The sequence below is a fragment of the Seriola dumerili genome, unplaced genomic scaffold, assembly GCF_002260705.1.
Source record: "Seriola dumerili isolate Sdu_G_001 unplaced genomic scaffold, Sdu_1.0 BDQW01000442.1, whole genome shotgun sequence".
NCBI classification, from domain to species: Eukaryota; Metazoa; Chordata; class Actinopteri; order Carangiformes; family Carangidae; genus Seriola; species Seriola dumerili.
In genome coordinates, this window is record NW_019174697.1 from 478,052 (window position 1) to 622,230 (window position 144,179).

General features: G+C 39.8%; 9 protein-coding genes across 12 annotated transcripts in view; 4 read left to right on the top strand and 5 right to left on the bottom strand.

The window, feature by feature from the left end:
• Window positions 1-6,467: 6,467 nt before the first annotated feature.
• On the bottom strand, window positions 6,468-45,087 carry rai14 (retinoic acid induced 14). Of its 3 annotated transcripts, XM_022762211.1 has the most exons (21): window positions 44,861-45,087; window positions 43,263-43,344; window positions 23,966-24,096; window positions 21,766-21,854; window positions 21,439-21,503; window positions 20,077-20,134; window positions 19,432-19,502; window positions 16,135-16,241; window positions 15,820-16,004; window positions 15,446-15,471; window positions 14,987-15,073; window positions 14,337-14,426; window positions 13,691-13,828; window positions 13,072-13,173; window positions 11,223-11,954; window positions 10,506-10,993; window positions 9,561-9,729; window positions 9,247-9,414; window positions 8,871-9,029; window positions 8,677-8,742; window positions 6,468-8,461 (listed from the first exon to the last, which is right to left on the bottom strand). In XM_022762211.1, the coding sequence occupies exons 2-21, from the start codon at window positions 43,296-43,298 to the stop codon at window positions 8,375-8,377; spliced, it is 3,054 nt and encodes a 1,017-aa protein (XP_022617932.1). In that variant the 5' UTR covers window positions 43,299-43,344; window positions 44,861-45,087; the 3' UTR covers window positions 6,468-8,374. The 3 variants fall into 3 exon arrangements, with proteins under 3 accessions (XP_022617932.1, XP_022617933.1, XP_022617934.1); XM_022762212.1 differs by lacking the exon at window positions 14,987-15,073; XM_022762213.1 differs by lacking the exons at window positions 19,432-19,502; window positions 20,077-20,134; window positions 21,439-21,503; ... (2 more) ...; window positions 43,263-43,344; window positions 44,861-45,087 and adding an exon at window positions 19,270-19,344.
• A 3,087-nt stretch (window positions 45,088-48,174) lies between these two features.
• On the top strand, window positions 48,175-59,917 carry LOC111234239 (lysosome membrane protein 2-like). The gene is made up of 12 exons (XM_022762206.1): window positions 48,175-48,410; window positions 49,176-49,333; window positions 50,989-51,133; window positions 51,732-51,923; window positions 52,154-52,245; window positions 53,108-53,227; window positions 53,862-54,040; window positions 54,237-54,355; window positions 57,084-57,157; window positions 57,688-57,739; window positions 58,036-58,188; window positions 58,519-59,917. Exons 1-12 carry the CDS (start codon window positions 48,288-48,290, stop codon window positions 58,555-58,557), a joined length of 1,446 nt encoding a protein of 481 aa, XP_022617927.1. The 5' UTR covers window positions 48,175-48,287; the 3' UTR covers window positions 58,558-59,917.
• A 981-nt stretch (window positions 59,918-60,898) lies between these two features.
• On the top strand, window positions 60,899-61,862 carry LOC111234249 (liver-expressed antimicrobial peptide 2-like). The gene is made up of 3 exons (XM_022762219.1): window positions 60,899-60,996; window positions 61,161-61,300; window positions 61,681-61,862. Exons 1-3 carry the CDS (start codon window positions 60,931-60,933, stop codon window positions 61,712-61,714), a joined length of 240 nt encoding a protein of 79 aa, XP_022617940.1. The 5' UTR covers window positions 60,899-60,930; the 3' UTR covers window positions 61,715-61,862.
• Window positions 61,863-66,895: 5,033 nt separating this feature from the next.
• On the top strand, window positions 66,896-73,950 carry LOC111234150 (iporin-like). The gene is made up of 9 exons (XM_022762091.1): window positions 66,896-68,242; window positions 69,201-69,495; window positions 69,653-70,681; window positions 71,615-71,691; window positions 71,843-72,017; window positions 72,189-72,294; window positions 72,413-72,459; window positions 72,947-73,628; window positions 73,818-73,950. The coding sequence occupies exons 1-9, from the start codon at window positions 66,896-66,898 to the stop codon at window positions 73,927-73,929; spliced, it is 3,870 nt and encodes a 1,289-aa protein (XP_022617812.1). The 3' UTR covers window positions 73,930-73,950.
• Window positions 73,951-75,676: 1,726 nt separating this feature from the next.
• LOC111234257 (protein FAM166B-like) lies at window positions 75,677-79,316 on the bottom strand. The gene is made up of 6 exons (XM_022762232.1): window positions 79,247-79,316; window positions 78,469-78,683; window positions 77,356-77,510; window positions 76,849-76,975; window positions 75,964-76,176; window positions 75,677-75,826 (listed from the first exon to the last, which is right to left on the bottom strand). The coding sequence occupies exons 1-6, from the start codon at window positions 79,309-79,311 to the stop codon at window positions 75,732-75,734; spliced, it is 870 nt and encodes a 289-aa protein (XP_022617953.1). The 5' UTR covers window positions 79,312-79,316; the 3' UTR covers window positions 75,677-75,731.
• Window positions 79,317-81,422: 2,106 nt separating this feature from the next.
• LOC111234220 lies at window positions 81,423-85,971 on the top strand. Its single transcript, XM_022762186.1, has 6 exons — window positions 81,423-82,134; window positions 84,036-84,188; window positions 84,391-84,574; window positions 84,729-84,811; window positions 85,013-85,110; window positions 85,412-85,971. Exons 1-6 carry the CDS (start codon window positions 81,496-81,498, stop codon window positions 85,497-85,499), a joined length of 1,245 nt encoding a protein of 414 aa, XP_022617907.1. The 5' UTR covers window positions 81,423-81,495; the 3' UTR covers window positions 85,500-85,971.
• A 519-nt stretch (window positions 85,972-86,490) lies between these two features.
• rnf208 (ring finger protein 208) lies at window positions 86,491-94,645 on the bottom strand. Of its 2 annotated transcripts, none has more exons than XM_022762188.1 (2): window positions 93,875-94,645; window positions 86,491-88,404 (listed from the first exon to the last, which is right to left on the bottom strand). In XM_022762188.1, the coding sequence occupies exon 2, from the start codon at window positions 87,312-87,314 to the stop codon at window positions 86,538-86,540; it is 777 nt and encodes a 258-aa protein (XP_022617909.1). In that variant the 5' UTR covers window positions 87,315-88,404; window positions 93,875-94,645; the 3' UTR covers window positions 86,491-86,537. The 2 variants fall into 2 exon arrangements, with proteins under 2 accessions (XP_022617909.1, XP_022617908.1); XM_022762187.1 differs by having other exon boundaries at window positions 93,859-94,645.
• Window positions 94,646-99,404: 4,759 nt separating this feature from the next.
• slc5a1 (solute carrier family 5 member 1) lies at window positions 99,405-107,192 on the bottom strand. The gene is made up of 15 exons (XM_022762151.1): window positions 107,005-107,192; window positions 106,374-106,445; window positions 105,949-106,053; window positions 105,562-105,621; window positions 105,369-105,473; window positions 105,129-105,234; window positions 104,558-104,638; window positions 104,230-104,438; window positions 102,844-102,979; window positions 102,582-102,689; window positions 102,324-102,474; window positions 102,062-102,230; window positions 100,884-101,099; window positions 100,657-100,756; window positions 99,405-100,468 (listed from the first exon to the last, which is right to left on the bottom strand). The coding sequence occupies exons 1-15, from the start codon at window positions 107,140-107,142 to the stop codon at window positions 100,254-100,256; spliced, it is 1,971 nt and encodes a 656-aa protein (XP_022617872.1). The 5' UTR covers window positions 107,143-107,192; the 3' UTR covers window positions 99,405-100,253.
• A 16,731-nt stretch (window positions 107,193-123,923) lies between these two features.
• gnaz (G protein subunit alpha z) overlaps window positions 123,924-144,179 on the bottom strand; it is a 25,755-nt gene continuing 5,499 nt past the window's right edge. Inside the window, exons 2-3 of the mRNA XM_022762113.1 lie at window positions 134,306-135,647; window positions 123,924-124,276 (exon numbers count right to left, since the gene is read on the bottom strand). Coding sequence (XP_022617834.1) covers window positions 123,932-124,276; window positions 134,306-135,028 — 1,068 coding nt within the window. The 5' untranslated portion in view covers window positions 135,029-135,647 and the 3' untranslated portion in view covers window positions 123,924-123,931. The remainder of the gene's footprint in view (window positions 124,277-134,305; window positions 135,648-144,179) is intronic.

A 144,179-nucleotide genomic window follows, 5' to 3' on the forward strand; every position in this document is an offset into this window, starting at 1 on the left:
ACCTTTTCCAACTTCTAAAATTGATTGTCTATGGACCTATGCGCTGGTCACACACTCTTTATCGTTTCAGATTATGATGGACAGCGTTAACTGGTCACAAACAGTATATGGAGTCAACAATATTATAGAAATATTTCAGAGGAGCTCCTCAGCTACAGGAATGGTCCTCATATTTAGGATCAAATCAGTCCATAGCCTCTCCTCTGTTTCTCTGATCATTCTCTTCATTTTCAGTCATGGACTTCTCCTAAGAGCCAAATGTAGATTACTCAAAAGCATCTTTGCATTAATATCATCTTTTATCCATTAGACTTTGGTTCACAGACCATCATAGGATGCCTCAAGGAAACACAACCCATAGATTTTGAATCATTTCAATTTGGTTTGCTTCGCAGAAAAGAACTTTTGAATGTTCTCCATCAAAGAGCAGCCTTGTTGTAGAATTAAAACCTTGTTTTTCATTGGGGAAAAAAAAACAAATAAAAAATGTGTCTATGAGGTTTGGTCCAGTGCCGTGATGCAGTACAAAAACCCAGCCATGTTGTAATTTAGTAACACACTTAGAACAGTTTGTATTTTCTTTACTGCTTATACTACACGTTTCGATTGTGTGTTTGCAAGCTTTTTTTTCTTCTTTTTTTTATGTGTGTGTATGTGCATGCTTTCATGTGCATGAATGTGTGCGAGTGTGTTTGTGGGCCACAGTAGGCTGCAGGCGAGGTTACATCTTGCAGCAATTAAGCTGCATGCGTCTCTTACGCCCCTCCATTCGTCTACTGCAGGGTCTTGTTTCAAGGCCAGCCTGCATCAGACATACTGAGAACATTTGACGGCTTGGTGGCTGGGGCTAAATGGGTGAACACAGCAACAACATGTTGTACACATCAGTTAGTTACTTGACGATAAAATGTGGTTGTATTAGACGGAACATGTTAACAATGTTGACAAACCGTAGAGATGTGTAACAGAAGGAATGGATGAAAAGGAGGAGGGAAAGGAAGGAGGTGGAACGAAGGCAAAAGAGAGTAAAAGGGGATGGAGAGAGAGAGAGAGGTGAAGTGAGGGATGAGGTGAAAGATGTCATGTGATGACAGTTGCTGAGAAATGAGGACCAGAAATGAAAATATTTTGATTTGGAAATGTGTCAAACATGTTTTATTTTATTTCTCCGCAGTGTTCATTACCATCAGACCTCCCATTAAAATACATATGTAAACAGCCCTGTGGTTTGTGTTCTGCCAAGGAGAGAGTGAAGATCACTCTCTTTTTCTTCCTGAGAGTTCCCTGATGACAACATGACTGAAACCATGGAAGTAGACATGGTGGCAGAGATTACTGACGTACCAAAACCTGCCCCTGTTTATAGAAGCCTGGATGCCAAAAGCCAATTGTCCCTAGCATTCCTGAGAGGCACTTAGCATAGCTACATGTCACAATATAATTAGTTTCAACTGTAGGTCAAACGATAACCAATAAACAAATAATCAGTTGTAGATGTCGAGTCACTATTCTTTATGGAGACAATGAGTATACTGAACACACTCTATTTGGCTTTGTAGTGGGAATGATGTAGACAGCTCTACACTGCCCCAAGAGGGCAGTTATAAGAGATTCAGTTATATTCCCAGTGTTTGATAAACTGCCAGTGTTTCATTACATTTAAGAGACTCAAATATTACACATTTTATATTTGGCTTTGGTAAATTTAGGTTTGGTCTCAAGCTAACCTCAGTGGTTATGGATAAGCAAGATCTTTGCACTCGTTGACGCACCATGACGTACGCTACGTGGCCAAAAGTAGGTGGACATCCAAACATTACATCCCTATGTGATTGGGCATTTGTAAATTGCCATATCAGCCACTGCTTTTCTGGGAAGGCTTTCCACAACACTTTGGAACCTGGCTGCAGGGATTTGCTCATGTCCTACCCCAAGAGCAGTAGTGAGGTCAGGCAGTGATGTCAACTCCATAGGCAGCACTAGAGAATCTTTCTTGCTGGGGCCAGTTTTGGGCTCGATTATTTAATGGTGGAACTATGGAAATTGTATGGAATAAAGGAGGCCACGTGCATACTGTGATATTTGAAAGTCAATCTCAGGTGTCCTATGTCTTGCTACAAAACTTTAGAATTATAATAATACTCAACACCGCGGTAGGACTGGCAGATAGGACCCAGGTTCTGACAGAGGGCAGGCAGATGCAGAAATAAACAACAGTCAGCTTAAAAAATAAATAAATAAATAAATAAAGTTAAAACTGAGTGAACAATTACAGGCAGAGAAACGACACAGCTCACATCTTGACAAACAAACAAGTAATAGAGACGGGGAGTGCAGGAAATGCCTACAACAAGTTGCATCTTTAATGACTGAATGTTCCAGCTCTGAGTAAAGTTCCTTTCCTGGTTTGTGGTTACTTAGTCACAGGCTCAGTGCCGGGGTCCTTCTCTGGCTGTTTGTGGGCTAACAATCCACAACAGCATTACCTGCCTCCACTTGCTAGTTTTCAGTCGTTTCTGGTTGAGGAAGTCGTTTGATGAAAAAAACAATACGTTAATGTCACGTTACCTAGCATACCAAAACTTACTAAATGAACAGTTTACTTAAGTAAAAACTTCTTGCGTGTTGCCCCTCAGGTGATTCTAGTGCATAGAAAAATGTTATGGCAATAGGAGGCGCAATTGGACTTCAATCAGAAATCAGACAGGATGTGAAATGACTTAAACTTTTGGTGGTGTTATAGCTCCATCCACCCTAGCGCTTAGTCAATAATTTACTGGGCAGATTAAACTATACAAAATGTACACTTCTGGCCATACAATGTACGTTTAATTTATTTTGGAATATATTATGCATCCTGACTTCGAGATTGTCAGTCTGTTGACATTGCCCATGATGCGAATGTGAACAGTGACATGCTGTGCAAATGTACACACAATGTCAGATTAATCCAGCTTCCAACCAGAGGAAAAAAGTTAAAGGGCTGTAAAGTCACAGACATGATATGTGTGCTGCTGCGTGCACACATGTTCCGGTACAAATGACAATCTGTGTATTTCCCTTGGTGGGTGGAAAATGCGAACCACAGTGGAGTGATGTTCTTTAACAGTCTTTTTGATACAGCATTTTGTTGTGGGTACAATTAACCACAGTTTGATCAGTTGCAGGGCAGAGTTCAGCTGCAGCACAGATACGCTGAAGGTTGTCACCAGGCAGCTTTGAAGGTTTCAGCTTTCAGTTGGGTATTCCTGTAAATGTGCCATGGTTAGCAAAAATAATCCCAGTCCAGATGTGTTTATTACAAGCTAAAAATATTCAAAAATATTTCATTAATACAACAACACATACTGCACACATTACTGGCAGATACAAGTACCTATACTTAAGCAGATAACACAGCACAACACCTGCTCACTGAGAGCAAACATACAGCCTATGACGCACATTAGTGAAAAGCCATTCAACAATATTTACTAAGCACACAAACCTTGATTGGTAGGAAATACACTGTATAAACAAATAGCAAAGACAGATTAGAAAATTTAAAAAATGTTCTAAAAGTGGTGAGCTGACAGCTGGAACTGCACTACTTTATTGCTGCCATGCTTAATCAGGAGTGAGCTACGGTAGTCAAGAAAACTAACCAGAAAAGTGACCTCTTCATCAGCAGCTTCCTCTCCTCCCCCTTCTTTCCGTCTTCAGCCCCTCATACTTCTGGCAGCTGATACAGGTTTATACGCTACTTCAGAAGAGTCTCTTAGTCGCAGATTAGTCATCCTTCCAGTGATTTAACATATACACTTGTCCCACTCTCCTGATCTGCTCTACTCTTGCTTCTCCATGTTTTTTCTTTTGGCCACAACCTCCTCTCATTTCCTCCCCAAATGGGTTCCTTCAGCCGCAGCCTTCCTCTCCTGGGTTTTGACCTTCTGTTATGACTCCTTCACATCATCTAAACTCTGTCTCATTTCTGATCTCTTTTTCTCTATACAGAATTATCCACTATCCTTGATTATCTACATAATTGAAAAGGAAAGTTAACTTATCAGTTTTTACATTCGTAGATTCAAAATGTTTTTCTTTGTCTGGTTTTCAGGGAGCGTGTCTCACTATACCTCATCTGTGCCCTGGGGGTTCCTCAGGGTTCAGTTCTGGGTCCCCTCTTCATTCATTGGCTTTTGGCATTTTATGGGCTAAATCCATTAACCTCTTAAACATCACTGTCTCAATTGTGAGTCATTATTACAAAGGCTCTATTTTAAATTCTAGTCCAGAGCAGTAAGTGTGCAAACATAACAAATATCATGCAACATTACAGAGAAATGTCACATTTTATGCAATATATTTAGAAAAATCACATTTGGTCTTGAATGTTCGAAATAGGACTTTATTGGCTAAAAGTAGGGCTGCAACTAACAATTTCTTTTATCGATTGAGCTGATTATTTTCCCAATAAACTGATTAATCAGTCTGTCCATAAAATGTCGGAAAATTTATGAAAAATGCCCACCACACTTTCTCAGAGCCAAAGGTAAGGTCTTGAAACTGTCCAATTAACAAATGACGCACAAAAGCAGCAAATATTCAAATTTAAGTAGCTGTAGTTTTGTTTGAAAAATGATTTAAACCGTTGTTGGATTTTTGATGACTAATTTTCTGTCCATTAACTAATTGTTTCAGTTCTACTTTGGAGTTTTTGGAACAAGAAGAAAAGGAACATGTTTGTGCCATTGTGTGGAAAAACTGTTTTACCTGACTTTAAAGCCAGTCAAAGAAATAAGATGTTGAAGGAAAACACTGAAAGATCAATTTACTCTTTTAATCTTAGTCAAATAAACAAACTTAAATACAGAAATTACTAAAAAAAAAAAAAAAAATACCCATGTTTAAATATCACATAACTTCAAATTGAACATTTCAGTTTAGCCTCATCCTGCCACTCATAGACTCCAGACTGAGAGTTTACTGCAGTCTGGGATGCTTGACAAATATGGGCCCTAGCTGGATTAGGATCACAGCACTATCTCTCTCTCCACTAAGTCTCAAGGCCTCAGGGCAGAACGTGTGGGAAAGCAAGATTGACAGGAAGTTGTCGTGTAAAGGCAGAGGTGTGTGTGTGTGCTTTCTTGCGTGCATTTGGGTAATATGTGTGTTTGCCCAGCGGGCAGAACACAGGGCCAGGGCAGGAAACGAAGTGGTTGTGCCACCGGTTAGAGGAAACAGAACGGCAGATAAATTACCCAGAGTCAGGCTGGCAGGACTTCTGAGAACCAAAGCTGAGTGGACACTAAGGGAGGACAGGGTGTTGACACGGAGGAAGGTGTGCCTAACCCAACAGGAAAATAAACAATGCATATGATATTTTTTAATTAGCCCAGTATTTCAAACTCTGAAGTGTATATTTTACTCTGATTCTGGGAGATGTTACAGTGAATGCATGTGTTTAGAAAAATAGAACAGATACAAGTCTGGAACTCTACAGGAGGGATCAACACCATTCTTCCTGAAGATATTCCTTCATTCGGTGTTTTGTTGATGGGTGTGCAGTCCAATATCTCCCATCAGTTTGCTCTGATGACTGTGTGGGCAAAAGCAAGTGATTCAGATCATTTTTATTATGATAAAAGTATTTAGTTTCATATGACTCTCCAGTCATTTATCAGTGTTTTCCTTTCATCTGTCACCGATCTGTTAATTTTGTGACCGAGGATGGCCCTATGGGAGAGAGAGAGATGAGATCTAATTTTGGTAAAGGTTGCCATCTAGTGGTCATTTATTGCCTGTTCACTCTTATCCTGTTCATGGACTCTACCAAACTCTTCCCACAAATTAGCTTTACATTGGGGGAAAAAAAGTGTTTGTGGCCCATTTTTGGCTAATGGAGGAACAGTCTCTGTCTTTGCCAACAGAGGTTTAATAAAACTGAACATTTGATTGACTTATAAACCGTCAATGCCTGGCATACGGCCCTGAATCATATGTTTTATTTATCTAGAGGTCAAAGATCCCTCTAAATAATCAGGAGGGAAACAAATTGTGTGATCTGTGTGATTTAGGAGTGTCTCCCATTTTGTTTTGTACTGAATACGCCATAATTTTCACAATTCTGAAATACTCTGGCATAAAAGTGTAAAGGATGTTTAGCTTGGATATGTTTAAGTTTGCCAGCATGTTCTCAAAAGCCTGGGGAAGATCCCAGTGTTGCTGTTACTGTGTTGTTTAAAAATATATATGTGGCATCCTGAATCTGCGTTATATTTATCTCTAGTGGCTTGTAAAACCATGTGAGCTGAGCATAGTGTAGTTGTATGCATGACATAATTGTAAAAACATTTTATGCCAAATACTATTAGTTTCAAATTAAGTAAAATAACCTTCCTTAAATTAATCTGGAAATTTTCACACAACTTGTTTCATAAGAGCTGGAAAATACAAAACATAGACACACAATGGTGCAGTATCTTGAAAATTTATTAATGTTGACCAAAAAAAAAAGCGGTTGGCAAAAAGCTTTCTTTTTTCATGTCACTACAAAACAGTTAGTGAAGACACAACCAACAGAAAAGCTGCTTCTTTCTTTTCCCTTTCTTTGTACAAAACACTTCAGTCAAGGCCGAGAGAGAGAGAGAGGAAGTTATATGATACCTTAGAAGCTATGAAATAAAGACATGCAAAGGCTCTACTCAGGGTCTAACAAATCTCTGTCAGGTGTAAATCATGTTCAGTAAAAAAGTTCCTGAGTGAGAAATGAGGGAGCTTCAGATCCAAATCCATTTAATCTCACTCCAGTTCAACAGCATTACTGTTGTTCGTATTTTGGACAGTCTCAAAAACTGTTCAGTAAAAAGTTGACATCTGAGGGTGTATGGCTCTAAGTACAGTACTAAGGCAGAGGAGTGCGATGTGAAAACAGTTCAGAAGCCTCTAGAAGACATGCTCAAAGAAATGCATTTGAAACATATTCTCAAACACCATACAGTGTAGATCCGTACCTACAAGGAGACACTCAAATAGATCGCAAACAAACAGACACATTTGATAGGATGAGGAAGCCTGGTGAAATTAGCGAGAGACACAAAAATACTGTCTGATTATTAAGTGCAGGCACATGACACAAGACACAGCAGAGGTTTTATGAAAAACTCAACATTTTGCTTTCAGCCAACACATTTTGCAAGATCTTCAAGTAAGAAAAGACCAAAAGACTTTAGAACAAAATGAAAAAGTGGAGAACTAAAAATCTTGCCTCCTAAATATCCTCTGAGTTACAAAGACAAAAATATTGAGCCCATACTGCTGGGTATTTGTTACAACTGAAATGTTTTGTTTTTTGATTACAGTGAACAATTATAGCCGACCCTTTATATGTAAAATACTACCAGGAAAATAAACTAATTCAGATGTAACTAGATCAATTAGTGCGTTGTTACATTGGAGAAAAAATCTTCTCATTCACACAAAACACACCCACATACACAAAACAAGGCCATCAAAAATACCTCTATCAAACCTCTTCATTTAAGGACAGTAACTTAGAAAAACGATGAAGCAATACAAGTCAGTAAAATACATTTTTATAAATTTTTTGTGCTAATAGGAAAATAGCAATACAAACAGTATCATGCTTTTCTTCATGGAGTGCGGCCAAAAAACATTTCTATGTGGCTGGCGATGACCAAAGTCACATGCATTGTTATCAGGGCACAAATAATTTAGATGGTATCAGGAAATTGTGGACAACCATGAAACATTTAGGCAAGTAAAATAAAACTAACACTGTTGTATCATAAAATAGATACTAGTAACAGCAGCGCCAACTGAGTCTTTTCTTTCTCTAAGCGAACATTGTAACAAACAAACCACAAACTCAGACTGATTAGTACGCACGTACATGTATGTTTATGTCTGAGTAAAAAATACATATGTTTGCATCATCACGCTTGTGCAACTGCATGTGATTTAAGGTTACTGCACATTTTCAATGTAGTGTTTACATATATGTTTGGCTGGTACACAGAATACAACCACCTGACTCCTCCATTCATCTGAGTGGTCAGGTGGCTGATGGGACAGTATCTGTATGCTGGGCTTGGGTTTCCCAAAATCATCTTCCATCATAAGACTGATGACCCTTAGATCTCAATGGGTTGAAATGACAAAAGCAAAGGCAATTACCATATGATTGTAAACCTATTCCTCATTTACAAATTCTCAAGGCTGATCCAGAGGCACCATGTGTTGGCCTTGCTTGTGATCGGCACAAGCAACACGTGAACTCGGACGGTAGGACATGTGGTGACAGATGCAGCTGACAGCAGCGGTTCACTTTAACTTCACTTGCAACATGCTTTTGGGAAACCAGGCCCTGTGTGTCTCAGCACGTCTCCTTGGCTTGGCTTGGCATCTTGCACATCATCAGGATCTGCTTCAAGGCTTTCTGGACGTCCTCGTCCATCTGACCCTGAAGACACACAGCACAAGATCAGCTAACTAACTAAAACTAAAATGCACACATCCACTTATTTCAGTTTACAATAAGTGAAACTCAATCTGATGTGATTTAAAGGGCCAGATCACCCAAAAATAAATGAGAAAAAAATGTTTTTCATAATGTGCCATTCCTTTAAAATTTAAGTTGAAAAAGTAAGCTTTAGGAAAACTAATGGATGAATTTACCTGGACAGCATAGAGGAGGTGCATCCTATAGACTGACACTATCTCATTGTGCTGCTTCTTTGACTCCTACAAAGAAAATGAGGTAAATACATTTTTATACTGACGGTAGCATTCAGGAGTCACATTTAATCATTAAAAGTGCAGTCTCAAAATGAGAATTGTTGTTTAAAATAGGTTGAAGAAAGAAAGCTTACAGCCAGCTGGTACTGCAGCTGTTTGATTTGTTGCTGCATGGTCTCCAGCTGCTGGTTTTGCTGCTGTCTCTTGGAGGGGGAACCAGAGGTGTAAGAGAGCTGTGACAGACTGTTTAAGGCATCCTTTAACTTCCCCACCTCCCGTGACAGGTCATCTATCTGAGAGGGAAGACCATAAAACGTGGTTAATGGAGTTTAAATGGACTTATTTCTTTGTAAAATGGTATCATAACAGAAAATAACATGATTAGACTGAATGCAATTATACCTCAAGTTTAGGTTGTACAGTAAGTGCACTGTCAAACAGACACCACTGAAGTGTCAAGTACTAGAATAGTGATGGTACTTCTGCAGTGGCTACCAGATTACTACTGACCCTCTTGTTCTTTTCTCTCTCAGATGCAACGTGGTTCTCCACCAGCTGTTTGAGCTGACACACAGCATCCTGGGACTCAGCCAGCCTGGAGGACAGCGTCTGGTTCTCCTTTTCCCTCGACATCACCAGCTCCTGCAGGGCTTCCCGCTCTGCGCGATTCTCCCGTGCCTGACGGGCGGACGGATGGATGGATAAGAAGGATGTTTGGGTTAAGTTTTAGGAAATACATGGATTTAGTCATATGAAGAAAAATTATTAATTTTGAAAAGAATTTTCCTCTTTGGATTTCCCCCTAGGCTCCTCTTTCTTCTCACCTTCTGCCATGCATCAGCAGCCTCCAGAGCCATCTCATCCTGCTTCCTGAGAGCCCCCTGGAGGAGCTGCGTCAGGTGGTTCACCTCGCCCTCCAGTTGTTCTCGCATGGTCTCATGCTCCAGACGGGAGACTGAATCATCTGGGGTGACATCTTTTTCTACCGTCAGTCTTTTGATGAAATTAGCACAAGAACCACATGGTGACACATGAACAATTTGTATTAGTTTTTTTTTTTTAATTATCAAGTCTGGAAAAGTATTTTGACTTCTGACCACAAAGTTCTTATGCACAGTCAATTTGATCAAATCTATCACCACACACTGGATTGTGAACATACAATACATCTTTAGAAACATCTGTAAACATTTGCTTAACAAGCTTCTTTACTCAAATAAAGAGAGCATAACAGCAGTGTATAAATACTCAAGTAGAAATCCTGATAATCAAAATTTGATCTAAAAGGAAAAGTGCTCAGTATCAAGTAAAATGGGCCATGTGAAGGTTATATTACTATATATTACATTTTTGAGTTGTTTTTACTAATTAATGTGTAACATTTTATTGTTGTAGCTGGTCAAGGTGGAACTAATCTTTGTCACTTTGGATAATCTATAACAATCTTATTGTATGTTTAAGTTTTTTTTTTACATTTTTTAAGTACAACTTGAATCTGCTACTAACAATGACTGTCAATTAAATGTAATAGAGTAAAAATGTAGTGAAACTATAAAGTAGCTTAAAATGGAAATATCCAAGTAAAGTACAAGTACATTGAAATTGTACTTAAAGTACTTGAGTAAATGTACTTAGTTACATTCATCAGCTGCATTTTGCTATATACACTATACCATTTCATGAGCCCAGCATCAGCTGTAGGCTTTAGTAAAAGCAGAGAAAGCAGCATCCGTCTACCTCATGTGAAACCTCATAATTTCTCGCCTCACCTGTTCTGAAGAGACTCCACCTGCAAGGTCTTCTGGTGTAGCTGTTCTTTCAGGGCTTCTGACTGGCTCTCCAACTCTTTGATGGCATTTCCCAGAGAAGACATGACCTGTGTGTGGTCAGCGAGGGCCACAGAGCTCTGTGCCTGAGCTTCAGCCTCCTGTCTCAGCACTGAAATCTCCTGCTGAGCAGCCGAGCACTTCTTCTCTGTGTCAGCTAGCAAAGTCTGCAGCTCCGCCACTCTGCTGTTGAGCACCTGGACTTGCTGCTGCTGATGTTCGGGAGAGGGAGATGACGGTGCACTGCTCTCAGCTTGGGCCTCAGCCAGCTGTTTCTGAGCAGCACCTAGCTGACTCTTGGTGTCACTGTAGGAGTGTGACAGTTCCAGCAAGCGGCGCTGCAGCCCAGCAATGACCTCGTTCAGCTCAGCCTTCATTTCTTCAAAGTCTTTGGCTGCAGCTTCAACGGGCACTGTGCCCCTCAGAGCCTCCTGAGCAACAGGTAGGGATAAGTTAAAATATAAATTAATGAAATAAAAAGAAAGATGAAAAATGACTGTACAAAAGTCACTGTGATGTTATTAGACTAAGAGGGAAAGATTGGACAAAATGTTGAATGAATAGGTAAAAAGAAAAAACAATGTTGAAGCTATTTCACTTGTGCTTTTCTGTACATTCAATCACACAGAAAACAGAGAAGAAGAGGAGGCCCATATCTACCTGGAGCATCCTAATCTCCTCCTTTGCCTCCTTGTACAGCTCCTCGATCTGTGCAGTCCTCTGATCTCTCTCCTTTACACTCTGTCTTTCCTCCTCCGTCCTCCTCAGTGCCTCCTCCAGCTGTCTGATTTGTTGAGCTGCTTTCTCTTGCTCAGATCCTGATAGGATGAGCTGGGCCTTCAGCTGTTTCACTTCATGTTCAAGTGTGGATGACACTCGTCTCTGAACCTCCTCTTTCTCCACCTCACCTTCTTTTCTTCCCATCTGTGCTCTCAGCTCCTCCACCTCCTCCACAGCTTGGTGGTATCGCTCCTGAGTGTCTGTCAGCTTCGCCTGCAGCTCCGCTAAACTCTCCATCAACTCTTCCTCTCTTCCCTTCTCCCTCACTGCTTCATCCTCCTCTCTTTCTCTGCCTCTATCAGGTTTAAGCTGAGCCTGAAGTGAGCGGTTCTCCTTCCTGGTTTCAAGCAGTTTCACCTGAACGCTCTCTAGTGCCTGTCTCAACAGTCTGATCTCCTCTTTGCTCCCTCCTTTCCCTCCCTCACTCTCGTCTTCCTCCAGTCTGACAGAAAAACCTACTGAACTGTCTTCTCTTTCTGCTTGGGTGGTGGAGGGGACTGGTGGCAGTGGATCAAACTCATCCTTGGTGGAGTGGAAGGAGGAGTTGGAGGCCATGCTATTAGGACGACTGGTCTCCTTCAGGTCCTCGTTTCCTTGGAGGGATGGATGTTTCTGTGAGGTGAGGGTGCAGGTTAGAAGAGTTAAGACTGAAGTTAAGGGACAGAAAAATTATTTTAAAAAAGTAATTTGCTAAGATTCTGATTAAATATAAAATTAAACTGGTTTTCTAACAGAACATAAAGGTAGTTCACTGCTTGTATGACAGGAATAGTATAGGTGGGGATAAACCCTCAATAGATGATTTGTTTGACGTTATTTATAATGGGTTAGAGATAGTTTGTGAAAAGAACAGGAAAGTTGCGTCACATATTACACCTTTACATTTGTCATTTGTTAATGTGAATTTTTTAATTTAACTTGACTATCATCATAGTACACCGAAGCTTCTGTGTTCTCTTACCTTTTTCTTTTCATTACAGATTTTTAGAGATTTTTACAGATACAGTTAATTGATCAACAGCAACTATTTTTATAATTAATAAATTTTTTTTTTGTCATTTTTCAAGAAAGAACCTCGTATGTTTGTCATATATGATTGTACACTTAATGTCTTTTGCACTGTTGTAGAGTAAAATAAGTTATCTGAATAGATCAATAAGGTTATGAGGAATTTTAAAGGACATTTTCTCATAATTTTCTGACATTTTATTGACAAAACCATCAATTGAGAAAATAACTATTTTCAGTTTCTTTGATTATCAAATTAAATGACAATAAAAGCAATCATTTGTTCTCGACCTACATATTTTAATGTTAAAATAATAGAAAATACATTACAAACGTTAAAGGACAGGTCCACATTTTTTCAGGTCAACCTTAAAGCAATGGTCATCTGCCTATATATTTGCTGTAATTGTTCTCTTACCCTGGGATAGTATTAGCATAGGATCTCAAAGTCAGTATGGGCAGGAGGGATGACAACAGTGTCCAATAATATATAGCATATTCACTGTACATATGTGCCTTTGAGTACTGTTTGAAAACATAAGAAAATGTGTACAAAAGTCTTGATGTTGTAAAAGCTATAGTTTTTAGCCTCTCACATGAAGAATGTAGCTGTTAATTTTTTTGTTTATATAGTACACGGTGTATTACCTGTCCCTTACCTTGAGTATGTTCATTCATTTGTTTATGGTTTCACTAAAAAATTAATGAAGGGGTTACATACCCTAAATTTGCTTGCAAGCTGCTGGTTCTCCAAAGTAAGAGCAGTAATCTTGGCTTGCAGAGCAGAAACCAGAGCTGCCGATGCCGTACCACTGTGCTCGACCTGTCAACACATACAATACACATATATTACATGCAGAGGCGATGGAGAGGCATCAAAGCAACGTTAAAGACCACTAGCTACCTACTGAAAAACAAAACGAGTTGCGACACGTCGAAAGCTTAGGTTAGACCTCCTTCAAGAATGCAAGGGTGAAAAAGTTCAGCCGTTGTCTGCTGTCAGAGTATAGTATTAAACTTAGAGAAGCAGCAGTTGATTTAAGACTTTTAGTAAACCAGAGAAAAGTGAATTAAAAGTCCAAATGTGAAATGTCTTTATCCAACTCAAACGTTTTAAATACTTTTCATCCAGGTGGGGAAAAAACTTTTTAGTTGTATTGGGTAGATGAAATATAGTCATTGTATGTGCTGTACTCCTGTGTTTTAATGATCTACTTTTCAAACTAAAAGTCTGATGTCATTTACTTCCAAGTCTGCTGTTCTTGTCATCACATCTGTTTTAAAATCTGCTCATATGTAATGTAAGCATGTCACTATAGCATGTCTTAGTCATTAATCACCTTTGTATCCAGCTCAGGACCAGCCACCGTCTGCTCCACTGTCTGCTTCAGGTCTTCGATTGTTTCCAGCAACATGTTTCTCTCCTCATGGAGCTTCTCCACCTCCTCTCTGAGCACAGTTCCTCTAACCTCATCCTCCTTTGAAATGAGAAAGGGGAGGGGAGAGGGGTGAGGGGAGGCAGGAAAGAGGAAGGGGAGGGGAGAAGAGCACGAAATGGACAAGGAGAAGGAAGAGAAAGTTAAGGCAAGAGGAGGAGAAAGAAGATATGTATATATACCTACTTATAAATGTGCCATACTTAATTGTGTATTTATACATTTCCATTGCTCTTGTGGACCTTTACATATACAAGTTAAAGTTACCCCATAATCTGCTATTTTTCTCTATGGCTCTTGAGAAACTCCTTATTCCTACTGTGCTACCACTGATATAGAGTTGAAGGCATTTACTCTAAGTTTGGGGTTTATTGACTTTCTTTTTTTTAATATATAAATAACTATATTTATTAAACTTGTTTATTTTCTTTTGATAGGTTTACACATCTGGATGGTAATTGCAGTTTATGGAATAAAATCCCTGCTGTATATCTGCCATTTTTACATACTCCTGCTTCTTATTTTCCATGTTGACTGCTGTTTTTGTTACCTTGTAGTTGAACCTCTTGGGAGTGTCACTTTTGTCAGATGCAGGGGTCCCAGTGGAGGTAATGAGTGAAGGAGAGGAGGGTCCAGAGCTCTGAAGCAGGATGAAGTTGATCAGCTTTAGTTTGATTAGTTTTCCTTATAAACGTCTTGTCACATTCTGGTTGGTAAAAATTAAAAAAACTCCATATTTGTTCTTGGGCAGCTTTATAAACAGTGTGTGGACAGAGTTAATAACCAATGAGTGGTAAACCAATTGGTACAGAAACATACAGAGGAGCAAAAAAAAAAAACAAACAAATAAATGTTTCGTATCTTGTTACAACAATTAGGTGACAAAGTGAGTCATTAATGCTCCAGCTCTCTGTATTAACTACATTTTAATTCATAATCTATGAAAAACAAAAGACTGATTAGTATAAAAATTAAATGAACATGCTACATGAATGAAATACTCTGATATACGTTGGCAAACCATAAATTGGTTTCTGGTGAGAGAAGACTGACTGAGGGAACAATAATCTTACAGGTAATATGCAAACAGACAAACACAAGTCAGTCTACTCTTTTTATGAATATACTGCAAACATGCATTAATATAAAGAGTGGCATACTGATACAAGCAGACAGATACACAGAGAGACCTGCGTTTACCTGCAGTGGGCTAATAGGAGGTGGAGGTGCTTTTCGTTTTTTGGGAGTTGTGATCCGTTCATCACTTAGCTTAGCTACTTGATCATGCTGAAGAGCCAGCAAAGGAGACAGAGAAGAGAGGCAACGAAGAGAGAGAAAAAGAAAGGTGGGATTCAGTGCTGGTTAGTAAAAGGATTGGCAATCAATGACTGCTATAGTTAAGACTCCAGTTTTGTTTTCCCAAAAATGGCAACTAAAAGATCTTTTACAAGCTGAGAAATTTAATATTGATACATTACAGAAGCTAGTGCTAAACTACTGTCTATGTGGTGTTGCTGCACAACAGAAATTAAAGACAAAGGTTGGCGTTTGTTTCTCATTTTTAGCTCTTTCCCATTAATCACATTGTAGTATTTTAACACATTTAGACTCCTAAATTCTTACTGACAATTGATTAGTTTTGGATTGAAAATTTCTTACCAGAGGACTTCTAGGAGACTTTGTATCTGTCAAAGAAGATAGGAAGAACATGCAAAAAAAGAGAAAATCAAAAAGAAACTTTAGCCTTCTCTTTAAACTGTTTAAAATTTTCTACAATAGAAAAACACAGTACACAGTATATGTAAAAAATAAATAAATAAAAAAAATAGTCACAATAACATGTAAACTCCTCCAGATGGCAGTGCTGGCTGCGTTGCAACCAGAGCAGTATGAATCTCTAATACAAAGAGGCAATATACAGGTATGTGTGTATATGTATTTGTATCATGATGTGGGGGCAAAGATCTGTTCAAACAGATCTTTATTTTATTTGTTATTTTATTATGGTTACACTGTCATTGAGTGACACTCACCTGAAATCTGCTGTCTGTTCAGAGCAGTTGTGAGGACAGTTCTGACCTCTGAGTTGCCTGACACCTTAGCGAAGTGTCCAACATCATGGCCTTGTGAATCTACGGCTGACAGATCTGCTCCTCGGTGAACCAAGACGTCAACAACAGAGGCCGCGTTGGACTCGCTGGCCAGCATCAAGGCTGTCCTACAACACAAAAGTACAAATATTGATTACATCTACCCGACACCCAGTGTCTTTACTCAGTCATCACTACAATTATTTGTCATTCCTGAATTTTTATGTGTCTACGCAGGTGTCTCCACTGTGTCTGTACCTGCCACTGCTGTCAGAAGCATTGATTTCAGCACCGCAGTCCAGTAAAGTGCAGCATACTTCAGCATGAGCGTGTTTGGCTGACAACAGCAAGGAGGTGAGTCCATCCTTTGAGACAAACAGAGAGACAGACATCATAAACATTAGATACGACTGAGATCACCCTATGGAGGGGCCACACACCCACAGATTTATATGGACACACACAGACGCTCACACATAACTTATCTTGTGTGACATCAGCATGTGAGCCTCGATGGAGTTTGGTTAAGTGTCTGAGTGGTGAGAGAAGTCTCAGATCCATGTGAAAAAGGAGTGAATGTCTCCTACTGTCAATGAATTTCAAACTTCCAAACTTGTACCAATTTTTGCAGAGTGGCATATGTTTTAGGATGAGAGAAATATGAGCTAGGGAAAATCCCCCAAATTATATATTTACAGTTTAAAATGAATGGGTACAGAAGAGTTTATTGCCCCGAGTTGTGCAACTGGGGCAGTATTTCTATGTAGCTACGTAGACAACCCACATTTCTCACCAGGATTGACAGATCCAACCATGACCCTTAACCTAACCTGAACCTTCTATTACCTAAGTTCAACCTTAACATTGGATTGGCTGGGATTGTTGAGGGTGGTGTACGGCCTGGGAGGAGCTGCTGCCTCAAGGTTCAGTTCAGGGCAGGAACGTTGACGTTAGCCAAGATGAAGTTAGGAAATAATATGTATCTCAGTAAATTGTGACTCAACACTGAGCTACAAATGCATAGTTTTTTTCAACACAGAAAGTCGACACAACTCAATAAAACAACACATAAGGACTCCAGTATTAAACTGTATGAACAGACATTTCCACAGGTCATTTATATTGTTAACAGTGAAACAAGAAGTAAAAAAAAATCTTAAGTTCTGTCCAACTGGAAAAAGCAAAAGAATGTAAAGTGTGTCAGCATAGTTTTGTGTTTTCTATTACAAGGCTGCTGCTTCCATACACCACAGAGAAGAAAACTATGTTGTGGGTTCCTCTGAGCTCTGCTAAAGACTTTAACAGCCCTGTGTCTGCTCTGCTCAGTCTGTGTTTCTACTGAGCTGTTTCGAAATGACAGAAACCATTTTTCTTCTTAGGGTAATAGATTGAGTGTCTGTGTGGATGTGTGTGGCAACACAGGTGTATTAACACTTTATTGTTTACACATGTTACTTGAGTTATGTTTACAGATAGCTGCTATCCTGCCAATTGTTTAAAGACAGATTACCTAACAGCCTAAAGCCTGAGAAGAGCTGAAATGGGACAAGTAAGCATCAACCACCATGACAAAGTTTGATTGACTGAGATTCAAGTCAGTCAAGGCAAACACACACGAACACACCTCTGCTAGCTATCATTATGCACCGTATTTTAGTTAATCGTAAGTTTTGTATTTAAAATATTCATATGAATAGTAGCTAGTAACTGGAGATGCCAAATAAATGTAGTGGAGTAAAAAGTACAAAATTTCCCTCAATGTAATTGAGCACAAGCGTAGTGTGGCATGAAAAGGAAATTTACTCATAGTCGAGTAAATGTACTTAGCTTCATACCACCACTGTACCGTTTGTAGTCCTCCAAGAGTTTTCAACCGACTCAAACAAAGGCTGCTCAAGAATTAGCAGGCCACGTCTCTGAATTGTATCAAGGCTGGGCTTCTTTTAAGTATCTGAGAAATATAATTCTTTTCAACAGAAAACACAAGGAAGCTTTTATACTACATAGTGCCAACGTCTCTGCTGAGACTTTAAGTTTACATTTACTTGATTTTGTATAAACATTCTTTGTCCGACATATGTAAGACCCGGCAAATGTTCCTCGTTTTCTTTCAATATTTCTCTGTGTGTATACTGAAGTCAAATATAGATCAGGTATAGATATACTGAATGCTACAGCCATGATGTATGCCTGAGGCTAACAAGCTGGCATGTTCTACTCAGCACAGAGACTGCAATATGTTCCAGACAACTTTGAGGTTTTTCAGTCTACATGTCCACTAAGAGCAGACACAGCAGCTCAAATCAAACACACACGTGCACACACACACACATTTGCAGATGATTATGGCTGGAAAAGTGAATGCAGTTCGATGAAAGTGATATCACACGTTGTCTTTATGTCAACAGAACAGTGCTGAACAGTGCTAACGCTCCCTCTTCCAGTTACAACAATATGGTTTGTCTATAGAACACATCATCAAAATTTTGTTGACACATTTTGAGTAAAATCCGTCATTTGCCCATGCATCTTACAGGTTCTTAAAAGCCCTGAGACAGAACATTTTTGTTTAACCATTGTTGGATTGATTAGGAAGAAATTTTTGAAGGGAAAAAAATACAAACATATCTCATGGGGCTTGCTCCAATTGTAGCAGGATTTCAGAAACCCTGTACTTTAGCCTTAAAATCCTTGCAGTCAGTGGTTAAGTGGTAGCATGAACCAGTCTCAAAAGCCACAACATATAACTTGTCACAGGTTTAAACAAACAACAAGGCTGCAATGCATTTTAATAAAAAACAACAAAACATCTTTAAATGCAGGCTGAGAGTCCACTCTGAGTCAGTTTGTGTGTGAGTCTGTTTATCTCCAAGGGCCCAGCTGTGGCGTGATAATAAAAAGGGAAATAAATGGGCAACACATTCTTCTTCTCTATTTCTTTTCTCTCACTTGCTCTTTTTTTCTTTTAGGCACACACACACACGCACACAAGCACACAAGCACACAAAATATCATGCTAACACACCCCAGTTGGGTAAAAACCACAGGCATGGAGCATCACTGCAATGGAGACCACATGTCTGCGGCTCGAGAACAGAGTTCCCACAGTACACTGACCCTCTGCCTCACACACATACATGCACATACACACACACACTCAAAAATATTAATCAATTTTAAAACAGAAGGACAACGAGAGGAAATGTCAGTGACTGAGGATCCTTGATATTGTAGACTTCCAGCTGTAAGAGACAGCTGCAGTTAACTGGTTTTAAAACAACAATGCTTTACTTCTACTTTCTTAATAAACTTAAAAAATGTAATTTAGGAAACAAGAGATTTGACAGCAGATAACTCCTTAAGAAAATCCAGAGCATACAAAGAGTGATTTACCTTCCTTGAACAAATTCCTCTGTACATAACACAGTAGAAAGTAATATGAATGAGACTGAATGGAGCATTTCTGTGGTCTTTATTCTGTTTCTGAGCCTGCTACTATCCTGCCAGGAAAAATAAGTCTGGGGAAGAATGAGTGGAAGTAATGAAAGTACATACTGAATCTTTCAGGTTGATGGGACTTTTGAGTTCACACAGCAGTTGGACGGTCTGGATGTTCCCGCTGGCAGCTGAGGATAAAACAAAACAACAGTCAGACAATGAACGAAAGCACACAGGTGTCCAGAGATCGCAGCTTGGTCCAGTTTGGTCCAGGATTGAATTTAGCAAGAATTTTCTCTCCTTTGTCTCCATCTCTTATTTACAAAAGACCAAATTAATTAAAAGAGAGTCTAACACAGCTGGACTGTCTAATTTAATTTTCATTAAAAAGCACAGACACGGTTATGGTGACTGAGGTAACACACCACACTAGTAGCCCTTTGCTTCTATAATAAGATAATACTTCTTTAAAAGTGCTAAAATAAAAAATGATTCACCTAAACAGCCCTGTCAACTAACAACAGCACTGTAACACAGTGAGAGGAAGACTCATGAAAAAAAAAACAAAAAAACAATTGAATCCAACGAGGCCAAAATCACATTTAATCACTTAATTCCAAATATGGTCGATGATTTCATCCAAATAAAATTAGAGCTTAAACTTAATCTCACAAGATATTTTCCCACATAGTTCTCTAAGCAGACTAACCTTCAATAAAAGCACCTTTGTTTAGTTAACTCCCAGGATATTGACACACTTACCAGCGTGATGCAGGGCAGTCTTTCCTGTGCTGTCTACAGCATCGATAGGACATTTACTCTGAGGGCAAAAGCACAATTTGTATTAGTGGCACGCAGTACATTTCTGTGTGTGTTTGTGATGAACCTTTGTGACTACCTTTAGTCTCCACTCTTCATCAAAGTGTTGCATCTACTATTCATTTAGTCATTTCCCTGAATGACTTCCGGAGAATGGAAGTCCTAACTGAGTCCCGTGTCTACAAATACTTCCCAATATTTAAAATGTCTTTAATTCTGGTGTAGAGTATCTGTAATAATGTTAGCTAAAGATATTGTCTGTCTGCTGATTGTTCCATTTTTGATTTCTTTGTTTTCAGTGTGTGTAGAGAAAGGAGTTTATTTTCTGAGAAACTTACTCCAAAATCCATTTAGCAACTGAGGTTTATCTAGGTAAAATTTTGTCATATGAGACAACACTGTAAATGCACAAAATTGCTAACATTTGCAGCAAACATTGTATAACTGCATATATGTGGTTTTTAGTTATTTTCTCCCAATAGCTAGCAGTGATGACCTGCTAGAAATTTTAGAAATAACAATATTTGTTGCTAGTGAAGAACCAGCTAATAGTTTGCAACTAACAACTTTTTGGCAACAAAATGTAAAATTATTTGGCACAACATTATTTCTTTTACACACAAAGCTTTGTTATAAATTCTGCTGTTTGTACCAGCAGACTTGCACGAATATTCGACCAGACAGTTGTGTCTTGCTGAGATACTGCCGACTGTCATGAGAGAGTTAGGTCAGCAGATCAGAGCTCTGTGTGTGTGTGTGGATCAGCAGATCTTAACAGGAGGGCACACACATGCAGACACCCACATACATGGACACATAATCAGCAGACTGAAGTAATGAAGCAGTTAAAATGTCTGACTAGCTTCACAATTCCGCTAAGATGTTTGAAACCAGACTGTAGATTTCATACGGTTCATGCTCCTGCTTTCACACATTCCTCATTTGCTGCACGAAGTAATGCGTCCAAGAAGTCCTGCTGAGTGACTAGATGTTCTGCCATTAAAACATTCTTTGTTTCATATTTCTTGCATTTTTGTTGTATACCACACCTTCAAAGTATTTCACTAAACCTGAAAGACTGTACAACCAGTATATTAAATCAATTACTGTGGGTATTTTATCCCCATTTCAACACTGTGGCACCATATTGTGTGTTACTGGCAGTGATTATAAATGCATGACTTGGCAGATTGTAGCAAGTTTTATTGGTCACCCCAGTGAATTAAGTATGGCTGGTAATATTAAAAAACTGTTTTAGACTCACATATCACAATTTGTTAGCCTCCTTTACTTTATCCACTTTACCTGAATGAGCTTTTTGCAGCACTCGATGTGATTGTTTTTGGCAGCCAGGTGTAACGGACTAAAGCCTGAACATAAAGCAAAAAAGATGTTAGTTAAGATCTTCATGAGGCCACAGATTGTAGTGATAAGAAGAAGAAATCTTCTTAGAAGGTTAAGGGGGGGTACTAGAGTGAATGAATACTAACTTCGACCTAAAATGTTACAAGACTTTTATCAATTCCTAAAACCAAATAAAAAAACACAAGTGACATGAAAAACATTTTAGTGTTTTATCCATCAATACAGAAAAACGGCAGCACTGTCTTTACTAACAGTAGAGTTACATACCCGCAGCATCAGTGACTGACAGGTCTGCTCCGTGGGCCAGGATGACAGAGAGGCAGTCTGTCTGACCACGTGCAGCTGCTACATGAAGACTATAGCAATCAAAGCAATCACAAAATAACAACAGATTAGAAATGCAGTATATCAGTTGTCAGTGGTTATAAAATCACAAGAGAGATGCCGTGGTGACTTCCTGCTGCATTAGTGGGTATAAATAAAAAAGTTCAACCAATAAAGTCATCAAAAACTTAAGCATGAAATGAAGCTGTTTCTGTCCATGACTAATTGCACTGTAGATTATAATAACGATTGATCTTTTACTGTCTAACTGAAATACATTACATCAAAGGATTAGTTCGATATTTTGGGAATTACACTTATTTGATCTCATGCCAAGGTTAGATGAGAAGACTGACACATTTGTCTGTGCATAAAAAATGAAGCTACAGCCTTTACTGTATATCATCATACTGTTATATCTCCTTTGTTTAACGTGTACAAAAATCAAACAGCAAATAAGTATTTAATTTGTGGAGATTACAGTATGTGGACTATTTCTTGGGCGCAGTGACTTCCTAGAGTCTCCGCTTATTTTTTTCACTTGAGTGAAGCAAATGTAATATAATATGTTAATTGAATAGGTGCTGCAGCTGCTGTGTGTAGCTTTATATTTAGTGTACAGACATGAGTGTACTATCAATCATCTCATCTCACTCTCTGCAAGACAGCTAATAAGTGTATTTCCCAAACTATCAAACTATTTCTTTAAGAAAGTGATGATAACACGTGGGTATTGTTCAACATCAGCCCTGACCAAATAAGTACACTTTTATGGTGCACCTACAGTTTCAGGATTTTAACTTGTCCATTGATCACTGTTATTTTGAGTGCCCTCAGTAGAAGAGGTATAGCACTGCTTGGTGTGCAGGAATGTCATAAGTCGATATCACCCTTTATGCAAAAATACCCTCTGAATTGTACGTGTCTCTTTGTTCATATGTGAGCAGTGGGCAATCAATACAACCCCTTTTCCAGCTCAGCGAGCAGAATGGAAAAAAAAAACACTACACTGCCCAGCTTTCCCTTGGTGTGTGCGTAGGATACACACACGCACACAGCTATGCCCACATGCCTTTCAATCAGGTTTTATCACCATAGAGATACTGTAGACTCCTCCTTTGTGCGTCCTGAAAAGATTGCAGCATTGCGATCCCAAACCACCACATTCATCATGATTTACAAAGGCTGTGGGTTTGTATCTGTATGTGTGGTTCTGTGTTCTAGTCACACACAGAGAAAAGGTCAAGGATGTGAACTACTGGTGGAAAGAGAAAGGCTGTGTTTGTCTCAGCACGTGAAAATCTGCACATTTATTTCTCTAAGCATTTGTTCCTGTGTTTTGATCTTCCTGGCTCTGCGTGAGCTGCTCAACACATTGAGGTCAGTCGGTGTTATGTTTCAGTAAAAGAGAGAGGTCAAATATTAACACTGAGCCTCTGTTATCAACAATCTAAACCGGTGAGGCAACGAGCTGCACTGCCTCTGCACAAATGAACTGGTTCTCAAAACACTGAATGTCAGGGAGGCAGAATGAATAGTTGCAAAATGCCATACTTTCAGGAACTAAGAAAAACAGCTGTATTTTTAGATCGGCCATTCATTTTTAACATTGTGGCAGCGTGTGAAAGTAGCCTCATAAGCCCAAGACTTGAGAATCTGAGCATATGCTGAAAACGTATGTGCAATGCTTAAATGCAAAGGAAAACACAAAAATCTCCAAGACTGAATGGTGTTTCCCTGAAAGCTAATATTCGCACTTCTATTTAACTACAGTCACACAGTTTTTTGTCAGACCTTTATTGTTAGAGAGTGAGCAAAGCCTCAGATAGTTCCTAAATAACTGCACTTTTATCACTAAATCAGGCAGCAATCTAAAGATCTGTACATTTTATTCTACTCAGGTTTTGGTTTGTATCCTTGTCATAGTGTCAGACTTCAATCCTTGTTTCTTTCTTCTTTGATTAAAGTTGCCTCCCCCTTCTCCCCCAAATCAAGAGAAGCCGATGCAGTATATTGTCTCTTGTCTCTGTCAATTAATTAATCTGCAGGAATTTTTTTTGCAGTAGTCGTGTTATGATTCCTTGATATCTAAATCTATACCAAAGCCATTTTTCATTCTGTAGATAATAGTATGAACACTTACGCTGATTTGCCCTCGCTATCCAGCTTTACAGCGCTGACACCTTTCTTGGCGAGAAGTGACGCCACCTTCTCCACCTCGCCATGCTCCACTGCAGCAAGCAGGCGCTCGTCATTTTTGTTCCACTCATTGACCTATAAGGGATAAGGGTTTTGGGAAAAAAGGGGATAAAGGCAGAGAAAGAGGGAGAAGGAGAAAGGTGGAAAAAAGAAAATACAGGAGATTAGGTGAGATAAAATATTGATAACAAATGTAATCAATGCGGATCATTATTGTATTGTTACGTATTTCAAATCACCTGTCACTAAACAAACCCATCATAATCATCACCATCATCATGAACAGAATAACTCCCCAGGCTGTAAACAAAGACATTTTTCAGGTAATAGGATATTTATTCTATTATCACTGTGATGTATGTATACACAATTTTTAACTCTAAAAAAAAAGTATCTTGCATTAACCATTTAATAATAATGTATACATACATACTGTTGTTAGACATTAACAAACACATTGGCAAATCTTACTCTGCAGCCAACATGGCTGAGATGCCCCAAATCTGAGTAATGTTTCTCAGAGGGAGAGAATGTTTTCTTGGCTTTTCTATGGCTCACACAAACATTTGTGTCCATATGTGAGCGTGCACACACACACACACACATACACACACACAAACACACATGCACGCCATCAAATGTGGACACTTGCACACTGATATACACAAACCAAATGGCCCCACATTTGTATCGCTGACAGGCTATTCAGATAGAGAGAAGTCAGCTATTGGAAAGCTTCAAGCATGATCTCATACAGAGACTATCTTGCAACACAGCAGTCTGATGGCACAAGATACAGCACAGCAAGCTTTAAGAGCCGTCTAGCACAGTATTTACCTCTGGGCGAAAACACAGCTCTAAAAAGACATTATTAAAACACATCTGCAATAACCATATAAAGAGGACTATGGCCTCAGACTATAACAAACCAAACTCAGGAATACCAAAGCAGGAAAGAAGCAGCATGGCCATAAACATGTAGCATATCTGATCATTTCAAGGAGAAGTTATATCAAATGCTATAGGACTGATTTAAAAAAAAAAAAAAAAATCAATTCTTAAATTCTGAAGATCAATCTTTGCATTTGCACCTTTTGTTAGTAAACATGTGCATCTGTGCTAAATGTTATGTGTAGGCAAGGTTACTTGTTGTAAGTGGTTCAGTTATGGCTGCATGATGTGTAAAATTTTTACTTTGTGGAAATCAAGTTATTGTAACCTGCACAAAAAGGTTATTTTAAGTTAAAACTTAACATAGTTGATAGCTGTGCTATAAACTGTGACACAAGTAATTACCTATAAGTGGACCTGCCGCAGTTTATGGGACTGTCATGTTTCAGGATGGTTCACAGACTCTGGCTATCACGTAGCCAATCTAGAGATCACTTCTACGAGAGGGATAGATTGAAAAAAGACTGCACACTGATCTGAGCTCTCAGTTTGTGTGTTTTAGAGATATCATCTCTGGCTTCGAGACATGAAGCCGTGCAAATCGACTGAACAGTGTGCGAATTCTACTTGATTCGGTCCGTCCCTACTGGGGAGCTAACACTGATGTCAACACAAAACCATGAACTTGTGAGAAAACTTGCAGTTTCTGCTCTGTCTGTGCTCAAAGTCGTCATTATAGCGGATGTGAATTACTTAGTTAAAGCATCTGCTATTGACAGTCCATGTGTAGCTGTATGGGATAACATTTATTTTTAAAATATACATGACGTCCTTGTAAGTGGTGCATGTTTTCTGTTATTCTTGCTCAACTGTTTTGCACATGTAGACCTAAAAATAATATAGATGTTTTTGTCTTTTTGCATTTGCCAAAGAAAATAAATCCTTGGTCCACAGTTTTACAACTGGGAAATATGAGCTTAACACAGTTTTACTTTCAATGAAACAATAGCATTATTCACTTGGTGAATGTAGAGGAAATGTAAGGCCCCAGTTTAAATTCTGAGAAATGTTTTACGCAACATTGGTATTTTTGTGATGGAAACAAATTGCCAAGAATCAAATTGAAATTAATTGATTCTGGACTCTGGAAGAGGAAGATAGGTGCCAATATCTAGCCCTACCAAAGACAGATTAGAAAATATGTTTAGATACATTTTTGTTAAACGAGCAGTAGTAAATACATTTGTTTCCTGAACCTGAGCAGAGTAAGGGGGAAAATTAAACCCATGGACCCCAAACATGTTGGCAGCTCAAGTTCATTAGTCAGCTCTCCCTGCAAACACCTGTGCATATTAGGATGCAGTACAGTATTAGTTTTGACCTGATAGCCTACTGACCTACACGTGATAAGGAGCTGAGCTCTCTGACTGCATAAATACTTGCGGTGGCAAACTGTACCCTATTTTAGGAAAGTAATAAGCCAACATAGCTGTACACGGTGTAAATAACCCTTGTGGCAAACACCCAAATGCAATCACTGCATTACATTTTGCACAGCTGGTGGAAAAATGCAGGGCTATAAAAAATCCCTTCTGTCACTGAAACAGCTTGGATGACCACTGAGCTCTGCAGCCTAAGATACAGAGTCACTAATGTGGACCAGTAAGGAAATTAAAAATACTACATTGTTGGTGTTTTGCAAATTAAAGCCAAAGTCAGAATAAGTGAGAGTGGAAAAATATTCTTGCTTTTCTTGCAAGGAGTTCTGGAAAATTGATTCTTATCCAGCTGTAAACAAATGCCCATACACATGACATCCAAGACACCTCGGGATCCAGGGTTCAAAGCAGTAAAGCCAAAGATGAGACACTATCTAGGAGATGTTGTAAGATGAGAAAGTTCTCTGACAGATTGGAAATAACAGACTGGATATAAAGACACTCAGTTGCGCACTGACAGAAGCATGTGAAAAAGATATATGAATCTACAGTAATGGGCGTAACTCACAGAGTATCCAAAAATATCCACAATCAGTTCAGAGTGAATGAGATTTGCTTAAGTCAACTATTTGTCAATGATGGCACAATTCCATCATTGTTGGAGACAATGACTATACACCTATTACCCTTTTACTGAAGACTAGCATGTTCATCAGCGTACCACAGAGACTTGCATTGTGACATATTGTGTACAACTTGCACTACGTCTTTGAATGCTGTGTATGTGTTGACAAATTTGTAAACATGTTTGTGTATTATGTATTTGCAGTGTTTTTTTATATATGGTACATATGTGTCAACAGACAGATTCTTCCATTTGCTTGTTTTGTTGCAGTGAATTGTGCATGCAGGCATGCCTAACAGCAACAGACGTGGACATGCATGAGTCAGATTCATTATATGGGAAATTTTGTTCTGATTTCTATCATAGCAGTCAGTTTTATATTTTATAGAGGAGGTGGGCCACCTTGCCTGAGATGCTGACTTTTATCTAATATGAAATACAACTTGACCTTCAGGGCAAAGAGGTGAGGGCTAGTTCACACAGCAACTGGCCTATTTTTAGTGCGTGTGGCTACTGTTTAGATAACTAACTGAATTTATCATTAGACAATATGTGCTAGGACCTGGGTGGCTTACCTCTGTTGAACATTTTTTCAGGGGTAGACCCTCTGGTATGGAGCAAAACATTCTCAAAAGGTACTGTGGGGTTGGGGCGTGAGTGAAAGTGGAACAGAGAAGTCAGAGAGCGTGCATCTGTCTGTCACTATGATTAGTGTGCAGTGAAACATGACACAGTAGGAGATAGCTGAAGCTATAGAGGACATATCCCATATGGTGTGGTGGATGGGAGTGCTTGTTTTCACAGAGGTGGGCTGGATTTGCCTCCCAGTGTAATGGTATGAAAGTCTCATGATTTTCATACAGACAGTCATGTGTTGTTCAATCAGCATGAAGGGAACTTCCACCATCTCATAAGTGTATGAGAACTGAAAAGAAGAAGGAAATGGGAATATGTATATACTGTACATGTGTGCCCTGCCTCTGTTGACCAAATTTTACAAAAATCATTAAAGAGAATGTTAAACCAACTTTAAGAGTTGGTTTGTTTCCAGTATTCAGCACATTTCATTGAAACAGATGCAGTTGCTTGTTTAACCGTACTCAATTCCTCTTATCTTGTTATGTAGACATCAGGAAGGGTGGAACTTACTGCTGTAATTGAGTGCCTTTGTGATCCGGAAACAGCAGTAAAACAAACCTGCTCCTATACATGACAGACTGAATGACAGCAGGAGTCAGAACTTGCAGATGGTGAAGTGAAACTTAATATGACTTCAATCAGGTTACTACAGTTAAATTTAAGCCAAACTTGTATAGTGTGCACCTCAATAGTTCAGTAACTAATCAGGTCTCAAAAAGAAAAAAGAATAACAAACTACTTTGATGTCACATCCGATTTCTTACTGGCAATGGACACTCCTGTTGTTTGTATGTATGAATTCTTAGTGTAATAAATGCATCTGAATGTTCTCATTTCTAGTATCTAACCCTGAAAGTAAACTCAACATTGACTGTACATGTGAAGCCCTGTGATTGACTAACCACTTGTTGAGTTTATTTTCATCCAGTTCATTCTGGGATTGGCTCCAGCTTCCCTGAGGTTGCTCTGATCAAACCTTGATTTATATTCCTCTTTCTCTGTTACCTCTGTTGCAAGCACTGAATAAGCTTTCCTAAGTTTTCCACACACTAGCACGCAGCAGGACATGAATAAGATGTTACCTCATGATACTGGCCATCTATGTTCCTGGTTTGCACTCAAGCAGCAAATATTAATCTCCTGCTAGGAGATGATTTTGAGAGTTGTTCAATTGGAGCAGCATGTCACAAATGACAGACTGATATCAAAAAGGCAAAAAATACTGGTGCAATTGCATTCAGTCTAGCTACAGATGTATGTTGGGAAAATGTCTCACAAAGGGAGGATACAGGCTTTTAAATGTACCATGCAATGAAACTACTAACAAATTTTTTCTTTAAAATGTACCCACCTAGGATTTAAAGAACAAACCAGAGGAGACAGGACAGAGTTGCCATAAAAGGTGGTCAACCACACAAACCTGTCTAACCTAAAAGGGCAGCAAGAAAAGTAACCTGCCAATTAGATAGTTAGAGTGTGGTTTTAAAGTGAAGGGAGCCACAAAAATGGTATGGGCCCATGCAGCATTTTAAAACTATATTTTGTTGGTTCAGAGCTTTGCACTGGCATGAAAACACTACCAGCAACACCAGACTACCAGTTTTCTGTACTAATATTCGCTTCAGTAAAGATTTGTTCATGCTGTTGCTCGCTGTCAGTTGCTTTTTATCAAGAAACTACAGAACATTTAGTGCAAAGAGAAGGGTAGAAAGGCCCACTACCGTGTCTCCCTACAGCTTCCCTGTTGGCAAAAGTTTCACTCTAATAATACACAACTCGGCAAAAGCTTTTACCTCATCTGAACTTCCACTATGTCTACAGAGTAGAGTCAACACTCCCTTTCAATATCAGGCAAAAATATGTACTGTCACTGTTTATTACCAGGCCATTTATTATTACACAGAGGGGTTTGGGTGAGACAGTCTTACAACATCTGCACATCTGTGTCTCAGAAGTGCACCTTCTCCAGAATTCATGACTAATTTCACTCCCCTAATATTGAGCAGGACTTCCTCTTTGTATATTGAAGCATCACACTGGTTCACCTTCGACTGCAGCGTTAATCAAAAGCAGAGAAAATATCTAAAGAACAGGCAATAATTAAATGATTGGGATATATGAAAACATCCATATTGTGATTGGCATTTGGGCAGGTGAATGGTTTGGTTTGGTAAACACTACATTGATATGTCTAAATCCAAAAACTGACAAGTATACAGTTGACATTTGCAGTGAATGCTACTGTAATGGTCTCATTAACAAGACCTGCATGTGGGAGAAAAACTGGAATGGACTTTGAACCCCTACCAGCACTAATACAAAAAATTACAGGGGAAACACTGATGTACTGTATAGCATGATCCTGCCTAATGGCCTCTGTGATTTTAATAGGCTGAACAAAAAAATGACGAGCCATCACCACAGAGCAGCATGACACCGATAGCATTAGACTACATTGTAATGGACAGGTTTAAGTGGAGCGGAATGCACTGCTCCAGTTTCGGCCACGCACACAACTAGTGTCATTGCAAGGAGGCTGATGAAATAATCATGTGCTGGGAGAGATGGTGCAAAATCAGTGCGAAGCCTCGGCTCAAACAAAAAGTGATGGAACAAAGTGTGTTTAAGAGTTTTCTACACTAAAAAAGAGCCTAAAACAGGAAAATGTTGCTGTTTTGAGAGCGACAGAGAGGCAACAGTACCATATTCTAGCAGCACATCAATAAGAAAAATATCTTTATATCTTTAAAGTAAATAACAATTTGTTGTGTTTTCCTATATACATCAACTGGATAACGAGTTTAAAATAAGGTACACAATTATATAACTTTTTTTTTTTGTTTCAGAGAATATTATTTAAAAAATGTTTCATGGCTTAAAAACATGGCAGTCGTGAGTCCAGGCAATGCAAAACAGCTTCCTTTGTGGTGGCTATTTTGGATTGGAGTAGTGATTTAGAGACAACAAGCTGACAGGGTTAGATTTTGAGAACCAGTTCCATGCTGAAAAAGAGTTACATTCTGGAGATTCCTTTGATTCATTTTTTAATATACCAGTGCCAAAAAATGCCAAAACATCCAATTATATCAGGCCAGTCCTTACTGCTGTCATCAGAACTACCCCTAAACACCTCATTAGAGTTGAAACCATTAAACGTCAGAAAATTAATCATCGACTATTTTGATAATCTATTAATCATTTAAGTCATTTTTCAAGCAGAAAGCCAATCATGACCTAGTTCCAGCTTCTGAGTTGTGAGGATTTGCTGCTTTTCTTTGCGCTATATGATAGTAACTTGAATATCTTTGGGTTTTGGACTATTGGGTGGGCAAAAGCAAGTGATGTGAAGATTTAGGAAACTGCAATAGGCATTTTTTTTTAAACTATCAGATAAATTGTTAATGAAAATAATCATAACTTGCAGCCTGCATACTGTACCACACATTCAAAAACAATTAAACTAGCACACAGCACATAACTCTAAATTACTTTGGACAATATGTGCTTGTAATGAATATTGTAGCTTTGGCCCACATTGGTTTGCGCCAACTTTAAATCATAGGATTCCTAATCCTGAGATTATAAATCAATAAAGACGACTGTCCATACGTGTGTTATGCCAGGAAGTTAAATAGATCTCACTTTCTCTCTTGTTTTCAATGCTGTTTCATCGACTGTCCCAGTTCTCTCTCACTCGATCTGTCTGCCTGCCTCTCCTTCAGGTTGTCCCCCTCTTTTATGTTTCCTGTGCTACGATACGTGTGTTTACAGTGGGATCAGGGTGTGGACGGTAGTGTTTGCTCCGTCTCTGTCTTTAGCCTGACACTCATTAAGACACACAAAGAGCTTGCTGATAACACTAAGTGTTTCCTGTTTGTCCAGGCCTGAGGCTGGATGCAAGGACAAGGACGAGAGAGCAAGGAGCAATTAGACATGCTGAGAGACCAAGAAATATTGGACTGGTATAAATAATACCAGTTACTACTTATGTCCTGTGCATTGTTTTAAAGTTATATTTTACTCATTCTTCCTTACCTGCCACACAGATGTTAAGTTCTCTCTATTTGTGAAGTCTTGAAAACAAACTATGGAATCACAACTTCAAACACCACGTCAATACTACAGTTTTGGACTAAATTGCAAAGAAAACAGATGTGCATCAAGTGTGTGTGACTGTAATGTAATGGTTTTTGCATAAACATTTCTGCTCTGCTGAGTGTTTTTTCTGTTCCTCTGAACTTTCTCAGTTCTCTGAAGGGAAAACAAACTAAGATTGGGAAACAGTAATTCCTACATTACATTCTGTATGTTTGTAGAGTTCAGCTGCTAGGAGCAGACAGAGTTAAAGAGAAAAACATTTATTTTAGAAAACCTTTAGTGTGTTCTCCTCCAAAAAATACAAAATAACATTTTTGTTGATCTACAGATAAAAAGGTATTTGCTCTTCTTTGATTTTCTGGGTGATCCTATTTGCCTTCACTGTGTTCTGAATCACTACAAAAAGATGAAGGAAGGAGTCTACTGTAAATTTCAATGCAAATGCTTTAGTTCTACATATGGATGAGTAAGGCTATGAGTAAACTTAAAACTAAGTTAAGCTTGACCTGTTAAACAAAGAGACCAGGAGGCCTTCACATCTCTTGTGAACTCGGGTGAAACCAAACAAACAAAACACATGTTAAGCAAATCCCTTCCCAGGAAGTCTAAAGATTAGAAAAATCATAATGCATAACCATGGCAAATTTCATGGAAATCTGAGAATTACCTTTCCAGATGACTTATCATGAATTTACGTCTTATTTTAGGGAAATTTGACCTGACTGTGGCACCAAAAATCCCTGGTAATCATAATCTGGGAATGAAAAATATCCCTAACAAATTTCATGGTGATGGTTCCAGTAATTGTCAGGAAATCTTGCTCTGGACTGAAGTGTTGGACAGACAGACCAACCAACAAGGCCCTGCTGTTAGCTGGGCAAGAGAAACAAAATATTTTGCCATGAAGAGAGAACGAAAGGGAAATAGATGGAAAAAGACAGAGTAGACTGTGCGTTATCTTTAGACATAGTACTTCCTCACTCAGAGAGAGACTGACTAACCAAAAGGCTAAAACTTGGAAAGGAAATCAAATCAGGTTATGTCAAGTAGAAAAGGAAAAAAACAACCAAGTAGCACAAGATTATTAAAATTAAAATACAGATATACATATATTCTTATAAAGTATTTTCTTCCTTGCAGGTTCTCAGACAGGTTACAGTTCACACACTAAACCAGATTTTGTGTGTAAACAAGAATTTTGTTGTCTTTGGGATTATATGCAGAGATGAGAGATAAAGCTAACTAACTGCGTAAAGAAAAGAAGGTTAGATGGGAGGTAAGACACAAACATCACAGATTTTACTCCAGAGGGGGATAACCTCCATACAGGTTACAAGAATATTCTTTGTTTGAGAGAGTGGTCCAGAGACACAGGAGGGCAGTGCAGACAGGAAGTAGAGGAGAGGATGGAAGGGTGAACAATGTACAGGACAGAAAGGAAAAGAAACAGTGAAGGAAAGCCAAAGTTTGACACATCTACAATATCAATGCCCTTTGATCAGCAGTGACTGTTAACTTCAAACCCCTTATCTGCAACAAAGCAGATGCTCAGATGTCCTCAAACAATACATCCTTTCTCTGGGGCCACAGCTGAAACTGCTTACTGCCCTCTGTAGCACAAACACACATCAACAGGCGCACACACATACACACACCACAATAGTTTACTAGACTCTGAAACTAAAACCCAGAATAAGAGAGTTGGTAGACAGAACTGTTAAACAAAGACCAGATGGTTGCTCTCATAATGAAAGATGCTGCTATGCTTTTTCACAATACGGCCCAATCTGGACCACACGTTTAGATAATGTTACAAATTTCCTTTGTTTTTTTTCATTTGGCAACTCACAAAATGAATTTTATTCGAAAAACTTTGGTACGGTCAATATATTATCCATATACTGTATGTACTTTAGCCAATGGTGTAGTTAAAATAGTACTCCACGAATCTATCATTGCACTCCTATAACAGCTCACTAAGACCACTTTCTAATTCCACAGGTTTTTTTTGTTTTTTTTCATTTTCAAACTCATAGTCCTCAGATGCAAGACATCACTTCAGAATCAGCCTTTGCGTCACTCCCTCTGGATCCACAAAAGACTTAACACAGAAAATTTTTCACATCTGCAGTAGCACTCCCCGAAACCTGTAAACATACTTTGATGTGTAAAATCAGTGGAGTTAGCCTTCACAGACGCTAATGAGAACTAATGGCACCACTATTAACACCAAATGTCTGCCAAGGGAGCTTCTTTGCACCAACTTTGCCAATATTAGAGACTGCCAAGCAGAATATTTGTGCCCTAGTTGCACAGATGAGAAATAATTTTCAAAGGAACCAAGTTGCAGTTACCATGTAAATTTATTTTAGATCAGACATGTGTCATCATCTGTTGATGGTGGGGCCTTAAAGACCTTATTGTCATTTTTAGCCTTCGTCCATTTGCGTTTATTAACACTGAGAGTCATTCAGTATTTACTTGGATTTTCTTGGGAGTGTAATTGATTGTTCTGTCCTAAAGCTGTTAAACAGCAGTGGCTTACCATTATATTTATTTTTTTAACTGATGAATTAAAGATATGATGTGATCTTATTATTGTTTTAAAGATATCTCAGTCTTTCTACTGTTGACAGACTTAACAGAGAGGAATACAAAAAAAACTAAATTGTCATCACGTCATCCATCAGCCTTCCTTACCCTCCCTTCACTTCACTTGACTTCAGTGTTGGCCCTTGAAAAACACATTATCCGACCTCTGTTCAAAACATTTCCCTTTGACCCCTCTAATTGCCTCATTTTTTAGTGCTTTTCTTGTGCTCCTCTGCCAAACAACTTGTGTAGTTACAGGAATACTATGAGGCCACCATGACTGTCAGAAGAGGAAATCATTGTACTCACGTACTCAATCACAGATGCTGTGAATACAAGCATCAACTAAATTTGTAAAAATTGTAATGAGATTTCAGAAATTGTTTTCAGACATACTGCTGGAACTCTCGAAATACACGTTATCACATTGGTCTTGTCATTGAAAAGTTCTAATTGTTCATTTTAAAGATGAACAATTGATGCAGAAGTCTAGCATGGGACATTTATGGGTGCAAGAAGACCTCCAGTAAAAACCAGCCCTCATGCAACACTTCCTCCTGACACAAATAGCCTTTCCTGCCCTATAAATAAACACTGTTGGACTTGGAAAGCAACCAGCCTCATTACACTTGAGGGCTCCTCATAAAGTCAGAGGAGTAGGGCAAAATATACTGTATCGCTCACTTCATTTGGGATAGGGCAGGCAGTTCAATCACGCTCGCACACACACTCACAGATCCATACAGACATCAGTCAGTGTACAAAGAGTCAAGACTGAGTAAAAATATAAGTTACACAGATTGTGTTAAGATCCATGGACAAAATTTTGGGCAACAAACCTGAAAAGGGAAACAGTGTTTGTCTGGCTACTCAACTTAGACTTGAATCCATAAAACTGTCACTTCCATCACTTAAATCATTAGATAGAACTAAAAACACACCTCACAAACGTTTGCGAGTGAAAACAGTTCTCGGAAGTAAGCAGCAAATCAGTGTGCAATGCCAAAAGTCTCTCATGAAGTTAAGTTCTCATAGTTTTTTCAGGTGAACTGAGTATAACCCTTCCCCTATCCATCTCCTAGCATGAATATTGTTCCAGTTGTTCGGAGCAAGCCAAACTAAACAAACCCTCTGAGTCTAACTGGGGGCGGGGAGCCTGACTGCCTTTCTTACTCAAATAGGGTTTCTCTCTGGCTCGCTTTCTTCCCCATCATCCCCAATCTCTCCTCCTTTATCTTAGTCTTTTAATCATCTCTTCCTTTATCCAGTTCTTGTTCCTCATTACTTCTTCATCTGTGTCTCTCTTCTCTCATCATTCTTTACAACTCCTCCCCCTTTTCCTTAATTCTTTCAGCTGAACTCCCCTCATCCACCATATCTGCTTCTGTCTATCTTTCTGCTGCCGCCATCATTATCAGTGATGAGTTGCATCTTACACCATGACTTCATCTAAATGAAGTTCTGAACTGTGTCAACAGACGCGTCAGTCGAGTGAGTCATTCCACACTGGAATTTTAAATTCACACTGATAAATATACCTCCACAAACAAATTCTCATAAACACGTATAAATAACTATACACATAAAGCAGCAGACAAGCACCTTGCATCATCACCAGTGTCCTCACACCCACAGCAGACAACAAACAAGCCCATGACAAACACACACCCACACATAAATGAGCATGCACACACATGCACCGACACAAGGATCACACCTGCCTCCCTTTACCATGCTCAGTGCTTCGTGTATTTGCTGACGAGCAGGTTTCCTGGTTGTATGTCTGTAGTTCATGTACACAGGCAATAAGGAATAAAGAGATCCCATGGGCAGTTCCTGCTTTAATTGGATCCATGTTTAAACAGGCCCTAAGCCATTTTCCTTTTGCCTTGACTTGGATTCATTTAAACTATTTGAAGTCTGTATTTTTTAACATTCTTGGAGAAGGCCATGTGGTCTAATCAAGGGTGAAACTTTAGGATTGTGAGCACAGTGATATAAACAACAGCTAACTAACTCTGGCGACTAATTTAGTAGCATAGGTGGACTGTACATCCTCACAAGCTACTGTAAGCAAGTACACTGGTACAAACAGAGACTGCTACAAACATACTCTTCATCATTAGACTATAGCCAGTTCCATGAAGGAGACATAAAATAACATTTAGCTAAGTGAAATTTACTTTATTTGCTTAACTGATAGGGCTTATGTCAAGACTGACATGCCGTATGACAAGGACTGCTCCAATACCACCAAAAATGCACATGAAGCAGTATTTCTGTTCATACCGTTGGGTGATCAAATCAGGGGAAGCGTAAGCCACGGCTTGACTTCTGTATGATTGGTTGCTGGCTAGCTCATCCTCCTGACAATCATGATTGAATCAAACTGATGAGCATCATGAATCACCTTTATTTTTCCTTCTCTGCATTGCCTGCACATATCTTTTTACATCAATGTTGACACTGAACTGCATTTTCTGTTCAGCTGGAGCTAGATACAATATGAATTTGCTGTATGTAGTAAGTGTGAAAAGAGTCATAGTTATCCCTCGGACTCCTGAACTATCTCCTGCAGACAAGGGACAACACATAGACAGACATACACCCTTCCTCCACCTTCTCTCTACCAGATTAATGCCGGGCTGTCCCTGAGGTTTAACTGTCACTCCCAGTACTAATACCCTTTCACTACACCCAGCCAGAATAAACCATTCCATGCCAAACCAAGTCAGTCTGGGCCAAATCAAACAGTGCCAAGTGGAGATACTTCAGGCTGTGCTTCAGTTAAAAAGAAACCAATAACTGAAGGACTGCTACATTATTAGGTTACTACATAATGATTTTTATGTTGTGGCTGCGCTATTTTTCAACTTCTATGAAAAAAAGTAGGGCGTAACATTTTTCTCTAATGGCTATATATTCCTTGATGTACTAAGAAGCCAGGGAATGGTTTAAATTCAAACAAACTGTGCACAAAGCATTTTTAGAATATGTTTTCAGATGATCAGCATGTGATTTTCGTTGTAGTGCTGCTCCAGCAGAAACATTTCATAACTCCTAATAAGTAGAGCTCCATTCCTCCAATATTTACAAAGCTAAATTCAGGTTCTATAGGTGTCAAAAATACAGTAAACGTACAGTTTAGTCTCCAGTGTCATGTAGCCTGGATGAACTGAAGTTATGAAACAGCTGTGCAGAGTAAGAGGAGACAGCATAATCCACACATCAATTAGACACAGAGAGTGGATGATAAGGGGAGTGGGTGCGTGTGTGTCTGCACATATGCTGGATACTGGTCTATGCACATGGATGTGAAAGCGTGCGTGTGTGCGTGTGTGTGCGTGTGTGTGTGAAAGCCTAGAGTAATCCCGCTTAGTCTAGCAGCTGGGGGAGCAGGTTTAAGTAGTGTGACAGTATGAAGGGTTGAGTGAGGGTTTAATACTAGAACCACTGTCAACAATAGAATACACTGATAATAACAAAGACAGACTTGGAATGTGTAAGTATGTGTGTGCATGTGTGTGCACAACAGCACTAAGTAATGTGCTTGGGGGATGGTAGTAAAGGGCTGAGAGTAAGATAATAGTCTAAGCAAATTAACTCATTTAGAGCAGCTCTGCTCAAACAGCAGGGACTCAGTTGTTAATGTAGTCTCAAAGGGCCGACGCACTCTACAAGAGTTAATTAAGATTTCTATAATTACATGACTGTTCTAAGATTACATTTGTTTCAAGAAAAACGGCCCTGACTGCCATCACAATCAAAGTTTTGTATTTTAAAACAAAGCTCTTGTAAAGATGCTTGTTTATACACAATATTTCATATTTGAGATCTTTAACATCTTTTGTTAAATGAAAATACGGGTTTGTAGAAACACATAAGGTATCAAGAAAAGTATGATTTTGGTATCAGTGCCAAAACTCAAATATGATATTGTCAAGCAATACCCAGCCATAACTAAATCTAACAAAAATATTTACATTAATAGAGATAGTGCTGTTTGGCCCACATATTTGAATCCCAATCAATATTCTACAATCAAACTCAGCCTTAAATTAATTAAGTATATTAGTATAATTACAACCAGTTATTGATCAATTGACAGACACAATACAGTATCATATACATTCTCACACAACCTTATTTTACAGGCTTTGTGCCCACCTCAGTTCTTTATGTGTCAAAAAAGTCAAATTGGTAGAATTGGATTTAAATGAAATGAATGAGGTCTAATTTAACACAACAAAGAGAACCATTCTTATCAATTTCGTCAGTGCAGGTTCACAGCAAACCCATTTTTGACAGCTGACTGTTCAGACGTGGCTGAAGCAAAATGCCTGTAAGTCTCTGTGTGGCTGTTTGCCAAACCCATTCCCAGAAACCAGATTACACCGTCTGCTTGTCTTAAACACTGCTCACACACACACACAGAAACTCCCTCATTATACTGACTGTTTGGCCAAATAGGCTTAACTGAAATGATCCACAAACGAATCCCAAAATGTCAATGATGTACTCCAAAGACATATTGAGGCAGAAACAGCACTCAAACGCAGACACAGAGTCTATAGACAGACTTGCAAATATTTCACAAGAACACACACATACGTGGTGGAAACACACAGATTTAGAAGAATTCCTCTGATTCACTTTGACCTTGCATATCTACACACCTGCTTTGAGAGTTTGATAAAGCAACACTGGTGTCTCTCCCTTTTAAGCACTGGAGTGTGAAGAATTCTGGTGGAAATTTATTGTGGAAAAAGTCAGATCACAACACAGCCATAATGATCCTTTTGCAGGAAAAAATTCTGTTATTATCACTGCTGTGTAATCTGTGAGAAAAATCACACATTCAGTTGTGTTCTCAGTTCATCTTTTGTGCAGCATTAACGCTGTTTAACATTAAGATTGGAAATGCGCAAGCACCTTTAGTGTAGGCGGCGTTTTCACACTGCTTAGCCTTACAGTGCATTCACAGGGCAGTATTTGAGAAAGCCGATCTACTTAACCTGGTGACACATCCTGCGGAGTCTGCCTGGCTGTACAATTTTAGATAGTTTGCATGCTATTTCTATAGCCCAACATATTTCCCAACAATCAAATATGCTGCTAGGTCATAAAAAATATTTAAAGCATTCTATGAATATAATGTGGGAATAAGGGACAGTTTTTTGTCAAACTTAATTGAGTAGATGACATCCAGTTAGAAAAGCCATGGTTGTTCAATGGTGCCTTAATTAAGGGTTGTATGTGTTAAGTGATTCAAGCATAGCTTTAAGTGCCAGCATTTGATGGATAGAGTAGTTTTATTTCATAATGATTGCAGCCTACTGCCTACATCATCCCTTACAATAAAAGAATAACCTGAACCTAGAAAGTACAGTGGCAAATGTGTGTGTGCGTGGTGTGCAATTAATATTTTTTTTCTGGGTGAGTGTGTAGTCTCAGATAATCATCACACAACCTGACCTTCATGTCTTTCTTATCGGGTACAGCAGCCTAATCAATAATTACAGCACCTCAAGTTTGGAGTAACTTAAAGTAGGGCAGGGAAATAAATTAATCTCAAATGGACTCTAGCCCTAATTCCTTAAGATTGATAAAATATTTTTTCTACACGGATGCCACATTTAAAGTATACACTTTAAGATGTATCATCCCAGAGGAAATTTAGAGGTTTGTAGCTAGGTATTAAACATCACAAATTATTAAAAGCACACACACAGAGACAAGGTACTAGAAGAAATAAAACTAACTTCTAAAATCAATGTGTAAATGGTACAAAAAAAACTAAATGAGATAAGAAAAAACTCCTTACATCTAAATTTTAGAAATGAGAGTTATAATCTGGACAAAGTAAAGTGCATGGGCTCATGTGTGTATCTGAGGTTGAGTCTTTCTTAATATCCCTCCCTGAGTTTAATATTCAAACCCCAAGATATCATTTATGGCTGCAACACTGCATCAAATGGAAGATGTCTTGTGCATAAATTGTTACGCAATCCCTGCTGTTCAGCATGAAATATTTCTCATGTTTGGAAAATTCATGATGTGAAATAGAATTTAAAATCAAGCTCGGTGGGTCTGCACAGTGCTTTGATATAATGACCTGTGTGGGCCAGGTGGCATTGAACAGTGAAATTAATCAGAGTAATTATGTGTTTGCAAGGTGTGTAAAATGTCTGAACGATAAAAATTGAGATTTAAGGCTGAAGTGATGGGAAAGGTTTTGTTAATAACAGACATTTATATGTGTTGGGGCAGGAAAAACACATCGGTTCTCTTCCTGCTTTGTGTCAAAATGTCTGTTATTACATTGAACGTCTTTTTGATAAAGAAAAAGCGTATTGTTGATGTCTGTTTGAACTATGTTGTGTTCTTTCTAACTTGTGTACAATTAAATCATCAAGGTTTTAATAGTAGGGCTTATCAGTGAGCTCTACATTTTGCCAATATCCTGCATGTATCATATTACAGAAAAAACACATCTTATTCTTAGTCCCCTTTTTACACATCTACTTTATATGGGCCTCATGTTGTAGACGTGTTTCAGTAGGTTTTACTGCTTGATGCATTCAGTTCACTGCACTGCAGGACTACCCTCAAAGTGAGGCGTTTAGTAAAGATCTGACACTAAAACACATATTCCATTACACATTATCTGGAAATGTCTTGACTTCATAAAAACCTCTTTACGAGGGCATTAAGTTTCTGTTATTTTGTTAAAAAGTGAAGGGCTGGTTTTGGGGGGAACATTCCTGAGTAATCTGTCACTGAAACACACAGCCTAAAATAGAACCAAAGAGATATTTTCTTTCTATTACGGTTGTTCAGGGTTTCTATAAAAAGCAATGGAATGACTATTGGCTCAAAGGACAAACATCCTGGCTTGTGGAACTTTTTTTTGCATATCTTAATCATGACCAGTAATTATAATCACTAAGTGTGCAATGTAAAAGTGAAACTGTTTTACCCAGGTTTCCTCTGCATACAAAATGAATGTGTACTTGAAAGAAGGTATAGTGGTTCTCTATTTCACAAAAGTGCTTCACAGAAAATAATTTTATCTGTAAACTCAAAATATAGTAGTTGGTCTGACATAGTTTTCCAGAAAGCAGCAGGACAGAAATACACTGTTTTCTGATTATAGTACATAATCAATACACCAAGCATGACATACATACACAGACGGTGCAATATTGACTTGGATGATGGGCAGGGCTTGGCATGAAACATGAAATACATATACAGCACAACAATGCAGCATCGTTTCCTTTTCCAAACAGTACCATATCAATGTACACATATGAAAACAGGGTTTTATTACAATTGAAGGCAAACCAAATAATTTTGAGATATCCAAGCGGTCAAACTGTGACAATGTATGTGGGTGTGAGGTCTGCAAAGGCATGCATGACTGCAAATGGCCTCAGTCGTGTTTCTAAGCAACATTCACATCTACTGATCTTCTCTTTCTTCTCTCAAACCGCCTACAACTGGCTATTTTAGTGAGGACAAGCATCTCACTCTGAAAGCATCAAACTATTTACAACTCTTACTGTAACAATACAGGTTTTGACTGGAAAGCACATAGTAAAGGTGAGACCACCACCGTCCATTTTACTCACTAAGGGGGAACTATTGTGACCTTGCAGCCCAATCCTGGACTCAATATTTTCAAGAACAATGGACACTATTGTACTCCCCTACATAGCTGACTGAATTTGCAATCATTTACTAATATTAGGACTTTGGCCATGCAAAATTGCAGGCTGTTAAAGGAAAAATAGCTGTTCTCCAGGTTTTCTATTGATATAAATATATTATGCTTCAATATTCCTTACAAAAAGTTTTAACTGTGCATTTGAATGTTCTTCAAGTCTTTGATTTGCTCTACACTAACAGAAGTCCTGCTCTCTACACAATCCATACTCCATACTCCAACTATGCCCTGCAGTATGTTGTGACTTTAACTGAGTAAAAGCAGGGATGTACTCCACCTAATTCTTCCTGTGTGGGACAGTTTCTCTCTCAACAAAGCATGCCATTTAACCAGAGCTCATCACCCTGCCCCGCCACACACTCTTAATCTCATGGAAACTGCCTACATAAACCTAGTGTCTCATTTCTTCACTCCATATCCCAACTTCTCTATTTTGCGACACTCCCTCTATCCCCTAAAACTTATCCCATTCATCCAGCAGCCCTCCAGACTTTTCCTGTCTGGCATTTGACTCTGTGTCATTACGGTCACCGTGACAACAGATGAGTCAGATGCTGTGGAGACGCCTCACTTCCTGTGAATCTAGAGTATCTTAGACTGTGACCGAATAAATGACTGAACCAATATGGAGAAATTCCTCCCTAAAGAGTGATTCATAGTCAGCAGGATCAAATCCTCATCTGGAACAGTGAAGAGTCAGACTATCTGAATATACTTGTGGTCTTTGTAGGATTAATAAAGAAAAAAAACTCACAAAGTGGCTCAACATGAGAGGTGTGTGGTTTCTGTGTTGCCTGTCTGTGTAAAAGTCTGTGTCATATCGCTAACACCACAAATCATGATTTTTCAACCTCATGACCCCTTTTTCAGGGTCCTAAAATTCTCATGACACCCAATCAGAGCTGACAAGTTATCATGTGAAACTGAACATGGCATTCTTTTTTTCTGTTTACAAGAGCACAGACGGAGCTCTAAATGGATCACATGGACGTTATCACTGAAATCTATTTATTTTATTTTTCAAAACTATTTATTTTTTCTTAAACAAATAGCAAAATGTCAACAAGCCACTGGGCACTGCTAACCCCAAGGTTGAGAAACTCAACCATAAATCATCTGCAACTGCTCAAGTCATACATACACAGACACTGACTCAGCCATACAGACATACACAAGCACACATGGGCACACACTTGACACAGCCATGAACATATGTTACAATACTTACATCAGTTTTTCTAAACTTGGCTTTAAGGCTCTTCATGTTCAGTCCGGTCCATGCAGTCACTCACTCAATCACTCAGTCAAGGCTGTGAAGGAAAAAAAAACACAGATGTTTAAACTCAGCCTCAGTGATGTTTGCTCTCTTTTCTAATGTGATTTAGAGTTTCTGAAAAGACTGAACTACCTGACTTATGAAGTATTTTGTGACACTGTACCCACTCAAGTACAGTCAGGATGAACTGTAAATGTGCAGTGCAACATCAGGGATTTATGGAGGCAGTAGTCTACAGCCTTAGTAAATCAACATTTTCCTGAAAAAACTCAAATGTGCTGTACTGAATTTATAGTTTCATAATGAGTTTGATCACAACATCTATACTCAAGCTGTAACAAATATGAGGAACTGTTACAATCACCTATTCCTCTTTAAAAACTACATAGTTTTGGGAATGGACTTAGCATTAACACATGCAATTCTAATTTAAAATTTTAATTTAAACTGTTGTTGGAACTGGTATCTAGTTTTGTATTGTGTCCTATTGGGATGTTTTAAATTACCACAAACTCCTTGGGGATGTGTGGTGACTGTATTTTCATGCCTCAAGCGTATTTCCAGTTTTTCATGCCTGAAATTACCTTGTTGATGACTTGCCCCCAAAATATCTTGGAGGGTGTTCCAGCAAAATTAGGCTACTTACTCCATTATTTTTATGTCCAGAGTCCTTTGTGTGAGCTTGTATTTCAACTGAAAGAACTTTGTAAGCAATTAAAGACTCTTTGCAATGAATACTAGTAGTGAGGTCCTGAAGAGATCATATTTTTAAATGTTTGTATTCATAAAGGTTTGCAGACACCAAGTGCAAGTTAGGGTAAGTCTTGAGTTTTTGCACACAGATCCTGATGTGTTATTAGAGGTGTTTTGTGCAGTAAGTGGGTGCGCGAAGGACAACCATGTCTGGGCTCCTCTGGCAACATTGAAGCCATTCAGATTAACACATTTGCCTACCACATTCATTCAGATTTACTGTAAAATAACAGCAGTCCATCAATGACAAAGTATGCAGATTAAAAACCACAATCAAGAAGCTGTAGTATGAATTGAGAACATCTCTATAGATATTAGAGGTTAATTAATAAATATTATACAAATGTGTGGTCTTCTGTAACACAGCTAACACTGAATCCACTGTCAAGTTTTGTATTAAAGCACGAACTGGGTATGGTAAGGGCCACATAGGCTACTTACTACCACCAGTAAACAATTCAAACCACAGTTGACCAAGTTGTTACCTGTGCATATTTTCATTTCATACAGCTTCTCAAACAATGGAAGTGGTGTCTGGATACATGAATAAACATGGGGGAAGCTGCAACTCGTTTAGCACAAGAAGTATCAAAGGCGCGAGACGTGCATCGCTGTACACCAAACACTTGAATATCAGATTGAGCTTTGTAACTGCGCCGCGGGACAGCACAGGACCTACTTGTTCAATTTATCGCCGGGAGTAACAAACATTAAGTTGTGAGGCTTTTGTAAAAATGACTAGCAATTACTTCGACCAACGACATCTTACATGATATGAAATTACTGGACACTCTTACCCTGTTATGTGTTGGAGTCGCAGGAGGGCTGGACACATAAAAGAGACTGACACACAACCGCTTTTTGTGCCAAAACCAGATTAGCTACCGAACCGGTGAGAAAACAGCGAGCCGTTGTTAAGCTAAGTCGAGCAGGAGGATGCATAAAGGAGAAGAAAACAGTGCGCCCGCAGCTACACACTGACCCGACTCGGCTCGCATACATTAAAAGTTGAGCTGTTCACGGACTCTCGCCTGTCTCTCGCTCGGGACTCAACTCAACTCAACTGCTGTAGCCCGGTTTAGGAAAGTGACGTCACTGTCCCAGTGCTCTCGTGACCGCGGAGAGCGAGCCCTCTTGTGTTCTCCATTGTGGCCATAGATTGTGGCCCATTCATGTTCTGGTTAAAGGGGTATTTCCCACAAAACCATACTCACAGCTAGAATAGTAAAAATTTGAATAGAAGAAAACCCTCTCACTCTTTTACTTGTTTACTTATTACTTCACCGTACGTTCACGCGTATATGTTTTCCAGACTGATATAAAAGGCTAGCTGGTTGTAGGTTTTCATGCAGTAAACTATCATATAGAAGAAGCTCCAATATAACCATGGATGGATTATGAGACAATGGGTACAAACTTTTTGAGTCATTTTGTGTCGCTCTGTAGTCGTTTTGACACAGACATTAAGATTTAAAAGATTGAAAGATGTCTTAAAAGTGTGTTGCACACAGAAAGCCACTAAGAGCTTTTTCAAGGTAGAGTATATGGCCAAACTGCTATGTTTGATCACATTAAATTGTGTTGATTTACCTTATAAAGTAGCCAGGGGGTGTTTGTTTGCTTAAAGAGGCCCAGAAATTTAGTGTTGCTCTCCCATAAAGCTGATGGACTTCCAAGTGCTATATTTATAAAGAAGTGGACAATACATGGGTTGAGATATTCTGATTTGTATTCCTTAAAATTGGCCAAGCTCCCAAAAGGCTGGTTCCTACATTTCCCATAATGCATTTCAGACATGACAAAAACTCCTCCAGATCCACAGAATTAATTAAATTTTTTCATTAATTAGCTATTTCTACAGGCTGTTTTGTCTTTCCAATAAATTAATACCTGGTCTTTATGTGTAAAATCAGTGTGTATCAGTGTTTATCATCTGTAAGACTGAGAATCTCTGTAGACAAGTCATGTTAACATTATGGGCCTATGTTGCAACAGCAGAGTAGTGAAACTTATTAATGCATGTAAGAACATGTCTGAGCTGTAAGGTTGTAATGCTGATGCCATTTGGTAAGATGAGATCATGTAACCTAGCCTACCACATTATCTGTGTGTCATAAACTGAAACCATTCATTCAAAGAAGATATTTTAGATTTTTTTATATACAGCCTATGGCTGTTGAATAAATTGACCACTTTTCACTCCATTCAGCATATGTCATTCATACACAGTTTGTTATGGTCTCTACACCTGGCAGATCTCAAAATATCTCTCTAATGAGTGTGGGTAGCTGTGTCTTTCAAATTATGTAGTTTTAGAATTTCTGTCTAAACAATCAGGGAAAGGAAAATGACAGAGAAAAGGAGACAGCGCACACACATATGCATAGACGACTGCTCGTAGGATAGTCAGGTTAGGCAAGGTGTGGCCCTTTTATATGAGATTTTGACTCAACAAGTGCTTTGGCTCTTGTTTATAGAGCAGCAAAGAATGTAGGCAGTGGCATGGAGTCTTTGAAAATGTTTAGACAGCGACACCTACTGGAGAATGCATTTACTACATTGTTTTTCTGTGAAATGAATAATTTAATTGATAAAATAAAAATAAATGTGTAATATCTGGTGGTTTACACAATGAAACATGAAAAACATAAAAACATTGGCTATTTGCATATGCTATAAAATATTGGACTTGTTGTTAATCTAGATATACACCAAGTTATGCTTAAACATGTACTGATATACTGATTGCATGCAGGCATAGTACACACACACAACAAAATATGTCATTCAATTTACATGGTTCCTGTGTTATTAAGAACCCTTAACAAAGTGATAATTCTATATTTTACTAGATCCTGTCTGCACCCTTCAAGTCAGGATGTGTCAAACACTGAATTTACCTGAATGATAGTAGGAAACTAGTTTGTCTGGCCAAGAAATGATTCAAGGCAATGAAGTGCCTTGCTCAGGGGTACTTCAGCACTGTTAATGTAGAAATTAAGTACAGAGAGGATGAACAAACTGGGGAGAGGAAAGTAAGGTTAGGCCTACACGTATGTGTAAAGCCTACACATGGCCACATGTATGTGTTAGGGAAGCACTGGCATAAGAATGAGCTCTGAGCCTTCAAACACCCTAAGTACTAATTTAGCTAAACACTGTTGTGGGCCCCTATACATGACATACAAGACAGCTAATAATGCAGGGCCCACCTGGAAGAACTCTGTGTACATATTCTTGCTTGGGGGTTGCATATAAACAAATAGAATTGCAGTTAAGCAAACCAAATCACAAACCAACTGTAACAAAATGATATTGGACCTTTAGAACTTTTGGAGCCCTCTGGCACTCACTTTGCTGGTCAGGTAATTCAGCCTTGACCCTACATCAAAATAAAATAGTAGCATAGTCTCCTCTTTTTCATTTTTTTTACAAAGAAACAATGGTGCAATGAAATCTTCTCGATTTGTTTACACAAAGAATAATCAAGGCATAACCTGAGTTTTGATGCATTTTGAAGAATGTTAGAGATCTAATTTGATGTAATTTAATGATATTGTGTGTCTCTCACAATAGGCTATGTAACACTCAAACAGATGGCCACAATACGCAGCAATGTAGAAAAATTGACATTTCCTATCATGGAAAACCAGCTTGTAATTAATTTTTTGTCACATTTGCGTCAATTTTTTGTTTTAAATGTTTACTTAAGTACATCAACAAATTTATTTAGATCTGGTTGTTTATCTCATACGAGTCCATATTGGGTTTTATGTTTGAAACACAATGGTCCACAAAAAGCTTCTGACTGAGGTTTAATGAGCAATACTGTCATGTGATTAAAAACAAAGAGTGTTCATCTTCAAGATAGATATTGCCCTACATTTTGGCTTTAACAACCAGATAACGTGGAAAATAGTTATTCTGTTTATCACCAAATGGTTGTTAGAGTACTGTCACATTTCAAAATTATATACAACTTACATGGGCTATTTTAAGGACATTGCTGTAGTGTATTCGTCACGGCTTCATGTTCCGGGAAGCCGACGACCTTCGAGGAAAGCGGAAGTGGTATTAGTGAAACATTTCATTCCGGATGTGTGTCTTTGCACAGTCGAGCAAGTTCCTGGGAAATCAAAACAAACACAGCAGACACACTGTAGCTAATGTCAGTGAAAGCTTACTGAAAGCTGTATCTGTTAGCGATCAGCCTGCTGTCTCATCATGCTACTGAAATCATGCTGCATTTACAGCGTAGGAGTTTTTTCTTTGCTATTTTTGATCACGGGCATTTCTCTGGTCTTGTCTAACGTATTTCCACATTTTTTGCAGTCGGTAGTTAAAAAGGTAAGCATCCTTTCCAGGCTAACGTTTTATAACAGGCGTTAACATTTGACAATCTGCCAGTAAGCTAACTTAGACATTTGGTGACAGCTAATGTTAGCTTAGCTTGAGTTGATAAAACAGCAAAGCCAGCCTTTGACGCTGTGTTTCAACTTCGCTTCTGAATTTCATTATGAAAGACGTAGCTGAACAGCTTTATAGCTCTTCAGCTCAGTAAGTTGAATGTTTTACAAATGACTCACATTTATAAATTCAGACGACTCCCTAAGTTGGCCATGTTGTGGCAGCTGCTGCCAGTACTGCCATGGGCAACATGTTTAATGAACTATGTTCTCATGTCATATTGGTATTGTTACGTATATTAACTTTGAAATTAAATATCTGATTAAATTCATGATGAAACATTACTTTAATTCGCCTTGTTTAGCATTTATAAGCAGTATACAAACATATAGCTAGCTAATATATGGTTTCTAACATGCTTATGTAGTTGTACACAGCAGCTAGAGGGTCATTTTTAAGTGATTAATAAGGGAAAGTAGTTTTTCACAGTTATTTTGCTTTCTGTTCCTGCATTGTGGTCTACTTTAATGTGACATTAACAGCGTATCATGACACCCAACCCACCACTAGCTGCAGATTTATACACTAGTGGTGATTGTCATATGATGTGAGGACACCTTAGTCAGCATGAGGTAAACTGTCTGAAGTCACACAATTTTGTCAACTGTACAAGACTAGTAACCCACTGATCTTTGTCCCCCATAGGAAGTAGTTTTGAAGAATGGCACAGAGGCATTTAAAGCCTGGGAGAATCCACCAGCACCCATCTACATGCAGTTTTACTTCTTTAACCTGACCAATCCCCTAGAGGTGCTGGATGGGGACAGGCCTGCTGTGGTGGAGATTGGACCATACACGTACAGGTGAAAGCAGAATGGGAGAAAAGCTTCAGTTTTTCTTCTGTTTTTATCTGTTCAATAAAACAGAATTACAGATGTCATAGCAAGAAGACAAGCCACTCGGTCTTAGAGAAGGGGAAGCGAAAACAATTGTAATCAAGGTGCCTCCTCCTAAACATGAACAAAAATTAACAGAAGAAGCCAAATTGTCACATCAGTAAAAGAAAAAAAAGTCACTTACATTCAGTCAATTACTGCTATTTTTGTTGTGAGTACAAAGCTTTTGGCTGTGTTGTAGCAAGGTAGAAAGGTGCCAAAATGCTGATGATTAGATTAACTTAAATAGGAAAGAAAGTACCCAAAGATGCATAGGGCATTTACATTATACAATACAATACAAAATTTTAAATGACAAAGAATGTAAGTCCACTAAGATATCAATTCTTAAAATAGACTTGGATGTTTTTTAATGGTATTTTTGACTTGAAAGAATAATGGCCTTCCCTTCCCTTAAGACACCAGGTGAAAAAAAAAATGACTGAACTAAAGTTTACCATAGTAAATTTAGGTTTACATGAATAGTGTGATTACAGTGCATAAGCAGTGCATAAAAGCACCAAAGCTACCACACACAGACTTGATAGCAGTCCAAAAAATGTTTGGAATGCTTTTGTCCAGCCTTTCTCTTAGATAGCTTTTGTTGCAATTTTAGTAGGCCACTGTAAATAGTTTACAAAATATAATAATTTAAAGAAATGCATTTACAACTGCATGTTTCTGCCATTACTTACTTACTGTCTTTTTTTTAGAAACAGCAGTGACAGTTTGCAGAGGCTGATCCAGAGAGATAATAGTGTGACCCTGTCTCTGGCTAGCTTTAAACAGCTTGTTTGACTCAGCACTGACAGACACAGTAGCTTTGTTTGAAATCAGGATTGCATTTCTGAGATATTTATATTTTTCCTTCCTTATTTTCTGCCAAAAAAAGCCTTTCATCCTGTCAATTCAGCATTACTTTGGCTTACAAAAACCCTGTGATCCATTTACTCACCCAGTCGATATGTGCAGAAGTTCATATATCATTTTATCCCTGCTTTGGTAGACATCTTAACATAAGGGAGATGTGTGTTTTTTTTTTAATGTTTTTTGTTCACTGAATCAGTTAAACCGGGCAGGTTGCAGAGTTGTTGATAAAAATTACTACTCTCTTTCCTGATTCATTCTTATGTTTCAAGTTACAATAAGGTGATAATTAGTTGTGTAGAACAGTTGAGATTGTCCTTTTAAGTGAGGAGTTTTGTGTTTCTGGATTGACATTAATTTCATCATAGAAACTGTCGCCATTTTGCAACAGTTGCAAAGATGTGGGTTTTAGATAGGAAGGAAGGGACATAACTTAAAAGAAACAGCTGCTCCTTTGCATAATGCTATATTTAAGTTAGATATGCATTATGATTGTCAGTATACAACTTTATAATTATTTAACTTTAAATGTGTTTAATATTGCACTCAGGACTTGGGGAGATTGATATTGTAGAAAGATAGAGACATAAACTAATCCTGGACAAACTTATATTTGGCTGCAGCACGGTAACAAAGAGCTTGTTGTCATGTCTGACTATCAACAGTTAACCTCTTTCCACCTTAACCTGGTTGACTGTTATATTTTTTGTACACAGGGAGTACCGGCCTATGGAGCAAGTGAACTTCCAGGATAATGGCACTAAAGTAACAGCTGTCAATACTAAAACCTACATATTCCAGCGTAACATGTCTCGAGGTCCAGAGAGTGACCTCATCAGGACAGTCAACGTCCCTGCCTTGGTGAGCCAAAGAAATCTATGAATTTCAAAGTTTATAGTATTTAGTGATATTTTGAAGGTGAGAGAGGATTATTATGTCCACCACGTGAATATAAGGGGTACTGTTGAATAAATAATAAGTACTTTATTCTTTGGAGTAACAGCAGACTCAGTAAATCTCTGACTATTAGCCCACTTAGTGTTTTGCCTTCTTAAGAAGTTCTGAGATGATTTTGACATCCACAAAAAAGCAACAGGATTGTCCAAAAAACTATTAAACTAATTTGATACAGAGATTAAATAGTTTAATCTTAAAGTTCACAGATTAGTCCATGTTGTCTATTTTTTTATTTTTTTTATCTAATTATCTTATTCCCAGTGGATTTGATTTCCTTTTACTGTAAAAACATTGCAGCAGGATGTTGCAGCACTTAGACTAGAGTATATTGTGCTGTAATGTTCTACTATCACGTGAACTGCCCTATAAACTTTAAAAAAAAATGTTACTCAAGTAAATGATTTATTATATTACCTGGTATTTTGTATGGCACTTATGCAATTTAGCACTTTACATAACAGGTTGTCTTTAACTAGATCCCTCTTCTTCCTCCCTCTCGTAGACGGTAATGGAGAGATTCAAGGACGAGCCTTTCTTTGACAATCTGATCTCCTCCTACATGAAGTCCACTGACGAAGGCCTGTTCACCACCCGCACAGTGGGGGAGCTGCTGTGGGGATATGAAGATGCCCTGCTCAAAGCCATCCAAACTGTAAAACCTGATCTGGATGATGTATTCGGACTCTTCTATAAGGTCTCATTAAGCATTACGATACATAATTGTATAGTTATTTCAGACTGGAAAGTTCATATAAATGGTACAAAAGATATCAGATAGTTGCACAGACATTTTTTTAGAATCACACAAAGAGTTTTTTGTGTAATTGCATAGACCCTCATGGGACCAGCCATTTCCTTGTGGTTGTTTTGGCTTTCTTGTGCGAGAGCTGTTTGTTGAAATTATTCTTTTTTTTTTTCTTACAGAGCAATGCTTCCAACGACGGTGAATATATGTTCTTCACTGGCCAGCAAAACTACAAGGACTTTGCTAGAGTGGATACATGGAACGGTGAAAGGTCATTGTCTCCACTCACCTCCAGTGCAAAATAATAGAACTATCTGTCACTCTGTAAATCCAATCAGTTCAAATGATTGATTACATGGAATTTAAATGGATGGATAACGATTATATCAGGTTTATTTAATCTTGTTTGATAAGAATAAGGGAGCACAAAGTGAGTTCCTTGTTGATTTTCCATGCCATTGTCATCTCACAGTTGATTTCACTCTGTTTCTAGGTATTTATACTGATAAATGAAGTGATTATTCAGGCTCATCAGTTAGTTAAAGTAACTAACTCACTTGTTATCTGTGTAACGGAAAACAAGCAAAGTCACTCACACTCACTCACACCAGTGTTAATCCTCCTCTTTGACCTTTTGGATTTCTCTTCCATCTCTGTCTCTCTTTTAAAGCCTCGTTGTTTCAGACTCCTCTGTTGTCTGTGTTAGCAAGGTATAAATAATGATGATATTCCACATTTGACTTGTTGGCCAACTAACACTGCTAGCCATCACTCTCATGCAGTATCTGTCAAATATGAACCTACAGCCAACAGGAGGTTTGCTTAGCTCATAGACCCCAACCTTCAACTATTCCTTTAACACACAAAGGATTGCTGTTCAGCGAAAGCAGCCGCAGCAGCAGCTTTAGCCAAGCTCCTACCGACCTAAAACGTTTGCAGTCTTGATCTACTGCAGGCCCACACTATTTAAAACATTTAAAAACAGATTTGTTGCCTGATGAATTGGTGAGATGTCCTTCAGTCAGGTTGACAAAACACAAATGATGACCTGCTTGAATGCTGGGCCATTTAAAAGGCTGAAACGCTGATGCTAACAGAAAACATTAACATTGGAATTTTGTGCATCCATACAGCTCGCTGAATTGGTGGACATCTGATGAGTGCAACATGATTAATGGAACCAACGGAGCGTCATTCCATCCGGTCATCACCAAGACTGAGAAGCTCTACATGTTCTCCTCTGACCTGTGCAGGTGCAGTGAGTCTAAATACTGTGTGTTAAATGCCGACGGCTTCACAGTGGGTAACATGAAAGGGATTTCAGTTTGGTGTAGTTTTTTTGTTTTCCTCTTTTGCCGACCATTATTTTTCTGGTATTCCATTTTGCCTGGTTTGAGTTGGCAAGGAAAAAACGGCCTCTCCTCAATCATGCTAAAAATGTCTGCCTAAGCCTTCCTCCCTGCATTATTCATGTCTGGAAATTGGATTAAGAATGCCAATTTAGCCTGGCTGGTTGCATGGCTGGTCAGTGTTAGCTTCTTGAATGAGGTCACTGGTAATGTTGATACCTATTTAGTGCTGCTTAAAGCAACTAATATCAGCTCTGTTTAACTGTTAACACACTTCAGATCTGAGGGTGCAGCATTTGCATATTAACTAACTCTTCCTGAGGTTGTGAAAAGACGGGTTTATGCTTTATGAGGCAGGGAAATGTCAACTCAAATTTTGAAAAACCTGTTTGTGCCAAGCAGGCTTTCAGTAAATCATCTTACCACAAAGCTCATGCACAAAATGAATGCAAACCTTCCCTCTTTTGTTGCACTTTCAGTTTTATGGAATTGATTTGTGCCTGCAAAAGGTTAACCAGCGTCTGATTCAATTTCCAAGGTCTCTGTACGCTTTGTATGAGGAGGATGTGACAGTGAAAGGGATCCATGGGTATCGCTTCACTCCCCCCAGTGAGGTGTTTGCCAATATGACCGTGAATCCAGCAAATGCAGGCTTCTGTGTCCCTGCTGGAAATTGCCTGGGCTCTGGTGTGTTGAATGTCAGCGGATGTAAACAAGGTGGGAAGCACATTAAGCAGCTGTTTTACATGAAAACAAAAACAAACAAAAAAACAGAACAATGTTTCATGAGGTAACATAGGCAATTATTCTTTAGAAAGCTGTTTCATCATGAATGAATGCAGTGTTGAGTTTTCCAGGGCTGTTGTTTTTCTGAATCTGCTCTGCTTAATAACTGAATCTTTTGTGTGTTCAGGAGCTCCCATCATCATGTCTTCACCACACTTCTACCAGGCAGATGAGAAATTTGTTGAGGATATATTTGGTATGAAGCCTAACAAGGAAGAGCATGAGACAACCATTGATATCAATCCGGTAGGAATTACAACTTACATTCTTAAATAAGTAATTTGTGTACATGTTGTTCTAAACCTTTCTTTAATTTATTAATTCATGTCTTGAATATGTTTTATACATAAATTTGTATAAAACCCGGCACAGTGACAGTTACATTCATATTAACCACTAGATGGTGTACTATGTCAGTTTTATAACTGCAAGCCAATTGTTATCCACTTCTTTAAAACAGTGGTTAAAAATTAAAGCAGGTGTCTTGGTACGGAGCTGTCACCAAAGATAAGCTCTAACAGCTCTTATCATGTGTAATTATAACTGCCTGTGGTAAATTTGTGATAAAGAGAATTAGACTGAAAATGGGTTGTTGATGTGACATGACATTTTCCCTGTCACCCAAGATGAAAATGAATATAATTAGTATTGTTATCATTTAAAATGTAGTAAATAGTTAAACATTTCTTTGTTTTGCATGAACCTGTTGTTAGAAAAACGACTTTGTTATTAGATTTTTTTCAATTTTTCAGCCAAATTTCAAAATTGCCCTCTGGGTGACTGTCTCAAGCATGGTTAAATAAATTATAACTTTTATGAATTAAAAAAAACAAAAACATAAACATGTTCACATTTTGTGTCTATTTTAGTAAATGGCATTCATTTTTTTCACCCATATATTTTCTAAAAGCATAAGGATGTGATACATTTGTATGTCCTCTAGTGTGACTAACAACTTTAATTAGTTTAAGGACCCCATTCAAGGTCATGTTACTGAAGCCCCTTGTGAATGTTAAACTGCATGATTATGGAAAACTATGCAAATATGTCTTGCTAACTGCTAATGACAGGTTAGCTAGGAATAGCAAGGTCAATAACTGACATAAGGCTGAAACATCCTTTGGTGTGACACACTGGTGTGACACCTGTACTTTTTTATTCTTTTTTACCATTTTCAGGGTTTTTGAATGCAATAATTACATTAAAGAAAATATTATCTGCTGTTTTCTTTCCAGAAAATGCTGTAAAATTTCATAAAAACAAGTATAAAATGTGATACTTCACTCTTTTTTTTTGAGACAAACAATTGAGAGAGACAAATGAGTGGGAGTACTTTGGTGTGATAACTCATATTTTGTCTTTACTGCAATAACTACCATTTTTGTCCTGTAGTGTGACATAATGCCCTATGGTGTGACACCCATAAAATAATTTTTTTTATTTTTATTTTTTTATTTTGACGTATCTTAAAATACAGTTGATTATCGTCACTCAGTTTTGAAAGGATGACAGCAAAGTTTAACTTGCATTTATTGAAAAAGTCCAACAAGTTCCAATGAGTAAAAAAACTGTTTTACAAAAAAAAGCATTTTACTGTATATTTGCCAGCTACCCAAATCCACTCCCAGGAAAATAATGTGTAGCTGGATATCTGTTTAGTTTAGTTTAGTATGGAATTAGAAGAATTTTAATCCTCTGAATGCAGTGAAGTGAGGTTGCAACTCTGCAAATATAAAGTACCTATTGAAATGTAGTAAATTTGTACCTTAGTGTAACCTTACCTTTTGTTTTGCAGTGTTTTGTGTCAGTTACAACATTCAAAAATCCATAAGAAATATTGCTTACAACTTTTTTTGACAGATATACTCCAAGTTTAAAACAAGAAAAGATTTACTGTAAATTATTCTGTAATAGTTCAGCTATCAAAAGATGTTGTAAAAATAGGAGCTAATAAATTGCTCATAATGCATTACCCTTGTTACAATTTATTTGCTCCAGTCCTGAACATGACATCACTTTAAATGCTGCAAGAAAGGAGAGTATAAAGACATAAATGTTTGTTCAATAATAAAAAAAGTTGAGGTCGAATTATAAGACAGACTTCTGTTTATCTGTCTTCAGATTGTTGTTTTTCTTTGGCAGCCATGCAGTGCTTGCTTTCTAAGAAGATTTTATTTAACTCCTTTTTTCTTATTGCAGTGTATTTGTAGGGATCTGCACTGATACAATTTGGAGTGTATTATTTAGTAAACTGAATCTTAATTTGGTGATAGAAGCAAAATGAAGAATGTATTGTGATGCAGGACTATCAAAGCTGGTGAAAAATTTCAGGAAAGGTTTATTGTAAATTATTTGAAAATGTGTGGACAAATTACCTAACCCAGCATGCAACCATACACTTCGATTTCACACAAATTCATGTTCACTTCTACTCCTACGTGTAAGGTGGTAGCATCATAAGTTCAAAAGTTGTCTTTGCACCCGGTAAACAAGCTACTGTTTTGTCTGTTTATCCTCCTTCCCATACTGTAATCTTCACTGTACCACCACATGAGATCATAGAGATTGATCAAAGTCCTTAATACTGGGTCATAAACACTGGATTGTGATGCCCTGAATATCTTCATTAGTAAAGCAAAAGAATCAGCTTGATTGCCAACGTCAGGCCTGTGATTTCCACTTGGACCACCTACAATAAAGATGTATGCAGATGCAACCCTGTTACAACAATCACAAAAATATGTGTAGGTTGGTGTCGAAAAATAAGAAAAAATGAAACTGAAAAATACTTGCAGCACAAAGATCTTGCACGTAATATCTAGTGTCTGGGTATTGGTACTGAATATGCTATAATGAGGCACATCTGTTCATACACGAGGTGCGACAGGTCTAAATATACCAGTGTGCAGTATACTGCACTGCACCGTTGAGTTCCTCTTAAGTCAACTAAACCAAGTCTAATTGTGTTTTGCAGCTAACAGGAATCATTCTGCAAGCAGCAAAGCGGATCCAGGTCAACGTGTATGTGGAAAAAATTCCCAACTTCAGGTAATCACTTCATGGACTTCATCAGTATCTAGTTACTGCCAAGAAATTTACATAACCTCTCCCTTTTCTCATAAAAACTCCCGTCTCCATACTGGCTTTAAATGAAGCTGTAATGACTGTATGGCTTCCTACGGATGGGTCGGGTTGCCAGTAAGATAACTGTAAAGCAATTTTGCCACCATCATCATTATGAATGGACTTTTGGACAGACCAGGCTCACTTGTTATGCGTCTACTTGGCATCTAAAGTAACAAACAGCAAGATAATCTTGAGTCCAGACCTACCAGATGTACGTGTTATCAAATGTTATGTAGAAAAACTAAATGTAGAATATACTATATATTTACACAGTGAACAGCACACCCGGGAAGATTTAGTTGTGTTAGGAAATTATTTGTTTTCTGAATGTCATTTTCCATTTATTCATCAACTAACAGGCGGATGTTCAAAGTACTCAAAAGAACATCTAAATAATTATGATAGCAGACAAAACATTGTGAATAAATTTATTTTATTTAACTTTTTTTCAGTCAAACAGGAAATGTGAGGACAATGGTCTTGCCTGTGGTTTACCTAAATGAGGTACAAATACACAAACACACACATACACACATACATACACATTCCATTGGTGAAATTAAACCACATACATTCAGACAGATGTTTTTTCATAGTATTCAGTCGTGGCCAAATTTCATGATCAGGAACTCTGTTGCTTGTAAAACTCAAATTCTAATGTCTTTCTCTGCTTTCAAAAACTACATTACAAACATGAAATGAAAGAATAGTATAGAATAGTTTGATGTTTACTGTAATAGATAATCAGAGTTTTCCTTGTTCACTGCTTTATGTAATCTTTTCTCTTACTGTCTTCTCAGAGCGTTGTCATTGACGACGAGTCGGTCGTGAAGCTGAAGGTGATTGCTCTCGAGCAGAATGTTGTGGTCAACATTCCGTTCATGCTGATTGGCGTAGGCATCACTCTGGGAGGAATCTTCATGTTCCTGATGTGTCGACAAAAGATTCCTGAGGTGAGTGTGTGAGTCTGTGACCTTAGAGCAGCAACTGGTATGTGATCATATAGAAAAGTCTTTTTAATTTGAATACGTTCTGATTTTCTGCTGTTTATCGAGAGAAAGAGAGGGATGTTATATTGGGAAATTAACAGTATTTTCAAATATATAATATTTCGCATTGAGCCTATGCAGCGGGATGCTGCACTGTAGAGCCCGGCTGTCTTAAAGTAGAGGAGCTGCAACACTAGCGGGCCCGAGGCGGACGAAATGCAGCAGTGTACAGTGATGAAAGGATCAGATTTTTATCAGCGTTAACATGTTTCATGTCTGGTTTGACTTTTTCAGAGCACTGCTGCTGAACGACAGCCCCTGCTCTCATCATAGCACCAAACAGGATTTGAAAAGAAGAAGATTGTCACGTTTGCAGTATAACTCAACATCTCAAGGGTTCAGTAACAGTTTCACCCCTAAGTAACAGTTTGAAAATGTCCATTGTTAACAAGAATTACTCATTTTAATCTGTTAGTCTGTTGGTTGAAGAAAGTGAAAGGAAAGAAGGAAGTGAAGTGTTTTTGTTGTTTCTTACGGGGATGGGACTAATGTCTTCTTCTCATTTCAGTTCTAATGATGCTGAAATCCCTTTTTTTTTTTTCAAATCTTTAATTGAGTTTATTTTTCTTTTTAATTCTCAATATGTGGCTTAGAACCTGAGCAGAATAATTGAACTCTCCTTCAAAATCTGATTTAGATCCTCTAGAGAGACGGGTCAGAACAAATCCAAAAATTAAAGGATTTACAGTGGTTTGGTGAGACTGTTGAGGCAGCACGAATAAGAAATGCAAGAGAAATGTCCTCTTGTTCCTCTTTCACATCATCTTTATTTCTAGACATAAACCAAGTGAACAAAGTCAAGCTCTGCAAATATCGTCATTTTCAGTCATGCCCTGTCCTCCTTTTCATTTAGACTTCTCGCTCAGTCTCCTGAGGTGTCTGAAGCTCTGAATCTATCGTGAATCAGATCAGCTTCATTTCAAAACCATGCACCCTGCTCTAGCTTTCGGTGGAAACACAGTAATCTACAGTACACATGTATATAGTATGATGTGGAATAACAGCCAAATAGTATTACTTCAACAGTGGCAGTATAAAGGGAAGGTTGTTTTTTTTTGCCAGGTGTGGATGTTTTGTCTCAATATGCACTACTTTCTTTCCCCTAATTCCAATATGTCGGCATGAATGTGTGATTTTTAATTTCTACAGATATTATGTTAAAATCAGTGTATACAGAGACACTACTGATAGACTTTTGCAAATATTAAATAATGTATACCTTTTTAACCTCCATGATTTTTACTTTTAAATTCTGCATTTCTGAATGTTATTAGATTGATGGGACTTTATTTAAAGTTTGCAGAAAAATACAGTGTTTTTTTGGGGGGGGGGCTACAGCTGTTTGGATAGCTCACTCCTCAAACCTAATGGCTTTTCTGTCCAGCACTATACAGAATGTTATTAAAATGTGTCCATTTTAACCAATGTTTCAAACACATCACTGACAAGCTGTCTACCGTTAATGTAGTTGTGGAGTTTTTTTTATATGTAAAAGATAATGTGTGCACCACTACTACTGCATAGTAAAATCAATACATAATCACTGTTTACATATAATGGTTCACGTATCCAACAATTTGCACATTGTCTTGTCATTTGCTACAACCTCAATAAACTCTGTGTGCTTCATGTTCTCCGCAGGTGTGTTCGTGTTTCCTCCATCACACATTGCAAAACGACTTGATAACGTGCTGTATCATTGCTCACCTTGCTTTTTCCTTTTTTTAATGGAGGTCACCATAAAGAATGACTAACTTCAGTCTGATTGGTGTTGAAACTTAATACATACACATGCACACACACCACCCTTGATTTCAACAGATGAATCATCAGTTAAAATTAATGGTCGTATAGTGCACTGGAAGTATTTTGAAAGACTGATGACTTACCTACAAACCTGCTATATACAGTATGGAAATGGAAATGGGTATATTAATCATTGTTTTCCACTTTGGACAGAGCCTGGGTAGTTGTTTCACACTGCTTCCACTCTATGCCAAGCTAAGCCAACTGTCTGCTGGCTGTATGACAGACACAAGAGTGGTATCCATCCTCTCATCTGACTTTTGGCAAGAAAAAAATGTTGAGCTATTCCTCTATGGATGTATGCTTTTTACAGTGTCACATTCAAAGTGATACTCACATCAGCTCAAGTTCAACATCTACTGGGCGGAAGAGGAGTTAATATCAGGCGCAAGTGTAAACCAGTGGTCACTGGTTAGTCTCTAATTTTGGCAAACTTCACTTCACATTCTCAGGAGCCAAATGCGTGGATAGGTACACTTCTACAGTCCATGACACACGTTAAAGTTTCAGTCAGACACCTCCGACGTGGAATTGTCCTCAATTACCGGGTTAAAGTGTACTTTGGCTCCCAGCAGATAAACTATGCCTTTGGCTGTCATTATAAAACTGATAAGTGCCACTGTGCAGAGGGGTTTGCATAGCAGCTTTGACAGGAGGTCAGTTCCTCTGCCAATCCTCAGCCGCAGTCTTTAAGGCAGCACACTGGCCAATTAATCTTTGATATCTGCCAGAGGGTGACTCCTCCCCAACCCAATTAAAGCCTTTTATACAAGTGGCATGGGACAACACAGCAGCCCTGCTGTAGAACAACATCTCTCTTGAATTTGACCTGCCACCAGCATGAGGACTCTTCAAGAAAAAATCATCGTTCTTTCAGTTATTCTGTCTTTGATCTGTGTCGTTCAGGTAAGTTAATGATCCTTGTGCTACTGTAAAGTTTGCTTGATCTCTTCTTTGCTAACATCATGGCTTTTGATTTTTGATAGAGTAACGTTTTTTGATTTTATTACCATAGTATATCATGAAGGTCATCATGAGCTCTTATAGGATTGTATATTTGACTTTTACAGGTCAACTCACTGCCTCTGCCTGAAGACTGGAATGGTTTGATCCGGCGGACCAAGCGATCACTGCTGTGGCGCTGGAACAGCATGAAGCCTGTTGGTGCCAGCTGCAGAGATCACTTAGAGTGCGGCACTAAATACTGCAGGTACAGCTTTGTGGAAATTTTGAAGCCTTAATAATCAAACTTTTGGCACATTAAAGAAACTCAAATGTTTCCAGCCAACATCCACAGACAGCAATCAGATGATTGTGTTTCTGATAAAGTTCATTTACTGTACCACTAACATGAGTAAATCTGTATACTTGAATGTTTTGCCATTTACATGAAACTAGACATGCTCCTCCAGATGACACCATACAATATTAAATAGGCATAATAGTCCTTTCCCTGATTTTCAAATGTCCAGTGATATTTCTTAACTATATTTGTGCAGTGTGTGAAGTTGTGTCCACATGCATTCTGCATGGTGTGGACAAAGTCAGTAATTAATGACACTGCAATAAAGCTGCTTCTTATCTTTACAGGAAAAATATCTGTTCCTTCTGGATCTCCACCTAAAGAAGAGATACACAATCATGGCTCTGTCCCGACGACTGCTGACAAAACGGACATCTGCCTTATGGAACCAAGCAACCTCCCTCAAAATGAACCCAAATTATTGCAATATTCAAGTCAAATATTCTGACTTGAATATTGAAGACATATTGGATGTTTATCAGTGAAAGGAATTTGATCTGGCCCTGCACAGCAGCAAAACAAAGCTGTAAAAGTTGGAGTCACATGAAGAGTAAAATAGCTCCATCTACAGTGATAGGGATTTTTATTTTTTACCATTTCATTTCTTTACAAATCTGGCAGAACATCAGACAGGCTGTGTACATCTGAGCATGTTCTTAATAAGAAAATACAAATATTCACGCAAAGTTTTTGAGGTGCTCTGAGTTTATTGGTTCATGTTATTTTTATATATTTATTTGTACATATTGTAAGCAATGTTAATATTCAAATATACTTTACATTTTTTAAGAGGTTGTAAACTTTGTTTGTCTTTAACTGTAAAACAAATTGAAAACAAATTAAAATATTCCTCATAGTTCCCTCTACTTTTTAATGCAATGGAATAACCTGAAAAAACTTTTCTGTTGGTTGATGAAAAAAAAAAAACTTAAAAAAAAGACATTTTGAACCCCCCATATTTTTAATTAAATGTATTTCTCAGGTTCTCAGGTACAATGACATATTTCTGTAAGTCTTCTAAAAAGGGAGAAGCTTTGTCTCACAGCTTTTACATATTTAAAAAAAAATATATTATTTTTATATTGCTGCCTTTCCACCAAAAGCTCATGTGATAAATAATAAAATACCAAAACAATGTTGAATTCAAAATAAATATACAGAAATATTGCATATCTATGTGAATACTGACCGGAAATGGACCATAGTTACTGTGTCAAAGGTCACTTTGTACCAAGGATGAGTAGTAAGGCTGGGAATTGTGAGGATATTTTTGACCATGTTAATATATTAAATTCTTAGGGGTGTCTGGTTTGGAGATAACAAATATTAACAAAGAGCTGATTGACCTCTGACATCTGCAACACTAACACTGTATCTTAAACTGGTTATCATGGTAGATTTGGTGGGAAGGAATGCATCAGTAGCTGACAGCTCGTTGGCACCACTGGAGGGCGAGCTGAGCCAGGCTTAGTGAGCTGAATAAGGCACCAGCATATTTGTGATGTGACCGTCCCTGTGCTTTGCACTGTACTCTCTAATTTTATAAACTAATCACTGCATCACAAGTTTACACTGTTAAATATATTTTGAATCATGAAGCTAAAATGTGTACTGAATAAGGTAGATAGTTAGAAATGAGAAAATATGAATATCAGATCATGAACAGTAATATGATCAGAGTGTTATAGTGGAATAATTAATGTTAATATTAATATTATTATGTTTTCCCCTTAGTAGACAATTTTTTTTAAATTACATCTGATTTAATACGTCATATGTGTGACTCATCATTAAATAATGCAAAAATTCAGGCACTGAGCTATTACGAGGCTGTAAGTTATACGTCTACCCCTGATGTTTATTTTTATCATTCTTTAAAAAAAAAAATGTGTTCACGGGATTTTAACTCTTTTCCTACCAGGTGTCTGGATGCTTTGATTGGCAGGGACTTCTCTCTCTTCATTGGCTAAAGCTGTTGTGACGCAATATCTCCCCCAGCCTGAGCGGTGCTGAAGCAGCGGCGTGGGGACCACTGCTTCTGTTCGGACCTTCATGTCGAACCGGTTTCATATTACCCTGTGTTACAGTTTAAAACTGCCGAGATAACACATTGGATATCAGGTAGTAGAGATGAAAATATTTGCTCTCTGATGCACATTTGACGTCAAATGTGCGTCGAACACTCGCATGATCTTTTTTTTTTTTTTTAAATGTTGGGTTGCATGATTTTGGACCTCACCGCACCTGCAAATCAAAGTCACCTGGAAGAAGCGGATGGATATCACCTCTGACGGATGACTGTCTTCAAGTAGGTGTATCATTGAGTGCATGAGCGCCTGTTTTTTTTTTTGTTTTTTTATGTGCTACTTTGCCTCGAAGTCAGTATCTTGATTATCTATGTGTGCGCGCGTGCATCTGTGTGTGTGTGTGTGTGTGTGTGGGGTGTGTGTGGGGGGGGGGGGGGGGGGGGGGGGGGCATAGAGAGAAATGCTACTTTTTACATGGATGGCTCCTTTGGCAAATCTCTTGTTGTCTAACATGTTGTCCTACTTTAGGGTCTTTGAATATTTCATTTTCATCATGAAAACAAAACAAATACATGTGTGTACAGCTATCTTTGTGAGAACACTTTCTGACATAATGCACTGCCCAGCCCCTTACCCTAACATTAACCATCACAACTGACTGCCCAATCCTAACCCTTACCTAAATGTATCACTAACCTAAACCCTAAAACCAAGTCTTAACCCTCAAACGGCCATTTGAGGGTGTGTCAGAAAGTGAGAACTGGCCAAAATGTCCTCCCTCCAATGGTCTAAAACTCAAACTGGTCCTCACAAAGTACACACACACACACACACACACACACACACAAACACAAACACACACAAACACACAAACGCACACTTTACTAGACCCAGGATTCAGGTCGAACATCACATCTGATCATGTTTAACTATCACTGAGTTCTTACTGAAACTTTCCCTCACATCAGTACGATCTGTAATGATGCCGTCTCATTACAGAGAGACATCGCTGATAACAAGCAGCATCAAGACCTGAGTCTGTCTCCAACGACAACAACAACAGTGGGCCTCAGACTCTCCTCTTTCACAGAACCACAGTCTCATCGTTCATGTGAGATGGCTGACTCGACTTGACAGTGAAATAGTTCAGTTAATCACAGTCGTCTCGGTTTGCTCCAGTACCCAGAGGACAGAGCCGTTTGCCATAGATTTTTGTGCTGCAAGTTGAGGGGAGGTCCAGCAGCGATAACATGCAGGAGTCGTATTCGCTTTGCAGTGACATTGTTAGTCCTCTGCAGACAACTAGTCAGTCACACTGGCCTACTTTCCTGTGATATTGAACTACTGAACTGTTCAAAGATTGAATGCAACGTGGCCTAACCAGGCCTCATCATATTACATTACCAGAGTCATTAATCTTAATAATTAAATGTAAACATATTGATTTTAAATTTTTTTTTTTTTTTTTTTGGTCGCCAGAAACAATTTCCTTACATTCTTCCTCACACCTACACAAGGGAGCAGTTTGGGATTGTGTGCTCCTGCTGAACATCTGAAGGACTAAAAATAAACAGACTGTCTGCTAAAATGCTAATTTTAGGATTAAAAGTCTGTTCAAATACATTTTTTTCAAACATTTTGTTGTTTGAAATCAGGAAAGCAGGCAAAAAGAAGAGAGTATTATTCTGACTTTAAATAGCACATCATAGCATTTGAGAAATTTTTACGTATTTATGATCTGAATGTATTTTAAATGGTATTACTGTTGTAATGTTATTGATGTGTTTACTATTTGTTGCCATGCCAAAGATGTTGTTATTGTACCATTGTGATGATAAAGAGGATTACATCCTCGTGGTCATCTGCAACAGATGTTTAGGTTGTTTACATATTATGGCCAGGCAGTAGAACAACAGTCTGACTGCCATGAAAAGCCCTAAACACTGTCTTGAATTTTCTGAACACGATTTTCAGTCTACTCTAAATTCACTACACAACATCAGGGCTATGGCAGATATCAGTAAATTGTGGTGGTTGTATCCTAGCAACATTTATTATAACTGATAACTTGAATAGCTGATTTCATCTTTATTCACTTTGGTTTCTAATTCTCTGATTGAATGTCATCAGCACTCTCCAGTGGTTAAATATTTCATGTGCAGTTTCCAGATCTTTTGTAATTACTTTTTTCACTTGGAAGTAGTCTTTATAGTTGGTATAGTGATTATTATTATCATTGTTATTATCATTCTGCTACCTGTGTGGAATTTTTTTTTTTTGTTTCAAGCTTGATGTGTATACAACCGGGAGCATTATGTATGAATATGGTAACACTTTGAATTAACTAAACTGATGTGAAAATGTATTTACTCTGAGCAGTGCCAGCGGAGCATCTCTGCAGTGCAGCTGCCCTAGTTACAGAGCAGCTGAGTAACTGTGAGAGACTGTGGTTGGCCCAGGCAGACAGAGGGGGAGTTTTTTAATGGTTGACTGAATTATGGAGTGTCGGCTGTGCTGAGGGCCAGATGCAGACAGCACAGTAGGACTTAGACTGGAGGACCAGTGGTTTAAAGTGAGGGAGCAGACTCTGACAGCAGTGGCCTGCAGTTGCGCTTTATGGTTTGTTTGTTTTTTTTGTTTTTTTTTATCTTTTTCTGCTCTGTTGGGATGCTCTTACACCAGAACTAAAGATGCATTTTTGTTACTAACCACAAAAGTCTGTAATTGGGTCCCTGAGGCAATGAGCCTGCTTTAGCTACAGCTAGAGAAACAACTGGATCATTTTGACACCTACACAGGCAAAACAGAAAAACCCAGGAGCAGTCTCACAGGGAGATCAACATAAACACTTCAAATACAGACGGCAAAGACCAATAGACGATTTATACAGTTAACATTTACATACAGCATTAAAATATGTCTCCATGGTCTGCACAAAATTTAAAATGATTTCACTCAAATTTATCCAATCGGACATAATGCCACCCCCTCTCTCAGAGCCTCACACAGAGTTTACACCTAAACTTTAATCTAACTGTCCTAAGACTTCCTAATAAAATGAGCAGTTTTGCATTGCTGTTACTGTCTGATTAGCCTCAGGAAGTGTGGTGAGGATCCACAAAACATTTCTACTGCATTTATGTAATGCATTTTTAATTCTCATTAGTATATTCTCATGGAACAAGCTCAATGCATTTTTCATCACCTTTGACAACCAAACTGTGTTCTGCCTGAATACGCAGTAGTGGCAGAGATTGACTGTTCCATGTATTCTATGTTCTGCACATATAGTCTACTGTTCTACTCCTGTATGCATCCTCTGGCCTAGTTGTGAATATGTTTGTGCACCACTAATACCACATTCGAAGCAGATTTCAAAGCACGCTTAAAAAATGATTCTATTCTATTGTGTCCTTTCAGGGTTTAATTGTAGGAACATGGAGACAGTTTCCATGGTCCAACCTCATCCAGCAGTATGATTGGAGCGTCCAGTCTCTCAGGGGACACCCTGATAGCATGCCACTTCCCTGTGGTGCAGCTTCCCACATGGCAACTTCCTGTCCAGGCCCTGTGCAGCTCGGCCAAGAGGCCCGGCCGTCTGTGCTCAGTAGGCTTGACCCGAGCTGTCTCCCTCCCAGAGCAAGAATCGCTCAACCGAGAGCACGCCTTCACCGGCGGACGAAAACATTTTTCCAGCAGCTACAGTAGTCTCAACGAGGACCGAGCGGAGGAGGAGGGGGCCAGTGACAGCAGCGGGAGATACGACTCTACCTCGTCGCCAGAGGAGACGAGTTCCCATCTAAAGAAGGAAAGCTCCGGGGGTAAAGGAGGCAGTCTGCGCTCACACAACTCATTCCTTCCCAATACAGAGCTAGATGAGGATGAGGAAGATGAAGATAGTGATGGAGATAATCTGCACAGATATCACGAGGACTCATCTTTTGTATTGCATGGAAATTCCAACTGGCCACTAAATAATGGTGCCAGAAATTACACAATGCCCCATGGCGACATGGACAGCGAATGGGGCAATGAAGGGACCGTGCTGGGTGCTGAGAGTAACCAGGAGTGGCTCTCTAACCAGCCTAACCAGCTGGACTCACCGCAGACTGAATGCCAGTGCTTTCATGTGAGCAGATCTGGCATCACGATGATGGCTTGTGGAGAGCCGGACTCAGACAGACTGAAGGATAACATGTCCTGCTGCATCCACGGCCAGCACAAATGTTCCCCAGAGTTGTTGTCCAACAGTCACGCAGAGTATGTCAGCGACTCTTCCTGTAACAGTTCTGACGGCGTCCTGGTTAACTTCTGCACCATCTATAACAGGAGCAACAACCCTGCCACGCCCCACGACCTCAGCAGTCCTGCAGTCCACCCCTCTCAGTCATGTGAGGGATCCGTGTTCCTCAACCTCCAACCGGTTCCCCAGACTCCGAACGAGGACCTCCGGCAAGATGACATGACAGTTAACTCTTCCCCGAAAGAGGAGGTTGGCGTGAAGCCCTCTGCTTCCTGCTGGTCTCCCCAGGGCCTCGACTCGAACTGCAACCTTTACTCCCTGGAGCCGCTACCCCCAGGTCTCTCTTCTCTGGAAGTATCAGACCTGACTGCCTGCCTCCGAAGCCAGGCCACACTGGCCATGGGGACCAACCAGAAGTACTACAAGCTTGTGACGTGTGATCTCTCCTCTCAGTCGCCCAGCCCAGCCTGGTCCAGTCTCACCAGCTGCCCCGAGGGTCAGAGCAGAATCAGCCCCTTCCCTCCCCCTGAACTCTTTAACCATCATAAGAAAGAAGGACAACACAAAGAAGTCAAGAAGGTAATTTGTGAATACAACAGCTTTTGTCATAGTAATGTATGTTAAACATCAACTTTTAAAGTAAAATATGTTTAAGAAATAAATCTTGGAATTTGGTTATTCAGAATTTTTAAATGTAAACTTAAAAGGTTGGGAAAATTCTCTCACTTCTTAATCTAAATAAACCATTGAAGATTCAGTTGGATTATGTGGAAAAGGCATTGTCATAAAGCTGAAAACAGAGCTGTTTTTCTTTGTTTATGAAAAATCCGTGTTTTGTAGATACATGGGTTGTACAGGGCAGCGACTGTTTGCAAATATAAGACAGAGAACATGACAGGATTGCACTATCAGAGGCATTGTGTGTATGTATTATATTCTGACCTGCAAGCTTAGAACATCTCAGTACCACTTTTTGATAACTTATAAGTTAAGTATATTTAACTTACTTTTAATATATATATATATATATATATATGTATATATGTATATATGTTTGCTTAATACTCATTAATAGTTAATAAATCATGTAATATAGATAAGTTATAAGACCTTTATCTGGTGTTTGACCTTGTTGAGCATGAGTCTTGTTTTGTCTTAATTAATAAGTAATAATCAATAAGTTAATCAAGTAGATCCCCAATGGATCATTTGATCATTTACATTTTGGAAAACAGCTGCAGAATCCATTTATTAGAAATGTATTTACTCTTTCTATAGACTCGTTGGATTATTGTGACAAGCCTTTATTAGTTATTTAGTAAGTAATATTAGTATTACTTATAAGAAAGCGAGAAATCCATGAGTATTTATTCATGGTTTGAGACGTGGCTTATGATACATTTATAAGCATTAGTAAATGATTGAAGCCATTAGTTTTAACAAACCCTTTATAAAGGGTTCCTTGTTAGAAAGAAAGTGAAAATAGAGTGATGAGTCGGTTAAGCACTTCTGTCTTTTCGTTTTCTATCGCTTTCAGGAGACCGAGGATCAACAAGAGGAGAAGAGGTTCTCCTCAGCACAGTGCAGCGCCGGGTTTGACAGCCCCCAGTTTCCGACCTATGATTACCAGGTTGCCACCACCTCCACTGACAAAGCCCTCTGCAGGAAGAAACATACAGACAGCATCCAGAACCTCTCCCACACTCCCTGTTCACGGTGCCCCAGCCAGTGTAGCCCACATAGCAGCAAATGCCAAGACACAAGTGCTATGTCCACACAGCCATCTGTGATTCTGGACCAGGAGCACTGTAACACTGATGCTACTGAGAAGGGTAAGGCAACGTTGAAGAAATCTTTTTTCTTTGTTGCTAGGTTTTATAAGTAGGAGAAAAAGATATGCAAAGACACACTATCAGAAAAAAAGAAACAGTTTGTAAGTAAATCTAACATCTGTTCGGTCTCTTCTTCTTATCCTCTACTTCCTTCTAGGTGCGTGTTCATCAGAAAATGTAGTGGTGCGCTACAGTAAGGCCCAGAGGCCGACCTCGCTGCCCATTCAGCCCTTCGTTCTGATTCCTGCAGACAAACCTCAGTCCCAGGCCCAGCACCTGGGCTGTCTTCTGGAGCAGTACATAAATCACAAGAGCAGCAAGTCTAGTAGCTCCCGGCCTGGCTTCAAGGGAAAGGGCAAAAGCCGTCAGTGCTTTTCTAATCTTCAGCCCTCACCCATGGGCAGCCACTGCCCCATCTTCCTGGAAGGTCCCTCAAGCTCTGACACCTGCTCCACCTGCACACCGAGCCCAGAGTGCTTCAGCCGCAGACATACATGGAGCCAGTCCAGCAGAAACCAAGGACGCCAGAGTCCATGTACATCAAAAAGCAGCCTGGATCCATCTCACAGCAGCATAAAGCCCAAACTGGTTCAGGTGCAAGATAAAACAAGCCCATACTCAGGCGAAACTCAGACTAACAGTTTTGTAAATCTGATCTCAGGCCCAAATCAATCGCACCTTGTTAAAATTCCCACCTACCAGGACCTGATCAACCTCACCCCTGAGCAGAGCCACGCCAAGCTTGAACCTGAAAGTCCCCATCAGTCCCAAAACCACACCTCCTACCATTCAATATTCTCTCATACACCACCAACTTTACCCCTAACCACTGATACACATCACCCAAACCTGCAAGTCTCCTCATCTCCTCCCACAATCTTGCAACCAGAAAAGAAATGCCCACAGTTCAGAGCTACACCTGCAGCCGACTCCGGCTTTTTTCATGGTAGTTTTGCAGCTGCCCTCTCCTCGGTAGCTCCTCTCTCCTCTTTGAGTTCTCTGCTCTCCTTGGCTGCTTCTGGGCTGCATCCACAGCAAATGCAGGACTCTGCTGGGCTCAGTGGGAAGCACAGTCAGAGTCAGCACAGTGATTCTTTGATCCTGAGTGACAGGCCACCCACAGAGTTCTGCCTCTCCCCCGATACATCTTACGAGTCGCTGTCTATCAGCCATCTTCAGAGGAGAGGTGAGGGTCAACTAATGACCGACACACTATATCAGTTTGTATAAAACATGGTGTGAAACACAGTATGTGACACACACGGGAATGTGAATGGAGTAAAAAGTGACTCAGTAGCAGTAACGGCTTAAGGATTCCTCCTTGATTGGATTGTCTATTCAGTGATGAGCCGCTGAGAGCGGCAATAAAATCTCTCTGTGCTGCAGCAGTGCCTTCAATACCCTGAAGGGGCTTCCTTTCAAACATGACCTATTTTTAACTCTCCCAACACAGGATTGGCTGAGCCTTCTGCTCTGTAGCCTATGTGAGTGTGACTGCAAGAGAATGAGAGGGAGAGTGATGCAGTAGAAACAGTGCTAATGATTTATAACACTCCTAATCATTTTGTTTTAGTGCTGCCATATGGGCCTCTTGGTGCCAATGCAATTATATAAACGCGAACCTTTTGTGACGGTTAATCATCGATGGATGTATTTGCAGCAGCGGTGAAGAGTCAGTGTGGTGCAGCACTGCAGGCAGCGTCAACATGCATAAAGAATTTACCGTGACATTTGCAGAGGCTAGCCAGGATGAGATGAAGAGAGGAAGGCAGGGAGGAAAGCAATTCAGTGAGGGTCACCGTTGAAATGGAAAACTGACTCTTTCATCTTTAGTTCCCGTTCACATTTGCATTCCTGCAGTATGATGAGCCCTGAAGGCATTCTCTCATATGTATGTGCATTGACCCAGTTAGTGAGGAAAATCTAAAAAGGTAAATTTTCTTGCACTGGAAACGGGTCAGACTATTCTACTACTATTCTTGCTGACTTTTCCTTTACACTTATCGTAGAAAAATAAAAGTTTCAACTCTCTTGTTAGTGTCTTGTGTCAGCCAAAAGAATGCTTGAAGTACCATTCTAACTTCAGCTTGTCCCAACCTCTGTTGTCCATCGTCTCTAGGTTTGCTCAGGTCTGTGAGCAGGGCAGTGGATTTGATCATGGCTCATTTTGGCAGCAGCAGAGACCCTGAAGAAAAGGTATGAATTGGCAGAGCTAAGCACCTTGAGCTACAGTGTGTGTCACAATGGAAAAGTGCCAAACTGATATTACTTACATTCTAGGCCTGGAGTCAAATAACTTGTGTCAGCAGGAAATATACTGTATTATATTTATCTCCCTGTGGCACAGATGCGACTGGGTAACAGCTCCTGCAGTCCCACAATTGCCGGCCTGGTCCTGGAACATTTGTGTCCAACGATCCAGAATATTTTAGAAGACGGGCTTCGGGATCACAAACTGGATCTCATCATCGGGCAGCGCCGCAACCACTGCTGGACTTTGGTGGAAGTCTCGACTAGGATCGGTAAATTCAACTATAAGATAATTGAGTGATTCAATCTTTAATGCACTTTTGGATCAGTTTTCCAAGCAGGCTTTGTCTCAATGGACAGGTGGGACAGTGTTGTTTGTAGTACACTGTTTGCTGTGGGCTCTTTGATGGAGTGTCTTTGATGTCTGTCCAACCCCACGACAGGTCCGTCCACAAGGGTCCTCCACAGCCTGGTGACAAAAATCAGACAGTGTCCCCAGCTCACTAGCCACTGCATGAGACTGAGGGCTTTCATAATGGGCCTGCTTAAGTATGTACCAAAGTGATCTTTGTCTTTGGTGATATTAATGATGCTGAAGAATAGTAATGTCTTTGATGTCTGTACATAAACACCTTTGTATCTTTTTGATGGTTATTTGCTCTTTCAGCTTGAGAGCTTTGGAATTCTGGCTCAGTCACCTTCAGAGTCAGAAAGGTGAGTGCACCAAGTTTAATTTGTTTTTGCCACGCTAACTTTGGGCTCCGGGGAGGTAATGTTGGTCCACACTGAAATATCTCAGTGACTATTAACTATTCATGTTCCCCACAGGGTGAGGTGTACTTTGGCTAAGTTTATGCGCTCTGTGTTTAGTGCTAATTAGCAAACGTTAGCATGCAAATTCTAAACTGAGATAATGAAATCAACATGTTTAATTTGACAATATGTATATATACGTATATATGTATGTATATATTTTTTTGCGGGGGCGGGTTGAAAGCTCTGAAAAAGTCGGTCTTCAGTCAAGAATTAAATTTTAGAATCAATGTGTTAACATTGTGACCTTGTGCATGCTGACATTAGCATTTAGCCCAAGTACATACAGAGCCGAATAATAAATAAGAGTCTTGTTAAATACTTGTTAAAGCAAATCATTACATATGTTTAGATCTATGTGTGTTCACACCCTTTACTGTCTCCACAGGTGTGGTAACAACATACTACCATTCTTGGGGGTTCCTGTCGATGTCACTGGGGCGGTGTCAGCCCTTGTTTCAGGAGCTGCTGCTTCTGCTGCAGCCGCTCTCTGTGTTGCCCTTTGACCTCAACTTGCTCCTTGAGCCTCGACTGTTACGGGACAGGCAGCTGTGTCCTGAGGAGCAACGCGTCTCTCCCCCTCCGCCATGCTCAGCCCTCCTAGTGACCAGCTGGCCACTACTGCAAGCCGACAGAAAGGTGGACAGCAGCCACAGCAGCCAGCAAACTAAGATTTCACACCAGATAGGTCTGCGTTACCAAGAGTCACTCAGTCCTCTGAATTCAAGTTGCATCAAGCAGCAGTATGGAGGGATGCAGAGTAACAGGAGTCCATTGTTAGCTCCTATTCCAGAGTGGTGGCCAAAAGAGCCTGACCTTATGGATGGTGTAGTTGAAGGGGAGGACTGTAGCCAGAATTATGCAGACACTTGGTCTCAGATAAGTATGGACAGCAGACAAGAAGAGAGGAGAAGAGATAAAGACACTGGGACCCCAAATGTGTCAATCTGTGTCCAGGCGGAGAGCCCTGGTCAGGGTGGGCTGCGCTGGGCTAAACTATTTGGAGCAGCTGATACTTCCACCAGAGCAGAAACAGTTTCTCTGAGTCACACTGGAGCACAAACCAGAAGGTAAGAACCAGCCATGTGCAATGAAAACAAGCACAGCTTTTGTTATTTTGATGTTCACAGTAATTTAACCTCTGTTTCTCCTTAATCTTGGTCTGCTTGTTTCTGCTTTTTCTTCTTCATCAAGATTAATGAGAGAGTGACAATGTAACTCTGCACTAATGACCAGTATCTCTTTATGACTGGTTTCAGGCGACCATCACAGTGGCTTCATTTGGATAAATCGCAGCTTGGACTCTTGGCTCAGTCCATAAAGTCAATGAAGCTAGTAGGAGCACAGACTGACAAAAACAAGGACTACTGAAGACTACACCCTCTGTGGGTGGAGGACAGAGCCCATGTACTGTAATAATAAAAAAGTCTTAACTGCATGATAATACACGGTGTTCAATCACACTGCTGAACTGATCAAAAAGCACATAAAATACAAGATTAACAGTTTTGGCAATGGCCCAGATTCATCAAGCTTAGCGTTGCACCAGCTATTCATAAATCCATTACTAAGTTCGCGAGTCCTTAAGTTCTTATAAAACTATCAGCTAGTTTCAAACTAAATCACTAATCAGGTTGCACCATTAACAGAAATGTCTCTTGACTACAGTAAAAACCTTAATGTGTAAGAAAACACCTGTCAAAAGCATTCAACTAAAAGATATATTGCCAAAGCATATATTAAACTTTAATTCTAATCCTCTGTAAATGATAGTTTTGCTTTATTTTTTATTTTTTAAGATCTTCATTCAGAGAAAGATGTTTCAGAATATCTGACCGTGCTAATCTAACAGAGGTTATTTAGCTAGTCATTTAGTTTGACATGAGCATAAGCATGAACTATGTTCAGTTATTTCTGTGGAGATTACATCATTATTAAACAAAATTTTGATCCAGTGTTATGTCAGGTATGTCCATCAAATTTTATATCACCTGTGTGGTGCAACCTGTTTTAATTTAGCGATGTGTAAATCTCTACTTCGTTTACACTTAGCCTTCGTTATAAACTGTTTACTTTGAACTGTTGGTGCAACTGGCTCCTGGTTTTAAAATGTCTCTCAGTTGTTGTTTTACCCATGTACTTTTTTTATTTGTGCTCATGTTAGTTGTGAAATGAGGCTTCATGAAGACTACCAGAGGCAGCTGGATTATTTCCACAGAGCTCTCTCCAGGAAATAGCTTGATGAATTACGACCAATGCCCCTTTTTGCAATCGCACTCTGGAATAACTGTAAGTAGGGGCTTCTGTTACTCCCCTTTGTATTTCTTGTAGGCGAATATCAATCATAAAATGTGAATATTGACCTGCTGTAGACTGTTGGACATTCACGTGGTGCAAAATGATCCATTTCTCATATGTCACTGTCAGTTTCTTCTTAGCTCTATCCTTCATCTCATTGATAGGTGAAAAAAAGAAAAGTCAAGCAATACACTGTTACTAGTGCCAAATATGCCACACACACCAGCCTCTTATAGTGCATTGTCAGTGATGATTTTATTTCCAGTAACTTGCCTTTTTGAGCAAATTCCTAGCATGGATTTACTGTAGGTGCATGAATGAACAAACAGTATATACAGTATAGGTGCTCCAGTCTTTATTAGATCTCTCTTCCTGTTAATGTTTTTATAGCTGTAGGGTAAGCTTGTGGACATTTTCTTGCACTGGAGTTTTAAATGTGTGGAAATGTATGGTTATACTGAGTAGTATGTCTTCCAGTGACGTTTGTTCAGTTGCACAAATATAAGCCATCTTGTGGCTGTTTCAGGTATTTAAATGTGTGTAAGGTATATTTTGATAGACTGGTAGTTTGATAAACAGGAGGAAAGAATAGAAAATATGTTGTTGAGTGGAGGATTTTTTTAATGTACTACAATAATGTGAAGTCTGTGAAATTATAATACCCAGCATTACTTTCTCCTAAGCCTCTGAATGCTTCCTCTAATGCCCAGTGACAATCAAACCCTGTCAATAAAGACGTAACATATTTACCTGTCTTCTTTCTGTATGCCAGCAGTGTACAAATGTTCATTTATGTTCCCATAGAAATGTGAAGACTTCCTGAGAAGTTATTAGGTTTGACTCATGCCAGTAATGATCATTTTATTGAGATTGGTTTATGACTGTTCTCGAAGGGTCCTCTTGATGCCGCTCTTTTCCAGTGCATTCTGGGAGAGCTGACCAAAGGTATGTCCGTACATGAACTGGTATCCTGTGGGACGGTGAAGAGTTAGACATGCTTGATGTTTTCCCCTGGCGGAGTGATCAATTTAAGTTAAGTAACTTTTACAGTTTGTCTGATCACAAGGCTTTGTGGTGTGAAATGTGTTGCTAAGCTCTGACACAGACCTGGGATGTGTCCTGTGAATGATGGCACCACACCCCTGTTTGATGGATAGATATTGGGCATGGGAGGTGTTGAACTGTCCTTCCTCCCTGCAGTGTCATGGGACGTTGGGTCACTCTGCTGCTGCTTCCCAAACTGGATCAGTGCCTGGTTGGTGGTGATGGGGTAACCTTTACCAATTAAGGAACGACATTTTGGCACATGCCCCGTAAATCCTGCAAAAAGACATCACTCTTTAAGCTGTTGGAGTATTTTAGTCATTCTTTTTATGCAAGAGTAGGCTATATATTGACCTTTATATTAACTGAAATGACCGTATAAGTAATGTGAATGAAAGGGATTGCTAAGTAGTGAACCCACAGATAATTACCCAATGCACAGCCCTCAACAGCTTTTCAGCCTCCTTTCGCTAATTGTTTTAGCTTTACAACCTGTATTGATAGATCAATACCGTTTTCAGATACCTATTTGGTCTTCCTGCTTGCAAATATACTGTCCCTCATAGTGTCATTTTTGACTGCTTAGAGAAATGTCTACTGCACACTAGCGACCAGTGGAACATAGCTGAGCTTTCAGCAGCCAAAGAGCCATATATTCCCTCAGGAGTTAGTGGAGACCAAAACAGAGCTCAAAGGAGGTTAATTATTGGATTTATGTTTGTCTGGTGGCCAGAAACATGACTACATATGAATGCTAATGTCACTCTTTCTGGGTGTGTAATTAAGCAGCTGTTTGCTAACAAGTTTGCTATGTCATTTAAAATGTGATGTCAGCGTTGTGTGGTTTAAGGCCTACAGCATGTTACACCTGCAGCAATGCAGTAAACCTACTGCATTACATGTATTTCATGCTACAGGTACCAGCTGTAAAACTCTCCTGTCGGGTACCTGAGATAAAGTACTTGTGCGGGTTATCATCTTCCATGTGATATGGTTTTCCAGGGGGGACGAAGGGCTTCAAGGGCTTGTAGGAGATCACTTCGTTGGTGATCGCTGTCAGGGGGAGGGTTGGTCTCTGGGCCAGAAGATGACAGGAGATCGTTGAAACATGCATGGCTCAGAGATCATATGATTGCTGTGATCATGTGACAATATTATATTTCCTCTCAGAGACTTAACTGGTGAATCTGTGCTTGGTTGTACTAGAGAGCTGTCCAGTTCTGTCTTTTTTTTTTTCTTTTTTTTAAATTGGATTACATTACAGTGAACTGACAATGGAGCTCAACCATGGATAATTAAACAAGAGTGAACCTACTCTGAGGTGCCATGTCAACATCTATGTGTATGTGGGCAACAGAGTGAAAGAGAGTGGTAGAGCCATAGCATGTGTGTATATGGCACACACACAGAGAGAGAGAGAGAGAGAGAGAGAGAGAGAGGAGAGAGAGGGGTTACTTCAGACTGTTGGCTGGTGCAGTTGACAATAACTGGCAGGTCTGTCGAGTGCCGTCGAGTCTGTACACGCCCTTCCTGGTAAAACTCAGTCAGGGCTTTACGACATGTTTCAGAGTAGCTGCAGGAAAAGTAGTTCTTACGTCCTGGAATGAAGCCTAAAACAGCAACAAGCAACATTAAAAAGGATGTTTGATCTGAACTTTTAGTGGTGTCTGGCCATGAAGATGGTTTCATTTTTATTTGCTCCGGTTGTAATATATTAGTCTCTGGAGATTTATGCCTTGATCCAAGTACAACAGCAGTGAACGGATCTTTCTTTGTGGTGCTTTTAAAGAAGTTATCCACAACATCCCTGTTACCCTGATAATCCACAAAACACAATGTGAACAGTTTTCAAAGGGACTATTTCTTTGTCACAAATTCTACAAGTTTCCAATGAAAACAGTTCACAACAATGTCTATACATTATCCAGAGTAGCCGAGACAAAGTTTTTAGCCACTGATGCACAGATGAAACTCATTCACCTTCATTTGAAGTGGAGTGGCAGAGACAGAGATATCTAAAAACCTTTGCAAATAACACAGAAGCTATCTGCATGGGACTGCTAGAAGTTAGAAAATATGTTTTTGTTGTGTGTAATTTGGGTGCTCTTTTAAAATGCTCTTTAAAAGCATGTGTACATAAGTGTGTGATTGTCAGACCAAACATTTCAACCATTGACCATTCACCACTGCAAACACTGCTGCAGTGTTCTGTTTATCATATCAGCCTGAGTCCTTTTATGCAGCTGTTCTGTGGATGTTTTCTTGATTTTCAACTCTGTCCCATTTACCTGGTTGCTTATAATTAATGATTTAGCAGTTAGACACAGATGATTTGTTCTCATGTTGCTGTGAAATCTCCCATTTTCAAAGGCTTTTTGCCAGACTCAACGTGTAACTGACATGTGCTACTGACTGGTATTTAGTTATTTCACATCATTACTAAGTAATTAACAGCTTGTGAATTAACATGTTGCCAAACTTTACAGCGGTGTTTGTTCCCAATATAAAACACATTTCCATGAGGTGTTCAGTTACTTTGCTGACCCTGTGTTAGTGTGATATACCTACCTGTGTATCCTGGTATCACCTTCTTCAAGTTACTGTCAGGGATGCCTCTCAGTGTCAGAGCAGCTGTGTCAGCTGTGACAGTGGAGCGGACGTGATCTGTGGGGATGACCAGCCGACTGGAGTGTTTTACATCAGGACTGGTCAGCAGCTCGGCTGTGAGCTGGCCGTAGGACTTCCCCATGTTAAACTTCAGCTGTGGGCAGTACCCTGCATATCTGAGAAACAAGCATCTACAGTGCAGCCTCCGTAGCAAATTATGAAATTTGAAACAATGAGAAATTAATAGAAAATTTATATCATTTTTAACAGATTTCATATTGTGTTCTCCAACAGTGGGCTAACACTGTTGTTTTCCTATTGTAATTTACTGTAGCAGACAACAGCCTACTTTTAATTTTGTGGACAAAATAACAGGAACACCTTCACACACAGTTTAATGCAATACTACAGCACAATAGGCTAACAGCAAATAAGGCCTTACGAATAACTGTGACTTAACTTTGAATAAATAAACTTTGAATAAATAAATAAAATGTCAAAATTACAATTCAAGTGTTTTTTGCAAGGCTATAACACCGTATTACATGTTATGACATGTTCATATTGTATGTCCTCCTATGAACTGAAATAACTTCACAGGAATAATGAGCCCAGGAGACATGCTCCACCTGCGCGATAAGTTGCTTCATGTTTTGTTTTAAATATTTAACATTGAAAGGATTTTTTTTTTTTTTGCAGTATTTCTTAGCAGTTCTCATGTCTGCAGATATGTACTTACCCCGGTATATAATGTGGATCAGGTGTCAGCAGAACTTTGCTGAATTTGGGGGCGTATTTCTCCATATTGATCCGGGTATGGACTGAGGCAGGTCGCCTCGTCGTGGTGTTTGCTGGTTGCTACAGAGAATCAAACACAAACACAGCAATGGAGCTCTGCGCTGCCGTTAAGCCGACGTGTGTGCATCCAAACTTTTTCTGCAAGGAGGAAAATAACAATGTTTTCTGTAATACAGCAGGGAGCTTTACATTTAGAGGGAGTGGAGATGGGGTGGGGGACGCTGGGTCCTTCCCCAGAAAAAAGAAAATAACACAATTTTCTGAAATGTGACACGCATATTCAAAGACTTTAGAAGGATTATTCTTCAAAACGTCTCACCACAAATAGCCTACTGTATAATTATTTAGAGATTTTCATGTCAATTGTTTGCGCTGTAACGGAAATTGACAACGACACTCCTTTTTTTTTTCTTTTTTTTTTAAACTCACTTCCATAAATACACACCAAACATGTTAATTAACTGCCTCTTACACAGTACTATGACATAATAATAATAATAATAATAATAATAATAGTAATAATAATAATAATAATAATAATAATAATAACAATAATAATAATAATAATAATAATACATTTCAGCCGGCAACCTTTGGAAGAAACCAATGTCATAGGGAAAAGGGGTAAATGTCAGAATCCGGATATCAATCATTGTTGATTTACTATGATTTCCATCCTCTAGCTATACTCGAAGAACTACACCTGTTCCTCGAAAGGCTCAGTCATCAGATGATCTTTGCTGCCCTCGGCTTGTACTAATGTGAGACAGACAGACGAAGCAACACCTCACCCCAGTCACCTCTGAGAAAGTCCACCGAGTTCATCTACATTAACATTCATCGTGTTTTCAAATTAGGTTTCTGAATAAATAAACAAATAAGGTGACCATGAGATTTACAGACCAAACATGAAGATACGAAAGTGGAACAAAAAGGCAAAGGGAGTTGCTGTTATTTTCTTTAAAGATTTTTTATGGATAGATAGATAGATAGATAGATAGATAGATAGATAGATAGATAGATAGATAGATAGATAGATAGATATTCTTGAGAAATGCTCAACAACGACCCCTAGCGACCTTCTGTAGTTGTTGCTAGTAGGAAGTAGGAAGGTGACCAAAGGACCAGAAGTCAAGTATAATTATCAAGTAAAAATACAGATAAAAAAGTGAAAGAGATAAATACTTTATGGGTTAGCGTGTGTATGAGTGTATGGAAACCTACAGTATTATTCCATACATTATTTATAAGTAAATAAACAAATAAATAAAATGGGGGAACAGTTAAGTGGCTGTTAAAATTCATTAGGACAGCAGGCGTACATGTGAGCAGACTGTGCACTGACTGAGTATAACGTGCTTTTGTTTTTTGTTTCCAGGATTGTGAATGGGCCTGTGTGTGTGATCAGACGACCTGTGCTGTCACTGTCCACCTGGGGAATGTAGATCATATCAAGCAGACAGGAGTCCATTCCTGCACACACATTCCTGCAGTCTCAGATCTCTAATCTTTGTTCGTTGAAATGACGAAACAGCGTTCACTGTTTCCACTCCTTCTTACAGTTCCCCTTCTCGCACACATACCATAATGTTGTATATCCGCTGAGGAATTTTACCATATTATGTTACTGTTCTCATATTCACGTCGGTCATAGAAGTGAGTTCTATTTCAATGTCAACTTGTGGGTAACATTTAAATGGACTTGCTGTTCACTAGCTTTATCTATGAGCATTCCTTCGTTTTCACTCCCTTCACAGCACCTCTGTTTCTGAGAAGCACAATGTAACTGAAGTTTGTTGTGCGCTCTTTCCTTCTGAGTACTGTCTGTAAATACACAGAGTATCCCAGGTTAAATCTGTGCACCCATGTCACGGCTTGTTCTTGTTATGTCTTGGATTTCTTACAGGTGTCAGGACAAATCAAATGTCAAATAGTGCTGTAGATGAATCACAGCTTTTTCCCAGTATTTAGCGACAGGAAGGAGCAGGTATCAACATGCAGCTCCGCGCTGTGACAGGACAGATGATAGGAGAGGCGTGGTGAAGGAACAGAGGCGGATCACAGGGGATGTTTTGAATGCTACATCACCAGCTCACCTCAGCTAATGACAGCGTAGGTTGTTTCAACTGGTGTCTTCACGTTCCTGTTGCAGTTCAGTAGCTCAGGAGTGAGGGACAGAAACCTTTGGAGATGAATCTTTACAGGAGCTTTGGAAACCTTATGGAGGCTTGGATGACCGAAGGAAGCTTGTATTCTGACTCACAATCACTTGGAAATAATGATGAAGACTCTCCTACACCTTCCTATGATATGGACACAAACCTGCGCTCAGAATCGGTGGACTCTGGAGTGGAGACAGCCAGCTCTGACACATCTTTCCTTGCCACATCCTGCTCTGTTTCAGCAGATAATGCAGAAATAGATGCATTTATTCCAGAAAGAGAAGGCCATGGACTCACTCCAGCCTCAACATCACAGTCTCCTCTCCTCTCCTCTCCTGTGCCTTCCTCTTCTTCCTCTTCGTCCCCGTACCTCTGTCCCAGCAGACGTCCTGGGGGCTCCCTGCACCTAAAAGTGGAGCAAGCACTACAGAGGACTGATTCTAAACATCAAAGGGGCAACCCAGAGCCCCTTACAGTGGAGGACGTGCTCAGGCGACAGCCTCAAGCATCTTTTCTGCCCAAACGGCACACATCGGATTTAGTGAGAGGTCAAAGGTCAGAGAGTTTCAGTCTAAGGAGAACAGCCAACCCATCAGCGCCCATCAGGCAGATGTCAGAATTGTGCAGACGGCCGATGTCTATGAGTTGTGATAAGCAGAGATCAGAGGTGAGATACTGTTTATGTCACAAAACAAATTGTGTCAATCAAATCTCTAAGAATTTAGTTTTCTGTTTTTGGAAAAACAGAAGAGATTAAAATATTTATTCAGTGTCGTATTGCTGTTACTCAAAAGGCTATGAAAGTTGTTCTTATTTGTTCCCACGGCTTCAGAATTACATAATAAGTTTCACACTAACATGTATGGTCTTGCAAAGCAAATGTTAAGAAACCATGGTAGAAAGTCCCAGAGGTGCAACAAGGCCTTTACTTTTACAGTAGTTAAAAGGTTGCAACACACATTTACAAAGTTGCTCTGCAGTTTAAAGTAGGACAGGCATGTCATTACTCATTCAGGATCTCTTTTATGCTTGCAACCTGCCATGAGTCTGTCTGTGGTGCGAGGGATCATAAACCAGTCTGCCCAGGTGACTTTACACCCGCAGGCACGAGAGGAATGGAGACGTGGGGGAAGTTGAGCAGTCTGTGGCGTTTCTTGATAAATGTGACAGACATGTTGGTAACCACACACCGGAAAAACATTTGTCTGAATCTGATTTGGAGCAAGTACATAAAGCACCATTGAAGACATTCCTCTTCACATCTGTCATGAATGGCTGAGCTCAATGCTAAAACCAGTTCATGCTGATATTGCACAGAGGTGTTGAAACAACTGGATTAATTGCAATTGTATTTAATTGAGATTTTTTTTAGTACTTGGGTGTGTGTGCACACTGTTCATTTTCTTGTGTGAGGGCAAGTGTTAAAAGGCTTTGAGGAAGGCATTATCGAGGAACCAAGTAGCCTATCCTATATACTGCACCAACCCAGTGGACACAATATCCTATTATATTTTTTTAATCATACATGACTATACTTCCTTTATTCAGTTCAGTGTATGCATGTATTAATAGTAAACAAGAAATGCTGCTCAGTCAGTCAAGTCTGGATATTCTGACTGAACAAGTTGAGATTTTAAGGTTCATGAGAAAGAATAATTCTATAGATTCAAATAGTAATATTATGAAACATAGCACAGTCTTTAATATCATAATCTACATTAATCTTTATTCATTTGAACTGTCTGTTGGTCAAAACAGACAACATGAAGACAGCACCACTTATTCTGGGAAATTGTGATGGGTTTTCACTATTTTTTGACAATTTTAAAAAAGAAAAAACAAACAAACAAACAATAAACCGATTAACTATGAAAAAGAAAAATAACCTTTAGCTACATGAAGCCATGCAAGCAGCTCTGTGAGGTTGTACCTAGATATGGCAGTGCCTTGAGCTAAATGCTAACATCAGCATGCTATCATGCTCACAATAACACTGTTAACATGTTGATGTTTAGCAGGTATAATGTTCACCATCTTAGTTTAGCATGTTGGCATGCTAACATTTGCTAATTAGCACCAAGCACAAAGTACAACTGAGGTTGACAGGAATGCCATTATTTTTGCAGATATTTGGTCCTAAACCAAAGTGATGGATGATTTGAAATTTTGCTGTATGAGACGTTAGGGAAACACAGTTATAAATGTGTGCACCAGATTTCATGGCAATCCATTTAATGGTTGTTACGACATTTTACTCAAACCCACAAATGTCAACCTCATGGTGGTGCTAGAGGAAAACTCAGGGCATCGGTAAAGTCATTAGCATTCATCCTCTGAGAACCACGAACCTTTGCTCAAAAATGAATCCATTTTAACACTTAGTGAGATTTCATGACAATTCCACCAAGAGAAGGTCATCTACTGTATATGTGATATTTTTTTCATAGTGCAGTAATCTGCCTGATTTTTCAAACACAATGAAGAACTGAAGGAAGCTGTGGAAACTTACATTGTGTTTTTCTTTGTATCTTACAAGGTAACACTTTTCTTGCTTAATGATGTGTGCAGGTTCCTGGTGAGGAGGACAGGACAGGACTGAGCCCCGGGCTGAGCTACCTGGAGCAGGTGTGCCAAATGTTGGAGGAAATTGCCAGACAACAGATGCACAACCGAGCGTTACAGACGGAGGCGGATGCCCTGCGGGAACATCAAGACACGCAGGTGAGCCAGGTGAAGACAAGTCATGTATCACATCTTTGCAAAGCAATTAAGAAGCTGTCACAGTATTCACACTCGTCGGGTTTACAAACATGACATGGTCTTGTCAAGCTGCCAGCGACAAGATGTCTTCTTGCCGCCTGAGGGTTCATAATGTGAATTAAACCATGACGATATTTTGCTTCTCATCACTTGACTCTTTCAGGCTGTCGACACCTGTCAGACTGCCTCTAAAGCTGCTGAGGAAGACCTCTCCTCTTGTCAAAGGCCCGAGAATATAGAAAATGCAGAACACTGTTCAAGTGAACAACAGCGGCAGAAACATGACACTTCTAGACATTTTCGGCGGAGATCGGCTTCTGACACAAATATTGCAACACTGCATTTAAGTGAGTCATCTTGTTTCTATCCATTTTCACTTTACCTTTTTGATGTGTTTTGTATAATTAAGATATTATTGGAAATGGACCACCAGTCTAAAGAAAAGAGAAGAATATTGTTCATGTGTTCGTATTGTTGTGTGTGTGTGTGTGTCTGGTGCAGGAAAGATGAAAGCAGACTGCAGAGGGCAGCGTCTGAGTACAGATGACCTTGTGGAGAAGCCGGAGGAAGAGCAAGAAAAGGAGGTATAATGCATTACACTACACATATCTTGTATCCAGGTGAAAAACACAATCAATGTACCAGCTAAAGGATGTAGACACTGTCATTTGTGTTGTGTTACACTGAGTTTTATAAGCGATATTATTATTATAAGTTATTTTCATTTGACTTTTTCACAATCTTCTCTCAGTTCGGTTTACAAATGTTTCAATGTGTGTTTTCAGGAGTCTACAAAGGAGGAGAGGAAAAGACCTAACAAGAACTGGAAGTTAAAAATAGGCTCTTTGAGAAGAGAGGCGTCTCCCCTGAGAGATACAAAGGGGTAAGATATTGCATTTATTACTGCAACCTTTAAGGGGACAGCATTATTAATCTCATATGATGCATGATGCTCTGAGGAAATGTGTGTGCTGCTCCAACATGGCAGCCAGCAACACCGATGCAGCTCTCCACGGCTAATGCACAATGTATGCTGAGGCGCTGCTGGGAGTTCATTTTCAGTCTGTGCATCTGTTCCTCTTGAACATTTTGTCCTTTTTTCATGAAACTTTGCTAACACACTGCCCCCAGTTTCCCACAGAGTCTTGCTTCAGCTCTGTCTGATGAATCTTTTATCTGTACAGCCAACAGATGCAGTCATCTGAGAAAAGCTCGACCCGACGACGGCTGAGCCAGCTGTTCAGGAGGAGAAGGAAGACTCTGCCTGTATGAATGGAACACAGTGTCATGATGTTTGGACCTTTTTTTTGGACTTTCCTTTAAATGTTTGAGCACTATCACTGCTTTCAAACTGACTTCCTATTCAGTGCATGTGCTGTAGCAATCTGTCATGTTTATTTATTGCCCGCTATATACTTGCCTTCATTATTTATACTGATAAATGGTGTCATTTTCTGTAAAACTGCGACGTGGAACAGAGTAAATGTGTGGTTTGTTTCTCTGTCATGCCATTCATAATTCAAAGCAGTGCAAAGCTTCATAAGAAAAACATCAAAGTTGTATTTTTTCCACCTGTCAAAGCTGCAGATTGGTAAAGAATATTAGTATGCACTCTACAGTACACTACACTATAAATGTCAAATAAAATACATACAAGTCTCGCCTATTTTGTGACCGACAATAAGAAGTTGTGAGGCTGTTTCAGAATTATATAATATAAATAATAAAGGTATGGTCTTCATGATATTTGGTACATTTCAAGAAGTTTTTACAAAACCATTTAAAGTCCTTTAATTCATTAACCAATCCATTAACCATCCCCAAATGTAAAAAATGAAGCGACTTAGTTTCATACTAATAATAACTAAAAAAATAAAAGGCACTATTCTGCAGCCGTAATTGCTCTGTAGCTTGACAGATAACAAGCACAGGCCACACAGAGTTACTTTTATCATTATTTAATCTTTATTCACCTAGGTTGGGGGGATAGACCTCCCCTGGCATTCCCATGTAAAGAGATGTCAATGACAAACACGTCCAACCAAACGAGAGAGGGTGAATAGGATTCCAGTCCATACATAAAATACATTTATTTACTATTTACTGAACCACCAGCATCCATTAGTCCCACATAGCATCCATCTGTGCTATTAAATATATAGAGATAACATCTGTGGAGGGATTTATTTACTGTATGTGTGTGAGAGGGAACTGGAAGAATGGGTAGAGCTTATAGACGAAGAGAGTGGTGGTGTTGGGGGGCGGGGGCGGGGGCAGCGTCGAGTCATGCCTGCAGTGTACCCCCCTCGTCTACATGATACCACAGGAGGACAAGGGGTTGGCGATCTGGCAGGTGCAGGCTGACTGGCAGTATTGGCGCACAGTCTGGTAGCAGCTGCGGTCGGCGTCCCCGCCCCACTGCACGGGCCCATTGGGGTCAGAGGGCAAGCGGCTCAGGATGCTGGTGTTGATGGCCAGAGCAGCCAGGCCATAGTCAGTGAACAGCACTGTCTCGCGCCGGCACGTGGGGCAGGAGATGAACTTGTACTTGGGACAGGACTCGTAGAGGATCTGCAGGCACTCCTCACACACCGAGTGCAGGCAAGAGAGGATGCGCGGACGCTTGCCGGCGAAGTTGTAGGTGTGACCGCAGGTGGGGCAGTCCAGGGGCTCGCAGGGCATGACGGGTCCCGAAGAGGAGGAGGACGAAGTGGACGAGGAGGTTGAGGAGGAGCGCAGCACGTACTGGTTGACTATGACGTCCTCCATCTTGTAGTGGAACTGGTGGTAGCAGATTTCGTTGGCACTGGTTTTGCGCTGCGCCAGGAAGCTCTGCTCCCTGCGCGTCACGGGGGCCGGGGGGGTCACCATCGGCCGTGGAGACCCGGCTATGTCCAGGGTCAGGTCACTGCAGGCCTGGTTGACGATTATTTCGCCTTCGCCTCCGCCGTCCCACGCCACTCTGGGGGGTGGGGCATAGCGTGGCTGGGTGACGGGCACGGGGCACTCTCTGGGGAACTTCTCCGACTGAATGATCTTGACGGTGTCCATGGGGATGGTGACGGGCTGACGCCTGAGGCAGGACATTCGCACGTTTTTGGAGGTGGAAGAGAGAGGGGCTGTGGCTCTAATCAGCGCTGGGCGACCCTGCCTGGTTCTGTGCAAGGGGAAAAAGACTGTGCTCTTTCTCTGAAGTCAGCCAGTTGAGGGAACATGAGGACGGATGGTTGCCTCCATGTTTCCCTCAGAGATCCCCCCCTGGTGTGCACTACTGTCAGCCTGAGTCTTTATGAGGGGAAGACAGATAGAGGAGCTCAGCCAGAGCACCACAGTCTGCAGCTCTTATTCTGTCACAGCTGATATGTGCAGATGATTTAACAGTCCAGCTTAGAGTATCTGACCAGTGTTGACTACTTTAAGGTAGTTTTTTGTTGTTTTAAATTGCTTACGCTGATGTTCCTGTGCTGTCTCTGATGGCTATGTACAGAAACGTATATTGACACACAAGCACAGTTAGTACTTTAGCACAAAGATATGTTCTCACTCAGTGAACATTAATAAATAATCTCATATGCACACAGATGCTCACATATATACATACAGTACAGGTTGGTGGTTTTCTGCATTCACAGAGTGTGGCGGGGACGCAGGGGCGGAGGGGGGTTGAGTACAGGCAGTTCAGAAAGGTCCAAGAGGTATTGTCTTAAACTATATCCTGTGGCCTGCCAGGGGAAACTCTTGCCTTCTCAAACTAGCCTTCACATGTGTGTCTCGCTTTAACGCCCGCTTCACTTCCTGTTTTTGGCTGCGGGTGTGTTACACTTCGACTTGAATGCGTGAGAAAGAAAGAAAGAATAACCTCTTTCTCTCTGGTCTTGGCCCAATTTGGTCAGGTGACCCTGTGTGACCCTCTCAGTGGCTTGTTGATAAGCAGGAGGGAGGAGGGGGAGGAGGTGTCTTATTATGCTCAAGAAAGCTGTTGTTGGAATGACTCCTCCAAGGCTCCAAGGCTCCTAAATTCCTCAAAGGTGGGAGTGAAGGTTTTTTTTTTTTTTTTATTGGACTTTCAGACAGTCCACCCAGCAGCAGAAGTGATAACAGTCTGAAGGATGCCTCTGTGCTTGTCTCCCTTTTTCAGTGAGTCAGACTCATAACTTGATTCCTTTGGTCCGTCCACCTGTGAAAAGAGGAAAAAGGGATATTTATATATAAAATGCATGAATTTCCCCTCTGATAAAACACATTGTTTTTCAGTTTTAGTGAATTTTAATGACATTCAATATGAAATGCTGATGAAATACAAATGTGGAGAGCTGGGTCAGCTCAAGTTTTACTGGAGCGTGACTTTTATTTTTAGAAAGGTATGTAGGTGTACACAGTTTTGATTGTGCTTTACACCTGTACACGACAGAACACTGCTATGACGAGGATATGTGAAGCTCACATACCCCTTAAAAATGTAATATTTCTATGTATGATTTTAAAATATTTCACATCAGAATTATTTCATTGGGGAACCCCCCCCCCCCAAGCAGTTCAACTGTATCTGTATAAAGATCAGTTTCTTTGTGTTTATCTGATGCCGGGATGACTCACTCTGGTGACCATTTCCTGTCGCATCTTGGCCTTGGCCCAAGTGTATTTATTTACAGAGTGAGATAATTATCATGTTGCCACTTGCTCTGCTCTTTAAATTGCTATTTTCATTGGATAATTAAGTTATTGTTTCAGTTTCAGTGCAGTTCTGCCATACTGATGCCTACAATGTTCAGATTTTGTTGACACTGTCCTAGGGGTGTTAATTCAATTATATGTGTTACCACTGAGGTCATAGTTCATGATGGTGTTGTATTTTGCCCCCCTTCATGTATGTAAATAGGAAGGACACAATAATAGAGACACCTCTCAATATAATCTAGTCCAGTACAATAAACATAGAATGGAATTTACCTCTTTCCAACAATGTCACCAAAACCTGAACATCATGAGCTTTGTAAAGGTAGCACGTTATGGCACGACTGTACTGGATTCTATTGTACAAGTGTACCTAATAAAATGGCCATTGAGTGTATTTACAATACATCATATCTTTTATGATCTTTCTTTTATAAGTATTTTATCATTTTGCAGATGCATGTATTCTCTCAGTTTAAATTATTTTATTTGTCATGTATTAGCACACAGATCTGTTTTATTCAGTGTTGTTGCAATTATCAGTAATTTCTATGTTCTGGTGCACACACATATATAGATGTTATATATAAAAATGTATGCAGTAGCCTGGATATAAGGTAGACTGGGCTGTAAACCGCAGAGGAAGAGTAAGTACAACTGATAAACAATGAGAAGCTAAAGCCTGCCAAACCGTCATTTCAGAGCAGGTGATTGTGACACATGTTGCGGTCCCGCACTCGTCATGGTTCCTGCTTCCTGTCAACGCTCAGTCGCCTTGTGAGTTGCGTCAACTAGACTCTGACATGAGTGGGAACAGGTTATAATCGGCACGGAGGCTTTGTGTCATTTTGTGTGTGGGTTTGTGAAAAAGAACAAGTGCACGGATGAACTTTTTTTTTTTTTTTTTTTTTGCTGCCAAACAACAGAAAAGGGAGGATGACACATCTTTTCATTCTCTGCACGGCTGTCAACAGTGATGATTCATTAGAGGGAAAAAAAAAAAAAACCACTGAGAAGAGGAGGTGACCTACATGGCGAGGAAGAGAGAGAGAGAGAGAGAGAAAGAGAGAGAGAGAGAGAGAGAGAGAGAGAGAGAGAAAGAGCAGAGGGAGCACAGCGCTGGTCCTGGTTTCTATTTATGGTTTGTTTATCTATGCACCTCTCAGTGGTTTCCTGCCTCCAACCTCTGCTGAAGATTCACACCGAATGAGAGAGAGATGTACCGAACAGACGGAAGTGGTTTAGCCCCTCGCTTTCACGTGACGCAGTGAGCCATGCTGGGTGCACAGGCAGACATTTGTTTCTCCCCTTTATTCTTTTTCCATGAATCTTTTGACATATTTGTAAACGGCACACTCAAACACACAGGGCTGGAAGCCAGAATCACTCACAATCTCACCAAATGTGTCTCCAGCACTGCAGTGTCGCAACACTTCTCCTAAAATAGCCTGTTTCTTTCTCATCCTCCTGTACACACAGTGAGGGCAAGGTGTTAACAACAAATATAAAATATCACGTTAGCTTCTTTTAAATCTCTTCTCTCTCTCTCTCTCTCTCTCTCTCTAATTAATTATTACTATATTGTGTAGTGATGTCCTAGTGATATATTTTGGGTGCCACTTTTAAGAAAAGATTTGTTTTGTGTTTAGACACTTTGGCGCACTGGAGCATTTGACAGTTATGTATGTTATACATATACAGGTATCAGTGTATATATGGGCAAATTAATAACAAGAAATCGCAGTAGAGAAATGCCAAAGATATATTATGGTAATTTAGAAGCAGTGTCGCCATTACATTAACTGTGTTGAGTACTGCTGAGTACAAACACATTTAAAGGATCTAAAATAACTAATAAAATGTCTTTATGTTCAAGTTTTAAAAAAACAACATAATGTTCAGCTTATACATAATTATTATATTTTTTCAAACTCTCAAATAATGATATAGCAGCAGCCAGCAAAATCCAGTATCAGATTCATATCCTTAAGGTTGAACCTTAAGGAAATGGAAATAATCAGCTCCACTTCTCCCAGATATGAAATGCCCAGACACATTTTGTGGACACAAACAGCTTGTGAAAATACTTCTGTCTGATAGTGGAAGGGGTCGAGTTGATAAAGCAACCAGACTGCATGAGGAGCCTTGGAGCCTGGGGGAGATGAAGCAGCTAAAATTACCCTCTAATTTGGTGACAGTGCTATGAAAAGGGCTGATAACTGATGCAGGCTGCCTGTTGATGGGCCTGCTTTGGCGCAGCCTCCTCCTAATCGACAGAGCCCTCTCCGATTATGTAAGGAGCTCATCTCTGGCCCAGCCATCATATTAACACAGTGTAAACTGCTGCAGCTCTCCCACAGTCTTGACATTGTATGTGTGTGTGTGTGTGTGTGTGTGTGTGTGTGTGTGTGTGTGTGTGTGTGTGTGTGTACATATCTCTGTATCCTTTCCCTGTAGAGGAATTATCACACTAATGAAATCATGGCAGGCATTTGACCTCGTCATCACAAGCAAAAGGAGGAAGAGTAGAGCTGACCACAGAGATGTCAGAGGACTCTGTTTCAGCAGCAACATTCCTCATACCATTAAACACACACACAGTATAAAGTCTCACACACACATATCCTAGAACATTCTCGCCTTCAGACATCTCCCCATCACGTTCACGGCACCACCCTTTACATTCCAGTGGACACACAAACAAACAGATAACAAGAAGATTGGAGCCACTAAAAGGAGTATTTTTTTTAAATGTGCACACTGATGGTCAGGCTAGATTTACTTCTGACTGATTGAACTGACATAAACACACACCTGACCTGAAGAGGACATGCCTGGAACATTCCTATCCTCTCACACTCCCACTATGTTCCTTCATCGCTTCACACACACACACACACACACACACACACACACACACACACACACACACACACAGAGAGAGCGAGAGAAGCGCCGCGTGCTCTGAGAGACACACACACACACACACACACACACACACAGGGAGAGCAGGAGAAGGGCACCGTGTTCTGAATGAGTCATACAGACCCTGCACATCGGTCTGTCTTCCTACCTGTCTCTCTCTCTCTTTTCTCTCAATGAAAATCTATCTATCTATCCATCTATCTGTCTATCTATCTTTATGCATCTTTATGAGTAGTCTGTTGGCCAGGACAGAACTGACGGTCTGGGGTCTCTTTGCCCTTACACCACATACCAGCAGTATGTCAGGTATGCCAGCTATGTTGAGATGTGTATCCACATTCATGCCTCGGCTGGTAAAAAGCATCGTCACATGTCTACTCGGACCTATGCGGGATATTATGTTGTGTTTTGATTGCATAACATATTATGACCTTAGCGTGATCTGGGGACAAATCCCCAGATTTAGTGTATGTTTGCTGGCTGCGGCTCCTCTCTGGGAATCATGGTGCTTGCAGGGCTTCAGTGAAATATTGTGAATAATTCAAAAAGCAGGAGGATGTGCTTCCGTGGCATTTTAACAAATTGAAAATGGTGTGGTGTTGTATGCATGCAGATGGCAGATACATCTAGGTATCTTGCTTGTTTTTATGTTTCTAGTGCTTTATATTTGTATGTTATAGACATAATATATACGTTTTTATTTTTAAATGTCGTGCTTTTCTCAATGGGGTTTTGCACACCATCATTGTCTGAACAACGGAACGAACCTCATGCACATTTGACGTGCAGTGGGTTGGTGTCAGGCTGATGAAATACATCTTGATATTTTTTTTCCTAGAATTAAGATCCACACATGACGTTTGGCTCTACGGGATGACTATACATTTACAGTCAATCCATCATGCTGTTTGTCACCACTTGCAACACGAGCTACTGTGTAATTGCAGTCTGATGTTTGTAAATTTTGCATGGGCAGAAGGCGCTTGCTGAGTATGTGGGAATGTTTTTTAATAATTCTTCCTTCTGTCATTCATGGCAGACATCGGCCATTTTGCCTCGCAATTCATTACAGCCAAGTGCTCTTTGTTCTCTTTTGTCAATGTAGCTCCCACAGCAACATGGCAGAGCTTGCACACAGGCAGAAAAATAAAAGCAATAACCAGCATCACTCGGCCTGACACAGACCTCATAGAAGATTTATGAGGGAAAGCTTCAGCAAATGCCCAGCTCTTCAATAACAACAGTGGCTTGAGTGATTAAGGAGATTGATTTTTCTTTAAAGGAGCCTGTCTCAGCTCGGGGTTAAGGTGGACTGCGTTGTTGATGTCGTGTGAGCCCGAGAAGGGACTCATCAGTGAGATAGAGGTGAGGTGGCCAAAATGTTTGGGCTGTGTGAGATGGAGAGGCTTTAGCTTGCTGCCTCGCATGTGGGAGGGGTGCAGCTCAGGAGCAGCAGTTATGCAATCGCAGCATGGTGTGCCCAGCACTCTCACTGCAGCGCCAATGTATGGCCAATATAGAGATGCCTTAGTGCTGCTGACAACTACAGAACAGGCCGTTCTTGCCCTGTCCCTATAACCCCCACCCCCCCACCCCCACCCCCCCTGCACCCACTGTCTGTCTGTCTGTGCAGAGGTCTGTCAAATGTCATATCTGCCGGAGACATGATACCCACAAATACCATCTACACCCAAACTCAAACATCACTGTGGACTGAGCAGATAAGCAGGTGTGCAGGTGTTTGTGGGCATATATGTTTCCATTCATGCATCTGTGTCTGTGTGTTTGCAAAATGGACGGCCATGATGCAACAACCATGTAAATCCCAGCTCAACGTAACAAAGCAAAAGGCAAAAACCACCGCTGTCTATTGTGTTCTTGCACAAAGAGAGATAAAAAGAAGAGAGCCCACACAGAGGAGCCCAATCTCGCACATCTGGAACATACAGCTCATACAGGTGCAGAGTATGAAGATAAACACACAGGAAAATCTTCACCATGAAACAGATGCAAAGCCCTCTCTCATCCTCACCTGTCTGCTTACGCACTTGTCTTATTCCAGTCCTTTCTCCAGTCCTCCTGTCTCCTCTTCCAGTTTTTGCCGATGTTGATGTTGTTGATGCCGCTCTGCGAAGATAAACCAAGCCGCTCAGTCTCTTTGTTCAAGCGATGTCTCACCAGAGGGAGGATGCTCTCTCCTGTCCATATGACTCTGGCAGCATGAACGACAAGCAGCAGTGAGGGGAGGAAAAAGATGGAGGAGATGTAAGATGGAGGAAGCTGTTGCAAGGTGGATGCGTCATGTGTCGGGCTGCTTTCGTTGAGCTCCGCATCCCTCGTTCCTCTCCTGCTCTCCCCTCTGGTACCTTTGTCCTTCACTCTCCCACCCTTGCTCCTTCTCTGACGAGCTGTGGCTGAGCGTCTCCCTCTGGTATTTCTTTCTCCATCCCTCTGTGTCTCTCTCTCTTCCTAAGCCTCTCAAATTATTCAGCTTATTATGGGTAGTGACCTGAGTATCTGTGCTGTGCTCCTCTGTGTGCACGTCCCCTTCTCTTCCTTTCTGCCCGTCTCTTTCCTCTGGTCTTCAGGTAAAGCTCCCTTCTTCTTCGTTCCCTCTCCTCTGCTGTTACCTCTCCTCTCGACTCAGCTGCCGTTCATTACTCCTCTTTCTTCTCCTCTGTCTGCTTCAGTCAGTGCGCCTCACAGTCACACATGCGCAGTGTTTTCACACATACATGCACACGCCCACGCACACACACTCTCCCTCTCTGTCTCTGTGCTTCTGGCACCCTCCTTATGCATGAGGCTTGTTTTGCCTGGCCACCGCCTCCTCCCTCTCTCCTTCTCTCCCTCTCTCTCTCTCTCTCTCTCTCTCTCTCTCTCTAACACACACACACACACACACACTTACACACACACACTCCCTCTCTCTCTCTCGTCCACTCTCTCTCGCTGCAGCACACACTGCAGTGCCTCTGCAGGCAGGATCACGTTTTCTAGTTGCCAGAGAAAATATTTCAGCCAATGAGGAACGTTAACAATGCTGCCCACCCTCCACAACCCCCCCCATCTAAAACACACATACTCACACATGCACACACACACATGAACACGCACATACACTCACACATTTGTACACAAACATGCACACATTCCTCAGAGATATGAAAGCTTTGTACAGAGAGCCATGAATCACACTTATACACTACATGCAATATTAATACAAACACACACACAGGTAAGTACACCAGCCAGACACACAGGAAATACAGGAAGCTGGAGCAAATAGCTCTAATCTACACAGTGCAGCACATCTGAGAAGGGAAAATAAACATCAATTCACTCACAAATTAATTTTCTATCAGGATGCTGACCGGAAACTTAGTAAAAACAGATCCATCATAGTCAGCACTGGCCACAAACATCTCATTCATGTTTGTCAAGTGCAGAAATGGATTCCTACGGGCACAGCCTCAAAGCAAAAATGTCAACAATATAGCAGAGAGGTGTTATTTGCATTCATTCCTCCTTGACTTGACTGCTAAATCTGACACTGCTCAGCGTCTGTAAATTCACTCAGTGACATGAAGGCAGCACCCTAAGCTCCCTCCACAGATACATCACCATACAGTGATGTTGCATAACTAGGATTTTAATAAGTTTTGTATCTGCTCGAGCCTTCATGCCGACCAATAAATAATCCCCACATCAAAATGGAAAAAAAAAATTATGTGATTTTTCAGTCGGTGTAAGATGTTTGAGCTTACATAATATGGACATCAAATGCATAATGTGATGAGAGGCAATGCAGCAATAAGTCACAGCTTATAACAGAAAATCAGTTACATTGCTCCAGTTTGAAGACATTAGTTGGTACTGTAATTTCAGTTTCATAAACTTACTGTTCTCTAGATCTTCAGAATTCTCAGAAGTCAGAAGTTTGTGAAAGAGCCAGAGAATGTACTCAGTGCATCACTGATGCAATCTACGTTCCTCAAACTGTGGCTTTTTGCTGTGCAGTTTTCTGTTACTTATCATTTCTTTTACCCAGAAGCCTGTTTTTAGGAAAATGGATGTGCATCTCATGTTGAAAGTCCATGGAAACAGATATATATCTATAACATTAAATATTTATGACTAGTGCTGGGAAGTAATAATTACTTAGTAACAGGTTTTCTGAGTAACAACAGAGATAACAGTGAAACTTTACTTTAAGTCCCACTCTATAGCATTGATGAGCAGTATTAATAAATGGAATACACTATAATGCAGTAATAAGTGTTTATTATTTATTGTATTTGCACTATAAGCTATAAGGCCTCCTGTATAGATAAATAATGAATGTTACAGCACAGGTGTAATAATGTTAAATGTCTTCATAGGAGAAGTTATATTTCCTGACTTGTACTGAACATTAATGAACATAATGTTCATTGCTGCGTTCAACTACATTAAAGTGTGTTTTAAAACCATTCATTTTAAACAAGTCATATAATGTACATGCTAAACAGGGGAACTGAAGTGTTACCGGGATTACAATTAAATATTGCGCAGCTGCATTACATTTACTAATCCCAGTGACTAGGCATGACTTTAACATCATGGGTTACATTCAACGTTACAATTTTACCGAGAGTTTGACGATGATGAGTTTTCTCAGTTTCGTGTTGTTGTGAAAGTGCTTGTAGGAGAAACGGGCCTCCAGGTCAGAGTTGACCAATGACACGGAGTGACTCACCTGGCTTTGTTCAGTTAGAGGATGAGTGAACCCCCTGGCTTCGCAGTCAGGACAGGAGTTCCGGAGAGCTAGAGCAAGTGTTAAGATAGCTGCTAGTGGTCAGTGTAATCCTCCATCTGAAATGCTTGTTTTACTAATTCACAGTGTCTCGTTAAAGAAACACAGGTCTTCGATTTTCTCAATGTGAAATCAATCAGTATAGATCATATCATAATAAACCCACTGACATGAGTAACCTATTAAAAATACTAGTGTGCAACTACTGTAAGAGATGAGAGAAGCACTTGCAGCAGGACCAAATTGTGTGCTTGTTTAAAAATAGACCAAGACCTAGAACGTTGTTATTATAAATGTTTTTTTTCAAATGCCAGTGAACCGAAACATTACAAAAATGTCTGTGTAGGACAGTCCTTGAATCGTTTGAGTTGTTTTCCTCCTTTTGTCTGAAGAGGTGAAATGCAGTTCAAAGGTAGCTAGAAGTACCTGAAGACCTATATAATTGTAGTTGCCGGGACAATGAGACCTGTCACATGCCCAACATGTCCTGAAGCATGCTTCTTTCAACAAGACCTGATTTCCACTTCAGCTGCATTGTTGAAATTCTCTGCAATTTAAATGCTATTTAGGTACACAAGCATTAGCATCAAATATCCTTAAAGTACCAAAAGTAAAAGTACTCATCATAATGAGCCATTTCAGGATAATTTATTACATTATATTGTGAGATTACAATTATTTATGCATTAATGTAAACATCACTTTAATATTACAGCTGGTAAAGGCAGAGCTAATTTAACTACTTTATATGCTCATTGGAAGCTCAGTCTGTTAAAGCCAAACTAACCAAATGCAGCCCAAGTAGCTTTCACAGTAAAAGGGATTAAACAGTTTAAATTGTCTTGTTGCATGGTGTAATGTTGCACTTTGACCTTTGTAATGAGGCTCTTGTGCCAGTAGGAGGCCATCTTACGTCTGTTTTGTGTCCTTGTGTTTTTCATAGACTGTGCGGTGCTTTTACATGTTTTTCAAGATTCAGGTGGAGCTTGTACCTAAATCTTGATTGTGAAAGTTGTTTCTTTTCAGACAGACGATGGACTGTTTCACACTCATTACATCACACAGCTCACACAATATTGTACGTCTGTACAGGTTCATGGAATCTAACACAGTAGTCCAGCAACTTTTGTGCACTTATCCTGTTAAATAGTTGAGATAGATAGATTGTTCATCATCATCATCATCATCATCATCATCATCATCATCATCATCATTATCATCATCATCATCATCATTCTTTAACAAAGCTTACAAAGAACATACAGTACAAAAGACATGGCATATTCAAAACAAAGTATGAAATTACTTTATTATTATTAAAAGAAATTATCATCCACTAGTCTATCACAAATTTTCATCACAGAGGGTAAATGTGGCTGACAGATGAGATGCTACATTAAAACCAAAATAATGTCTTCTGACTACGGTACGTTTCACTTAGTCACGGCATGGCTCAACAAAATCACTGCTGGACGAACAGATATAAAGTGATATGCAGCTGATGGAGAATTAGGCAGGGACATAGAGTATGGCCAAGGGCCATTTGCAAGGAACAAAACATGTAAGTCCAAGGCAGAAATAATAAATGATTTTAACAGCTCATATTCAAGGCTACATTTGTGCTATTCACTCACACATTAACCACAGAGTTAGTGATAAAAGATAATACATTTATGGTAACGGGAATGACTTACAAGTCCTGTGGTAAATTAAAAAGTGACGTGTGTAGGTTGTCAGCATTTATTTACTGTAGGCACATTAAAGATAGTTTAAATTACATTTACATTTATCTTTACTCATTGGGCAGAAGCTTTTATCCAAAGTAACTTACAAGTGAGGGACAACACTAAGCTTCAGTTCAGAAGGAGACCATGAAGTAAGTACTAATACTAAATCTGTTCAATAAGGTGCAGTACAAGGAGATCAGGTAAAGAAGTGCTCCCAAAGTGCACAGTAAATGCTAGTTAGGCATGTTAGGATATTAGCAGTGAGGTGCTCTCAGAAGAGATGAGTCTTCAAGAGGGTCTTGAGAGGGACGCCCCATCTCTGATGGCATTCAGTAGCTTGTTCCACCACAAACAAGAACAATCTGGACTACAATTGCCTTGTGTGCAGGGATGGCAATGCCGGACAACATTCACTGGAGGAATGCAGTTGCCGCAAAGGAGCATGAGGCTGTATGACTGAGTTTAAGAAGATGGGTACAGAGCCAGAAGTCACTCTGTAGGCAAGCATTAGTGACTTGAATTTGATACTGGTAGCCATGGGTAGCCAGTTTAGGTCAGTGAGCAGCAGAGTGACATGTGGCCTCTTTGGCTGATCAAAGACCAGACGTGCTCATGCATCTGGACCATCTTACAGGGGTTCACTGCATGTGAAGGGAGGCCTGCCAGAAGGGCACTGTAGAAGTCGAGCTGAGAGATGACTATGGCCTATACCAAGAGCTGGGTGACATACTGAGTCAGATAAGGCCTGATTTTCCTTATGTTGTATGGTACAAAGCGGCACAACCGGGAGACAAATGCAACATGGTCAGGAGGGATAGCTGGTTATCAAACAGGGTTCTCGTGACCTTGGTTGGGGTGAGAGATGAAGAGACGATTTTGGTATTGTGATGGAGAGATTGGTTGGCCGGGGTGACCAAGAGTTCATTCACAGAGGTTTAGACGAAGGTGGCGTGCCTTCATCCATGTGGATGTCTGAGAGAATTTACCTCAGTAAGAGCAGATTTAACCAGAAATGTGATGTGTAGTAAAATAAACAGCAAACCAGTGTCTTACATTTTCAGCAGGAATGACAGTGAACCACCAGAGGGAAGTAAAGAGAGTCAGACAGGGACTCTGAGTAATTCACAGCCCTTTTTCCCTGAGATGTTTTTATTCATTAACACCTAAAACAACATACAGCAAAGTGCATAGATTTAAGAAGTGACAGCACTCATTGACTTTGAGCACACACACAAGGCTTAGGTAGAATGAGGTAGCAAATACATTAATTAAAATCTTGCAGGTAATTTACTGGCATGTCTTTTATCATCTCTCTTTTTTCATGATTTAAGGCAGCAAGCTTTCCATGGCTACGTGCAGCATGGTGAACGTGAAGGCAGCGTGAGTCATCCTTCAGCTTCATTCATGAGCTGTTTTCCATAGCCACCCTCGCCCTCTCTCATTATGCTTACACAACAGTAAAGACAAGAAAGAGAACTCACAGTTAAGACTGGAGGAGCTACAGTTGTGCAGGGGTCAGGTCAGTGTGTAGCATACTGATGTGTGAATATTTATGCACAATATTAATATGTTTTAAATGCAATACATGCTAATATTTATAGTATGGTTTACTGATTAATTCAGCAGCACAAAATACCAGGAAAAGTTAAAAATCATTTAAAAAAAAAAAAGAATCATATAATAGTTTCAGTGTTTTAGACAGTCACATACTTAGCAAAAATATATTTTATGTTCTGGGGGAGTTCAGTAGCCATACACTCCATACAAGAGTATAGAAAGGTCTGCAAGTGCATTATCTTATTTTAGTGGGTTGTGTCTCCTGCCTGGTTTGTTTGGTTATAAATTACATTCATGTAAAATCCTGTCATCTTGTGTTCGAGAGCAACCGGAGTCAGTCGAGTTTCTTTAACCGAAAAAGCCATGGCAGAAAACAGCCACACACAGGAGGATGATCGCGTTGACGTTGACAACATTCCTCCACAGAGGCACCTCCGTGGTGTCTGTGAGCTTTTTCTGCAGCTCCGCCTCCTCGTCTGGAGTCAGCTTGGGGGCTTTTTTCTGCTCCAGGCCACAGAAGCACATCACTGCCTTCTTGCACAAGCCTGGCTCCTGCTCTGGCTCTGTAAAGGAAGAGACAAGACCGATGAGGAAAATCTGCTTGTGTGTGTATGTGTGTGTGTGTGTGTGTGTGCGTGTGTGTGCGTGTGTGTGTGTGTGTGTGTGTGTGTGTGTGTGTGTGTGTGTGTGTACATACTGGAGTGCACCCATCTATGTATATACTGTATACTGTATACTGTCAGCTGATTACCTTCTATTTCCATATGGTCGTGGTTATCAACCCAGTCATCCTGTTCAAGGTCCACCCTCTCCTCCGTGCGGTTCCTCAGGCTCCAGCAAAGTCGATACAACTAGACAAACAACACATTGCATGGGTTGAAACAAAATATTTATGACGTCAGTCATGGCAGTTTCTTCCAGTGAATGGTTTGGGGAAATGAATGATTTATCCAGCCTTATCTCACAGTAGTCACGTACATGCTTGTCATCGACGGGTTTGGTCATGAGAGAAATTCCCAGGATGATGATACAGGAGAGAACAAACAGGATGATGGAGAAGTAGAGGTAGTGGACTCCACATATGATGGTGGGACAGTTACTGGGATTAACACAGCTTCCTGTCCCATAAGCAAACTCAGCTATCATCCTGGACAGGCCAATAAACAGGCCAATAATGAGGCCATAAAATGCACCCTGAGGAAGGAAAGAAACAATTAGTGTGATTACAGTGGTTGTATCCAGTGTAGAAAATGTGGTGCTTTCTTGCTAAGACTTAGATGAGACAATTAATACTGACACGTAGAATGCTAACATAAGAAACATAGTAAACATTATACCTGCTTAACATCACCATGTAAAAATATTATCATAGAGTGCCGAAGGAATCGTGTTTGTGTAGGCCAACTCAGAAGGTAGCATCACCCTGGTTCCCTCAACAAAAAGCCAGTGGAATTTTTACATTGGCTTTTTGATTATTGAAAAAAAAATCTCTGTGACAAACCAAAGTTTATGATACCTACACATTTTGTTCAGCAAGATAATTTTCACAAATGTACACAATTTTTATGATTTTTGAAGCCTAAATACAATCGCCATGAGTAAAAAGCCTATGTTGGGCTATAAACAAACTACACCACGGTCGCGTGACTTCAATGTCACCACTCCTAAACTTTCAACTCGTAGTTTGAGTTAGCTCTTACCTCTTCTACAAAAGCCTGTCCTCTTAAAAAGTAATAGTTTGCAAATGTATAAATACAACAAGGCTGTCGAAGTGTATAAATACAACAAGGCTGTCGAAATGTAGTCTCATTTAGTCAACCGGCCATGTAAAAGCTTAAAGAAATCATGACTCGAGTATCTTCTGACATGCTTTATGTCATAGAATAAAATGTCAAAATGTCTTCAGCTTGTGTTAACAAAGACCTTATTTCCGGCATCTGACCAAAGACCCATTGAAAAAACCTTAGGACGAGGGAACCGGCAGTGCTAAAATGCTAACTAAGTTCCACATGTTAGGCCTCATTCTTGCAGCACTCTATTGTGAACATGTTAGCATGATGACAGTAGCTCAAAGCACCAATGTACTTAATTACAACCTCATAGAGCCACTAGCTTGGTCGTAGACTGTTAAATAGATGGTTGAAGTGGAAACTCACAGACTCATTGACACGCTTGCAGAAGATGGCGAGCAGGAAGACTGCTGCAACAGGTGGTGTGAGGTAGCTGGTGATGGACTGGATGTAGTCAAAGAGCTGGCCACTCTGGGCTGACTGCACCACAGGGATCCATGCTATGCTCACAGCAATCAGGGCCATGATAAACACTCTGTACACAGTCAAACACACATGGAAATAGTAGCACTTAGAAATCTTGACAATAATTAAAAACCAGATTGAACGCAACCGAAATGTGTTTTACCTGCCGGCAATCATGAGTTCCCTCTCAGTGGCAGTGCGGCGAATCTTAGTGTAGATGTCCATTGTGAAGAGAGTGCTGGCACTGTTGAAGATGGAGGTAAGTGAGCTCATCAAAGAGGCCAACATCACAGACAGCATAAGACCTCGCAGACCTGAAATAGATCGTATTACAGATTAAAAACAAGGAAGAAGATAACTCTAAGAAAAAGGCTGTAGTTTGCATTCTATTCACATCAGACAAAGGTATTTAGCCACCTACCATTGGGCATGAGATCCACCACCAGTTTTGGATAAGCAATGTTGGTGCAGCCCACACTAGCCCCACAGTATTTTTCACATTCAGCTGGTTCCACACAGGCTACTTCATCTAGAATAACATGAATAAGATCAGCAGGATATTCAGAAATATTCCAATTATCTCTGCAGTAAGATATGCATGAGCTGCAGTCGTGCTTTCAGCCTGCGAGCTTAATGATGAGCTTCAAAAAAACAAAAAAAACAACAACCCACAACTCGCTCACCAGCGTAGAGGATCCTGCTGATCATCCCAGGGAAAACCATAAGGAACATAGGCAGCAGTTTTAGGTAGCCACATAGGATACAGCCTGCTTTCACATGAGATAAATTCTTTGCTGAGAGGCAGCGCTGGACAATCACCTACAGATGGGAAAAGATCAGTAGAACCATGATACAATCAGTGGTAAATGGATGGGAAAATGGTTGAAGTGGGCTTCACAGTACTCTCTCCATTTCAGGTTCCACTCAAAATATTTGCAGATTAAATACACCACTCAATCCTGAGAAGCCAATCAGACATGCTTGATGATAAGTATTCTCTTGTGTTAACTGAGCAGGGATAAAGGGACGCTGATCATAATGTGTTCATGTGTGTACTGGATGTCAAGATTAGTTCTTCATTGAGGTCCAGCATCAGTCTGTCTCTTTATCTTATCTCAGTCTATGGGAGTGCATTAAGGTCTAACTAACAGCAGGCCAGCACAGATTGCTTGAGTGCTGTCATAACACATAAATGTGTGTACAAATGCACAAGAATCAGTTGAATGAGTCTGTGTGTGTGTGTGTGTGTGTGTGTGTGTGTGTGTGTGTGTGTGTGTGTGTGTGTGTGTGTGTGTGTGTGTGTGTGTGTGTGTGGGCTTGTTTTACTATATTCATGGGGTCTGCAGACTGGGAGCCCACTATACTTGTGGGGTCAGACGGCTTTGTGGGGGTCAAAATGCTGGACCCCAAAAAGTTGAAATGGTTGTTGGAGGGTTGAGGGAGCTATTTGTATATTTTCCTATATTGCTACATATAGCAACCTTAGCATTAACAGCTCTTTACTTACCAGTCTAGAAGAAACATTGCAAGTTCAGCATCAAACTTTATTCCTTTACTCATCAAAAACTATCTCCAGTGGTAGAAAGCAATGCCAATGTTAACTCTTGTCTCTATCACATCCTTTCTCCTACTGAAGTTAGCACGCTAACCAGCTAGCCCCGGCCTGTCTGAAAACGTAGCGCTGCTCAGAGGGCATATTATAACCTTTTGTTTTCTAAACGCAATAATGGCAGAAGCTTTTGTCAAGTCTCACCACCACCTGCTCCCGGCAAGAAACCACATTTGGCGGCAGAGAAAACTTACAAATAGCCTTTTTAAGACTTGATTTTAGGATTAGAATTAGGTTCAAGTTAGAGGTAGGGTTGTGGTTGGACATTCAGTTGTGATGGTTAAGGTCAAGGTAGGGGCCGCGCCAGGGAATACATTATGTCAGTGACAGGTCCCCATGAATGCATTAAAACTCCTGCTCATACTCGTGTTTTGTAATAAATGCCACTGACTCAGCACAAGTATTGCATGCTCACTATCTCAATGGCCCCACAGTGTTGTTGTCCATTTGCTTGACTGACCTGATCAGTGCACCAGTACCACAAGGCCTGAATGGTGAGTCCAAACACCAGGCCAGGCCATGGCAGGTCTCCTGTAATTGCATTCCTAAAAATATGGAAGGAGTCTGCCCGAGGCTCGTAGCAGCTTGCACTGATGTTAGCTGTGATGGAAGGGATGGCCTCCATGTAGAGCTCCTGGAAACGTCCGTAGCCTCCCACCTCATGGAAAGCTGAAGAAGTGTGTACAGGTTAGACTAACTTGCAGTGATTTTTACTCTTCAGCAGTTTTCTATGACAAACAGGATTTTTCCTGTCATAAAAAGTAATTTTTAAAAAAGAGACACATTACCAAAGCCCATAAGGATGAATGATCCAACAATCATGATGATGGTCTGTAAGGTGTCCGTGTAGATCACTGCAGCCAGTCCACCTGAGACACAGTATGTGATGTTGTCAAGCTAGAAAAGCTTAATTCAAAATCAACACTTTTTATTGCCACTAATGTACGTAACTGAATTTAATGGAGAAAATAAAATCAAGTAATGTTTGTACATGATCCAATTCATCTCGCCAAATTAGTTAGTCAGTGTAAAGTGGTGTTATGTAAGTTGTTGTGAGTGCTTTTTTCCTGTAAAGCTATAAAGTTCAGGTGTGGATGCTTTATTACAGAACAGCAACAGAAGGCCAGTTCCTGCTTATCGCAGTCCATGGGTGATTAACCATAATAACACTCCACCGATAAACTGGCCAGGGGGAGAGAGTATGTGTATCCACATACATTTGGCCTCACCTTTACCCCCTGTCATGATCCCATTCATAAAGTAGATAAGACTGGCCATCTTCTGGCTTTAGTTTATGAGTAAAATGTCGATCTATGAATTCAGTGGAAAAGGAACAGAGTGCATCCTTGGTGGACAAACCTGTGACGGTGTACAACGCGGTAATCAGTAGTAGCATGACAACAGCGAGGTAGATATTTAACCCAAGAGCCTGGTTGATAAAAATGGCGCCAGAGAACATGTCTGCCTGAGTGGAGCAAAGAGGAAAAAACACACCACTTCACTCAATAACGTCCAGTATGAGCACAATGACGAAATAAAAATCTGGCATGTGAGAGATGCTGAGGCTGAGGGTTAAGATGTGATGTCACAGCGACTTACTGAGATCTTAGTGAAAACATACAGGAATAGGGACAGCACAGAGAGATAGATTCGAATACGCTGTCCTCCAAACCTCTTCTTCAGGTACTCAGGCATGGTGACCACCTAAACACAACCACAAATCATGAGAGTTTTAAACTAATATTGCTGTTGTTATGAAAATGGCATGTTATGGCATGTGTGTTCTGTTTACCCCAGCTTTAATGTAGATGGGCACAAAGAGCCATCCCAGAATGACGACCACAATAAGAGCCTGAAACACACAGACACACAGCACACAAACACCCACACACACACACACACACACACACACACACACACACACACACACACACACACACACACACACACACAAGGACACAAACAATAAATAATCAATGCCACCTTTCACTTAAAGTGTCTCCTATAAAGATAAAGCTCTGTTGCTCTGTCCTCCGCAGGGTGAAATTCACATGATAATGTACAGACTTATCAGATCACCTGACAGTAACAACTGATAATATCTGTGTCACAGGTTAGAAACACATTTGTGTAAGAAGTGATAATGTTTTAATTGGCACATCAGATGCACTTTACTCACGTTCCATTCAAATCCACCAATCGCTATTCCTGAAGCTGCAGCAGTCCCTGCGATTCCTACAAAGTGGCCACTGCCAATGTTGCTGGCAAAGAGTGATGCTCCGATCTGTGGAGTGCATAGATAGTAGAATCTGTCAGTGATGAGGGTGCATCATTTCCAAAATTGTCACAAGTTTGTTTGGAGTGCATTTGATAACAAGAAAGGCAACAAATGGATAAAAAAAAAGAATTACAGGGTGGATTGAGGATTCCAGATGACTGCACTATCAGTGTAATAAAAATACTTGATGATTTGCACACCTAATTACTCTAACAAAACCTGATTTTACTGTAGTATTGAAGTACTGTCATAATAACACTACATCTACTGTAGATTGGAATTATTATAATCTTAATCTTAACAATCATGGAAGTGACTCTACCCACCGGCCACCACACCATACTCCTCCCTGCCAGGAAGAAGCCACCGACAGTGGCTCGGTTGGTGCGAACCATAGCCTGCAACAGGAGAAGTGAACATTTCAGACAATGGAGAAATGCATTTGTGAAAAACAGCTACAGATAGTCGCACACTACTTCAAAACTCACTCACTGCATATTTGTTAATGACCACATTTTATTTGATACACAGCTGCTGCAACAGAATCATTGCACGTATACATCTCAAAAAGTAGCATTACTAGCATTAATAAATGGATGCAATTTAACAAAACACGTGCATTCTGAAGTGTAAAAATCTTCTGATCTGCTATAAAACAGTCAGGTGTTGTCATTGCACAATATCAGTCCACTCCCAGTCCTGTAAAGGTGTTAAAAAAAAGGACTTCGTGGCTAAAAGTGAGATGCATTTTATAATGATTATTTTGACTTCTCCAACATATAATAATAAGTATTAGATTTTCCATTGTGGCTCAAATACAGACAAAACGTCTTTTGATTTCATGGAATGAAATAAAATAACGGTTCAACTCTCACAGCTTTGAAGCTGGTGACAAGTTAACTATTCACAGGCAAGAAGAGCTTAAAGAATGGCTGCCAAAAATACTGGACAACTCACCCATACTCCGACAGCCAGGACAACCACAAAGTAAATCACAATGACGGAGATATCTGCTGGATTGTTAAGGGCCACGGTGGCATTGTTGGTTCTTGCATTGCTCCTTATGAGGGAGAATCCAAAGTAATCGTTAGACATTTTCCTGTGAGGGTGACCAGAGTGCAGAAGTGCTGCTGGAGTTGCTCCTCTGAAACACCTGCTTTTATACTGCCTCTGAATATGTGTGTGTTGTGTGGTTTTGTGTTGTGTGTCCTTGTGATGTGCTGTGTGTGTGGGGGATTAAGATGGGAGGTTGTTGGGGTGTGTGGTTTTGCTGTGTATGTGTTTGTGTGTGTGTGTGTGTGTGTGTGTGTGTGTGTGTGTAAGAGAGACAGCAAGTGAGAGAGTGCGTTTATCTAATAAATAGAAATTGTGTTTGGTTGTAAGTGTATTTAGATGCACTGCTACAAGACTGTGGATCTGACAATGAAATGTGTAAAAATGTGTAACTTTAAGCAAATAACATTGTTAATCATCAACCTACAGGGAAATACCTCATGTGTTCCTTTAAAACAAAGAACCTTCAGATAAACTCCATCAGCACTGCAGATCATTTCAGTTCGGTTCAGTTCAAACATATATGATGACAGATATAACACAGAAACAACACGACTAAAGCAGTGTCCTGTAGAAAAACAGAATAGAAAAAAGAAAACCTTTTTTTTTTTTTAAATCCTACTTTAAAAACAAAACTGATTCACTGCCTTCTGAGACAAATAAGACTTGGTCCCCCCCCCCCCCAACTTAAATTCTAAGTCCTACCAACAAGGAAATATTTTCACATTTACTGTAAGTACAAAAAGCACTTAACCCCCGACTTCAGGGAACACTAAACATCTGTCATACAATTGAGTGTTTGCGTGTTAATTATTAGTCAAAAGGCTGAAGTTTGAGGGAAGGCTTTAACAGAAAATAGAAGACAACCATCTTCATATTTTTAAAATACATTGTCAGTATATAGTTTACAGTCATGCCAGCAAACACTGAAACACAGGGGCACATTCGATACAAAAGTAACATCAAAGAAACAAAATAACATATCAACAAGGAAAAACAAACAAAAACAACAACAATAAAGACACTGGGACCAGGTCAATTCTGCACCTCTGCTTATGTTAAAGCAGGTGCAAAAAAGGGATAGAACTTGTGTAATAAGACTTTTGAATAACGGAAAATATCTGTAACTCTAAATGTCGATCTTCAGTAGTACAACTGCCATTACGTTATATTCCCTTCAAACATTTGTGATTCCTGTGTGGGAACATTATGATCTGAACAAGTATAAAGAAAGTATTATCATCAGCCACTAGGTGTCTCTATAGGACAGTGAAACTTATCCAGAAGCCAGGTGACTATGAGCTCGTACATGAAGCACAGATATTTAAGGGTATATATTGTGTCACTCACTGTTAATTTAATCAATTAATATGTTAATTTAACAAACCATACAATAGTGTTAAAGCCTGTACATAGTCCACCCAAGCTGGTGTTTTCACATATGTGGCATGATTAGACCTCTTCTCAAGACTGTGTTCAGACTGACAGCTCTCTCACTCTCCTGTTAGCTTTAAATTCCCGAACCCAGCTTCAGCGTGACCAGAGGTCTGACCAGCCTTTAGAAACATTGTGTGGGTGTGCGGGAGCTTTAACAAAATCTTTGCAGGAAAACACCAGTGAAACAGTGTAACTATACGTGGCCCCAAGTACTGTCAAGGAAAAACTAAATTTAAGATTGTGAAGGTTTTGTTGTAAACAAAAATCCAATAGAAAAGAAAAGCCACCTTATTTATATTTTCATAATTTTAACTGAGAGTGATGATCAATATTTTAGTTTCTATTTGTACATATGGAGGTTTTATAGGTTGTATAGCAGTTGTTGATAGAAAGGGCAAACGTCCACTGAGCGGGGCCACGTGAGACATTTTCTGTCACAAAATACATGATCATAGATTGGGGGCCTTTAAAATTAAAAAACCCATACTGGCTGATTATACAAAAGCAAAGCAAAAATGGCGTCATAGTTAGTGCTTCAGACACCCTAATTATAACAAACTGTAATTAAGAGAGTAATTAAGTTTGTTTATTTAAAGGATTTAAATGAATGTAATTGAAACTTGTTATTAAATGGCCTTGAGCAACCGTCACCCAAAAACAATTTCTCACCACCTATGCCCCCCAGTGTTTCCGGACTGCTTTGACCCAGTGAATTGCTGCTTGGAGCTTTATCTATCATTATAATGCTGACATCCATGTCCAAGGTTACTGTGCTCCGTCACCACTGAAGCTGTGGGGAAAGTGCAGAGGAGGAGGAGGAACCAGGCGAGGAAGTGGAGAGGAAAGCTACTGGCAATATGATTAATGATGTAGTAGAAAGATAAAAATCATAGGTATAATAAACATGGGATGATTTCATGTTTGTGACTGGATTTACAAGGTATTATAGGTTATACTTAGAGGCAAATATTTTCATTGTTTAGATTTTTTAAATGTAATGGCCTAATTTTAGGACATTAGATTCCTACAGTCATAAATTGATTAATTTTTGACAGAGCAGAGTTATCTTGCTGTAAAAGCATAAATCATAGAGAGTGAAAAGGCAGCCAAAGCTTAAACATTTTCATCTGTGTTATTATTATTATTTCATATTAAAAAGTGTGAATAAAGGGGAAAAAACTAAACCATTACTTTGACTTCTGCCACCACAGTGTTCTACCGAAATGCAACAGCGTGGATGGCACGGAGAGGAAGACATGTAAGGGAGTGAGATGAGGGAGTTATCAGACTGGTACTGTTACAAATGGCTGCTTGAAATCTCTAAATGGGGACAATCAATATTCACTTGAATGAAAATCAATCACTGGAATGAGGCCAGTGCTCCATGGGGATTAAGGCTCGGTCACACCCGCTGATTTCAGTGCTGATTTTAAACCCAAGAGGAGGCTTTGGCCTTCTCTAACAGCTCCAGACAAGCCAACATTTTCTCAGACGTGTCTGACTTTATGTGGCCCAGTTTACTTCTGTGTTCTCCAAGACTGAAATCTGAGCATAAACCTGGCAGGAGCCTGTTGGTGCTTAAAGTGCCACAGAGCCGATCACATCCCAGGGCAGCAAGACCGCAAACAAACACTGCTGATTAGTGCGAGGAATTGATATCTTGCAGTCCATTCCCCATATATGGTAGTCTATATAAAAGTGTGGGAAAATACTGTAGTTGTCTTTGGCACACAGAGCAGAGATTGAGTGTCCTGTGGTCAGGACAGACAGAGTTAACGCCTCCCTGCATATACATGTATGTACGATTCAGGACTCTCTGGCAGAGGGGCCCATGTGCTCAACCAGACAAACAAACCCACAGGCTGGGCCGCAGAAGACAGACTTATGGACAATATTTGTCTTGTGACTTTGGCACCACAAGTTAATGCTTCATATTGCCCTATGTCCATGTTTCAGTTTCAAAAATCAGAGCGCAAAGCCACAAAATCTATTCCCAGCTACCGAGTTTGTTTTCCAGAAATATTCATAGCTTGTGATTGCACTGATGTGTATCCATCTCTCATGTCACTATCACATAAACACCTCACCCAGAAGTTTAATAATGCACCTTTCAAAGATCAAAGATTCGTGGCAGCTGTAGTCGATGAGTTTGATAATTGTTCAAATGAAAATGTGGTTAAAGTGTATCAGTGAGAACCCTTTTATTGTAGAATATGGGCAGAATATTGTGTTTTATTTCTATTTTAGAAAGTCAATTAAAAGACACCAATGTCAATCAATGGAGAACACATTGTGGAGAGGAGTAGTCATTGGCCTGGAAGTGGAACATAACATTTATATGGTTATTCTAATGTGAGTGAATGTATTCAAGATTCTTCTTGATTTTAGTGACACCCCTGGTGATAAGCTGTCTCTACTACATACACTACTCCAGCATACAGTATTACAGTAATAAATTTCAATCAATCACTGGTATAAAAACAACATAGTCATTGTCTGTCACTACTTTGAATGCATGTCTTCTATGGAAGGCAGCAAGGATATTTAATAGTTTTTGTACAGCTGTGACTGTTTAATAAAAAATGCATAAACATCCTAAAAATCCAAAAAATGTTTATTTCTTTGTTTGTCTTGTGACAAAGTTTTCTGATGCACGAAAGGCATCAAAAAAATCTTAGTTTTTAGGGTGGTGTTGTTGTTGACCTGTATGCTTTTTAGAGCATCAGCAACAATAATTCATATACAATGGATCCATATATTTAATTAATATAATGATACTTCATAAACTAGGTATTAAATAAAAAGTATAAATTGTTAGTGGCCCCTGTGCCTATATGGATGAATTAACCTGCAGCTGGAGGTAAATTTGTACTGTCAACCAGTCTGGTTGACAAGTCTGGTTAGGATTTAGCCATTTTTTCATAAATGTTTGACACACAAATGAAAAAATGCAAAAGAGCAGGGCTGAACAGGTAACTACCAATAAAGCTTGTAGTTCACATACTGAATTAAGACAGCTCACTGCCACAGTGGTAGATGATTATCAGTAGATTGACTAAATTATGGACTTATGCTTGGTGCAGTCAATGAAGAGTAAAGAAGATCGCGGCAGAGTTCACTTGTGGGTCAGCATAATTCACGTGCAGTAGTTCAAGAGTTGTAATCACAACACTATCTCTGGGCAGAGTTCCATATTCTGTAACAGAGGGGCATTGTAACCACAAGTCAATGACAAAGACTGAGGGGCTTTCACACAGGGTGCTGTTGATGTCATGCAGGGTAGTAGACACGGGTGAAGGGAGCGCTTTAAGGTGATCAGCTGGAACTTTCACACGGGCCCTGAAGCAGTCATTAGTGGCTCCCCAGTACATGAAGACCACAGCGCCTCCCCTCACCCCTCCTATGATCACACTGGGATATGGTTAGCAGAAGTGTGGGAGCTGGAACTCAGCAGATGTCATTGAGCATCTAATGCCTTCCTTCAACTCCCAGTGGTTCCTTCTGACCCTCAGATCCTTCATTAACGAATAGCTACTCTCCTTCAACAGTTATTGTTAGTTTCAAATGTAAAACTGTCTGCTGTGAATCAATATATAAATCTGACTGATTTAGTAATCTGATGTTAGCAAGGCTGTCAAGTTATCAAGATTTATTCAGAAAGAAAAATAATGAATTAAGTACAGGATGCACAGACTTGAAAAAACAATCTAATTGAACATGACTCTTTTCGCTTCCATATCTACTGGTCTACGGGACCCATTGCCTTATAGATTGTAACAGAGAAGATGTGGAATGCTTAAGATCTGTATTTTATTTTATTTTATTTTATTTAGTTTTTTGAAGCAATGTTAGCCACAAGGTGGCACAGCAATACAGCCCTGCAAAAATGATGCATCACTGTGACGTGCGGGGAGAATAAACTGAAAGAGCTCTGGTAGCACACAAATTCTGACATTACAGACACTCATAGATGGAGTCTATATTTTAATCTAAATATTATTTCACTCTATGATCTATGCTGCCTTATTAGGTCAGAGGCTCACTTTCAGCTGATGTACTGTTTGGCAGAAACTCAGCCACTCATCAGTAAAAGTAAGTCACTAACCAGTGAATGAAGCCCAGATGATAATCTGATATTTTAAATCATTTTTACTGCAGGTACATGCTTCTTCTTCGTGTATCACAGTCATTTGTGTGATCATGGGTGTTAAAGCTGAGTATGTAGGCAGTCCATTTCGCACACCATACTGTGGCTGTGGAAACAAATACAACACATTTTTTTGTCCTTAAAACGAAACAGTGTTTTCACTCTGCCTTTAAAAAAGTGGCATTGTATTTATCTGAGAACAATGTTCCTATATCACAGCAGAAGAAGTGAGACAGCTACTTTTAGAAAGCGTGTTGCTAGGCCAAGGAGTGTGTTGGCTGTAGTAAGTCCAGTTTTAGCTACAGAGATCTTGTGCTCGCTCCTGTCTTATTGCCTAGAAACCAGTTTCGAGCAAGTGTGAAGGAGTGGAAAACTTTTCTGGAGAACCAGCTGCGAGTGAACTGTCGAAAGGTCAAGAAAGTGGCGTCAGGGACCGTCAAGTTAGAGGATGCTAATGCTAACACAGGCACAGAAAACGGCCAAACTTCCAACTCCAAGATACAAGCTAACTGGAAAGCGTACGAATTAGCGACTGGAAAACAGCCAGGAGCATGAAGCAAGAAGTGAAACCAGGTGTACTGCCTGCAGCAAGACAGGGCAACACCGCGGAAAGGTGAGCTTTATGGTTTAATTTTATTGGAAGTATTCTCAAACAACACGAGACCAACCAGACTAACCAAACAGTTTGCCAAATGTGTGGTGGAGGAAGTAGTAAAAGTAGGCTACCACCTCAATGTAGAAATGTACAAGCCCTGAATGTAAAGCGTTGAGTAAAAGTACACAAGTATTATCAGCAAAATGTCTTCAATATCAGCATCAAAACAACAAATACAGAGGATGACATGTTATTCAAAGGTTTCATGCATTAATCCGATAAATGCTGATCTCTGGATTACAACAAAACTTCCATTACAGCAAGTGGTGTGCCTTTGTGCACCAGTATCTGAGAGTCTTTACTTTGAGGCCACACATATGTAAAGAAGTACAATTTTTTTTTCATAGAAAGATAAAGTAGCCAGTGCAGCTTGATCACCCCTTGTCCTTCCACTCTTTGTGGATTTTGTGTATCCTGTGGCCATCACTTTCCATGGCATCTCAATTATAATTTCTTCAGAGCCCAAGAATCCAATCAGTGCCTCTACCTCAGTCCTCCTGCCTGACCCCATGTATCAATTGATGTGTGGCAATTTGAGGGATCTGTATTATGATTGGGTGTTTATGTTCTGTGTTTATCTTCTAACTATTGGCTGATATATTATTAATCAAATTTTTTAAACTCCCAAATATTGATTTCAGTATGTGCTTCAAAAATCCAGTATTGGTTGGACTATGAATTACACTAAATAAAATAATAAGAATGGTTAATAGTGCAGGAGCCCTCTTTAGACCAGTGCTATTTCAGTTGCTGTCGTGGTGTGTTTTAGGATAGCAGGAAGAGCACAGGCATCAGCTAGATTGACAGGCCTATACAGGTGACTTGTTGACCTTGGAAAGTTGCATGTTGGTAAAGATACACTCAGCGGCATGCACAGAAGGTAAATACTGTATAATTGAACTGAACTGAACTGAGCTGAACTTGATTGTTTTATTTTGAGCATAAACTGATCTCTGACCTGTACGGAGTGGTGGAAATGTGGGTGGGGTAGTTGCGGATCAGTGTTTGGATAATTTGACTGTGATGGTGTGAGGACAGGTAATTAAGCTGCACAACAGTAGTGGCTGTAGCTCAGAGAGGAGGTTTGCAGAGAAAAGTGGTGACTAAGTCAGGGGTGCACCCCACCTTTTCCCTAATGTGTGCTGGGAAAGACTCCAGCTCGCAGTTTAGAGAGTGGATGGGTGTAGTAGTGAATTTCCACAAAATGGAAATAAACAACTTAGGTTCCTCAAATTGTAGTTAGGTAAATACTGATAAAGAAAACAGTTGGTGGTGTGCTTAAATGGCCAAGAACTTTTTCTTTAGGCTTAGCTGGAGGTGAACTCTTATCAGATTTTACCACAGGAGAGTTTTTAATGGATATTTCAGTTGTTTTTATCTCTGTTTTATAACAAACACTTTGATACAATCTCCATTGTACCATTTATATATCACAACCTGTGTACCGTGAGAACAAAATGTTAAAAGGTATTTTGGGTCTATATAAGCCATTTGTCTTATTTTAAAATTGAAAGTTATGTCTGGAAAAATGCATTAGTTTTTTTTTTTTTATAGCTCTCCCAGATACTCCTGTGAACATGTCAAATGAAAAATGACATGAGTGAGAAGCAACAAGGGAAAGAAAGTTTACAAGTTTTGAGTGGGAGTCAGTAATAGATGCATTTTTTTTATTATCATTAGAAGAGGATAAATCAAGACTAAAATGATCAAAAAGTTATAGGTTAGATCATGTTAGTGATAAAGCATTAGAGGCATTTTTAGACTGGTGTAATAAAGTATGGCAGGAGGGCAGACTGCCCAGAATTTGGAAGCCAGTAAGCCTGTTAATTATAGGTGGATTGCTCCTCTGAAATTGTATCTTTGTGATCTTTGTGAAGTAATGGAACATATGACAATGAAAGGATTTACAGAGGCTGGAAATGTATCGTCTTTAAGTGGGGTCATGAAATTTCGGGTCACCATGGAAATGAAGATAAATAGAAGATAAATTGGAAAATGGTTGCAGCTGTGTTCTTCATGTTGATGAAAAGTAGGAATTAATATATTAGAGTTAGTTATTTATCAGAGAGAAATTATTCATAATGTCAGGTATTGTATTTACCTGGACAGAGGATTTTTACTCTTGTCCTCCTGCTCAGGAGAAAGTATAAATAATGCTCTCATCTTACATTTTGTTCGTTAATGTGAAATATATAATAGTTGACCAGAGAGGAGTTCATAACCTACAGTTCAAACCACATTTCTGCCAGTTGTCTGCAGGGCTTGTATACTCTGCCCCTCTTAAACCAGTCCCCAACAAATGCACTATTTACTCCTGTTTGGGTAACTAATTAACAACTGTTTTAAGAAATTACAGGACCTTTTTAAAAGAGAAACTATATAGTTGTAATCCATTTGTGTCTCCAGTAGGAACTGCAGATGCAAGTCTGAGTGTCACAGACAGGGTGGGGACATCAGGAATTTTATTGAGAAATAGACACATTGCTATTTTCTTTTCTTTTTGTGGGATTTGTTGAAAAAAATAGACTAACAACAGCCTTGTGCTTTAAAATGTCACTAAGAAAAAAAACCCCTGTGAAAATATGATATAATGAGATAAATGCATTAGCCTGTCAGCTGGTAGGAGTGATGCATCCACTCAGTTGTTTCCAGTTGCTATGAAGCAAAATGAACCAAACAAAAAGCAGTTGTAGAATTAGATCAAGAAGAATGAGGATGAGTAGAGTCTTGGGGTGAGTCAGGTCAGGATCAGGTCGTCATCTCAATAGCCAGCACAGTTTCTATTAAGCGCCATAGTTTTGACAAGGAAACCTGTGATTGATGCAGAGCAGCTCAACCCCTCCCTGAGCTGCATTAGTAAAACAAGAGCAGGCCAGTGATATGATTTTATGCACATCGATATGTCAGTCAGCCATGAAAATGATTCACTGGAGGACCATAACCAATCAGGGTCATGTTCATGGAAAAGTGGCACACCAGTTCATTCCCAGTCTGTCAATAAGGGAGAAACAGTGTGTGTTTGTGTGCAGTAGGCAGTACAGCAAATGACGGGTGGAGTAAGTTAAGTCAGTATATTTTTACTCACCCTAATAATACCTACAGGCCATTTGCCAACATTCAAACACCTAAAAAGTGTTAGGAGATGCAGTAATTGCTACACACAAGCCACAAATTATGGCAATTAGGGGAAGCTAGCATTTAGGAAATGTGAACAGACAACACATTGTTCCTCCACAGTTCTAGGAGCTGGAGAAATATTGCAATTCAATACAGAGCAAGCTGTTCATAAAATCACTGCGCCAAGATTGGGCTTTTTGCAGCCGTTGCTTAACAAAGGAATAGACTCAGACTAAAAGCAGAGGCATAGTGAAGCTGAAGAGACAAGGTATACCCTGTGGAAGTCGGGTGCTTTTCATTTGTCGAATGAAAGAAAACAGCAAAAACAGCCCGCCCCACATCCTGAACCAGCTGCCAACCACAAGTCAGACTGTCCTGAACCCATGATTGACAGATAACCTGACCAAAGCTAACCACCAAAATAACTGAAAACGTACAACAACTCAGTACATGATATTTCTGAATCCATCATTTTATAACAGTAACTGCTGGATAACAGTGATGTAAAATTATCTGTAGGACAGTACTAGGAAGCTACTCTATCACGCTGTCACATTTTGATCATGATGATCAGATCAGATAACCACACATTCAACAACAAATGGAAGTAATGAGTAGCTGATGGAATATTGAAGTATGGGAAAAGAGAGAGAGAAATATTATATAATATTCCACTGATCAGTTCCTATTGCCTATATTAAGTTTGATGTCACAACTGCTAGGACACTCAGTCTTTTTGTCTGTCTCTGTCTATCAGTCTGACAGTTTCTGTTCCTGTTCAGTTTAGTCCCACAATGCACTGGCACTAAAGTGGGACTTGTGTTGCAGGCAGGTTTACTTGCACTATTGACTTTATCTCTCAATTTGCTTGTGTCTTGTTTTGTGTTTTCTTAAGTTGAAATTTGTTGAGCTGTCTTGCCCACTGTAATAATGGGAATCAAGATGCAGGAAGTGTTAAGTAAAGTGGTAGTGAATATTCAGATATTGGTATTGGTGATCAGTGTCAGTTCTGATTTGATCGTGCCTAACACTTAATCTAGAGAGTATGTAAACGTGTGTACCACTGGGAGTCCATTGGTTTCCTTTTCTAGCATAAATCAGCTGTTCGCATCTCATGTGGTCATCTTCATGGCACAAGTTTACATTTTCAGAACTGAAAGAAGTTGAATCCTCATCATTCATTGAAATGAATGGATTGTGGGCCAACACAGGTGTGACTGAGCCCTACCCCTCGGCCTTATTCTTATAATGCAGACTTTATTGGCCAGCCATGTGCCATCGTGCCCAACCTCTGCTGCTGAGTTAAGTATCAGTCATGTTTTATAGCCTTTGTTTCTGCGAAGGAATGTGGGCACACATCTTTATCTGATGCTGAAAAGCACTGTGAGATGGACTTGACCAAGACTTTAGGCGTCACCAAAGGTCTGGTAAGGTAGGCTGTTGTTTTCAGTACATCCAAGCTTCAGCAGAGAGTGCTGGCTTTGCTCAAATTGGATATGAAGAAATAATTTCAGCATAAAACATTTTTCTGGGATCTTCATATTCCTGGGATTGTAACATTCATGTATGTATAACCCAGCAGACAACAGGAACCCCTAAAATCTGCATGGCTGTTAAATTACTGCAATAGGTTGCATTGCTGTGGATTGTAAGATATCTTTTTTTGATGCGAGTGTTGTGGCTTTAGGGATGGCAATGTTGCAGATGATCGGCTGGTTAATCTGACCATCACTTTGGTCCTGACTTAAATATCTCAACAGCTATTGAATGAATTGCCATGGATTTTGGCACACACATTAATGGGTCCCAGATGATTAGTGCCACCATGAGGTTCACATTTGTGGTTTTGAGTTAACCACAAAGTGGTTAAGTGGGTAAGTGAAAATTAGCACGCACATTCAGGATGAATTTTAATAACTTAAAAACCTTGATTTCCAGATTTTTCATGCAGAGCTATCATTAGGTTGAATATTCAATCTGTCCGATATTTTGGTTTATGACCTGCAAAATGAATCACATGCCCATCAGCCTCAGCTCTACTTTGTGCTAATTAACCATGCTGACACAATAAACTGAACTTTAAACATGGTAAACATTATACCTGCTATGAATCAGCATGTTTATATTGTCATTTTGAGCATGTTAGCATTTAGCTCGGAGCACTGCTGTGGCCTCAGAGAGCCACCTGCCATGCTGTGTACTCTTAGGCTTGTTATTTCTGATAAATATTAAAATATAAGACTTGTTAATACTTTAAATTCAGTTGCGCAAATGCCATTCAAAAAAAACTATTAACAGTGCTTCTGAATTTGGATATTGTGTGCATACAGCTCAGTGGGCACATGCTGTGTTCGTTTGGATTCTTAGCACAGGCTTTTATAGCTTCCTTTTAAAAAAGCCACTAATCTGGACCCTCACATTGTGAAATTATCTGAAATATCATATCTCTTAATCATTCATGGAAGTAACAATTACTGCATTAGAAACAAGTCCAGTTTCTGGACATGCAGCAATAGCAAGGAGTATAGAAGAAAGGCTTGACAGCAGTCTATAGTAGGTGTCAGATGGGTCAAGAGAAGGTTTTGTGGGGAGGACAGTGGCTGCAACTGAGTCAAAGACAGATGGCTCACAGCCAGATGTCAGGGAAGGGTTGATGATATCAGTCAGGAAGCAGAGCAGATCAGCGATGATGGTCCGGCAGGGGGAGAAGGGAGTGGGTTCAAGAGGGCAGAAGTTAAGTCTGCTCATGGGAATTTTTTTTTTAAGACTTCATTTAGAATGGGTTGAGGGAGACATTAAGCTCATGTTAGAGGGGTCAGCAGAGGAGACAGTGACCAGAGGGTGGAGGATGATCCTCGGCTGTCATCACTCTCTTTGTGGAGTGAACAGAGGAGAGGGGGAGTGGTGCTGAGACGAGAGGAGAGGATAGAGACGAGTTTCTGTGGGTCAGAAGCGGAGGACTGGATTTAAAGTGGTAAATGGCAGATTTGCCAGCAGATAGAGGTGAAGAAAGGAGGAGATGAGATACTAAAACTCTTCCAAGAAAACCAGATTTGTGGAATTTTGTAACAGCTGCCCGAAGGCTTGTCCATTTGATTCACCAGGCGGTTTAAGGCCAAGAAACAGGTGGGAGCAAACAGACAAGCTTAGAGGAAAACGGGAGAAGGTCCTGTTGGGATAAGAGGGCAGGTATAAATGTGGAGGTCATTGAGGAGACACAGGAAGGAGTCAGCCAGAGGGAGTAAAGAGAGGGAAGCTGAGGACAGGAACCAGGGAAATCACAAGATATACTCAATGTTAATGGTGAGATTTTATAGAGGTGAATGGAGAGGGATTCAAGTGCTGACCAACAACATACAAAGGGTCAAGTGAGGCTAGTGGCAAGGACCTTCTTCTTTTCTCTCTCTTTTTCTTTTAGAAAATGTCAGAATGATTCAGGAGTCCTAGAAATAGACAGGGCAGTGGAACATGCCAGGGATTATAGATATTTATTGTTTCAGAACTGTCATCATAGGGCCAAGAATTTCTATTTGTGCCCATGGTTGTTTGTGAACGACTTGCATTTTTAGAAATGCCCTCAATCCCTTCTCCTTATTAGATATTGCATGTCTCAATACTGATGACAAATCGGAGTTTGTCCTGGCCCCAGCTTAAATCTGTAATCGACGGACAAAAGACTTTTGATGTTTCCAAGATCTAAGAGTAAAGACAACACTATTTCTGATCAGGGCTCCTTAAACGTCACAGCAACCTGTCAGAGCTCATGCTGTAGGTGAATGTGGATAAAGATCGATAAACGTCATCAATACATATTTTCAAATCCTCTCCTGATTTACTGATACTTATCACCTAAATGAATATGGCACAATCCTGGGACCTGGATTTCATATCAGGACAGACAGCATCAGGCAGCAAGATGAAAAGACACACGATGTCTTTATCTTGTGTCTTATCCCCGTTTCACACGTCTTATCACATCTCATTTGTTTGGTTGTCTGTTCCAACAATGGCATGTGACCCCGTGTTTAACATCATGTTACCCATGATGTTGTAGTGTTGCTATAAATATCATAAAATATTGAAAGCATGGATCATGTCTACACCAGAAAATATTTTTCTTTAAATTGCTGCTCATGGTCCTGTCCTCATCCTTCCATCTCTGTTATTTGGTCACCTTTTGCAGCATATGTTCTACTATAGTATTGGTATACTAGTTTGTATAATACACCCTGCAGTGAATGCTATGCCTCTGAGGTATTTGAAATAAATAATATTATTTTTGCTCATATGGTGTGTGACAGAGGATGTTAACTTTTCTTTAGTTCCTCTTCCTTGTAGCTGTTGAATTTTAATTTTGTATGAGTATGAGTTAGGGTTTTAACCCTATGGGAGACGCAGCATGTATTTAGTATTGCTGTTTGTGTTCATTCCTCTCAGAGTAACTAGATTGTCAATAAGTTGTAAAATTTTCCCATGTAGTAAATCACTCTGCTACTTCAACATTAGTTGCTTAGCACCACCTTGTGACAAACAGTCCTTAGAAAACCAGAAGTCCCACCTCTTTACAACTTGTACTTAAAATTTCCCTTAGTTACTCCCCGATTCATTTGAATGAATAAATAGAGAACATTTCTATACCTCCTTTGATTTTTTTTTCCCTTTTTTTGAGCATCTATCCTCCCGCTCTGTAACTCAGTCATTTTTTATTGTTGGCACCAACTCCTACCACATGACAGTCACAAGGCATGATTTCAGTGGAACGCTCCCTTCTCAGCAGTGGATTTTATTTATGTTCATCTCTCAAACAAATTCCCACTGTTGCTTAAATCAATCCACAAAAGAACATCCCCATGACCTGAGGACGCTTTTCTCACAGGGATGTAAATTAAGCTTGAATTAATAAAAAATAAGATGGGTAAAAATCATTTTAAAAACCATCAGCCACACAGTACTGTAATGTTTTATGTATGGTCCCCAGTCTGATGAACTGAAAGCCTTATCAAATGCTGTAATAATATTAAAACATGAAAAATACCTCATGACTGTAACATAGAGGTAACAGGGTGACCTGCTGGTTAGAAACATCATCCTTTTACATATGTTTGATCACAGTCATTATATTACTATTGTCTTCTGAAAGAGCCTTTATTTAGAGCATGAGCAGTGTTCTACATTACACCAATCTTCAGTTTTTATGCAGTGGTTGAGGTTTGCCACATAAATAATGCGTTACAGTAAATAAAATCTAATTTGTGTGAGATTTAACTTTTGAAAGACTAAAAATGACAAAACAAAACATATACTTGTGGACGTCGGCAAACCTGTTGGCAGAGACGTTGGGTCAGCTAGGGGTTTATACACTAATTAGAGTGGAATCTGTATGGCAGTGCACACTGTCACCCTATCACACATAGGCCAAGTTCATTCAGGACTAATTTAATTGCATACTTTATGTCCAAATTATTCTTGCCCCAGCGGCTACATTGTATGGAGAGGACAAACACTTTTCATGTCATGATTTTGGACACCGAGGATGGAAGCAGGGATTTTGGACGGTACGCTCTATTACAGGTTGCAAATCATAATTATGAATGAATAAGAAAGACGAGGCAGCCAGTAGCCGTCTATCATCTATGAACATTCCCAACTGAAACACACTGAAAGCACCACGCCACCACCCAAAAACACATTTACTACACCATGAAAATTTGCATAAGTTGTTTTATTCATAGTTGTTGTTCTTTTTATATTTCTTTTTTAATTGTTTTGTCTTTTGTTGAAGTGGACATCCCATAAAGTCAAGCCTGAAGCCCTTAGCTGAGTTGTTTGCACATCACCCTCTGAACTGAAAAGAAAGGGTAAGAGGAGGAGTGGAGTGGGGTTTTCCTCCTTCTCTTTCTCTCGCTCTCTCTTTATCTCACTTACAGTATCCCAGCTCAACCTTTATTTTCATTTGTTTGAACAAAGAGTGTACCTTACAGTATATTTACACATCATACTGACTGACTGTTTAACAATTTCCACTTAGGTAATGCGAGGAAGATTGAACTTTCGTGGTTTACTTTTCTGTTTTCATATTTTTCTAGAGTCTTGTTCTCCTTTGATCCTCTTTCTCCTCAAGCTAACTTTGTAGAGAGGTTTTCCTTGTCATCATCACCACTATCATCTTCATCACCATCACCACCATCATCATCATCATCTTTTTCATCATCATCATCATCATCATCATCATCATCATCATCATAACATCATAATCACTGTTATTATATTCATATAACTCTTTTCAATAGATTCCTCTCTGACAACTGTACAATCGTACACAGTGTTTGACTTTTATATATATTTTTGGGAATATATTATTTAAACCTAAGAAAAGAGGAACGTAATCCAAAAGAAAATATATTAGTATCCCAAAGTAACAAAATCATGCATGTTTTAATGTATTTGTCCATAAAAACAAAACAAAACAAAAAAATGAACGTAATGGATGGGATCTGGTTTATTTACAAACTGATCTTGGCACTGGTTTTGTTGTCTCTTGCTGGAAACTGGAATGATCTTAAAGAATACTTTTGACTCTACCGAGCGCAACACTCCTGGTATTTTAAGTCAGTGACCTGCTATAAAAGGCAGGTTTGAGTGACATATTCTTTTTTTAAAGCACAAAAAAAGATAAAAGAAAGTGGGGAACAGAACAACATTAGAGAGTCGACCAGAGGGAAAAACAGAAACAGTGTGTAGAAAACATATTTCACTTCAGCTTTAGACTGTGGCAGTTTCCTCTTTTAGGCAGAAACCCTGTGACATCATGTCTACTGACAATTTTTTTTTTTTTCCCAGAAATACAGGCTCTTTCTACATTTCATCAGGTGCGATCACTGATTACCATTGTTAGGGTGAAAATCCAAAAAGAGAACATTGATTCTGTCAAAATTCATCTTGTAAAGCAGCATTAACTGACTCAGGCAAATAAAATAAAGGAGACTAAAGTAACCGAAAGCCACCAGCGCAGACCTACTACTCAGTCCCAGGTCTGGCAGGCAGGGAGGGGTAGCTGTCTAAAATTTCCAGTGTTGCCTTGTCAAACAAGTGCTTGACTGTTGATCCAAAGATCTTGTGTGTGAGCAAACATAAGGTTGTGTTGTGTGTCAGTGTGTGTGTGTGTGTGTTTGGGTGTCTCTGCATACTCATATTCAGTGCAAACACATTGGGTAAAAATCCCATCTTGACCATGGCCCATCATCTCTGTTGTTTCAACTGAAACAGTTTAATCTACAGAATCGTCTCTCCCTGACCTGTCTTACTACCTCATTTCCTTTGCAGTTGTCTGTTGCACCTCTTCAAAGAGATAAACCGTCAGGCAGACTGACATGCCTTTTGTTTATCCAGCCTGATGGCGGGCCAACTGCTGCCAAGCAGCCCGCTTTACCCACCCACCCCCCACCCCACCCCGCCCCCACACCCAGCGTCAGGTCCTAGCACAGCCCAATGTACTTGAGATTGTTCTGGATGATCACGTCCGTGACAGCGTCGAACACAAACTGGATGTTGCTGGTGTCAGTGGCACAGGTGAAGTGCGAATAGATCTCCTTGGTCTCCTTGTTGCGGTTGAGGTCCTCAAACTGCCGTTGCACATAGACGGCTGCCTCCTCATAGGTGTTCTGACCTTTGTAGTCAGGGAAGCACACTGTCAGAGGAATGCGTTTGATCTTCTCAGCCAACAGGTCCTTCTTGTTGAGGAAGAGGATGAGCGACGTGTTGGTGAACCAGTTGTTGTTGCAGATGGAGTCAAACAGGCGCAAGCTCTCCGCCATACGGCTCTGTAAGAGAAATTAAAAAAAAGAAAGACCATGAGGAAACGATTTCACCGGTAAGAAAAATGTAGCATTAACAACAACCCAAATCAGTCCAATGCATCCCACTATCAGCCCTCATTAACACAAGCAGAATCATATGATTTGGCAAAACCTAAGAGAGATAATTAGACCATGTAAAGTCATGGCATGATTTGAGGATGAAAATGAAGACGAGATAAAAGGAGGTCTAAAGTTTCAGCACGTGTCGTAGATATCCACTTGACTGGCCAAAGGTACAGCTTCTGTTATGTCAACAGAGACTTGAGACTCAGACAGATGAACACCTGCTTTTGAACTCAAATTCTTCTCTGAAACAGCAGATTACTTCTTTTACCAACACTCACGCTCTCCAAGTCCAAAACCGTGAATTGATCGGTCAAGGTAGATGTCAGTCACAATCACTGCATTAAGACTGCAGTGATTGTTTTATATGAAAATGTGAATGGACCAAGTGGAGACAGGGACAAAGACTGGTGACAGACAGGCTGTTTACACTGAGGACACACTGGTCTGACCTTATACAGTTTGTTGTAACAGAATCACTCAGCCACTGGGACTTCTAAAAGCTTACAGAAGGACAATAAGAACAACACTGACTTCTTCCTCTTGGCGCCTCCCTCTGTGCTTTTAGAGTTCATTCAAATCCTTAAAATCGAATTTATTCTTTAAGTTTTTTTCTTGTGCACCATTACTGCTCTGGCGCTATGGTTTCTTCCGCAGCCTTTAACCCCATAAATAAATGTCTAAGCTCTTCCAGACATTGTTGCATTATCATTTCTAGCTGTTAGGACCACATTAGGTGCCACATTTTTTTCCTCCAAAGTTAAGTGGAAATCTAAGATCCATTTCACAACTTCATGATGGAAATCACTACTGTCTGTCATGTGAGACAAATAAGTCAGTTATAAGATACAGGAAGGGGAGAACTCAGACTTGTGACTGGTATCTGCGTTAAACCACAACGTTGACACTCAGCCATAATTAAAATGTAATTATGTTTTCGGTCTGTCCCATTATCGTGAACGTGATGCTTCAGGAACGTCTGGAGGGAATTTCATTACATCAGATTTTGGTGGTCAAAGGTCAAGGTCATTGTGACCTACAAAACATGTTTTCACTCAGAAACTCAGGAATTCTAATTCTGACACAATTTCATACTAATGTCTAATAGGACAAAATGATGAAGTGATGAGATTTTATATCCAAAAGGTCAAAGGTCAACTTCACTGTGACATCATAATGTTTTGCAAAAAAGGTATTCATGCAATTATTGAACTCCATAACTCAGGAACAGTAACAGCAATCACAAGAGTGAGGTGGTAATTTTAGTTGTTTTTATGATTATTTTATCATTTTGCTTTTACATTTGATTCCACTATAAGGCAGAATTTTACAAATATTATTTTCAATAGATTTTTTCATTAATTTTCTAAAAATTGGCTGAATTTTCTTATTTGATTTGCAGAATGGTAAAATGTGCTTGTTTTGGTGCTGAGGAAAAAGTCTGTATGTGTTTGTGTATGTTTGTGTGTGTGTGCATGTGCGTGCTTCCGTATACTATGTGCTCATGTGACATTGAATGTATAAGAGAAAAAGAAAGAAAAAGGAAGAAAGTTGATCTGTTCATGGCAGCTGCTGGCATGTGGCGACTGGCCAGTAGCTTGTGACTGGGAGGTTGTCAGATGGAAGACTGCTGTTTAAAAGGTTACGGAAACAACATGATGCTCTGAGCAAATCACAAGATCTGCAGAGCATGAAAAAAAAAGATGCTGAGGCGAATAGCTAAGGATTAGACAATCATAGTGCAGATTCAAAGTAAACCCTGATTATTCAGTGGTGTAAGTGCACTATTTTTGGATAATGATGAAAAGGCTACAGTTATGAGAAAACCAAAGTTGTAGGTAACCCTTACACACAGCCCCAAAATTGCTTTAACAGTGTCGAATGTAGGTTAAAAAAAACATCACCATTGCCAGCTTTCCAAAAAACACAATGAACTTAAATTGAGGTCTGTTGAACCACAAGTATTGTAAACTATGAACTGGATACTGCATACATTTGTTCCAAAAAATTTTTTTCTTATTATAAAATGAGCAAATTGTTTAAACTAAAATGAGAGACCAGAGGAAGCAGGACATAAATTGAGGTTTTGTTAAAAACAAATTGCGTAAGAGTGCGTTTGCAAAATCTGTTCGACCCCAGTTCTGCACCAACTGGTTAACACTGCTCTTCCTTTATCCATATGTCTTTCTTTTTGCTCCCGCTCTCTCACATGTTGTTACCAGATGAGATTGAAACATAAGCTTTCCTTTCTGTAGAGGAATGTGTCCCCAGGGACTGAGGTTGGTCCCTAAACATTGCACACTGCACAAAGTCATGTCAGACTGTTTGACCTCACTCCTTTTCTTTTCTGGGTGTCAAAACAAGAGCCAAACTGCTCTGGGAACTCTAGTGTCTTCACCTGGCTACTTCAGTGCTTGTACAATGAGAGGTTCTTAATGGGGAGTGGGAGGATGGGGGAGAACGGCACCCAGGGGCACTAAAGCATGCAGACCCCCTTCCTTCACTTCAAACACCCACTGATACGCAGACGTGTGCACACACACACACACACACACACACATAGCCACACACACTGCTTTCCCCCTCACCTCCTCCTGTCAGAGTACTCCAGAGGCGCAGGCCTTAATTAAGCTTAAGTATTAATGAGGAAGTTCATCCCAGTGTCATTGCTTTGTTTCCCATAAATAAAAGTCACCTAAGTGTGCAGCCATCCCATCCTAATTCATTAAGGTTCATTTTAAATGTCACAGCCTTACAAGGACGGGTGCTTTGCACTTATCTACCGAGATGACTTTTTTCTGTCACCATGTTTTTACTGCTGCACCTGAGAGTTACATTATTCAGGTTGCTCCCTTTCTGTTTCCCCTCTCTGTTTAATTACTAAAAATCTCTGTCACTGTGGGCAGTGACACTGCTGGGTTCAAACATAAACACATTACATTTGTACATAACATTATGTTGTGGATAATGTCCAGCTGCCTGTAGCCCTTTGAAGCTGTGTCATCATTTGTTTGTATTGCATAAGAGTCCGAGTATGATGTCGATGATACGATATCAGAGTCTGTCCAGTATAAGCCAGACATAAAATGATGGCAAATATTTGGGTTGCTGTACTATTAGGGATAAAGGGAGAATAGTATGGGGGAGATAACTTAATTCTACATGACACCTGAATAGCTGTAGTAGTAACCTTCGTACTTGAGGTCATCGTAGAGTATTTCAATAACTTTTTAGATAAAATGTATCTGGAAAGCAAACAATAAGCTGTTTCTTTCTACATTGCTGTTGCCTTTTAGAAATGCAATACCCAGATAATACAGGGTAAGCACTGAAACCTGTGAGTAAGCATTGTCTTATGGGGGGGGGGGGGGGGGCATGACATGATCTTTTCATTGTCTTTGAGCAATGCCATTCCATTTCCCGGAAAGCTCTTTTTCAACCATTGTGTCATATGGAGCAAATCAATTGCATGACAGTGATGCCTTTGATAAAGCATTAGCCGGTTAAGATGCTGTGGCAGAGTGTAGAAGAATATTGCTGAATACATTTTGAGACACAGGTCTGACACTTGCCTGTGCGTTTGTGAATAATTGTCGGTGTGATTTAAGAGTCTCTGATCAGGGAAACTGTCCTTTTACATTCAGATCAGTTCATGTGTGGCTTTGCAGTGGTGTGAAAGGAAAAGCACACATGACAAACTTTGACATGAAAACATGTCATGTCTTCTTTCATGTGACACATTTGAAAGTTTAATAAAAAATAATAATTGAAACAATAGAAATAGAGCTGACACTGCAGTCAGTGTCTGTCTTGATGTTTGGCTAACACAAGCTTAAACAACCACTCATATCTAGGCTTTTCATTTTCACCACACACACACACATACACACACACACACACACACACACACACACACACACACACACACACACACACACACACACACACAGAATTCATTGCAGTGCTCAGCCTCAGCTATTGCATATAAACCTGCTCTACACTTTTATAATAACGCACTCACAAACACACAGGCACACAATAGATGCATGCACATATACACCTTATATCCATTCTCTCCAGTGCTGCTGTTTGTTGTACACCCCCCCCCCCCCCCCCCCCCCCTCATCCTCCCTTCCCTAGTCACAGCTCACTGTCAACAGCACAGGATTAGGAGCATTTGACTGGCCTGTTGCTAAGCAACAGTAACCATGGCAACCGATTCATTATGAAGACAGGGATGGGACAGGGAAAATGCATCAGGGAATGGGTAAATGTTGTACTGTAATTATTATGGTGTATTTTCAGTCTTGTGTGAGCTTGGTGCATTGAAACTCAACCGTCGTCGCTCTGGATGGCAGAAGTTTGTTTTCTGCTTGTGTGACATTGTAGAAAGCTTTGAAGGTTAAGATCACTAAGGCGATCACAAAAAGCTCATTATAGAAATGGCACCTTTCCCTCTAATGAGGACACTCAAAGCAACTGAAACAGTTTTTATACATATGCATACTGTTTTTTGGAGACACTGATCAGTGATCATCATAACTAGGCTTACACAAAAAAACTGATGACAGCGGTAAAAATAACTGAATTTTTCAACAAACGGTTTTGCTACTTTTGGCCATGCCATTTAACTTCCATAATCAGTTGTGTTGTGTTGTGTTGTTTTCCGTTAGATAAGACAATTCGTGGAGCCTCTATTCAAACACGCTCATCAACAAGGCATTATGCCACGAGGGTTCAGAGATTTGCCGTACTTGCAACTAAGGCTAAGAAAAAGATGAGTCAGAGGTGCACTTGAACAGAAATTGATGAGTCACCTGTGACTGTGACTTTGTCGCACTAAAGGATTGTTTCATTTCAAAGATTTATTTCACATCCACTGATTAACTGTTTTTCATGCCTGTGGTTATAAAGAATACTTTGGGCTTATTGGCTGAGTTGTGGTTGTTCTAAGGTGAAGAAGGTCATAGGTTTCTTTGTTCATATTGTGTTGACATGGAGACAGGAAGGTCAATGTTTTCATTGAGTCAAAGAGTAAATACTGCTGATGCTGGAGGGAAATTAGCTCCACTGCTAAGGCAGTTAATTAAAGTAACAGCTTGTCTTATCAATGCATGAATTGTAATTATAACACTTTGCTAATTTCATTGCAAAAGACCCATTAATTAGTTATCAATATATACATGGTAGGTTTAAACCAATGCATGTGCACTACTTTTCCTTTGCACTGGTCATGTCTTCACAGCGCCAGCTGTTAGTTGAGTTCAGGTTAGGTTCTTTTGTTTTTGTTGAGTGTTAACCCGAAATTATCTTCCAAATGTTAACAAAAGGATGTAGTTATATATGTATGTGTGTGTAAAAATGTATCGAGTCATCTCGTTTGTACACGCAGATTAAATAGCTGGAAAAAAAAATTCTCAGAAATATCTACACATTTCCTGTGCGATCAATCTGCCTCATGATCTGTTGTTTGTCAGAAGCTTTTTAGCTGTTGTTGATTGTCAGTATCTGCTTTCTGGTTTGAAATATATTCACTTGTTACCTTGTCTTTGCTTGGGATGTTGTCTGCTATTAGAAAAACTATTAGTGTGTTTGAAGCATGTTTAATACCCAGCAGACTGCTTGACCATTTTGACATGGTCATACTGTAGGTTTCTGTAAATATTTTGCAGATATATTTGAAGTATTTTATTTGCAGGTATTGTGTAATGGTTTGTTTATTGTAAAGGGGTGAAATTTGCCTCTTCATTTTATAATCTCTATATTTTTGTATTTTTCTTTAATTTTTTTCTTCTACAGTAGCTTGTCAGTATATTTCTCTCTGTATCTGAATCAGGGTCAGCTTAATGACCCAGTCCTTTAACCATCTTCAGTCGAGGAGGACCTATGCGGCATGCCATGTAAAATAGATATCCAGTACACAGACACAAACACTCCTCTCTTTCTCGCACTGCAGATGTATTGAGCATGTAGAGGCTAGACTATGTGTTAGGTAACAGCTGTTCAGCAGTGTTGTGTCAGCTGACACTGGTTATGGAAGCAGGCAGTTCCAAGATGCAGGAATTCACTTAGGAGCCTTCTGTACATGTTGAAGTACCAACAGCGACAATACAGTACCTGCACTCAGTGCGGTAACATTTAGATTAGGTGTAAAGTGTATATGACATTTAGAATCAATGCTGCAATCATCACAATTGAGGGTGTGGCCAGATGTCCTCTATGGCCTCCATTTGTATGCTAGTACAGCATTCCTTTCATGAATCTGCATTGGGCTTTAGTATAAATGTTCAGCCTATATTATATCACAAATGACAGCAAAATCAATTCAGAGTTTATGTTTCTGTGTAAGTACTTTGTCACTGACTGGTTCAAATCTACAAATTTCAGTATTATTGTGGTGTGAATGCATCAAACTAAATACATCCCCAATGCATTGTGTAATATTCAGTTTAAAATATGTGTGAGTAAATTAACTCTGTAGGTCATACTTTAACAAGCCCTGATACACTTATGCACATTTCTGCCATATGTATGTCTATTTGAACAATGTATGTAGCTATAATAATACTTGTGATAAAATATGAGGAAGAAAATAAGGACATGAAATGGTGTATCTGTTATGAGACCACCTACCAGTTAATGATGTTAGCCTGCTAGTTAGACTTTTGGCTTCACTTTTCAATTCCCCACTAAATGTTAATTTCTCCTACTCTCTGGATTTGATAATAATTTAACCAACCACATTTGTTTTACTGTCCTGAAAGTCATGAATATCGGATTTTACTTTATGTGCTCCTGCCATCAGTATTCTGTTTAATCTGTATTCATTGATTTTTGCATAATATTTCACATTTGGTATTTTCAAACCAATTTGTTGAAACCAAAAGATTTGAGCTCATTACTAATGATACAGTAGCAAATAATATTTGATCATGTTAAGGATGTTAGCATCCACAAATGTAGAACATTTCAAACAATGTGCAGTGAAAAGCGACCATGGAAAAGTTCTTTATCTGAAGGACATCGTTGGTGTTCAGCTTTGCTGATGAGCGTTGTTTTTGGTCTTGCAGTATAGTTGCAATAGCTTGAATATGACTAACATCCTAGCCACATGCATGCAAGAAAACGGTTTGGAAATGCCCGATCATCACTATATTAATTGTGGTATTCTATCTGTTACATGCTCTCATCAATAATTTTGACAAGAACAACTATTGGATGTGGTTCAGTGGTTAGTGCTGTCGCCTCACAGCAAGACAGTTGGACGACAGACTGACAACTTTTTCAGCATGTACCCCACTTATAACTAATTACATGCTGGGATAAGCCCTAACTTCTCACCCTGAATAGATTAAGTGGTTTCTAAAATGCATGAATAATCATTTAAGAGTTTTTTTCATCCTCACACAAGAAAAGTGTATGACCGCATGTGAATAGCACCAATCTTGTAATGAGGGATAACACTATGCATGTGTGCTCATCACACTCCAGCAGTGGCAACAACACACAGGCAATAATAAAAAACCTCAAAACCCATCTAAAAATGTACAAAATGTACCAGGTGGACTGAGAGCTGATGCAGTTAATAAGAAAACCATAACTGGTTATTTGTTAAAGGGTTTCACTTGAATCAGATAAGGCAAAATGTCAGTCTGGATACTAAACATCTTTGCTTCATGTGTTAAACCACATAAATCTGTAAAAACAGGCAATGATTCAACCACAAACCAACCATAGATCAGCTAAATCAGCTAATCAGAATTAGCTAATGTACATGTTCGGTAGGCTTTGCGACAGGACAGCTGCTCCAGTTTCAGGATGTCTTCTTTTCTGGCGCCTATGATCCCTGGCTTTCTTCTTCCTCTCCTATCTTGGAATAATAAAAGTTGTTTTTTTTCGAGTACCTGTGAACTCCCATTGCTACACAGTGCCTTCACAATCTGCTAATTCTCACAGGTACAGCCTCACACTTTATTCTGTGAACTCAATTAACACCATACTGCATTTTTCTCCTCAGACTTTATTTTTAACCTATAAAACTAATTGATTTCATGTTCCAACCTTGCACAATGTACACCCTGTTTTATCCGGGTAACCCATGAATTATCAGGCCAGTTCAGTTACAGAGATGACAAAGTTTCCTGTGTACTCAAGCTATTTCTAGTCAAGACTGTATAAAGACATCAAGGTGAACCTGGATACTTGAACGTCTTCAGGGAAAAAAATGTAATCATGCCCGTGAAGAAAGAGAAAATAGTTGACCCCTCATAGATGACCTTGTCAGAAAAAGGTAAAATACTATCTATTGTTGACCCTCCGTTATCAGAAAAAGCAGTTATACAAGCAATAACTACCTAACTATTCCAAAACACTCAGATAAGAACATGGATATGCTGTGGATAGGAAATTGTTCAAATTCCACAACCGTGAAAAGGAGATAACAAACACTGGCCACTGTCTTCAGTCAGACAGATTTAAAATGATTTTAATTGTAAATGCATTTCACCAGTTTCTACTAAATCAGTCCACTCATGCCCCCAGCCAAAGGACTTTGGATAACGACCATAAAATTTGGCTTTCCTAATTGTTTATTTAATCAAAACTGAATGAACTGTACAGGATCATTTAGGACCAGTGGATAAAGTGGTCATGTTTTCCCTGTGAGGTTATTAGGGAAAGGGAAAGTAGCCTCATTAATTTTGTCGTAAAAACACTTTACTTTAAACACTTACAATAGGAATAAATGATGAAAATAAGAATATGTTGGATATGTGGTAGGGTAGCTGCTCAGCAATGAATACAATTAAATTCCAGTCATCAGTCCATAGTGAATACCAAAAAAATGTTTAGTTTTTCTGGCTTTCTGTGGCCAACCTCCAAATCAGGTCTCTCCACAGAAAAGATCATTCATGCAACTTCATATCCCCCAAATTTTGGTAAACAATTTATTTTTTGCATAGACTTAAAGCTTTACAAAGCTGTATCCGATACCTGTTCAACTCAAAGTCCACTTAGTAGAGTGAACTTTAACACTCATGCATGTTTGTTTACCTACTTAAAATGATAAGCTGTTCAGCAGTTTGGTGGTTTCAGACTCCTTCAGTGAGCTAAAGACTGTGCATTTGCTCCCACCAAGTTGTCTCCATTAGACAGTTGGGTGTCAGTGTGTTGAGCAAGATGCTATCATTTACTCTATAAGGTTTAAAAGAGACTAAAGTAAGCGTAAGAAATTTAAAATGAGAAAGGAAGACATGATGTAGTCAATTGACTGAAATAAAATGTAGGTAATAACTAGCAACTGAAATTCAATGTTTAAACTCTTCTAAGTATTGTTTTAATTGAGAGTAATAATCAAGCAGCACAGTTTGCAAAGATGATTTTGAAAATACCCCGTATTAACCTCAGACAGTCCCTTTTTTCAAAAAATGCAGTCACAAAGAAAAGATAAAAGGAGAAAAAATGTAGTCCCTGTATCAGTGTAGCTAAAGCACGGTTGTTGTATTGTAGATGGGGATGTACAGAGAGGAAATGACACAGCAGAACAGGCTTGTGTTCCCTTTGCTTCTCAGAGCTGTTAAACCATTTGCTAAAATATTACTTGTTTGGCATTGATATCGAAAATCATTGCAGTAAATCAGATAAGTATTATCTGTCTCACACAAGAGATGTATTTGTGTCATTTAAATTATGTAATCCTGTGGTGAGAAATGAATGTTCCACCTCTTCTCACGAATGGTGTAAAAACTTAACATGAGAGAATATTTGTATAATTTGTGCTAAATGGATTGTGAGGGGTTTGTCTCTCCTCAAACAACTATGTTAGTGTGAGTGGCTGCTGCATGCAAGTGTGATTTTGTGTATACATAAGTTCATATGCATACATCTACTGGGAGTGGAAATGTGGGTCCTTTCAAATCAGATTTTTCTTACCGTCTGGTTGTCCTCGTAGAGTTTGAGGTCATAGCCACTTAGCTCGACACAGAAAATGATTGCAGTCACGCCCTCAAAACAGTGGATCCACTTCTTTCTCTCCGAACGCTGTCCACCCACATCTACCATCTTGAAGGTGAGCTCCTTGAAGGTGAACTTGTTCTCCACAATGCCGGTGGTCATGTCGCGGGATCGGAGGATGTCCTCGACAGTAGGGATGTACTCAGGTGCGGAGATGCGGTCCAGGTCATTCAGGTAGTAGGCAGTGTTGTCCTCTAAGTGGTACTCATTGGATCGTTGAAAGCACTCCTGGACCCCTGAGTCAGCCCACAGACGTTTCATGACCCCCAGCAACTCTGGAGTGATCTCCCCTTTGCTCTCAGCCGGCCCTGTGAGGGCAAAGAGCTGCACGGCATCGTAGGCGCGATCAGGATTGTGAAAGTCGATCTTGAGGGTGGTGAGGGCCCGGATAATTCGGGTAAGAGAGTCGATGGCATTGTACAGAATGAGGGGCTTGTACTCCTTGCATGCCTCCAGGTTGAAGCCTCCACTGTGGATGATCTTCATCTGTTTGACGATGGTACTCTTGCCCGAGTTGCTGGTGCCCAGCAACAGTAGTTTGATCTCACGCCGCTGCCGTTGACTCTCTGAGCGCAAGTGGCGGTCGATTCGCCGCGAGCGCCGCGCGGCTTCCTTCTCCTCCGAACTCTGACGGCATCCCATGGTCCTCCACCACGTGGTAAGCACAAAGGAACTCGTGCTGCTGCTTAATGTGAAAGCAAATTATAACGAAGCGGTGACTAAAAGGGAGCTTATGGAAGAGTTGGAGAGGGTTTTCACTAAAGGTAGGAGGTTGCTGGGGAAGAGGCAGACAAAACTTCACAACGGACCAATTTAACACTAGACAGGAGAGCCACCACACAGAGGAGTGACTCAGGAGTATTTCATTCTTCTTGTTCAGGGGCAGTCTGTGAGTCCTGTGTGGGCAGAACCCAGACTTGTGGGATGCCCACACAGCGCCTGGCACTGAGGTTGGACTGCCTGCTGAAGCCAAGGGAGCTGGGGTTCATAGCAGGGGCTCCCCCTGAGGAAAAGCTCTGGAGGAGGGCTGGGGAATGTTCAGTGTATGTCAGTAGAGAGAGTGTTTGGACTTGATGCATGTGAATTGCAAAACCCCCTCACTCTCCTCCCACATGGCTCTTTTGGTGCGTTGCCCTTGTTTGGCTTCTGCAACCATCAACTTCAGTTTGATATTTGGCCTGTTTTGCTCGATCCTCCTGATAAAATCTTTTCTGCTTCTTCTGCGGTGTGATACCTCCCCAAGAACTTAAGGCCTCTGAGTCTGCAAACACATAAAACAGAGAAGAGAAATGAATAGGAAGTTTGAAATCAGATAAGACCAGTTTCATTACTTTGCATCCCATCATTAACCTGTGTTAAAGGAATAGCACAGATAGAGATAAGAAGATTGATACCACTGTCATGTCTATTTGTGTGTGGAGCTGGAGCTAAGAAATAGTTAGCCTTGCTTAGCATAAAGAGCGGAAGCAGGGGGAAAGAGCTAGTATGGCTCTCTCCAAAATTAAAAAGACACAAAACATATCTTGTTTGTTTAAACAATACATAAACAGATATGTAAAAATGAGAATGTTTGGTTTCAGGGGTTTTAGAGGCTTTTAACAAAACCTTTGGAGAAAGCTAGGCTACATGCTTGTCCCTCTCCCTCCAGTCTCTTATGCAAAGTGTGGCTAATCGCCTCTCGGTTTGAGCTCCATGCTTAAAACACAGACGTAACAGTGATATCAATCCTCTTATCTCAATCTTGGAAAGAAAACACATTTCTATTACTGAACTATTAAGTTTCATTAAAACAGCAGAAACAAAAATACTTTACCTTTCTTCAACAAATGGAAATTGATTGTTTGGCGATGAAAGCATAAACAGTCACATGCAGAACCTGCTAATGCATACACTTCCCATTCAACCACTGCCATGCTACCCTTTTCTGTTTACACTACCTCTTCAGATTTCTGCTCCTAACAGCAGTCACACACCCCATCTTGCTCCATCTGCAGTTCTGTGTTACCATAGACTGAGCCAAAGTAGATCTCAGCTGACCACGCCTATCCATTTAACACCACACACACACACACACACACACACACACACACACACACACACACACACACACACACACACACACACACACACACACACACACCCACGCAGAGACTCATTATGTGCACAATCAAGGTCAAACATACGCACAGAAATAGGCGGAGAAAAACAAACTCCACTATTTCAAAGAAAACTGATTTAGGATAAACAAGATAAATGTGTTTCCTTGTGATCAGTCGCATCGCCTGCTATTCAGCTCACTGCCTCTGAATGTCCTCTGTCTGGTCGACATCAGGTGAAATGCTTATTTACTATCACAATGGAAAATAACAGGCTTAAACCAGCAGGTGCCTCTCATTCTTTCATACCGCAGCAAAGCCCCATCTCCTTGCCCAGACATCTGTGTTGTTATCCTTCAGATTCCTTCAGATTCACACTGTGATCAGAAAAAGAATAAGAAATATTCCAGAGAATATTTGGTTTCATTCTGCTCCCGCTTTGATATATCGACTTTTCAGGAGGCAGCACTTTTACTCCAATAAAACAAATATTGAGTGCTAATCATTTTGGGGACATGAAATCGAATAAAATGCTGTCTTATAGTATGTGATAAATTTAAAGCAAAAACCAATCTGGTGCAGAGAATGCCTGTGGGATTCTGTGATAAATAGATGCACATTGAAACAGGCTGCATGCTATTGGCTGAGTAACGAATGTGAAATCATACTGTGGCCTAGTTTTGTTCTTGAAATTATACTCTGCATAGATAGATGGATAGATAGATGGGGAGAGAGAGGGAGAATTAGAGAGAGCATTTCTCAGAGCTCGGTGAGTGAGTGAGGTCCACTCTTCAAAAGACCGAGAGGACAAACAGAGCAGAACAAAGCCATAACAAAGCATCACAACACAAACAGAGTGGAGAGCATTGTTTCCTGGCTTCAGGCACCTGACTACCCTCTCAAAATGGCATAGCCAGCCAAACCGGTTAATGCACATCACTGATTTCGAGAGCCTACGAAACACATTCAAGCTGCGTATGAAGTCTTTTCAATTTGCTATTTCAGAAATATGCAGCACATGCATTTCTTCACTTTTTGAAGTTATACCACTTTAGATAATGGCTAAATAGGAAGTTCGTGCTGGAACTGCAAAATCTGTACATATTATTATCACATTAAATTCATATTAATTATATTCTCCATGCTCTTATGAAGTATAGACGAAAACGTGGTCCATTGCGTACCCTAATAACTAGTGCATAACTCAGCGGGATAAAATGCCATGAACTTTACAAAAATCAACAAAATTAATTTCAAAAGAGCCTACAGGATGAAAACATGCAAAAATTACATAGACTAATTTAAATTTGCAATAGCCCTGAATGTGAGCAACAACAAATAGCATAGTATGTAAAGTCCAACAAAATACCATCTGTATGGCAGGATTTCACATGATGCCTCCAGTGTCATCATCTTTTCTTTCTCACTTTTATCTATCCTCATATATGTCAAACCGTCTTCCAAAAAAGTGGACACCTGTGCCATCACGCAGTCGGCTCCGATACCAAGAAGAGACGTGTCACTTTAAGAGTAAGTGAATGCAGGCAGAGCCATGGGGGCCACGGAGAGAGGCCAACATCTCCATGTATCATGAGGACTGAGGTAATGTGATAGCCCAAGATGAGGCCCAAGATGAGGCCGAGCCTGCCTTTTCCTTCACAGCCTCTGCTGCATGCGGCCTCCATCACTCTCCCAGGTGCTTACCACCTATTATTAATTTACCATGCTGCAAATAATTACAATCATGCCCTTTATTAGAGATGAGTACATGTAGTCACAGTGTGTCTCTGTTGTATAACATTCTCTAATTTCCCTGTTGTGGTTGTTGAGCCCACAAAAACGCTATTAAAATTAGGGTCAATCACATTAGATTGAGTGGTGATTTTAATCTATCAGAGGGTGAATGTTATTGCTCAGACACAAAATTTGTTTTTTGTATATTTTAGAGTGTTACAGTATGTCTACAGATGATAAATCATACAAATGAAGTACCTCTGTGTTTAGATATTGTGTGGATTTTTTTCTAAATTTCTAGCCACTTAACACCGAGGAGATAAAGTGTGAAACTGATTGGGAAGTCAGTTCCCAAGTGTCATAACGATTATATTCAAACAACCACCAAAAACATAACTTTTAAAAGAGGAAATGAAAGCTCAGTTGGCTTTTACACAGTTATCGCCGAACTTAGTGTTTCAGGTCAGTACAGCCATTGTAAAGCATATATAAACCATTCAGTGCCCACTGTACTCATAGCAGCTACTTTGAAGAGCTATACGAGCATGTTTAATCCATGTGTTGATGTGGAATGAATCTCATTGTGCTACTGGAAACACGTGATTTGAATCAAATTAAATTAAACCACCTATGTTGACAAAAGAATGGGGGCAAATGCAGATGATGCTCTGGCACAGTTGAATGTGTAATGATGAGCTTTACCAATGTAGGAAAATCCTGCTTGTGCTCAGGTGTGTCGGAGATGAGGAAGAACAAATGCGGAAAGTGTTATTTTTATGAATGGAAAGCAAAAGTGTGCAATGTTCAAAGAAGGGTGAAAGGCACAGGTGTGCTTTTAGTCACCTTGTGATGGTTTATGAATGAGGTGTGCAGGTGTGTTTGTCAGCGCTGTGGTCAGCAGGCTTGCATTTCAAGAGGTATCGAATGAGGCGCTCCGGGGAGAATAAACCTGACGTTACACAGGCAGCAGGAAGAACACTGCACCTCACAACATCTGCCAGTCAGTCATAAATAAGTGTTGTCTTCAACGGGGGACCAGCAAGCAATCATGTTTCCCATCTATAAACCACTTAACCAGCACCCATTTACATCAAAACTAACTTAAGCCAAAAAAATAGCCCATTCATCACAGATAAGCAGGCCAAGGACTTTTGAGCAGCAACCTGGAGACTCACCTGTTTTGGGAAAGTGAGTGGAAAACACTGCTCATTAGGATTATACCGAGAGACACATGTATGGCCGATTTAACTGTGACTATTCAGACCAATATGGTACTAGGGAAACGTGACTCTTTGATGACTGCACTGTAATTCATATCCATAGAACCAGTGGGTTGACAGGCCCATTGAACTCTGTGTGTCACAATCATTCGTGCATCTGGGCCGGAGGAAAGGCTGCAGGGACGGGGACCTGCCTACATGGGCCATCATCCGTCCTATTGGACGACAGAAAGTTTTCAAACAGCCTTGTAATAAACATATTATTATAAATACTAACAGAAAGTGCAATGTTATCTCTGTCATACTGATGGATGTTGGCGGTACTTGAAGTAGCATTCCTCCCCCCAGCAAACTAACATACAGTACATGCACACAGAGAATATAACAGCTCACATGCCTTACGATCAGCTGCACAATGCTTATGCTTTCTTCTACCACAGGCTGCTGTTTCAGTGGCTGGAAGGTTACTTCCTGATTCTGACTAGCTTTCCCCTGGCTGCCTGACAAAAAGAGGTTACTGAAAGACTTAGGGCTGTCTGGTCAGTGTCCATATACAGTGTTAGAGTCTTACTGGAATCTAGCAGAGTGATTTTGACAATAATATCTGAAACCCCAGGAGTGAAACAGTAGCTAATCCCCAGATCTGTACTAAGTCCTGCTATTGTGTCAAGATTAAGCAGTTAGAGTGAAACTGTGATCAAACCTCTGGGCTGTATCATAGATTTATGAGCTCTGTGGTGGCTGTCAAAACCAAGCCATATGTAATTTTTTCACTTCTGTATTAACAGTGTTTGTTTTCACAATTGTATGAAAGCTTTTAATGCTTTGGATGAAATACAAACTGTGCTGTGATAGACAAAGAGGTGTATAGACATCAACAGATAAAAATATGCTGAAGTGAAAAAGAAAAAAAAAAAAAAAAAAACACAGCCGTGTAAGACTCCTGGGACAGAGAGTCGGCCAGCCGAGCAGAGAAGGCCTCTAAGCGAGACTGCTGGAGAGACGTTATTAATTTATGTGATGCCACACAGGCAGTGAATAAGCAATGCATTAGTGAGAAAATCTGAGGTGATCAATAGGTGCGCTGTCCTCAGCTACTGTTGTCTTCAACAGCTTGTACTGCCACCACAAGGTCACAGATAAGACTATTTGGTACAGACAGAAGTCAGAAAATGCATTTGACCAGCAGTTGATGATCTAGTTTAAAGGAAAAAAAGAGGAATACATGGAAAGCTGTAATTCTCAAATGAAGGCATATATAACAGAAAATCTGGTAAACGGATGTTCAGGCCGACTAATCCTCTTTCACATAGACATAATTGTTGGCATTTTTTCCACCCAGGGCAGTGATTTGAAATGTGCCAGAGAGGAACAGGCGGACTGTTGATTTACATCATGATCAAATAAAATCAAATAAAATAAAATGCACTGAAGTGGATCTGCGCATATGAATGAGGCTGTTGACCCTATAAGAGGAGGTCAGCTTTGTGCAGATCATTTGGAGCTGTGTTGATGATAATAGGCTACAGTGGAGCATTGGCACTGCACACCTGCTGAAGGTTGAGTGAAATTTCCATGGATGTTAGCTTTTCTTTGAAAGGGCTGAGAAATTCAAACTGTGGTAATGACATTGTTGACAGTCGAAACACCAGCTATGAGAATCTGATCTGCCACTGTAAGAACTGTAAACAGAAGAACAGCACTCCTTTTGAAAGAGCAGTGTGCCACCTACACAAAAAAAAATCACTAAATAATTGCTGTGAGAGGGTAAAACAGTTTATATGATATATACAGTACATTGTCGGTGCTTGGTTGGTCATTGACAAAGTAATCTTGAGGCTGTAATCACTGGAGGTTTTTAAATATTTAATCAGGAGCAGACATGTTCTAGCAGCCCCTGCCTTTTCAATAGAGCTCTGTATAGGTAAATATTCCCATAAGTTCCAGTTTTCAATTTGCACATTTTGAAAGAAATCAGAGTACAAAAGTATTCTTTATTACTTTGTGAACAAATCAAATTAATATTGGATTCACATACATACAATTTTATAGCTTGCTTAAACTGAAACAATTTATTTTTCCAGATAAACAGGATGTCAATATAATTAGATTAAATTCTAGTAAAAAAAACAATAAGCCATCTTTCATAAAGGGGGGCTCAGGTGGGGTCAGTTAACATCAAGCAAAAACAAAAAGTACAACCTTACATGGGTTAATGTAAAAGGACAAGCCTTTTATTACGAAGAAATATTGGATTTTATCTTTATTTTAAAGAAAAATTCAATTTTGGATTGAAGACATGAGGTTTCAATCTTTGCAGTACTATGCTAAACACAACATCTTTGTGGTTGACGGGTTACACATGACTCAAATCAAGTATTTAAAGCTCAAACTCACTTTTAGCTACTTCTGGCTTGAGATGTCCGGAGTATTTTTGAGTGAGCGAGACACCCATGAAGGAAATAGGTCGGAAAAATACTGGATAATAATACTGTTTTTTGTGGACACATTGTCCTTATGCTTAAATCTATGATATGCTTAGTGTGTATTATAGGTTTTAATAACTTATTAATAGAAATGCCATATTTAAAGTTTCTGATATTCTCTTAGACTACAGTATATGTACATCTGAGGACATTATATTAGCAACGCAACAAAGTGCCGCCTCAAATTTGACCATAGATTTGAATCAACACTCCTCTTACAACTTGACAAAGGAAGGATTGATTGCAGGGTTATTGTATTGGATTGCACTAAGTATAAGTAAACCTTATAAGCTGATGACTCACTGTATTTTGATTGGTTGTCAGCAGATTGTTATGAAGATTGTAAATAGAAGGAAAATTAATTTGAGGGGAAATATTATATGAACCCTGCTGAAAAATACTCAAATACTCATAAAATGTGCTGCGTCAACTTGAGATGCCTGTGTAATATTTCAACCTGGGTGTAGCAGCTTCTTGAATGGCTGCAGCTACAATCCAGAATAAACAGAACATAAAAAAAGAACAAAACAAAACATAATAATAAGTTATATTGAAGTGTAAGGTGGGATCTTTAAATCTAAAATAAGAAAATGATATTAAAAATGGGCCTAGTGAAAAAAGCAAATGTAAGCAAATGACAGCATAACTGACAAATTAGCTAGGAGCAATACAAACTGTTACATAACCCAATCTAATAAGAGAGTTCGCTATTTAATCATACTCTCTTATTTGTGTGCTCTCGTTTATCCTAACTGCGTTCTGTTTAGGCCTACTGCCTCAGAGTAGAGCTGAGAGGAATCTTAAAACAGTTTTGCTACTGCCACTGGAAAGTAGAACTGGAGATGTTACCGGTCTGGCACAGTTTCCAGGAATTCTTACATCGAGCAGCGAATACTGTACATGATAGGAGTTTCTGATAAGATGGAGCTTGCTACTTTCAGCGATTATACTCTTAATCTGAAAATCCTTTCACCACCCTGAACAGGGAACCGTAAATACATTTTTTTTTAAAAGGGGCTGCTGTTATTGAACTGCTTCCAATATCCCTGATGTTTTTTTTCCACATCATATCATATTTACTGCATGATGCTCACTAAGAACGACTGGGTAATGACATTTTGAACTGATTAGAAAACAAAGCAAGCAAAGATAGATGTTTTGTTCCAGTTTAGGAGGCCAGAGATAGAAACTGAGAGTGACTTGAATTGACAGTCGTCTCTTTACTGCAATCAGTATTGAGCCGTATGTAAAGTGAAGCAGTACATGCAAGGCAGAAATCCAGCCCCGCAAATCAGATCATGATTACAAGAGAGATTTCCGATTTGCCAAAGCACAAAAGGAAGATTTAAATTATAGGTGTGTGATGTGAAGGGCGAAACACTGAGTGTTTTTTGTGTGTAATTCATACACTGGATATGCTGTAACTACTGTATAATGTTGTGGAATCTGGGACAAAAAGCAGTCAATTTCATGCTTCTAGCAGCAGAATGATAGATCAATGTCACCCCAGTGCCAGTTACTAACACAGATCCTGTAGATAACACTGTGTCATGTGACGCTTCTGAAAAGTATGCTGTGTGTGTTGTTGCAAGTAATAACCAAAATGCATGCTTTGTAGTGCATATCTCAGTAGAAAGGAATAAAACCAAGTATTCCAACCTAGAAGGCCTGCTTCTGTGTGATGAGTCAGAGCTTTGTGGTCGCGCCAGCCTGCATCAGAATCATATGAGATATAGGTCGCAGGCAGAGTGATCTGCTGCACCATTCAACAGTTTGCACCGCTTTATGCAAGATCAACCACATGATCCTAAAAGAGCTGTGTAGAAATGCTGGAGAAGCCTTAATTTTCCTCTAATAAACCAGTCCATATTCCAACATGAAATTCAGTCTCCTTGTATCTGATCTGTTCCTGGGAATAGATTCAACTATAGAGCAGAAATTGAACCAGCAGTCGGCCTTGTCATTCAGGTCGGAAAAGGATAGCTAGTTAAACACATCTATGCAGTGAGGACACATTTAAATGGGCTGTCAGAGAGTCTCAAGAATGAGCCTGTCAGCAACCGTGTCTCTGGGATTTCTCTACAAGAAGACTCCTGGGGGGGAGGCGTCTGAGAGCCTCTAATGGCAGATAGCACCTTTGCCTCAAAATTAAATGCCAGCTGACATTGTATCTAATGGATTACCCGCGATGCCTGTCACAATTTATAATGTCATTATGGACTTAAACAATCAGAGGGTTGTTTGCACTTAGAAAATG

Bases quoted from the DNA above. Each gene is read 5' to 3' on its own strand.
- LOC111234220 (XM_022762186.1), top strand. From the start codon at position 81,496: ATGAATCTTTACAGGAGCTTTGGAAACCTTATGGAGGCTTGGATGACC. The intron at 84,189-84,390 runs GTGAGCCAGGTG...TGACTCTTTCAG, and splicing joins GGGAACATCAAGACACGCAG to GCTGTCGACACCTGTCAGAC. The intron at 84,812-85,012 runs GTATAATGCATT...GTGTGTTTTCAG, and splicing joins AGGAAGAGCAAGAAAAGGAG to GAGTCTACAAAGGAGGAGAG.
- LOC111234249 (XM_022762219.1), top strand. From the start codon at position 60,931: ATGAGGACTCTTCAAGAAAAAATCATCGTTCTTTCAGTTATTCTGTCT. The intron at 60,997-61,160 runs GTAAGTTAATGA...TGACTTTTACAG, and splicing joins CTTTGATCTGTGTCGTTCAG to GTCAACTCACTGCCTCTGCC. The intron at 61,301-61,680 runs GTACAGCTTTGT...TTATCTTTACAG, and splicing joins TGCGGCACTAAATACTGCAG to GAAAAATATCTGTTCCTTCT.
- LOC111234150 (XM_022762091.1), top strand. From the start codon at position 66,896: ATGATTGGAGCGTCCAGTCTCTCAGGGGACACCCTGATAGCATGCCAC. The intron at 68,243-69,200 runs GTAATTTGTGAA...TATCGCTTTCAG, and splicing joins AACACAAAGAAGTCAAGAAG to GAGACCGAGGATCAACAAGA. The intron at 69,496-69,652 runs GTAAGGCAACGT...ACTTCCTTCTAG, and splicing joins CACTGATGCTACTGAGAAGG to GTGCGTGTTCATCAGAAAAT.
- LOC111234257 (XM_022762232.1), bottom strand. From the start codon at position 79,311: ATGGAGAAATACGCCCCCAAATTCAGCAAAGTTCTGCTGACACCTGAT. The intron at 78,684-79,246 runs GTAAGTACATAT...CTTGTTTCTCAG, and splicing joins GATCCACATTATATACCGGG to ATATGCAGGGTACTGCCCAC. The intron at 77,511-78,468 runs GTAGGTATATCA...TTGCTGTTTTAG, and splicing joins GGTGATACCAGGATACACAG to GCTTCATTCCAGGACGTAAG.
- slc5a1 (XM_022762151.1), bottom strand. From the start codon at position 107,142: ATGTCTAACGATTACTTTGGATTCTCCCTCATAAGGAGCAATGCAAGA. The intron at 106,054-106,373 runs GTGGGTAGAGTC...TGCACTCCACAG, and splicing joins GGAGTATGGTGTGGTGGCCG to ATCGGAGCATCACTCTTTGC. The intron at 100,469-100,656 runs GTAATCAGCTGA...CTTCCTTTACAG, and splicing joins CGACCATATGGAAATAGAAG to AGCCAGAGCAGGAGCCAGGC.
- rai14 (XM_022762211.1), bottom strand. From the start codon at position 43,298: ATGAAGAGCCTTAAAGCCAAGTTTAGAAAAACTGAT. The intron at 9,730-10,505 runs GTGAGGCGAGAA...TTTCATCAAAAG, and splicing joins GTGGAGTCTCTTCAGAACAG to ACTGACGGTAGAAAAAGATG. The intron at 8,743-8,870 runs GTAAGCTTTCTT...TTTTCTTTGTAG, and splicing joins AGCTGCAGTACCAGCTGGCT to GAGTCAAAGAAGCAGCACAA.
- rnf208 (XM_022762188.1), bottom strand. From the start codon at position 87,314: ATGTCCTGCCTCAGGCGTCAGCCCGTCACCATCCCCATGGACACCGTC.
- LOC111234239 (XM_022762206.1), top strand. From the start codon at position 48,288: ATGCTACTGAAATCATGCTGCATTTACAGCGTAGGAGTTTTTTCTTTG. The intron at 51,924-52,153 runs GTCTCATTAAGC...TTTTTCTTACAG, and splicing joins TATTCGGACTCTTCTATAAG to AGCAATGCTTCCAACGACGG. The intron at 53,228-53,861 runs GTGCAGTGAGTC...TCAATTTCCAAG, and splicing joins TTCTCCTCTGACCTGTGCAG to GTCTCTGTACGCTTTGTATG.